Source organism: Chiloscyllium punctatum, chromosome 2, assembly GCF_047496795.1.
Source record: "Chiloscyllium punctatum isolate Juve2018m chromosome 2, sChiPun1.3, whole genome shotgun sequence".
NCBI classification, from domain to species: domain Eukaryota; kingdom Metazoa; phylum Chordata; class Chondrichthyes; order Orectolobiformes; family Hemiscylliidae; genus Chiloscyllium; species Chiloscyllium punctatum.
The window spans coordinates 130,206,165-130,350,343 of NC_092740.1; positions in this window are offsets into that span (position 1 = coordinate 130,206,165).

The window sequence follows — 144,179 nt, forward strand, 5'->3', positions numbered from 1 at the left end:
TTGATACCAGCCCTTTGATTCTGTTTTCTCCCTCAGGAGGCTTTAATATCTTTCATGTGATAGAAATAGTCCCTCCATGTGGATTCAAAGCCCTATACCTACTGTTTATCTAATTACTCCTATTTCCCCAATAGCTCCCTAATTGCCTCAGGAGGTAGCCTGAATGTTTTAATCCGAGTCCTAGAAGATTGAAAGCAACCCAATTACCCATGATAGGGTTGAACTGGACAATGTGTGTGCAGTTGTGGCTCTGTAGAGTATCAAATAAACAGAAGCCCATCCCTGAGGCTGTGATTTGTGTCACGTTCTCCCTACCATGATCCCACCAGAGACATCTTCAAATCATTAGTCCAGAAACGTGTTTATTAGTCCAGCAACTATTGCTACCATTCCCTTATAAGGTGCATAGTTTATTTCTTTTCATTCACATCTCTCAGTGCACAAATGCCAACTAAAATTCCTGTGCCAAGTGGCCCAAGGTGACTGTTATATCACTCTGACTTCAGGGAAATGACCTGCCTTCTCACCTCGCCTGTCTCCAATCAGACTGCGAGACCTGACAATGTTCAAAAGCTGCAACTGCAAAAACTGCAGCTTACTACTCCATGATTTTGAGAGGCAGTCCTCATGAATATTGGATAGAAGGAAAAAGCAATGATCTAAATCATTAAACCCTCCCAAACAAGGATGTGAGAGTAGGAAGTAGCAAACACAATTTGGGTAATGGCAAAAACATGCTGACAAGATTATGATATGGACCTTTCATCTAGAGCAAAGACTTTGGTATTAGGATAACCAAAACAGTTTAACACTGTTTCCTTGTCAAAACAAGTTTAAAACCTGATTGCCATATCAAAAAAAAATAAGAGAGTGGGACATTCCACTTTTTAATTATGAAAGGAATTACATAACATTTGTTTGTCAATTTCATTGATATTCATTTTGAAAATATGTGTGGTGATCCACATGTTGGAATGCAGGATTTAGTTTTCAGTACATTGAAAAGACAACTCATGTCAATGAAGTATTCACTAAATAAGATTTTGATTTCAAGTAAATCTGCACAAAAATGTATGCAATGGCTATTGAGTGACGCAGTTTGCACAAATTGACAAATCTGAATGAATCAATAATTTATTGTATTTTCAGTTGTTGCAACTTTCCTTAAAGCCACCAATGCATTTCAGTAGATTTGGAGAACAGTCCATTACTTTCACATAAATAGCTTGCTCTATGTAGTTAGTGTTTTTTGTTGTACCTTTCATAATGTGTGTCTTCAGTCACATACAAAATATGATTCATAGAAAGGATCATGTTATAGACATATTGGGCTGGATCTTACATATTTTTGATGAAGTGCAAATTAGGAATCATGCTGTGCAACTCAGTGAGTGTCTTACCAAATTTGTCGCAGTAATTGCTGACCCTGACTCTATTGAGTTCTTCTGTCCAATTTCCACCCCATCTTACCATACACTATTCCCAGTCACTCAGTGGGTATCCAACCTAAAACCAACAATCTTTCTATTCATGCCACCTTTAAAAGCCCACCACACACCATGGGGAACATCGGCATTTAGTAGTTGCCCTGTGTATTTTTGGAGGCTATGAGGAGAGATAGCTGAGATTGGCAATGTTGATGCCATGTTATCGAACAAGGATGTGGAAGTCCTGGTTGAAGGGATGGTGCAACATAGAGATGCCTTCATCCTGGAGGACCATCAATGGAGGTTGCAGTACTGCACTATGCCAGAATGCATGAGATTGCCACCTGTGTCGAGTCGAGGGTGCAGACCACCAGGCTGCAAAGCCAAAAGAAAGTCAATGACTTCTCCTCGCTATCAGGGTACATGCCATATTATGCTCTCTGCTACCTTATACTCACTCTATCTCTGCATCACAACTACCTCCCATCAATGCTCATGCTCTGACAAGCCCTCTGTTTTGTTTACAACCTTCCCTCTCATTCACTCTTGTTAGCTCCAGCTTCCCAAACACTAACTTTACTTCTACTTCTCATTGCTTCCACAATCCCATGGAACACCTTAACTCCTTTTCCCTAAATGAACCAGTCCGATCAGCTGTACCACTCACTTGTACCTTACTCATTCTCCTTTTATATATTATACAGAAGACATCTCATAATGCAGTGACACTATATGAGTTGATTGGGGGAGGTTGCCAATATCCATGTCCTCACTCTCTAAGAGATAGAATCCTTGCCCTCATGAAGGCTAGAAGCATTTCTGCAGGGATGCAGAGACATCCATGTCCTGGCAACCGAGTATGTATCATTTCTTATTCCATGGCAATGCTAACATTAACCAGACAGTCAGTGTCACTCATTGGACATCACTTCTAACCAGCGTCTGTAACATCTTCTGCCTCTTGTGTCTTACAGGTTAACCAGCCTCCCAAGTACATCTGCAGAGAATCACCCAACTCACCCAGAAAGCACACCTTTGACCTCTGAAGATGACAGTGTTGATATTGCAGAGAAATCATTGGTGAGGGTGCCTTTTACACTCCCTACTAGCTCTAACATTGACATCTCAGTGAGGTTAATTAGTGCACAAACTGAGAGTACACAGCAACTACTCTGCACGTAGGCAAGGGAACAATATTCCAAGCCACTGGCATTCAGATGATTGCTCAGCCCCCAGCAAGGAAGTACCCTGTGGTCCCAGAGATGAGGATCTTTGTGTATAAACACAGCGACGATCAGGAGCAGCAGTCAGGCAGGTGGAGTGTAATGGTCCTCATTGTCTGAAATCTCCAGCAGTGCAGAGAATAATTCAACTTGCTGGATGCTTGGATGGACAGATAGCAGCTGTGGTGAAGAGCTGATAGACTGCTGGAAGGCAAATCCCTCTAGTTGATCAGGACCGAACCCCAGGACTGACCTCAGTCCAGGTACCACATCTCAAATGGAAAGGAAGCCTGCGGAGGAAACTTACACAGACCCCTTGGCAGTTTCCACTGAGAGCACTGTGGACATACCTGGGCCCTCCACCTGTATGCTGCCTGCCTTCCCATTCAACACTTGAAAGTTCAAGCCATGGAGGGTCAACATGCCTCTAGCAGGAAGACCAGGTCTGGGCCATCCAGACATATATGCCCCTGGAGAGACCCCACTAAATCTCTAGAGTGAGTGGATTCCACTGCAGGGCAGACTGCCTCTACACCATCTGTGGAACAGGAGAGGACATGCAGTGAAGGAAAGGAAGAGGAAAATGCACTGAGGGCATGTGAGTGCCATTGGTAACACTGTTCTGTAAATGCTCAACAAATATTTGTTTTTCACCATTCATGCTATTGTTTGTGATTTTGTGTAGGGCCCAGATGTTTTATTGCATACCCCAGCATCACTTCATTGACACTAACAAGCAATGCATATCCACAATATGAGTCATTCCAACACCTATGTATTCTCATTCAACATTCCCAACTGTTCAGCTAGCTGTGTATATGGTATACATCCTACCTTCGCCCCGTCCAATATCTCCCTCTTCCCCCTTAGCTTCTGTGGGCAGGCTGATTGGTGGGGTTAGTACCTTGATTGCTAAGAACAGTTGAAGGCATAAACTGTTGGATATGGTGCACCAATCTATGGGACATATAGCCACCATAGGTGGCACCACAGTAGCCATTGAAATTCATATACCACTTTGCTTTCCTATGAAATAGGTAGCTTTTTGGCTTGATGAAAGCATTCTGATGGTAGCTACTGCATGTTTAGAGTGTCAATCCACTAGCTTCAACTTTTGCTCAAATCTTTGAGAGATAGCTTTCCCTTCCACAGTAACCAGAAGTAGACTGGGCACTTTTTCAGACCAAAGGTTATGGATTTAGAGCCATTCATAAGTTTGTATGATGTACAGTGAGAAATGATTTGACTAACATAGCCATTACTCTGCAGGATGACTTTGATGTACAGTATTTCAGCATCAAACTGCACTCTAAATGTATAGCTTGGGTCCTATTTACAAGATTGCTGATAAGGCCAAAATTATAAAATGTGAAACTGTGGGAATTCAAACATGTATACTAACATTGCACTCGTGAAATGTTCTTGATAAATGTGAATTGTTGTTTGATTAATTTCTCCAAATATTTCCAGGGTGATAGTATTAAAAATGGACAGAGACTCCCCAAGGCTGAATCTCACTTAATATGTCATTCATATTTTATGGGGCACCCCACAGGATGGAAGGAAAGGACCATCACTTGAAGCAAGGATTGTTTAATTGATATTCAACTAATAAAAATTAAACAATACATGCACAGGAATTCCACTTGACAGACACTTCCCCCAATAACTGTTCAGTTAAACTCAGTAATAGAAATTACACAGTAGCCCCAGCTAATGTTGTTAATTAAAACAAGCCCTCCATTTGTGTATTTTTGGTGCTCTAAGCAATAATAAAGAGAAAGCTGGAACACTGGATTCATAGGTAGGAAGCAGATATTTATTCCACTGCATTCTGTGAATAAACCAACCTTAAAGAAATTTATCTGTGTCTATTCTTATACTTCACCAAAGGGCTTGGAATTGTTAGAATAGCTCCTTCGGTTTTAAGCATCTGTGAAGGACAGCTAGTAATTTATCCCTATTAAAAAACGGCTTCAAAGCTTGGTTGGAAGTCATCTAACTATAGTTTAATAGATTATTTGAGACCAAGAAATGTTGATAATTCACACTAAGTGTCCAAGCCTTTTAATTTCTCTTCCACAGTTTGCAGAAGTGGCTGATTATTAGGCAGTAATCCCAAATGGTTTATTGGAAATGAAAGGAGCTGAAACTGTAAATGCAATCAGATTGAGCTGAAGTCAGGTGGGCAGTTTGTGGGGAAGCACAACCCAATTTCCAGAGTAGAGGAAGGAAACTGCAAAACGATGGAGGCAATAGCATTCCTTTAATGGATGAAGAGGCAGATACAGCCTGTATACTTCAGTTGAACTTTTCCCTTTGCTTTTGTATCTGATGTTGAAATCCATCCCTAAGCCTTTCTCACCTCGACACTAGATTATTCAAATGTTCTCTTGGCAGGTATCCTTCAAATTCTGTGAACTTCAGACTATTATCTGCTGCCTGCATTGTCGCCCATATACCTGATGTCCCTCTTCTCATTGACTCATACCATCAGTCTGCTAACATATAGGCTTTAAAATTTAAATTCTTTGGTGATCTTCCCTTATCCTATAACAGGAATTCAATATTAGAAACTCTCCAGGGTTCTCTATTCACCTTGACTCAACTTCCTGTGCATTCTCTCATCGTTGAAACCCATTTAAGTGGCTCCATCCTCTGTTATTTTCTCCCTAAACGACTTCACTTCTTTATCTCCTTCTTCACCATTAAGAAACATTTGACTCCTGTCCTCCTATTTCTTTTGTCTCAACATTAATTTTACTTGCTTTTGGACATCTTTCTCTGTGAAAGATGTTGGTATAGATGTAAGCCGTTGTTGATGCAAAGTTAATTTTGGCACCATTTCTGCAAAACTTGCAACATTGGAGTGACAGATCATGCTGAATTCTGATACAGTATCTTCTTCAAGATATCAGCTCACATCTGTCATAGAATCCCTGAAGTGTGGAAAGAGGCCATTTAGTCCATCAAATCTGCACCGAACCTCTGAAGAGTATCCCACCCAGACCCCACCACATCCCCACATTTACCATGGCTAACCCAATTAACCTGCACATCCCTGGACACTATGGGCAAGTTAGCACAGCCAATCCACTTAATCTGCACATCTTCGGACTCTGGGAGGAAACGAGCACCCAGCAGAAACCCATGTAGACACGGAGGGAATGTCCAAACTCCACACGGAGTTGAACCTGTGTCCCTGGTGCTATGAGTGCTAACCACTGAGCTATAGTGCCGCCTGATTGAACAGGTTCTAATGTTTTATCTGATACTTTCTGATTATTATTGTGGAAGTACCCTTTTAATTAATGACTTACTTATTCATTTTTAAGGATATACATTTTAGATCAGTGACTGAAAATAACATCTTCAAAGATAAAGCCTCCACTCATAGCTGTATCCAGCTGTGGATCTCTTGGATTACATACATGCATTATTCCACACAGAACTTTGTACCTTGTCTTTATTAATATATGCAGAAATATAGCTGTCACCATAATTTGAACAGAACTGTGAAAGATATTATAAACAGAGAGAAACACTTGATGAGGAGTGGGAGGATATATTGAAAGTGGCTCATTTATGCTCCAACTATTAAAGACGATGAAGGGATTTAAATTAAATGCACAATTATAAACCCTACATAGAGCTTATCACTCCCACTCAGTGGTAAACCAAATGCTTCCAGCAATTTACAAGTAGACACTCCACATATGTCTGGCTCGATCTTCGCAGAAGATGTTAGAGACTGAAACCTTCACTGTAATGTGGGAATGGGAGACTTTCCTTAAGAATGATGCCACTGTCTGAAGGAAATTGGGACTTTCTACTCTTCAGAGGGAGTCCTCCTTTAGAACGAAGGAACAAGTTATGATGGTTGAGCCTGGGCAATAAATAAATATAGACAGAAAAAGATTTGATGGGGAAAGAAATATTTTATTTGTCTTGGCTCAAAGAGGCTCAAAATACTCACCAACAGCCACCAATCGAATATTGCCTTCCTATTGGACTCTGCTCCAACCAACCACAATCACAGTACCATTACTCATGTCCTTTTTGATTGTCCTACATCAGGTGTACAAGGGTGAGAGCTATGGGGAATCGTGTTCCATCACTATCATGTTCATGTAGATAAGGGATGGTTTGGGGAGGTCAGACAAAATAGCTGCGTTCAGATTTAGGGACTGAAATTCTGTTTTCCTCAGAACAACACGTCACAACTGCCTGAAAACAGATGGAATTTCAAGAATTAAGATTGTCCCTAAGCTTTAAGTCCACAAATGATTGGTTTCCTGCCACAATTTATCTGTCATGTCAACAAATAATTTTAAGAAGGAAATGTACTTTAACTCTTCTGTGACCGAGACTATCCACTCATCTTCCTCTTATACCCTCCTTAAAAATGACTATTTTGACTAAGTCTTTGAGCTTTCTCTTTGGAAGTAGGAAGTAACGTTTTGTTTAGTTAGTGGTACTTTATAAATAAGAGTTATTGTTATTAGTCTGAAGGAATACTGGCATAGAATTTAAAATGACAGTAAAGGACATTGATGAGGACACTTTGAGTACTGTATGCAGTCTGCTCACCTTGCTATAAGAAGGATATTAAATTGGAAAGGGTGCAGAAAAGATTTACAAAGATGTTACCAGGACTGGAGGGTTTGAGTTATAAGGAGAGATTGGATAGGCTGGGATGTTTTTCACTGAAAGCTAGGAGGCTGAGGGGCAACATTACAGTGAAGGTTTATAAAATCACTAAGGACATAGATAAGGTGAATAGCAAAGGTCTTTTTCCGAGGGTGGGGAAGTTCAAAACTATATGGCATACTTTTAAGGTGAGAGGAGAAAGATTTAAAAGGAATCTGAGGGGCAACATTTTCATGCAGAGGGTGGTGCTTGTATGGAATGAACTGCCAGAGGAAGTGGTAGATGCAGGTACATTTACAACATTTAAAATACATTTGGAGAGGTATATGAATAAGAAAGATTTAGAGGAATATAAACCAAATGCAAACAATTGGGACTCATTTAGTTTGGGAAACCTGGTCAGTGTGGACGAGTTGGACCAAAGAGTCTGTTTCCATGCTGTCTCTATGACTCAATGATGATATCTGCTTGTCCACACAGAAACCTTAGCATAGGAATTACTGAGTCATGGTAAATGGGATTTATTTCCCTCCTGATTCCATGAACATTTTCTTGCCTCCTCCTCTCCCAAACTCACTAGGGTCAATCTTTTTACCTATGCATAAACTACCAGCCATACAGAGCTCCAAGGTGGGAAATAGAGAACAGGAGTAAAAATATGCAGTAAAAATCTGAACCCATGTATGGCCATCTAAAAGTATGTAATCCTTTTTCTCATTTTTCTTCCCTGTGCCAAAGTCAGCTGTTCTAGCAAAGGTGACAATAAGGTTATCAAGAGTGCCAGCTGGGAACAATTTTAAACTCCCTGACCAGCAGCCTTGAGAGTAATTGGATTACCCCTATTTTTATCCCAGAATATCTAACACTGAAGAACAGTTAAATAAAGTAGACCAATTAAATGATGACTGTTGTTTACATGTCTGGAAGAGTTAATACGGGGAAGTTCCATTAAGGCCACACACTAAAAGGATGTCATGTGGACTTGTGGACAGAAGAATTTTGAAGAAATGAGACCTACCATCCAGTTCCCCCTCTTAGGGCAGGATTTTCCCTTCCTGCTGTGATGTGAGTTACATAGAACATAGAACATAGGAAAATACAACACAGAACAGGCCCTTTGACCCACGATGTTGTGCTGAGATTTAATCCTAATGTTATAGCGAGAAAGAAAAGACACTCTTTACCATAAAAAGATCCAATACTCAAAGACAAGAAAAATACTCCTGATTTTTGGTTCAAACTTAAATGTCAACTTCAGAATCTTGCCATTGAGCATGGGCTACCTTACTTCCACGCATTTGCACCTCATTAATGCCTCAATTTGCCTTAACTTACTGCCATCTCCAAATCCAACCTTCAGTGAGAAAATAGACAGTGCAAATTCCTGACTTGTAATTCAGAGCGAGTTCCTGGCAGCTGTAGCTCATTGAATGTTCTGGCCATCATCCAACTGCTTTTTCAGAACAACGTCCACAAATCATTCCCTCTAAACTGCGTAGCCATTTAACTGCGCAGCCACTCTGAGGTTCCATGCATGTCACGCCACACATTTGTTTCTGGTTGCTCCGGCCATGGGCACACATGAATCACAGGGGCCTGAATAGTGGCTGTAGAAATTAGAGAGAATATAGCCCTAAATGCTCCCTGGCCAATATCCATTCTCCTAGACTCTTTAACCATTCAAGTCAGTATTGACAAACCATCTGCCTCACCACTTTTTTATGACTTCTCTTTAGACCAATACGAGGATCTCTTCAACCCCACCCCAGAACTTGTAGGCTTCTGGATGGTCACTTTGCATGCAGTTCAGAGGCACACTTGTGCCTCATGGATCTGCATAGGATGCATCTTATAGTTCTTTGCTTGTTTTCTTAGCATTCACTCATTTGGCACTGACTTGGAAACTGCCAGGCTCTATTTGCTTCACATTGCTTTCTTAGTGCTTATTCAGTGACTTCTGCACTAATTTTTAGGTTGCCAGCCTCTGTATAGCTCATATTATTTTCTGAGGACATGGGACTTCGGTGCTCAGTTAGAGGCTGCAGCATCAGTGGTTTGCTTTCTTTGTTAGTGCAGCGGAACAGGCAGACAGCTTGTGAAGGGGGTGGGGGGGGAGCACTAAGTAATCAATTTATCAATCAGCCAGGGGGTCCACATGTTGCTGCATGATATCATGCTACGTCAATGTTAGCCTGTACACACGGCAGCAGTTCACACAGCAAACACACTACAGGAGAATTATTATGATGACTTGCTGGAAAATTTCTGCTCCTTATGCAGCATGAAAACTTTGATTGTTCAATGTATTACTGGATATGATCACCTACCTGAGAGCACTTTACAGAGACATGACAATGACCTATTTGGGAAGCTTCAACACCATACAGTGTGAGAGCATAACAGGAAGCTTTATCATGATGGAAATGTGTTTATTTTTAAATTCACTCATGGGAAATTGGCATCACTGGCTGGCCAGAATTTATTGCCCATCGCTAGTTGCCCCTGAGAAGGTGGTGGTGATGAACTGCCTTCTTAGATTAGATTAGATTCCCTACAGTGTGGAAACAGGCCCTTCAGCCCAACAAGTCCACACTGAGCTCTGAAGAGTAACCCTCCCACTCCCATACCCATTTCCGTCTGACTAATGCACCTCACGCTATGGGCAATTTAGCATGGCCAGTTCACCTGACCCGCACATCTTTGTTACTGTGGGAGGAAACCAAGCACCCAGAGGAAACCCATGCAGACACGGGGAGCATGTGCAAACTCCACACAGGCAGTCACCCAAGGCTGGAATCGAACCTGGGTCCCTGGCACTGTGAGGCAGCAGTGCTAACCACAGAGACACAGTGCCACCCTGAGCTGCTGCAGTCCACCTGCTGTAGGCTGACCCACAATGACCTTCAGGAGAGAGTTCAGGAGTTCCTTAAATGAGATTGTGTTACATTTCTGGCATTGTCCACAGACAACTTGTAATCAAATTTACACAATGAATGTTGTCTTTGGGATCATTTTCATGTTGATGCCAATCTGAGAACAATGCTATGGGAGGCAATGACTACAACTTCATCAGCAAGCCTAAGAAGAACAGTAATCTCTAGCAGCTGCTGCACAGCCTCCAGAGGGAGAAACAGCAGATGAAGATTCCCCCAAAGAGGTGAAGGAGGATGCTGAGATGCTGTATCTACAGTATTCACAGTTGTTTCCTTCAAAAGTCTGAAAGACAATGCAGACACCGTTGCAGCAAGTTTCAACCCATCACTTTGTCATCTTCCGCTCAGAAAGACTGGATGGCTATCCCAGCTCAGTGGCCATCTAGGTTACAGCTGCTCTGAACTTTTAGGCACATTTCAAGGAACAACTGGGTACATTGTGAGATCTCTAATATCAATGTAACTTGTAATCAGTAGCTTACATGCAATAAACTATTTCTTGTTCTTTACAAGAGTCTTTTTTAGATTGTGTTTTATTTACAATATAAGCCCAGGCAAGGTCTTTAGAGTGCTACACTTCAGGATGATGGTAACAGGACAATGAAAACATGGTGAAATATAAACTTGGTTTATTTACACATGTAAAGTTAACTTGCAAGCAATAATCCTTTATCAAGATTGTTGCTTTGTAATTTTAATAACAGAACCATGGAATCATGTTGCACAGAAGGAGATGATTTGGCCCATTGTTCTTGAGCCAATTCTTTGAAAGATCTTCCCAATTACTCCCACTCCCCTACTCCTTCCACACAATGCTGCACATCTTTCCTTCTAAATACATATCCAATTCTCTTCTGAAAGTCGCTATTTATGCACACCCTCTCATTCCTATAAGAACAGTTTATGTATATAATAACAGTACAGGAATAGTACTGAAGACTTGTGCTCTGGAACTTGCCACACCCCAAGCACTTGGCTGTTCTAGTACAGCTAAAACACTGACATCAACCTGACAATGTTAATAATTACCCAGGTATGCCCTCTACACAAAAAGCAAGATATATCCAACTTGGCCAATTGCTGCCACATTAATCTTCTCTCAATAATCATGAAAGTGCTGGAAGGTATCATTAAGGAGCATTAGCTTAGCAATAACCTGCTCAGTGAAGTTCAGTTAGGAACCAGCCAGGGCCATTCAGCTCCCGACCTCACTGCAGCCTTAATTCAAACATGGTCAAAAGAGCTGAAATGCAGAGGTGTGATGAAGGCATCTACCCTTGACATCACAACCACATTTGACTGAGTGTGGCATCAAGGAAATCTAACAAAACTGGAATAAATGGGAATGGGGGGGGTGGTCTCTCCAATAGCTGGAGTCATACCTGGCACAAAAAAAAGTGATTTTGATTTTGGAGGTCAGTCTTCTCAGCTCCAGGACATCTCCGTAGGAGTTCCCCAGGGTAGTGCCCTAGGCCCAACTATCTTCAGCTGCTTCATCAATGACCTTCCCGCCATCATTACGGCAGTGGTGGGGATGTTCACCAATGATTGCCTAACGTTCAGCACCATTCCTGACTCCTCAGATACTAAACCAGTCTATGTCTAAAGTAGCAAAACTTGGACAATATCCAGGCTTGGGCTGATAGTAATATTTGTGCCACACAAGTGTCAGGCATTTCAAACAAGAGAGAATCCATTCAATGCCATAACAATCACTGTAACCCCACAGTCATAAGCCTGGGCGTTACCATTGACCACAAACTGAACTAAACTAGCAATATAAATACTCTGGCTACGTGAGTAGGACAGAGGCTGGAAATCCTGCTAGAATAACTCACCTCCTGACTTCTCAAAGCTTGTCCACTGTCTACAAGACACAAGTCAAGAATGTGATGGAATATCCTCTACTGGCTTGGATGAGTGCACTTCCAATAATACTCAAAAGTTTTACACAATCGAGGAATAAGTGTGCCACTTGATAGGCACCTCAACTACAAACATTGAGTCTCTTCACTACCAATGGTCAGTAGCAGCATTGCACCATTTACAAGATGCATTGCAGAAATTCACCAGGCACCTTAGACAGCATCTTCCAATGTTAGAGTATGAAAGGTAGCCAGACTTTCACCTTTGCATTGGATGAACACGGTACGCTGTAACCTGGGTTCAGTTGCAGTACTCTTGCCTTAAGGCAAGAGATTATTGGTTAAAGCAATACAATGGACTGGGACATATTTTAGCAGGACATTTGGAGCAATACTGAGATGTAAGATGCAATGTCTTTATGTTCAATTTGTCTATATTATTCAATGCAACCAACACTATTCAAAGAAATGCAGTGAATTCTGCTGATGTTATGATCAACATCTCTTTCTTTAATATCACAATATATTGCTTATTTGATGATCCAGTTGCTGTTTACTTGTGGAATATCACTGCATCAGAATAATCATGATTACATGCATAGTAATAGTGACTGAACTTTAAAATAATTTATAGACTGTGCATCATTTGAAAACTCCTGTTGATACATAAGAAACTATATAAATGACTTTTTTTGCTGTCACAGTTAAATGCAAACCTTGACTGATATGATTCAACAGAAGCATTGTACAATTATCATTAAAGTATCTATTTGAAATTCTGCTCTTGCCGTATGATTGACCACAAACTGTTTTACATTTTCCAGTGGAAAGAAATTTTAGATCAAATTTTAAACCATTGATACACCAATATCCAAAACTGAATTTCAAGGCCAATTGCTCCTTTTTCACATATTGTTAGAATTATAATTATAATTAGCCTTTACTGTCACATATACTCAGTGAGTATAGTGAAAAGTTCATATGTTGCCACTTTCAGTGCCACGTAGGTATAAAGATACCTAAGTACAGCTTTTTTAGTTACAAGAGCTTAGAAAATAGAGAAACAGTTAGTTTTAACTCATACGTAGTTCCTTTTGAAAAAAAAACTATTGAACTAACAATTGTGTAATTCATCTTTGGAAGCAGGAAGAATATCCTTGTTCTCTCCCTATTGCCTTTGCTTGTGTTTAATGGAAAGTCACATAACAAGATTTTATTTTGGAATCTGTTAAATCATGGGATTTTTGTGTTCACAGACTGCTTCTTTCCAGAAAATAGACATATAAATCTGCTACAAGGCAAATTATAGATGACCTTTTCTTAGTCAATGCCTGGAAAATGCCCATCATATGCTATTCTTTGCGACTCTCAACAATGGCATTAAAAATGACAGCCGACCAATCAGATATGATAGAGGAAGAAGCTGGCACTGTGCTGAGAACTGTGCTCTATTTTAGTGCTCATGGGATTAAGTGAATGGAGCTTTCATCATGTACTTGATCCCCCCTCATTAGAAACAGACGGGTTCTTAACCATAATACCAGTGTAATACTATCTGTTGTGAACAACTCGAGCAACTGCACTTTCCGAGATGCTGAATTTTATTACAATGAACCCTTAGTTTTGCAGTGTTAAACAGTCTCCACTCTTTGGGCCTCTAAAATGGTTTCTGTTTCTAAAAAGACAGTTCAGCAATACAGTAGCAGGCTAAAATGAAATGAAAAACCATAAATACTGGAAAATCTGAAAATAGCAATCCAACAGAGATCAGCATTGAGACATAAAAGGCCTGTTAAAGTCTTGAATTTGAAATTTTGTTTTAATGTTTTGGCGGTAATTTTAATCTAACCCACCCATCTGTTTCCTGGTGGTGGGCTCGGTTAAAATTGCTCCATCATTTTTTTCTCTTCCAGATATCGACAGTGAATCCCTAGCACTATTCTCTTTCATCAGTAGTGTCAATCTGAATTATGGTCCAATTTACACTGAGTATCAATTTAGATCAGAAGATCCTAATTCAACATTCTTAGCGGTGTACATTACATGGAACATAACTTGGACTAGTATTCAATTGCTGCCTGTAGCTGAGCAGCAGACCGAAATCAGGGTCTTTTATAACCATCTGATTTACATCGATTATTTTCTGAACTATTTGTTCGCATGAAAGACTGTGGCAGGAATTTGATCAGAGTAAACGATGCTAAAAAGTTTATGCCATCTATTTTTATTTTAATTTGTGGCAACAAAAGGAAGTCGATAGACTCAAAGCAAACAAAGATTAAAGGAGTATTACCATCTGCCCTTGTTTTAAAAATCAAGTAGTTAAAAATCCTTACTATTATCAATCTAACTTAATATCCTTTTGCTACTTGCTTTACTTCTGCATTAGGTTCTGTTCTAATTTTGTTTAAACTGTGGGTCATCAGGGGAGAACTTGGGGAATGATTTAGTTGAAGAGTGCGATTAAGTGGAATCTAGTATTCAGATAGAAATTTCTACATCTTGACTATTCTTGATTGAATGTGATATCTGCTCTAATATAGGGTTACATTTCCAGGGAACATCAGATTCCTGACATTGAACAGATTTCCAGTTTCTGACCCCATTCAAGGTTGTCATATGACACATGACACATAAACTTTACAGAAGGTGGATAAGTAATGAGTTACTTAGGGTATGTTCAAAGGTGGGAGTTGAATATAGATAGGGGAGGGGTATCATTTGTAGAAACAGCCTCAATTAATCCTCTTCTATTGTAAAACTTGTCTGTCCATAGCATGAACACTGATTTCTACTCAAAACCCCTCATCTCACCTTCAACACTCAGTTTCCGAAAGCTGACTTGTTCCATAGCATGTCAAGAAAAATAACCCTGCCAAAGCAATCTCTATTCATAACTAAACTTATCAGCCCAGGCAACATCCTGGTAAATTCCTCTGCAACCTCTCTAGTGCAACCACATCCCTCCTATCATGTGGGTTCCAGAACTGCACACCATTCTCTAGCTGTGGCCTAATCAATCTTTATACAGTTACAGTGTAACCTCCTTGCTCTTAAACTCTGTGCCTTGCTTACTAAAAGCAAGTATTCCCTATAGCTTTTTTATCTACTTTATCCCTTCATCTTGCTATCTTAAGTGATCCGTGGACATGCACACCAAGGTGCCTCTGATCCTACAGTTCCTACGGTTTATTGTTTATAATGTTGCTTTGTTTTGAGGTATGGGACAGGAGTTTCAGAGAGGATGTGAGGGAACTTTTTTTTCATCCAAAGGGCGGTGGGAATCTGGAACTCACTGCCTGTAAGGGTGATAGTGTCAGAAATCTTCATAACTTTTAAGAAGTATTTAAATGTGCATTTACTATATCAAGGTACAAAAGTCTATGGGCCAAGTGCTGGAAAATGGGATTGGAATAATTAGATGCTTGTTTTTGACTGGTGCAGACTCAATGGGCTGAAGGACCTTTGTCTATGCTGTGGATCTCTGTGACTCTATGACAATGCATGAGCTCCTATTTGCTGATTCCCCCTTTAACACAAAGGGTTAAATGTCTGTTTTTTCTGTAGGATCCCACTATGCAGCTGCCTCAACAGCTAGGAAATAGCATTGACACAGCATGTGACCCATGTGCTTCTGATAAAATTCCTTCTTTGCTTAAAGATACCTCTAAATTGTCTGTGTTCCGGTGCAAAACTTCTGGCACAACTGCTCCCAATGTGGTGGTTGGGGGAACAATTAACATTGCATGGTGGGAAAACATTGGTCACACTCTTGAGTTATAATTCAATAAGTTAAAAGGACTGTGGCAAACTTGTTTTGTCCAACATGGCAAAATTTATTTCATAATCACTGCAGCTCTGAACAATGTTCATTGAACTAAACCCAGTTGTAATGGAACAGTCCATGGTAGCAAGGACACCAATTAAACCACTAAACAGGAGTGGAGCTGACCAAATAAGCTGGCCTGCCACTATCTGCATTCTTATGCAGTAAATGTGTACAATCAGCATCCAACACAGGACTTAATGTTTCTTACAGTAATGATTAGTCACAAATTTTCCATAAGATTTCCACTAAATATAAATCAGATGTGACTCATAGAAGTCATTAACCCTGAATGTCTCAAAGGAATTTTAGCATTGCAAATCAACTTATATTTTTTAAACCATTTGTGATTATGTTAAATAATTATGAAGAAAATTATCCCACTCCACTGACTGTTATGAAATAAATGCCTGCATTATGAGCAGAGAATGAAGCAGAGAGTCAAGGGGTAAGATGCTCCATTTGGAAGTTACAGTATGTTTTATTATTTATGCAAGTAAGATGTTGTTCAAGTTACTCAGCGAATCACGTTTGAGCGAGTCGGAAGTTCTTGTCACTGTTGGTACCTTCTATGGTTAAAGATTGTGGTGCCACATTTAAAAGCCTACTAGACACCACTTCCCCTGCTGCAAACAGGAACTACTCCCTCAGCATATGGTGACTGTCCCTCGATCCCCAGAGATGCACCCAAAGAAATCCAAGCTGGCTCTCAGCTTCACTGTTGCTGCCCTCCAGATGATACCAGATGGGGTCATCGATAGAAAGTCCATTCTCTTCCCTGTGCCTGCACCAGGAGGCAACATGATCAGATGTCTCCAGCCGAGGCTGAGATCGCAACTCAGGTCAATGCCACTCGTCCATATCAAAGGACTAGAAAACAGTGCAGGATAAAAGTCAATAACCTCTGAAGATGCACAAGAGTAAGTGAAACCATTTTCATTCTGTTACCTCATACTCACAGAGCCTAACTCCGCAAAGTGGCATCACATAATACCCCATAGTCTGCCAGACATTGCATCACATGTATGATGTAGCCTCACACCCACTTCATCCACTCAATTACTAACCCTTCCTGTCCTCTGTGGTTCTTCCAGCATCTCTTATAATGATGCATGCTCAAAGACTGTTCCTGCAACTAACTGCATCACCCATTTCAATCCTTTATATTCTCTCATTGCAGAAGAAATTGGCTGAAAACCAGGCCGTGATGACCAAGACAGACAGTGGGTGCCAGATATCAAGAATCGTACCCACTGGCCAAGGAAGACAAAATCATTTTCATAATGATGGACAGACACCAATGAACCAACACCCACAAAGCAACATGCCCACCCTGCTTTTCTCGGATCAGCACAAATTCAAACACATTGCTCCACATAAGCTTTTCTGCATCTTCATCAACTAATTATTTCCCTTCTTTTCTGCAGTAACTAGCACCACATAGGACACCACATGAGGAAAGAGCCCACCACATCGTCCCTCTGTACCAGAAAGACTGGTACAAGAGTAGTAGACTGTGACCCCTCCTAGGATGCAGCATCAAGGAGTTTACCTGCACCCTCCACCAGCTCAAAGATATTTGCTTCAGTGGGTACTCTGTCTTGATTAGACTCGGGGACATAATCTGGTGAACACATCTCTGACATGTGTCCATAACTAGTGCAGGAATAAACATTTGAGGTCACTGACACTCAGAGAGGACTGTCAGGGTCCAGGTACCTGCTCAACACGATGCAGAGGATGTACCTCTGCACTGAGCCTTAACCAAGATGCTCGATTTGCAAAGCCAGGTCGTGGACCATAAGATGTACTAGAGGTCCTAAGTAGCCTGGAAGAAAAGACTGAGAAGTCTGCCCACATACTGACCCACCATGGTGGCTCCAGCAAGCAAGCATTTAGGTACTTCCTTGGAAAGGATGGTGATTGTGTTGGCAATCCATGTGCAGCTTTGCTGTTGAATATGCCATTAGACCCATACACCATTGCTCTAGCAATAGGTATTCTGCAACAATTGCAAAGCGAGACTATAATGAGCTACCCTGACCTCACTCTGGGTGCCTTATCCTCTTATAGAAAGAGAGGATGGTGTCAGTGTGCACACACAGATTGGAGGAGTGACAGACTGACAGTAGCTTCTTCTCAGGACTTACAAGACATGCCTCTATCTCATTCTTGCCAGTGCCTCAATCCAAGGAGGGTGAGCCTTTACCTGTTCAGGAGACTCTCAGCAGGCCAGGGCCCTCTCGGTCATCAGGACTTTCCAATTAGCAGAATCCTCCCATCCTAGCTGCTGAGGTCAGCCTGCATTTAGATGTGATGGGAGGGAGAAAAAAGGAAATCTTCCAGGGGCATTTTGGAGGCACAGGGGTTCAATCACTGTATGGAGTACCTTCCTTTGTAAACATATCTTCATTGCAATGTGATAACATCTGTCATAGTCTTCTTCCCCCGGTAGGATTAAAGAAGGTTCCCTGAAATGAAAGATGTGGAGCTTCTTCCACCAGTAAAAGGATGTGCAATGCTTCAACCACTACACCTTGGTTCACCTTGACTGTCCCAGGTACTGGGACCTTATCTTCAATAGGCCTCTGGGTTGCTCTACTATGACCCTGGTCAAAGTGTGGGCAGCATTAAATCTCTCTTCGGCAGCAGTCTGAGGATTTCTTTGATGTTTCATCAGGTAGTTATGAAAGGAGTAGCCCTCATTATCCAGCAAACATCCCTGTTTGGGTTGAGGGCCTTTGTAGGAGGCTGGCATCTATGAGTGAGCCAGTATTAATGAATCCTGGCAGCTGCTTAGATATCGAATGCATATCTGCAAGATCTGGATGTTGTGATCACAATAGCTTGAACATTAAGGGACTGGATTCCTTTTCTATTCATGAAGCTGCTGGGTCAGGGTAAGGTACTCCGATTGCAATATGAGTGCATTTTAACCCTGCAGCAAGCCAGCCATGGCTGATAATCTTCACACCATCGCTGCCTGACTCCTCACAGGAAGGAGGAATTGAGGTGAATAGTGGGCTCCTGCAAAGAGAGCATCAGTGATCTTCTGGAAGTACTTAAGACTTAGGGCTGAGAAATGCCACCAAGGTATCGAGTTGCTCCCTGAAACAATCCACTAGCAAAGAAATGAAGGACAATTATTCACTTTGGGGTTACCAAGACAGGGTTGCTACCAAACTGTTGTGACTGAAGACCCTCGAAGCTATCTCGGGTGTGGTGTGATAGCGAGGCACATCCTGGGTCATCTTCTGCACTGGCTCTCAGCTGTACCTATCTGAAAATAACAAAGCCGATACATGCAAGAGGTCTCCTCTTCCACGGTAGCTTTTTTCCTGCTGCCTCTCCTTTCTTTTTCACATATTGCCATTGTCTTCAAACACATGCATTGTGCTTATCATTTAATCTGCCAGCACATACACCATTTCTGATGCTGATATAGTAATATGCCCTTCAGCCACAGATACATCTCCCCTTTTCAATTTGACTCTTCACTGTTTCCTAAAGCGACATGCTCCTGCCTTTCCTTCCATGCTAAAGTGCCACTTGAGAAGCTGATGTTGGTGTGTGGCCATTGCCCAGCTAGATGGAGAAATGGACCAGGAACACACTGTGCTTTGATCAACATGGATCTGTCTACAGCAGTTGCAATGATTCCAACAGAAGTGAAAGAAAGGAACATTGTGAAGGTATCAGTAGAGGTAGCAAAATCTATGTAGTCACCCAAAAAGGAAGCAGAGTATTGTGTAAGGACTTAGAACCTTAGAACAACTTTGCGCTGAAGAGACAGCACTGCTTCTCACCGGGTATAAATAGCGCAGTGGGGATGAAGTTAATGGTAGAAAAATGTGAAACACTCAAAGGAGTAGACAGGAAGCTCAAGCCTAGCCATGCGAATATTGAAAGTCACCATAGCCTTAATGGGACATAGATCTGCTCTCTCATCAAGAGGTGACTGGTGGTGGTTTAACCTGAGGGTCACCATGCCTCAGGTGATGTTGAGAAATAGAGTCATTTGTGGTAACCTCAGCCATTTCAAGAGTTGAACCCACACCATTTACACTAGTCTACATATTGAATCAGCCAACTCAGCTAACCAACCCCACAGACTAGCAGACTGATTAGCATTAGGCAGTAGCATTTATGTAATAGGTTTCCAATTTTGTACAGTAAAATTACAGCCTGAAACATATCTGAATACCACATATTGTACTGTTTATTATATGTTGAGATTAAATAAAGAGGCCAAAGCCTGAAGACAGCTCCTGACCACCCTTCTTCTTGGCTAGTCTGTTTTGAGCCAAATTCCTTGATGTAGGCTTAAAACCACACAATAAAAGACAGAGGGCCAAAGTTACCAGGCAGAGCCTTCCTTTATGCAGTCGAGTTTCTGAAGCATCGAGTATCTCAATTGTTCAGATGTTGATTGGGAAGGGGCAGTTCCAGCGAGTATGGAATTAATAAGACACTAATACATGTATATTATGTTTCTCACCACTTGATTGTGAAAAAGTGAATTCACCATCCATGAAGTTTTATCTTGACAGTGGAAATCTAATATTTGGACTCTCTCCTGATTAACTCATCACATTTATTACTATCATCTTAGGGAGTGAGAAATCACACCCAAGGTCTTGTTGCTTAAACAGATAAGGATGAGGATGTGCAGAAGAAGGGATTGCAGTTCACCCAATACTTCATACTTTATTAAATATTATTTGAAAAAGAGATCAACTTTACTCACATGAGTGGTCAAGGCACTGAAGCAGATGTGACAAAAATGTTTTGCTTCAATGGTAATAAAATGTTAATATTTTACATCATAAAAAAACATATTATAGTTAACTTCAGCATTTATTTTATTATTTATGCAAACATTACTTTATGCACGACTTAAGGAGAACTCACAAGGATCCTCAATTTGTGGGAGATGAGATCTGGATAACTCTCAATTTGATGACCAACCAAAATAATATTTTACAATGTCAGGAAGATTTGATTGGTGTTCTTACTAAACTGTTCAGAAAGATTATCTGACAATGCTTGTACCCAAAGTCAACACTTTTGGAGGTAGGGTGTTACGGTGTGCAAGACAGGATTCAAATCATAGTCAGCCCAGCTCCTGACCCAAAGAAGGAAGTAATTTATGGTGTGACAATTGATTGCACCTGTTTTGCATCAATTTCTGAAAGCTACTTATAAAGTCATAGATGTTCTCCACCTGGCCTGAACCAGGTTGATTGGGTTACCTTAATGCAGGCTGTCTAGATCTGGATTAAAGGCTTCTTTACTTCCTGTAGGTGAGAATCTCATGAAAACATTGTGATGCCCCTGACCATCAGGATAAAAACCTAAGGTCAATGATATACGAATGTGTTGGTCAGAGGCTTCATCACTTCACTAACATTACACTAAGAGCAGGAGCTAGTGGGGAAATTAGGCAGCCATTTCTTCAGCAGAAAAAGTAATATCCAGAGATCCTCCAAGTGTCTTGTCCATATCATGTACCACTAGATCGTATCCTCATGTGGAAAGTTAGGGAAGAAATTACAGGACCCCTAGCAGAAAACTTTGAATCATTTATAAACGCGGGTGATGTGCCAGAGGACTGGAGGGTGGTTAATGTTGTGCCTATATTTAAGAAAGGCGGTAAGGAGAAGCCTGGGAACTTTAAACCTGTGAGGCTGACATTGGTGGTGGGTAACTGGTTGGAGGTGATTCTGAGAGAAAGGATTTACATGCAGTTGGAGATGCAAGGATTGATTAGGAATTGTCAGTTTGGTTTTGTGTGAGGGAAATCATGTTTCACAAACTTGATTGAGGTTCTTGAGGAAGTAACCAAAAAGATTGATGAGGGCAGAGTGGTAGACATTTTTTATATAGACTTTAGTAAAGCTTTTGACAAAGTTCCACAAAATTGGTTTGATAAGAGAAGACAGAAGGTAATGGTAGCGGGTTGTTTTCTGAATGGAGATGTGACCAGCAGTGTTCCACAGGGATCGATACTGGGTCCACTTTTGTTTGTCATTAATATAAATATTATGGATGAGAATATAGGAGGCATAGCTCGTAAAATTAAGCATAACACTAAAATTGATGGTGTAGTGGACAGTGAAGAAGGTTATCTAAGATTACAAAGTTCTTGATTAATTGGTCAATGGGCTGAGAAGTGGCAGATGCAGTTTAGTTTGGATAAATACAAGTTATTGCATTTTGGTAAAACAAACAAGGGCAGGACTTACATAATTAATGGCAGTGCCCTAGGTAGTGTTGTAGAACAGAGAGTTCTAGAGGTTCAGATAGATTATTCTTCAATATTTCAGTCATAGGTAGATAGGGTAGTTAAGAAGATATTTAGCATGCTTGCCTTCATTGCTCAGGCCTGTGAGGATATGAATTAGGATGTTATATTAAGGTTGTACAGGATATTGGTGAGGTCTCTTCTGGAGTACTATTTAAGAAGGATATTGTTAAATTGGACAGTGTGCAGAAAAGATTTACTGGGATGTTGCTGGGAATGGAGGGTTTGAGTTATAAAAATAGGATGGATAGGATAGGACTTTTTTCACTGGAGTGCAGGAGGTTGAATGTTGACCTTATATAGATTTGTAAAACCATGAGGGGTATAGATAAGGTGAATAGGAAGGTTGTTTTCCTTAGAGTGGGGCAAGTTCAAAACCAGGAGACATATTTTTAAGGTGAGAGGTGTAAGTTTTAAAAAGGAGATGAGAAGCACCATTTTTACAGAGAGAGTGGTTGGTGTGTGAAATAAACTTCCAGAGGAAGTGACGAATGCAGGTATAGTTACACCATTTCAAAGACGTTTAGATAAGTACATGAATAGGAAATGTTTGGAGGGATATAGACCAAATGCCAGTAAGTGGGCTAGATTAATTTGTGAGCAAGGTCAGCATGGCTTATTTGGATTGAGGCATCTCCATGCTGTATGATTTAATGACTATGACTCTAGCTACTTCCTGATAGTTTATGTGCTTTAACATTGCGTGAACATGTATATTAAATGCTAAATATCTTTATGTAGTCAGTGGAACTTTCTCAGTTACAAGTCCATACATACTTTGATTTTTCAATTTCAAATAACATTTGAGTTTTAAGTAAACCCAAACCACAATGTGGTGTCAGTGATGGCTCAGTAGTTAACTGTCTCACCCCTAATGTCTTGGTACAAGTCTCACCTTGGGGCTCAAGCACAAAAATCAAATACTGTGAGAGTAATGCACTGTAGCGATGCTATCACTCAGATAAGACTGTCATGTTTTACAAATTTGTTGTACATGTTAAATAACTTAAAGCGATGCAGAGATGAGTCGTTCCTACTGTGCAACATGTTATTTAGAAGAGTTTTAAAGTGGGAGTCACAAAGTATCTTACAGGTCAACTTTGAGTAACTTCTGTGGTGTCTTTTTACTTGCTGTAAGATCACAATTAAGCAAACAATTACATAGAGCACAGATCAGTTACAAGACTCGTCTAATCAAAATTAGAACAACTAAACACAAGCCAACATAAAGAGGCCCTAGCTGCTCTCTCAGGCAAATGTACGACATCCTACAGTGCTACTTTTGAAGAAGAGTAAAGGAGTTCTTGCTGGTATCCTGGCCAAGGTTTATCCAATAATGAAAAAAGATATCTATTCATCACAAAATTGCTGTATTTGGAACCTCACTATGATAATATTGGCTACAGCACTTCCTATATTACCATAATGACTGCTCTTCAAAAGGATTGTCAGTGTTCGTTAAATTCTTTGTGATATCCCGAAATCATGAGCTAGCTATCAAAATAAGGTCAAAGCAGAAGAATTTGCAGCAATCCTCAGGCAAAGGTATAAAGTACATGATCAATCCAAGTGATCCTGAGGCTCACAGACACCATTTTTCAGTCAGGTCAATTCACTCCAAGAAATTATTTAGAGGAATTGGATACTGTTTTTGCAGCATCCCTGACAATTTTCCAGCAATTGTACTGAAAACTTGTGCTCCAGAACTTACCGCTCTGCTAGCTAAGCTGTTCCAGTACAGCTACAATACTTGCAACTATCCAACAATGTGGAAAATTGATCAGGTGTGACTATATACAAAAGCAGGACAAATTCAACGACCACGCCATCCATCTAATCTGGATTATCAGCAAAGTGGTAGGAAGTATCATAACAGTGCTATCAGGCAGCGCATGCTCAGCAGTGTCCTGCTCTGTGGTGCCAGGTTTGAGTTCTGCAAGACCACTAAGCTCCTGACTTCATTACAGTCTCAGTTTAAACATGGATACAAATGTTAAATTCTCAAGGTAAGGTGAAAGTGAACGCCCTTGACATTAAAGCCACTTTAGACATGAATGTGGTATCAAGGATCTCTAGTAAAGTCGAGTCACTGGCAATCAGGAGAAATCTGTCTGCTGGTTGGAGTCATATCTGGCACAACTTGTGGTTGTTGGAGGCCAGACATCTATGCTTCTGGACGTCTCTCCAGGAGTTCCACGGGATATTTTCCTGGGCCCAATTTTCAGCATCTGTCCATCATAAGGTCAGAAGAGGGGATGTTCGCTGATGATGATTCTTTCTTCCACTGGCATCCATACAAGCATGAAGGGAGATTAAGATTTAGCTAAGAAAACAGAGTGTTGACATAGAACTAAGCCTGTGGTTCACATTTGGTTTCAGAAGTCCTTTTTCTCTCTCTTCTCTTTCTCTCCCTTTCCTCATGAGGTCTCTCTCTGAAAAAGACACCCTTTCTTTTTATAGATCCGCTTGACTGCTTGAGCTTCCTACTTGGTGCCCCCCCCCCCCCACACCATTGCCACCTACTACTGGAGACTACTATACCAATATGCTGGCATCTTGTTGAAACATAAGATTCTGTGGGGACTTCACAAGTAGATGCTATGAGGATCTTTCCTCTCATGAGGTGAGAATTTCTTTCTCCCAGTGCATCCTTCATATTTGGAGTTCTCTACCCTTTTGAATCCAAAACTGATTGAATAGAACAATCTGCATTTGACAGGTTTTTCATTAACCAGGTACTCAAGGGTTATAGGGGCACAGGCAGGAATGTGGAGTTAAAGTCATAATCAAATCAATTGTGATTTTATTGAATTGCAGACTGTTATATGAGCATGGAGCTCATTACACTGTAGAAGCTGCTACTCATAATAAAGATTGCTTCAACAATCTTCTTAAAGCTCTTTTTAATTCATTCATGGGCCAGCATTTATTGCCCATCCCTAATTACCTAGAGGGTAGTTAAAAGCCAACCCGCATTGCTAGAGTCTGGGTCACATGTAGGCCAGATAAGGTAAGGATGGCAGTTCTTTCCCTAAAGGGCATTAGTGAACTAGATGGGTGTTTCCTCTGACAATTGCCAATTGTTTCATGGTCATCATTAGGCACTTCATTCCAGATTTTTAATGAACTCAAATTACCATGGTGGGATTTGATCGCAGGCAAGCACTTGAACATCCTCTGGGTGTCTGGCTTACAGTCTAATGATAATACCCTTCGGCCATCACCTGCCTGTGGTAGTCTACAGAGCCTGCAACGCTTTGAGAAGATTTGTAGCTCAGGTTGGGGTATTGGTTGTAAGTTTTCTTGCTGAGCTGGAAACATACGTTCCATCACGTCATCAGTAGGTAACATCATCAGTGAACCTCCAGTGAAGTGCCGGTGTTATGTCCCACATTTTACTTGTGTGTCATGGTTTCTTAAGGTGGGTGATATCATTTCTCATTCTTTTTCTCAGAGGATGGTAGATGGGCTCCAAATCGATGTGTTATTGATGAATTTCCAGTTAGAATGCCAGGTCCCTAGGAATTACCATGTAATGTTTGTTACAGTCCTTGCATGGTATTTTGTAAATGACATTTGTTTCTGGGTGCTGCAATGTGTTGGGGATCATTGAAATGATGTCCTGATGCAGCTCCTTTTGTGGGTGTTGGGAAGATTGCTTCTGTTGTTAAGTATTTGGTCTGTGTGTGTTATTTTCTGTAGATGCTACATTAATTGTTTGTTCTACTGTGACATCTAGGAATGGGAGTCTGTTGTTGTTCTTCTCCTCTTTTGTGAATTTTATGCCAGTAAGGATATTGTTGATGGTGTTGTAGGTTTTCTGTAATTTGTTTCGTTTTGTGATAATGAAGTTGTCATCCACATAGCGGACCCAAAGTTTGGGTTGGTTAGTTGGGATGGCTGTCTCTGCATACTGCTTCTGCTAGGAACTATGATACCCGTAGAAGTTGATGCCTGTGCCTTCTACAGACTACCTAAAGTACAAAAACCAGGGGCCCCACCTCAGACCCACAGTCTCACTACCCGGAACACTGACATACAGGCTAGTCAAGGAACTCCACCGAAAACTGAAATACCTAGAAGACACATGGCACTCCCTTCACTCCACTCAAGAATTAGTGAACACCATCAAAGACACCAAGATGGAAGAGGACAAAATAATGGTCTCATTTGACATAACAGCCCTGTTCACATCAATTTACCTCAGCCCGGCCAAAGAAATACTGACTGCTCTACTCGAGGAACCAACGACACGAACACCAGAAAACACAAACTTCGTCAGCGAAGACAACATCCTCAAGCTAGTAGGCTTATGCCTCACTGCACACTTCACATTGAATAACAAGACCTACAAACAAATCAACAGAACACCCATGGGATCACCAATATCAGTGTTCCTAGCAGAAGCAGTAATGCAGAGACTTGAACAAAGAGCACTCCCCTAACTATCCAACCCAAACTTTGGGTCCACTACATGGATGACACCTTTGTCATCACAAAACAGAACAAATTAGAGGAAACCTACAAAACTATCAGTAATATTCTTACTGGCATAAAATTCACAACAGAGGAGGAGAACAACAACAGACTCCCATTCCTAGATGTCACAGTAGAATGAACAGTTAATGGAGAACTTCAAACCAGCACCTACAAAAAACAACACACACAGACCAAATACTTAACTACAGTAGCAGTCATCCGAACAGCCATAAGTGGAGCTGCACCTGGACATTATTTCAATAAGCTACAAAACACTGCAACACTCAGGAACTATGAACAGCAGAAGAAAAATATCTATACAGCGTGTTCAGGAAGAACAAGTACCCAATAAACACAGTCCACCTATTTCGCTACAACAAGCCCAAACAGGCAGACACAATGCACCAGAAACTCTGGCCACATTACCTTACATCAAAGACATGTCTGAAATAACTTCCAGACTACTCAGACCCCTTGACATCATGGTAGCCTACAAACATACAAACACATTTTATCAGCAGTTAATGAACCTAAAGGACTCTATACAAGCAACCAGCAAAACAAATGTCATTTACAAAATACCATGCAAGGACTGTAACAAACACTATGTTAGACATCAACTAGCTACCAAGAGACATGACCCACTATCACTATAATCCTTGCATATAGGTGGAGAAGGACACCACTTTAAATGGGACAGCACATCCATCGCAGGACAAGCTAAACAGAGACACAGACGGGAATTCCTAGAAGCATGGCATTCTAACCGGAACTCTAACAATAAACACTTTGATTTGGTGCCCATCTACTATCCTCTGAGAAAAAGGACTGGAAGTGATATCACCCACCTTAAGAAACATAAGTAGAAAGCGGGAAATAACACTAGCATTTCACCGGAGGCTCACTGATGACGTTACCGAGCATGATGATGAAACATCTGAAAACAAATCTTCCAGCTCAGTGAGCAAACTTACAACCAGAAAGTCAGGGCCTGCTTGGCCTATGTTTTTGCATGTTAGCAACAAGTTTCAGGTTGCTTTTACATTACAGATATTGTTACAGAGAATTTATAGAGGACCACTGGTTATGTCTCACTTCTTTGAGATTCTGAGCTGTTTTGCCCACAAGTTCACATGACTTCATCATAGTAAATAGTCATACTGGCATTCCTCAGTATTAACCCTTTCAGACCTATATACAACACAGGTCGTTTAAGACAGAGAATGGTCTTCTCCAGCTCTTATTTCTGATGTTGGTTAGGCCACTATTGGAATATTGTGTGCAACTCTGGTCACCTTCTTATTGGAAAGATGTTGTGAAACTTGAAAGGGATCAGAGAAGATTTACAAGGATGTTGCCAGGGTTGAAAGATTTGAGCTATAGGGAGAGGCTGAAAAGGCTGGAGCTGTTTTCCCTGGAGCATTGGAGGCTGAGGGGTGACCTTATAGAGGTTTATAAAGTAATGAGGGGCATGGATAGGATAAATAGACAAAGTTTTTTTTCCCTGGAGTGGGGGAGTCCAGAACTAGAGGGCGTAAGTTTAGGGTAAGAGGGGAAAGACATAAGAGAGACTTGAGGGGCAATTTTTTCACACAGAAATGTGGTGCATATATGGAATGAGCTGCCAGAAGAAGTGGTGGAGGCTGGTACACTTGTAGCATTTGAAAGGCATCTAGATGGGTATATGAACAGGCAGGATTTAGAGGGATCTGGACCAAGCGCTGGCAAATGGGACTAGATTAGGTTACAATATCTGTTTGGTATGGATGAGTTGGACTGAAAGGTCTGTTTCCATGCTGTACATCTCTGTGACTCTATGAATATAATTAATATAAGGCTCCCAGCAAATTTTGCACAGCATGTCAGTGTGGCTAGAAATAAATCATCAAACGATTTGACATTGTATTATCATGAGATGTTAGTTTGTTTGTGTGCACGCTATATCTCTTGAGCAATATGTAACATCTTGTGCAAGGTTTTGTTAGACAAGTCCAGAGAGAATAAGTGACTGCAGTCTGAGGATAGAGCTTGCTCAGTAAATTGAAACATTGAAAAGCGAGATTAACAGAGTCCAAGACTTGATACTACTCTGTTCCAGTCCTTCCCCAGGGACTTCATTTCTTTTCCGTCCTTGCTCCAGTGCATATTCTCAGGGAATTTGTGTTGCAGACGTTTCATCCCCTGTCTAGGTGACATCCTCAGTGCTTGGGAGCCTCCTGTGAAGTGCTTCTGTGATCTTTTCTCCGGCATTTATAGTGGTTTGAATCTGCCGCTTCTGGTTGTCAGTTCCAGCTGTCATCTGCAGTTGCCGATGTATTGGGTCCAGGTCGATGTGCTTGTTGATTGAATCATTGGATGAGTGCAATGCCTCTAGGAATTCCCTGGCTGTTCTCTGTTTGGCTTGTCCTATAATAGTAGTGTTGTCCCAGTCAAACTCATGTTGCTTGTCATGTGAGTGTGTGGCTACTAAGGATAGCTGGTCATGTCGTTTCGTGGCTATTATCCTTAGTAGCCACACACTCATATGACAAGCAACATGAGTTTGACTGGGACAACACTGCTATTAAAGGACAAGCCAAACAGAGAACAGCCAGGGAATTCCCAGAGGCATGGCACTCATCCACTGATTCAATCAACAAGCACATCGACCTGGACCCAATATACCGGCCACTGCATTGGACAGCTGGAACTGACAACCGGAAGCAGCAGATTCAAACCACTATAAATGCCAGAGAAAAGATCACAGAAGCGCTTCATAGGAGGCTCCCAAGCACAGAGGATGTCACCTAGGCAGGAGACGAAACGTCTGCAACACAAATTCCCTGCTCGGCGAACACAACCACAACAAGCACCCGAGCTACAAATCTTTGCACAAACTTTGAGCATATTCTCAATTGTTGCAACAAATATTTTGCAAAAATTACTTTAGCAGGCTTAATAAAATAATAATTAATACTTACATTAACCTTGCATTTCAAAAGAAAATTACTTAAAATATGATAGTGATGAAGAAACAAATGACCACCTTAAGCTGTGTTCAGTTTTTTTTCTTTGGAATTCTCTATGCCAGAGAGCTGGAAAAATTCAGTTACTGAGTGCACTCAAGATAGTGATCAATAGAGTTTTCTGATACTAAAGGAATTCAGTGATATGGAAAGGAAAGTGAAGTTGAAGTAGAAGATTAGCCGCAACCTTACAGATCTGTGGATCAGGTTTGAAGGGCAGAGTGGCTGTCTCCAGCTCCTATTTTGTACATTCTTATTTTCTGTACCTTCAGGAATTTTTTCATAAACTTGAAACGGCTGTATGCTGAGGTTTTCCACATAGTACATTAAGCTAAACTCATTAAAACCATCAAGCTTAATAGGAATTTTAATGTGTGTTGCTACATATTCCATTCCACTCATGCTTAACCTACTATTGATGGTAAAATTAGCAAATTAGCGTGCAACAGTCAACATTCTTATAGTTCTGCACTAACGATCATGGTTAGCTTCGGTTATTGCTGAAAGAACCATCATGCCCACACACAGGGCAATTCAGCCCACAGGCAGCAACTTGGGTATTTTAGCAAGCTTGTCATGCAACTATGCATGTTACTGCAGCTCCTTTGCACCATCAGTCTTCGAAGTAAAACGACCAGCTTCCTAAATGATAGTATGCTCAAGTCAAAATATAGATCAGTCGACACTGTGTTTAAAAAATATAAATTAAGAAGGTCCAAGCTGAAAACTTCCCACTGTGATTTGCAAGGCATGTCTGGTGGGATGATATCAACAGTCATCATGTACTTAAACAGCCAAGGTGATGATCATCTCCAGATAGATGTTTGTTGTTAAAAAAAATCAAAAACTGAGCTATTATCAAGGCTTTTCGAAATGTGAATAAGGGAGTAAGAGTCATGCAATAGCATATTGTACCAGAGAGGGAGAAATTTTACAGTTGACCGAATATCAGAGTGAGAGAGAAAGTGAGTGCACAATGACATGGAACTTTAGAGAGAAAGAGCGAGAAGGAGCACAATGAGATTAAACTTCAGAAAGAGTGGACACTGTGAGATCAAACACCAGAAATGGTGGGCAGAGTGACACTGAACATCACATAGAATGGACATAATGAGACTGAGCATCAGAGATGTAGGCAAGGAGCACAATGGGGGAAATTGCACTTCAGACAGAGTAGGCCCAGTTACAGCGAATATCAGAAAGAAGTAGCATAATTAAACTGAACATCAGAAAGAGTGGTCACGGTGAAACTAAACATTGGACAGAGGGAAGTAGCAGTGAAATTGAATATCAGACAGAGAGAGTAAGGCAGAACATTGTGAAGCTGAACTTCCGATACAGAAGGTACAAAGAAATTGGCAGCACAGATGGAGAGTGTGTGAGAGAGAGAGAGAGAGAGAGTGAGAGAGAGACAGTAAGATGAAATTTCAGAGAAAGAGGGCAGAGTGATTTTGTTCAGTGAAACTGAGCATGAGAGATTGTCTATCGTGATGTTGGCCATAAGAGAGATTGTAACCATCAGGCTAAACATCAGAAAGAAAGAGGGGAGTGCACAGTAAGACTGAACGTTGTGGAACAGGGGTTGGGGGATGCATACTGACATACTGAAGACCAGTGGGACTTTGGTGTACATATCCGCAGATCACTAAAGTTAATAGGACAGGAAAAGAAGGGGTTTGAAATGGTGTTTGGAATATCTGCCTTAATTAGCTGAGGCATAGGATGCAAGAGCACAGGAATTATGCTGGGTCTGTATAAAATGCTGGTTTGACCACAACAGGAGTACTGCATGCAGTTTTGGTCACCATGGGAATGATATGAGTGTATTTGAGAGGGTACAGAAGAAATTTACCAGGATGCTGCCTGGGCTGGAGGGTCTGAGTTATGAGGATAGATTGGATAGGCTAGAGTTGTTACCCTTGGAGCAACAAACGTTGAAAGGGTCCAGACAGAGGTGTATCAGATTATGTGGGGACAGATAGATAGAGTGGACAGGAAGACTAGGTAGAGTGATCAATAACCAGGAGGCATAGATTTAAGGTAAGAGCTAGAAAGCTAAGAGGACAGTTGGGGAGATTTTGTTTTCCACTCAGAGGGTGGTGGGAGTCTTCAACGCCACTGCCTGAAAGTGTGCTAGAGTCATAAACTCTATAACATTTAAGCAGCATTTAGATATCCACTTGGATTGCCATAGTATCCAGGGCTATGGGTGAAAAGCTAGAAAATTAGATTATAGTTATATGAGAGTTGAAGAGAGTGCTGAAGGAATTTATAGTAATGGTTCCAGGAATGAGACACTGTAGTTATATTTATAGATTGAAAAAGTTGGGTCTATTCTCAGAAGGCTGAGAGGAGATTTACCAGAGGTTTTCAAAATCATGACTAAATTGGATAAAGTAAAAAAGGAGGAGCTATTCCTGCTCATAAAATGAAAACAAAAGAATGAGAGGACATTGATTTAGAGTGATGTGCAAATGAAGCAAATGATGTGAGCAAAACTTTCACACAGTACGTACTCCGGATATGGAGTGCATTGCCTGGAAATGTGGTGGAGGTAGGTTCTATCAAGGCATTTGGAGAGAAATAGTGTTCAGTAATATGAGTAAAGGTGAGAGATTGGCACTGGGTAATAGAAATAGAACAGACACAATGAGCTAAATGGCCTCCTGCACTATAACAATGTCTGATTCTGAGGTCTTTGTTGACTGGTGCATACACAATGGGCTGAATAGCCTTCTTCTGTGTTATTATCACCTATGAGTCTACAGTGAGAATGAACTGCAGAGACAGAGAGCACAGTGGGTCTGAATTTCACAGAGACACAGACAGAAAGAATAAGGAGGACAAAATTCAGAGAGGGAGAAAGTGAGCACAGTGAGATTGAATTTCAGAGAGAAAGAAGGAACAGTGGGACTGAACTTCAGAGAAAGAGGCAGCACAATGAGACTGAACCTCAGGGAGAGAGGTGAAACTGAACAAATAGTGGGTGCAATGAGACTGAACAGCAGGCAGAAGAGTGACAGCAAGACACAGCAGAGGCAGTGAGCATAAAGAGACCAAATATAAGACAGAGAGGGGGAGCCCATAATGAGACAGGTCAGAGAGAGAACACAGTGGAGACTGAACACCAGGGAGTGAGAGGGGACAGCATAGTGAGACTAAACTTTAAAAAGGGGGAACACAGTGAAGCTAACCTTCAGAGAGAATGGGAAAGAGGGAGAAGTTACGGAGTTTGAACTTTACAAGGAGAGAAAACGTCAGACAGTGAGAGCATCTACAGTGTGACTGAACTTGAGAGAAAGAGAACTTAGTGAGACTGAACATCAGAGTGTGGGTACAGTAAAACTGAACATCAGTGAGACAAAACAAAGGGAGGAAGAAGGCCTAGTGGGATTAAATATATGAGAGAGGGAGTGCACAGTGAAAATGTGAGAGCAAAAGAGAGCAAGAGAACGCAGTGAGATTGAACATCAGGGAAAAAGAATGGAATTGAACATATAAGAGTGAGGGGGACTGAACAGTGACTGAACTTTACAGAGAGAGAGGGCGTGTATAGTGAAACTGAACCTCAGAGATCACACTGTAAGATTGAACATCAGAGAGATTGTGAAAGAGAGCATAGTGAGCCTGAACTTCAGCAAAGCAGTGATCATAGTGAGATTGAATAGCAAAGTGAATCAGCATGCTGATATTTAACAGAACAGAAAGGCAAGAGTGAAACTGAACATCAGAGAGAGTACAACTAAACTGAAAATCAGAGCGAAGACAGTGAGAATGTATAAGCAAGACAGCAGGAAGAGAATAGTGAGATTGAACTTCAAACAGCGTACAGTGAAAATAAACATCAGAGACCACACAGTGAGATTGAACGAAAGACAGAATATTGAGATTGAACTTCAGAGAGCACACAGTAAGTTTGAATGAGGGAAAGGGAGAAAAAGCACAGTGAGATTGAATAAAAGTTAGAGAAAAGCATGAGACTGACCATCAGAGAGCAAGCACTGCAATTAAAGATACAGAAAAATCACAAGGTAGATATTTATTATAGCTGAATATTTTAAGAGTATCGGCCATAATATTTAATGTAGGAATACTTGTCTTATTCAAAAATACATGTTTTATATATTGTTTAATATATAGAATATATAAGATTTAAACAATACATCTAGCAAGCCAAGTACAGCAATATGTATCAGCCCTGTTTCAGTCACAGCTTCATTATTGATTTCTTCTTAATGATCTTTTACTGGTTTTATAGAACCCATATACTTCCTGGCTCACCTGTTCAAAGTTATTTTTCTCATGCTACAATGCTTATTTCTTTTAATTAACTTGCAAAATTACAAATGAAACTGGTTCCGTCTCTCATGAAAAGGTAGCTGACTTTGTCAGTCCAATACAATAGTTGTGTTTTCAGCACTCTTTCGCTATACATTTACCACAACAGCTTCCACACTGCCACTTGTTGGCTCCTGCAGCTGCAAACAGTCTTGACCAGAGGAATTCCAATTGGCCTTGCCAATGAATGTGCTGGATTTGGGGGAGGATGAAGAATTCCTGAGAACGTAGGTGGCACCAGATGATCAGCAATAAAAGGAAGGGAGAGTAGGTCAGACAACCAGCAGCTGCAGAACCCACAAATTCATGTTGGACGTGGGCCGTGTCACAAGCTGAACTCATCAATGAGTGAAATGCTTCAATGAAATATTTTGAGAATTTTCCATTCTTACTGAGTTAAACTGCTGAATTGCATGTAGACGATAGACAATAGACAATAGAGACGTGGCTTCAAGTGGACAGGGCCTGGGAAATGAATATTCAAGGCTACACGTGCTATCGTAAGGACAGACTGACGGGCAGAGGGGGTGGGGTGGCCTTGTTGGTAAGGGAGATAATTCAGTCCCTTGCGCGGTGGGACCTAGAGTCAGGGGATGTAGAGTCAGTGTGGATAGAGGGTAAAAAGACCCTCTTGGGAGTCATCTACAGGCCCCCAAACAGTAGTCTGGATGTTGGATGTAAGTTGAATTAGGAGCTGAAATTGGCCTGTCGCAAAGATGTTACTACAGTTGTTATGGGGGATTTTAACATGCAGGTAGACTGGGAGAATCAGGATGGTATTGGACCTCAAGAAAGAGACTTTGTGGAGTGCCTCAGAGATGAATTCTTAGAGCAGCTGGTGCTGGAGCCGACCAGGGAGAAGGCAATTCTGGATCTGGTATTGTGTAACGAACCAGAATTGGTCAGAGACCTCGAAGTGAAGGAGCCATTGGGAAGGAGTGACCATAATACATTGAGCTTCAATCTGCAATTTGAGATGGAGAGGGTACAGTCGGAAGTTACAGTACTTCTGTTCAATAAAGGGAACTATGGATCTATGAGGGAGGAGCTGGCCAAAGTTCAATGGTGCAATACCTTAGCAGGGATGACCGTGGAGGAACAATGGCAGATATTTCTTTGTATAATGCAGAAGTTGCAGGATCAGTTCATTCGTAAAAGGAAGAAAGATCCCAGGAGGAGGCATGGGCGGCCGTGGCTGACAAGGGAAGTTAAGAAACATATAAAGTTAAAAGAGAAAAAGTATAACACAGCAAAGATAAGTGGGAAAACTGAGGACTGGGAAGCTTTTAAAGAACAACAGAGGATTACTAAGAAGGAAATACGCAGAGGAAAAATGAGGTACGAAGGTAAACTGGCCAATAATATAAAGGAGGATAGTAAAAGCTTTTTTAGGTATGTGCAAGGCAAAAAAATGGTTAGGACTAAAATTAGGCCCTTGAAGACAGAAACAGGGGAATATGTTACGGGGAACAAAGAAATGGCAGAAGAATTAAATGGGTACTTCAGATCTGTGTTCACTGGGGAAAACACAAGCAATCTCCCTGAGGTAATAGTGGCTGAAGGACCTGAACTTACGGGAATTTATATTTGCCAGGATTTGGTGTTGGAGAGACTGTTAGGTCTGAAGGTTGATAAATCTCCAGGGCCTGATGGTCTACATCCCAGGGTACTGAAGGAGGTGGCTCGGGAAATCGTGGATGCGTTGGTGATTATTTTCCAGAGTTCGCTAGATTCGGGGTCGGTTCCTGAGGATTGGAGGGTGGCTAATGTTATACCACTTTTTAAGAAAGGTGGGAGAGAGAAAGCAGGAAATTATAGACTAGTTAGTCTGACCACAGTGGTGGGAAAGATGCTGGAGTCTATTATAAAGAATGAAATTACGGCACATCTGGATAGTAGTAACAGGATAGGACAGAGTCAGCATGGATTTATGAAGGGGAAATCATGCTTGACTAATCTTCTTGAATTTTTTGAGGATGTAACTCTGAAGATGGACGAGGGAGATCCAGTAGATGTAGTGTACCTGGACTTTCAGAAAGCTTTTGATAAAGTCCCACACAGGAGGTTAGTGAGTAAAATTAGGGCACATGGTATTGGGGGCAAAGTACTAGATTGGATTGAAAATTGGTTGGCTGATAGGAAACAAAGGGTAGTGATAAACGGCTCCATTTCGGAATGGCAGGCAGTGACCAGTGGGGTACCGCAGGGATCCGTGCTGGGACCGCAGCTTTTTACAATATATATTAATGATATAGAAGATGGTATCAGCAATAACATTAGCAAATTTGCTGATGATACAAAGCTGGGTGGCAGGGTGAAATGTGATGAGGATGTTAGGAGATTACAGGGTGACCTGGACAAGTTAGGTGAGTGGGCAGATGCTTGGCAGATGCAGTTTAATGTGGATAAATGTATGGTTATCCACTTTGGTGGCAAGAACAGGAAGGCAGATTACTATCTCAATGGAATCCATTTAGGTAAAGGCGCAGTACAGAGAGATCTGGGTGTTCTTGTACACCAGTCAATGAAGGTAAGCATGCAGGTACAGCAGGTAGTGAAGAAGGCTAATAGCATGCTGGCCTTTATAACAAGAGGAATTGAGTATAGAAGCAAAGAGGTGCTTCTGCAGCTGTACAGGGCCCTGGTGAGACCACACCTGGAGTACTGTGTGCAGGTCTGGTCTCCAAATTTTAGGAAAGACATTCTGGCTATTGAGGGAGTGCAGCGTAGGTTCACGAGGTCAATTCCTGGAATGGCGGGATTACCTTACACTGAAAGACTGAAGCGACTAGGCTTGTATACCCTTGAGTTTAGAAGACTGAGAGGGGATCTGATTGAGACATACAAGATTATGAAAGGATTGGACACTCTGGCAGCAGGAAACATGTTTTCGCTGATGGGTGAGTGCCGAACCAGAGGACACAGCTTAAAAATACGGGGTAGACCATTTCGGACAGAGATGAGGAGAAACTTCTTCACCCAGAGAGTGGTGGCTGTGTGGAATGCTCTGCCCCAGAGGGCAGTGGAGGCCCAGTCTCTGGATTCATTTAAGAAAGAGTTGGATAGAGCTCTCAAAGATAGTGGAATCAAGGGTTATGGAGATAAAGCAGGAAGAAGATACTGATTAGGAATGATCAGCCATGATCATATTGAATGTCGGTGCAGGCTCGAAGGGCTGAATGGCCTACTCGTGCACCTATTGTCTATTGTCTATTGTCTATTGTCAAGAATCAGCCTGACATAGTCACACTCACCAAGTCACGCCACATCCCAGACCCACCATCATCATTACCATCCCTCAGTATGGCAAAAGTGAGGACTGCAGATGCTAGAAACCAGAGTTTAGATCAGAGTGGTGTTGGAAAAACACAGCAGGTCAGGCAGCATCCGAGAGCAGGAAAATTGACATTTTGGGCAAAAGCCCTTCATCAGGAATAGAAGCAGGGAGCCTCCAGGGTGGAGAGATAAAACTTTTATTTCTCCACCCTGGAGGCTCCCTGCTTATATTCCTGATGAAGGGCTTTTGCCCGAAATGTCAATTTTCCCTCCTCCCTCAGTGTGCTTTACCCTACTGATAGAGCAGATTTACCAGAGGTATAGAGTCAGGAAGGAGCTGCTGAGGGAGTCCTCAACAATGATTCGAGATACAGTGGACTCTAATGGCATCTATGGTCAAGTGATCAAGGAAATGTCCACCACAACCCAACCCTCAACTGGTGAATCAATATTTATCCTTGCTAAAAAACAACTGAAAGAAGCACTGAAGATAAAAGGAAAATCACTGAGAATAAGTCAGCAGCACCAATACTAGCCAAGCTACTCCGGCTTTAAAGGCACTACTTTTCTGGGTTTCTGGCAGTTGATAACAATACCAAAAAGAGAGAAAGTCCTACTTGACCTCATCCTCATCAATCTACTAGTCACAGATCCTCAGTCCATGACAGCATTGGTAACAGTGACCATCGCATATCCCTGGTGGAGACCCAGTGAAGTCCATTGTGAAGTTCCATCTTCATTGACAATATCCTCTATTACAGTGTGTGATGTGACCATTCTAGATTTCAAACAGATATAGCAACTCCAAAATTACATGAGGCACACTTGGGCCATCAACAGTAGTATTCAAGCACAGTATTGAACTGCATACAACCACAATGTGCAACCTCAATACCTGGCATACCTAGGCACAAAAGAAGATGGTCTTGTTTATTGGAAACCAGCAGGTTAGCAACTCTCAGCATCACTGAAGTGATGCCAATTCCAGTCTTCAGCCAATTCCATACATTCCACATTATATCATGGAATAGCTGGAACCGCTAGACAGTGAAAAGTCTATTGGTCCTGTCAACATTCCAGCAAGAGTACTGAAGACTAGTATTCCACTTGCTGTGCCCCTAGCCAAGTGGTCCCATTTCAGCTACAACACTTGCAATAACCCGACAATTTTTAAAGTTGCCCAGGTATGTTTCTGGCATGTAGAATGTCAGAGAGCTTGCCAAGACCAACACCAGACATACCTAAAAAGATTTCAATCTGAACTACAATGCAGGTCATTTGCATATCAAACAGTGGAAGTAAATTGTGATAGACAGAACTAAATGATCCCATGACCAATTGATCAGATCTAAGCTCCTCAATCTTGGTACATCCAGTGTAAATGGCTGTGGACGATAAAACAAACTAACAGGAAGAGAAGTCTCCAAAAATATCCCCATTTCTATGTGAATGGGGAGGGGGGGGGGGGGGGGGGGGGGTGGCTAGACATCAATGCAAAAGACAGTGCCGAAGCATTTGCAATAATCTTTAGCCAGGAGTGTGGAGTGCCTCCTCCTGAGATCTTTAGCATCAGAGAGACAATCTTCAGCCAATTCACTCCACTTGAAATCAAGAAATGACTGGAGACACTGGCTGCTAAAAAAATTTGTGGACCCTGAGAATGCTCTGGCAAAAGTACTCAAAAGTTGTGCTCCAGATTTGCCTCACCCCTAGTCAAGCAATTTTCGTACTCTAAAACACTGCTATCTACTTGGCAATGTAAAGTTACCATGCGTTTCCTTTCCATTAACAGCAGGATAAGTTCAACCTGACCAATTACAATCTATTCTCAATCATAAGGAAAGCAATGGATGGTGTCATTAACAATGCTATCGAGTGGCATTTAGTAATAACTGGTTCACCGATGTTCAGTTTGGATTCCTCCAGAGTCACTTAGACCTTGACTTCATGATAGTCTTGGTCCAAACATGTACAAAATAGATGAAGTGCAAAAGGAGGTAAGAGAGACTGCCATTGATATCAAGGCAGCATTTGATCAAGGATGGTGTCAAGGAACACTAGCAAAACTAGAGCTGATGGAAATCATGGAGAAAACGCTCCATAATTGAAGTTGTACTGAGCACAAAAGGAAGATTGTATTTCTGGAGGTTATTCATCTAATTCCCAGGACGAAACTGCAGGAGTCCCTCAGTTAGTATCCTAGATCCAACTATCTTCAGCCACTTCTCAATGACCTGCTGTTCACCATAAGTTCAGTAACGGAAATGCTTGCTGATGATTACACAATTATGGCATCATTTGTTGCACCTCAGATACTGAAACAATTATGACCATGTGCAGCAAGACCTGGAAAACATTTAGGATAAATAAATCTTTACAGTCATGCACAGAGACCATCCACGTGTGCTCAACATGTTTAGAGACAAGCTTGAATTCTCTGCAAAGGCCCTCAAGAAGCTGTACAATTTCATGTAGCAAGTAGAAAGCTAACCAGAAAGAAAGAAATTCTTAATCCAAAGTGGATCATGTTCATATTCAATGCACATCAACTGTCCATCTAGATGGCACCTGGAGGTTACAAGTTTAAGCATTAAGCATCGGAACCCCAAGATAGCATTCTCCAAAGCCTGAAGACTAACTGAAGTCAGAAACCATGTCCTGCTCCATGGAATTGAGCTGCATTCCCTCTAACATTTCCCGCCATTGCACGGACCTCTGTGGTCCATGAATTGCAGCAAATTCCAGGACTGGAACATGTTGATCAGTGCGTGCTGTACCTCTGAGTCACTGTACAGCCTAGAGGGAATATTGCAAGAAACCACATACATCCTACATGTTTTCTAAAATAGCTTAGAATGGTGTAGGAAATTAATCCCTCTTTGACAAGAATTTTATGGAAGGTGTGTTGGGAATGGGACAAAGTTAAATAAAATGCTAAATGCTTATGATTACCTGTTTTTGGTTAAGTAGGGGTACTGTAAACTAATTTGGATGGACATGTAGAGTAAAAGGTAATTGATTAGATTAGATTCCCTATAGTATGGAAACAGGCTGTTCGGCCCAGCAAGTCCACACCGACCCTCCGAAGAGAACCCACCCTATATTTACCCCTGACTAATGCACCTAACACAATGGGCAATTTAGCCTGGCCAATTCACCTGACCTGCACATCTTTGGATTGTGGAGGAAACCCACACAGACACGGGGAGAATGTACAAACTCCACACAGACAGTCGCCTGAGGTGGGAATCAAACCTGGGTCCCTGGCGCTGTGAGGAAGCAGTGCTAACCACTGATACACCATGCCGCCTCAAATTAGTTGTTATCTTTATTCTAGCTATGATTACTGAACATGTGTAAATGGGACTACATCAATCAAATGGAGTTGTAGAGCTCCAAATAAGATGTCCTCTGTAACATCTTCAGTACATAGTTATTGAAATAACAACACAGAGGTCAGTATCTCATCATCATGTCACCCTTTATTTATACTTTGAGAGTCATTGACACTGATTCAGTTCCCTTAGAGCCAGCTCTTAGAGTGAATAGAACCTCTAACACTCTTATTTATATCTGTCAGCCAAGACTCCCTAATTGGAGCAGCTTAATAGCCCCAATCGGGGAACTCATATTCTATGAGGTCTACCTGGTTGACCTCTTTCCAGTCACTACATCCTTCCCCGCTGAGGACATAGGACAATATTTTTTCTCTTCAGGAGTTTTAGCACCGGATCAATTCCTCCAACTCTGCTTCTGATATGGGTGGTGTGTAAAGCATAGTAGCTCGCCTCTTGTGCCTGCAGCGTTTCAGAAGAAATTCATTCTCCTCTTCAAGCAGCAAAGGTGTCAAAGTGGTGACGTCCACTGTGTCCATCTGAAATTCCGAGATATCTTCAATGTTTAATGGCGAGGGAGAACCCATGAGTTCCAGAGCAGTTGGAAAGATAGTCGTGGAGCTGAACATGTTTTCCTCCCGCACTGTTTGTGAGTTTGCAGTTTTCAGATGGTCCACATGCTTGCTCAGGACCATTGCACTGGTCTGAACATTACACATTGACCATGCATTTTACCCATGCAGGGGCATTCCCATGGCTCCTACGTTATACTTAGTCCCCTGAAGTAAACTGTCTCACTTATGATGCTGTTTCATCCTCCAACCCATGTCTGGGAAGATCAGATTTAACTTGATGCAGAATTTTCTTTCCATTAACAACTCTGCTGAAGATATCCCCGTAGTTGTATGAGGGTGGTTCTTTAATGAAACAATAACCAGGATAGTTAACCAGTTTGGTATCTAGTTAAGGTGTAGACTGTTTCTTTAAGCCCGCTGTCAAAGTTTGGACTGTTCTTTCTATGAGACCATTTGATGAAGGGTGGCATGGAGCTGTCCTTATATGATAAAGCAACTTTAGGAAATACTCAAATTCCCTGCTGGTAAACAATACCCTGTTATTTGTGACCAAACCTTCTGAGACTCCATGTACTACAAACTATGCATCCAGTTTTTCTATTGTCATCCCCGTGTTTGATAAATGAACATTATAAACGTACAGCCATTTTGAGTGGGTGTCCACAAAAGCTAAGAACGTTGAGTTCATGCAAGGGCATGAATAGTCAATATGCAACCAAATTCAGGGTCTACCCAACCATTCCCACGAATGTGGGAGAGATGCTGGCAGTAATTTTTGACATTGTTGGCACTCTAGGCACTGCCCAATCAATGCAGCTGTGCCTGCATCCAATCCTAGCACCAGATGTAACTTCTCACCAACATCTTCATTTTGGAAACCCCTTTATGATCCTTCTGGAGCTTAGCCAGTATCTGATCATGACCTTTGCTCAGGACACTATTGTTTTCATAGTAACATGCCATTCTCTACTGTTAGCTGGTCTCTCTGAGTCCAAAAATATTTCAATTCTGCTCATGACAGCCTGTTGGACTCCCCCATCAGCACCAGCCTTTTCAGTTTTGCCAGGACCAAATCTTTCTGTGTCCCAAGTCTGATATTGTCAGCTGTGATTGGCAGTATGTCTAGAAAATGGAGTCTTCCAGTGGCAGAACCAGCAGTGGCGTATCTGACTGCGGAGGCAGCTTAAAGCATCCACAATTGCTACTTGGCCTCCAGTTAGTGTTTCAATTTGTAATTATACACATTTAGTATTAGAGCCCACCACGGAACTTGGGCTGAAGCTATGGGCAGCACTGCCTTGTCCTCTTTAATTAGATGTAGCAGGGGTTTGTGGTCAGTTATTATTACAAATGTACATCTGAAAAGGTATTAGTGGAACTTGCTGATTCCAAATATGACTGTCAAATCTTTTATTTACACCTCTGTACTAACCAAAGTTCTGGATGCATACGCTATTGGGTGTTCCTCTCCTTTGGGCCACCTATGAGCTAATGTTGTTGGGGGCCAGCATTGCATGCCAATTCCAGATCTCGCTTAGAGGATGATAGCTGTTTCTTCACTTCCCTGAAGACTATGGCATGGCTATGCAACCATTTCCAAGGCAGACTTTTTTTTAAGAGTTGATGCAAAGTTGCCAGGATGGAGGCTAGGTTTTGTATGAACTTTCCATAATAGTTCACTAGCCCAAGGAAAGACTAAGCTCCAGTACTGCTGCTGCAGCTAGGGCACCTTTGATCGCACTCGCCTTATCTTCCAACGAGTATAAGGTGTGACTGTTGGGGTGCCTGGAACACATATTTTGTTCCTTTTAAGGCATACACCCATCTGGAAGAATCGCCTCAGGATTATGTCCAAGTTCTCTAAACGCTCCTTATTGATCTTGCCTGTTATTAGTACGTAATTTAGATATATGGCAACCTGGGGTAATCCTTGTGAAATGTTCTCCATTGTCCACTGTAAAATTGCAAGTCCCGTATATTGGTACAAACTCTTGTTGGCATTAATTGTAGCATATTTCTGAAATCCTCATCTAACCACAATTGCAAGTATACATGGCTCATGTCTAGCTTTGTGAAGGACAGCCCCCTGCCAGCTTTGTGTATAAATCCTCTGTGAATTGTGTATTTATTGGCTATTGGATATTGGATTGGGTATTTATTCAGCTGTGAAAAGTGGTTTATCATTTGTTTGAGATCCCCTCAAAGGCAAACTGACCCATTGGACTACACAATCAATGTAACTGTTGTCCCCAGTTGAGCAAATGGTTTGATGTACTGGTTTGATGATTTCTTCACTTTCCAGCCTTTTGATTTCTGTCTCTACTTTTACCGGTAAGGCAAATGGCACTGGTCAGGCCTTGCAGAATCGTGTAATTGCTTCCTGGTCAACATACAAGTTGGCCTTCGCTCCTTTCATAATCCATAGACCTTCCTGAAAAATCTTTGGGTACTTAAGTCAGACTTCACTCAGTCAGCCACTTTTAATCAAAAAATGTTAAACTAATCTAGGTGTATCATTCTCAAACAATTTCACCTCATCAAGCGTGGGCCTGAGGGTTTTATTAAATTAGTGGTAACTGAACCAGCTGCTTCTCATAAGAACCAAAGTTGTAGTCTAATATAGGTTCTCAATCTAGCCAAGGACTTTTGAAAACTTAAGTGATGGAGTCCAGAGCAAATTTTGTGAAAGACTGGTTCTCCAATTACTGAAATGGCTGCATAGCTATTGATTTCCATTAGAACTGGGTAACAATTTAACCATAAGACCATAAGACCATGAGACATAGGAGTGGAGGTAAGGCCATTTGGCCCATTGAGTCCACTTACCTGCAATCTCCCCGTAGCCTTTAATTCCTTGCGAGATCAAGAATTTATCAATCTCTGCCTTGAAGACGCTTAACATCCTGGCCTCCACTGTGCTCCATGGCAATGAATTCCACAGACCCACCACTCTTTGGTTGAAGAAATATCTCCTCATAACCAAATGTTTATTTTGATTGGTTTTGATTTAGATGTTGCTAAGCAATATAATTGTTCCAAACCAGATGTAGGTGGACTTGCCAGGGTATGCACTTTCCTGGATACTGACCTATGAGTTCTCTTACTCAGTGTAGGTTTAGTGGGGCTCTTTTGCTGTCTCAAGTTCACATACCGATAGCAACTATAATGGCTTGCCAGTTTGGATCCCGAAGAAACTTTTAATCATTTGGCCAAGATTTGATTTAGTTTTGGGGTTTTGCTGTGGGCTGACCTAGAGTCCCCCTGTTCAGGATTGTCCTGAGTGAGGTTATGCAATTGCCTTCACGCAAGTGGTTTTTCCCAAGGTCAGTCAGATGAGCAAGGGTGTCCACTTCCATCTGAATACCCTGCAACTCAAATGCTCCCCTTACTGCATTTTGCAATGAAAAGCCTGTAGTAGTGCATGTTTGAAGTCCAATTTGGCTTCAGCTGGTAGCTAGAAGCTAGTAACTTTTGCATGGCTACATCATTAATCCCACATACCAAACAGTATTGTAGCATCTCATTAAGTGTTAAACAAAGTTACATGCCTCTGCCAGTCATTTTAACTGAATCAAAAATCCCAATAAAAATTCCCCTGGTTCTCGAATTGTCAACTAAAACTGATAGCATCTCAGAATTAGAGGAGGCTTGAGGTCATAATATTCCTTAATTAAATCCATCACTTCTTGAAAGGTTTAGGTAGTTGGTGGCTCAGAAGAAAGTTAGGCTCCTAATAAGTGAAAAAGCTGTTGCTTCACAAGCCTCCAAGAAAATTATTTGTTGCTTTTTGTCTGTCCCACTGTCATTTGCTCGGAAAAAAATAACACATTCTCCCCACATACCGGGCTCAGTCATCTATGGCAGGATTGAAAGAATCAAGCTTCCCAAATATTCTCATGATGCCAGAGGTGCTTACCCCAACGATTGTCACAAGCAAGTTTTTTCAGGAGCGTGCTTTTCTCTCATCGCTACTGAAATAACTCAAGAGAAGTTAATATCCCATCACCAAGTCACTTTTTAATTACACATGGGAAATCTTTGACACTGATCCAGCTCGCTCAGAGCCAGCTCTCAGAGTGAACAGAACCTCTGACACTCCTGTTGATAACTGTCAGTCCAAATTGGGACTGTTAATCTGGTCCAATCAGGGAACCCATTCTATGACATCCACCTGGTTGATCTTGTTACAATCACTACAGTTATGTTCTTGTTGCTATGAATCACAAAAGTGTAGATCTCACATTTCTTCAATTTCTAGTGTCAAGGTTAGGGCATCTGAGAAACAAGAGTGCTTTAGGTTTTTTAGTGTGGTTTGATGGTAGGAGTTACTATAACAAAAATGACAAAGTTTTCAATATGTGCAGGGAATGGAACAGATTTACAACCAGTCTCAAAAAGAATTAAAATCATTTGTGGGAGGTGAACAATCAGCATAAAACTGTATCCCTTAAATCCTCCCACTCAGAACTGAATGTGGAAAAAATGATTTTCTGTTTAGCCACCAAAAACAGTGAGAAAAAAATAACATCCTGATTGGTGGACCAATCAATGCCATACTGTTACATCCCATTCACAAATAAACACAATGAAAAACAATCACTTTCCTGTTCAACGCCTGGAAGAAATTATTAATGCAACTCTTCACATAGATAGAATATTCTCATCCTCAAACTATGTTTCCCGCAGTGGAATTATTAAAGGATTGGTTGCTAAGTTGTTGTATGTTATGTTGGGCCAGTCCACACTCCCTTTTTCTTTCGATTGTTCCCACTCCCTTTATATTTTTCCAAAAAATTCACACCACCTTTTGTTTTCAATAACTGGCAAGCCAAAACAAGCATGGAGTCAGATATTGAAAAAATATAAAAGAAAGACAACATGCAAACTAAATGCTGGTCCCTACAAAATTTCTCCAAATTTATGTAAATCATTTTCAGTGATGGTAAGCAAAATGGTCCAAGGATTGCATGAGTGTTCCTGTGTGTTGTGTGTTTCTCCATCTGTCCCTGGAGTGTTTATTCATCTCCTGCCAAAACCTGCACTAAAAATAAATCACTATCCTGGGTGGTATTCTTCATCCGGGAGGCCAGTCCAAGAATTGTCTGGGTTACAGTACAGCACACTACAGCTGGCCAAATGTCCAGTGATCAGTGGGCTTATCCCAGGCTGGCTCCCATTATAGATCTAAAGTAATGATTACACAGACTGCCTTGCAAATGAGATGCTCAAACATTGACCCAGCGAACTCCAAAAGCAGTTAAATGTTGATGGCCTTCAGGATTTTTGCTCATCGAGATTTCAGAACCAACATCTGTAGGAAGGAGTTTTTTTTTGTTTTGTGACTGTAGCGTGTTGGATTTTAAAAATCAGAATTAAAATGAAGGGCAACCAAATCAGTTCAATGCGTAATTCACTGCCTTGCCTACTTCTGAGACATCCAATATGGAAAAGCCCACAATACTTGCTATGACTTTTGGTAAGTCACCTGACCTCATTGTGGCAGAATAGATACTAGGACAATCGGACATTACTATGAATGGACTCAACATTCTGGGGCTAAAGAAAGAAACCAGTCAGCTAAGATTTTGGCTCATGATGGCAGAACTGAGAGCTCCAAACTTTTGGAAAAGATTGAACAGATTGGGACTCTTATCTTTAGAAATTATAAGACTGAGGGGTGGCCTTAAAGAGGTTTTAAGTGTTATGAAAGGAAGATGTAGATGTGAGAAAGACCTTTATACATGTGGGGGAGAACAGAACTATACACATTGGCATAAGTTAGTCAAATCCAATAGGGAATTGAAGAGAAACTTCTTTATCCAGAGAGTAATTAAAATGTGGAACTCATTATACAGGAAATCATTGAGCTACATAATGTATTAGAGGAAACTGGATGAATACAGTGGGGAGCGGGAATAAAAGAATATGCTGATAGGGTGAAATGAAGAGGGGTGGGAAGATGTTCACATGGAACATAAACAAACAAACAGAAATGGCCTGTTTCTGTGCTGTACATACTGTGGAATACATTATCATCACTCTTCATTGGACCCTGTTCAAAAGTAAGGGCACTTGGGTGTGAGCCTCTAAACCGCCTTTACAGTCTTTATCCATGCTAAATCCATCATTTGTATGGCATCAGCTTTTAGCAAGTGGACATTGGCTCTTCCAGACCTTCATTAAAGGTTAAATTATGAGGAAATATTACACAAATTGAGACTGTATTCGCTGGAATTTACAAACTTGAGGGGTGTCTTGATCAAGATTTTCAAAATAATAGGAGAACAAATAGAGAAGAGCTATGTCCGTTGTATAACAGTATTGCCAAGCCTCTAAGCAGTGAAATTATGACGCACTTCCACTTTGGAAAGGGTTGCAGAAAATTAGAAATCTCTTTCTCAATCTGCAATTGAAACAAGTTCAATTGTAAACTTTAAATCTGAGATCAAGAGATTTCTGTTAATCAAAGGTAATAAGGGACTTGAGCCTGAGGTAGGTGTGATTAGCTCCTGGATCAGCCATAACCTTGTTGAGTGGCAGAACAGGCCAAGGGGTTAAATGTCCTCTTCTATTCCTTTATTCCTTCAGATATTATGTCCTATGAGTCACAAATGTGACCCATTCTCGGGCAATTCATGGCCTGCCTCAAATTCCGATCCTCAACTGAACAACTTGCAGCCGCCTTGTGATTTCAGGATCAAAGGATGCATTCAGACTTGAATGGCAGTGTTTCTCTTCTTAAGAACAGACTGCTGTCAAATCAGGAATAAGGCACCTAGTAACCCACCATCCAAATCAAAAATAAATGGAGAAACGTTTGGCAAATATAGCTGCGGTTCGTGGGGGAACCAGGTTGGATATATTCCAGCTAGTAAATCTGTCCTTAAAATTCCTACAATACATAAAGTAAGCACTTTCATGTAACCCCAATAAAAGGCTTTCACCATATAATGCTACATCCATTTAAGAACACTTAATAAGGAATGATACAGAGGTGTTTCAATTGATGTGTATGAGAAAATCATGTTACAGTAGCAACATCTTATATTCTGATAGCTGATATCTTAGCCAGAGTCTTGCAATCACAGTGTGCAGGAAAATTGGACTTTTACTTTAGAGATGACCATTAATATTCCCTATTATTATCAGAAAGGATTGCTTTATACTGATGTCAGTGTAGTGCTGGTACTACACGTTCCCATGGCAAAAGCAGTGTATGTATACAGTACATGATTGCTTTTGGTTGGCAGAGATTGGAACTTTGCAAACTAGTGGCTCAAATACTTCACTCACACTAATTCAGCAGCAGTTTTTAAAAGCAAGTCAAAACTCCCCTTAAAGAACCCATAAACTGCCAAAGGCCACATACTCTTCAGAAAATTCTCCAATTCTCCATCAGATCTTAGAGTCAAAATGCCACTAAAATTATTACCCATTTGCTTGCATAACTGATTCAGATAATAATTACTGCATTTCAGGATTCTTTATACATTTTGCCATAGATAGACTTTAGGAGAAGTTGGCTTAAATGTTGTTTTTTTTTAAAGCAATGCATATTCGCAAGAGACTTTTTAAAAGATGAAAAATGGCTAGTACATGCCATACAGAAGTTGACTTTCCCTGGAAACTAAATAATAAACGATTTGTTACCCTGCCTGGATATTATCCTCCATTCTAATTCAAAATTCTTTCATCTCCATCTGGCTGTGAAACAGAGATTAAGAGGAGAGATATAGTCAGAGGAAAGCAATGTTGTTTTTGGAGAATATAGGGATCATGGTCTCAAACAACTTAAGGGATAGACTGCAAGATACTGTGCAGCAACTTGTCAAGGCGATGTGCCTACAATACGACCTTTCAGCCCCTTAAGCTCTACCATTTACAAGGCTAAGAGCAGCATAAAAATTGGGAACACGCTCAGGGATCCCCTCCAACCTGCACATCAAACTGATTTTGAACTATATTGCTGCTTCTTCACTGTTGCAGTGTCTAAATCCAAGAACTTCCTTTCTAATAGCACAGTGGGTGTACCTCCATCACATGGATTGCAACAGTTCACTGCAGCAACTCACCACCACCTTCTCAAGGACAATTAGGGATGAGCAATAAATGCTGGCTCAGCCAATGACATCTATATCCTAAGAATGATTAAGAAAAATCAAGAGATTACCTGATTGGAAACTCCAGCTTTGAGCTTGAGTCATTAGCAAAAGTTTAAATTGATTAAGATAGCAAGACAATGTCAAGCATTTATTATTTGTACAGCATTATGTGAAGTTACGCTTTTCTGAATGATTTGAGGGAATCTGATTTTAATTGCTTTTCTGTAAGGGTACCACAGGGCTGACTAATTTAAATCAAAGTGAAGTTCACCTAATGTTTCTTTAGTGAGGCTTGGACAGATGCATTTCTAAAAGGAAAGGAAGCCTATGAGAGAGTTTGTGGTTGGCATCTCTTGAACTGTGACACGAGATATTGCAGGGTTCAGAAAAGATTTAAAAGGATGTTTGCAAGATTGGAGGATTTGAGCTATTCGGAGAGGTTAAAGAGACTGGGGCTTTATTCACAAGAGAGTCTGAGGCTGGGGAGTGAGATTATAGAGATTTGTAGAATCATGAGAGGCATGGATAGGGTGACGAGCCAAGTTCTTTTTCCCAAGGTAGGGGAGTCCAAAACTACAGGGCATAGGTTTAAGGTGAGAGGGGAATGATTCAAAAGGGACATGAAGGGCAATTTTTTCACACAGAGGTTGGTACAGTATGGAACAAGCTGTCAGAGGAAGTGGTGGAGGCAGGTACAATTATAACATTTAAAAGGTATCTGGATAGGTATACAAATAGGAAGAGGTTGGAGGGGTATGGGCCATATGCTGGAAAATGGGACTAGATCAGTTTAGGATATCTAGTTGGCATGGACAAGTTGGACCAAAGGGTCTGTTACCGTGCTGTATAAATCCAAAAGGACATCAGATGGAGAATACTCTCAAACCTCTTCCAGTTTCTTGTTGAAGAAGAACTGCAAATTTGGCTGCCAAGAACTGGAGTGCCTCTTTTGATTGGAATTTCCTTCTGCTTATGTGGAATAAATCATCACTTCAACTGCTATTCCATTCTTTAAATAGGCCGACTTCAGGTGGGAGCAACTGTAGAATCTGAATTTGCATTAAGATCTAAATCTGCTTATATTAAGGCATTAAGCTGAGATGGAAATTGGCAGATCAATAATGGTTGCACTGAGAGCTTCTGATGCAATGATTAAGTGAACACCAATGGTTAGCTTTCACTCTATTCCTAACATATCCTTCCTGTCCTTTATGCATTTTGGAGGCATCACCTCATTAAGGAGCCTACTTGGTCACCTGTCATAATATATTCTTACAAAACCAAACTTCTGCAAGTTGGAAATGTACAATTTGACTACACATGTGAAATAGAACAATTAAACCTGGCGTTTAATGATCCTTCAACAGAAAGATAATGAAGGGTCATAATCTGAAATGTTAGGCCTGATTGTAATTTAATGGAAGTGTATAGGTATTGACTCAATAAAAATTTAATCTGTTTCTGTTTGTCTCCACAAGTGCTGTCAAGCCTGTTGAGTATTTCTCAGTATTTGCTGTTTTTATTTCAAACATTCCTTTATGTTGTTCAATGTTAAATTTTCTCTCATAGTGTTTCTGTAAAGTATATTCCCAGAAGGAAAATAGCAGTTACACTAGTAAATGAGATATACTGGTCTTGTACTATAAAATGAAGGCCCAGCAAGACCAATATGGCTCAGTTAGCAGTATTAATGGTTTTTACTGTTTTTCTTTCTCGTTTGGGACTTTGTACTACATTAAAGGTGTTATATAAATGTAATTGTTGTTGCTTTGACAGTGCACAATGCCTCAGTTCTACATTTAACTATGATGCACTATGTCCAATAGATGTATAGATCTCAGGATTCTACAATTCAGGATATATGTGCTTGATGTCCATCAATAACAGAGCTGTCAAGCATTGAATTGTTAGCTCTTTAGATTTCTATATCAGGGCCATCTGATGTAGATGCTCTACACCTCTACAAATCTATGACACTTATTATTATGAGAGCTGGAATCAATGAGACAGCAAGTGTTTATAATATAAATATATTTTCCCACCAACTACTGTTTCACTTCCAAAATAAATAACAAAAAGGCATTATATGAATCCATACAGTAGAAACGGGCTGATGCAGCAGCCTGTATGGTTGACTTTGAGTGGGGCACTATGATCAGGGCTGTAAGCCAGCCCAAAGTAACTCATAATTGAATGATCTTGTCCTTTCATGAGCACTCACAACACATCCTGATTCTGATTAGAGTATCTGCATAGTATGTTTACTTGAAAAGAAAACCTCCTGAGACAGCTGCTAAAAGGATAACATTTGGCCAAATTCCTTTCCACTTACGTGCCAGAAAAATTTGTGAACAATGCAAAAATATTTTGTGTCCTGACAGATTAAATCATCAGTGTATCCTCAGCGGGTCCCTGCATCTCCTTTGCCAGGAATTGAGAATTGAGGAGAGACAGAATTAAGGGCAAAGATTTACAGAGCTACAGACAAGATCCAGGAGAAATTGGATTAATTGAACAGCTCTTTCAAAGAGCCAGCCTGATCATACAGGACTACATAGCCTCCTCTGCACTGTACGATTTCCTTGTCTTTCATTAGCACTGCCAATGAATGGTATTTTTCTTTCAAAAGTCCAACTGAGCCATTGCTGGCTCTATTTCTGAGTTTATGAAAATTGAGGTGGACTTGCAATTTACAAATTGAAATTGATCTGCAAAATCTATTCTGACTTGTATTCCTTCTTGCTTTCTGTAGATATTGGCATCATTCACTCTCAGTCCCATGGGTACCATTCACTCAATTGGATATTCTCAAGGATGTACCTTGTCAGTGAAAGTAAGCAGGTTTTTGACTGAATGGGGTGTGTGTTGGAGAAAGGATCACAGCAAAACTATCATGTATCACTGCCTGTAATAGCTCTGCCGCAATGTCCCTCTCCTTAGCCTAAAGGTGATGAAGTAGATTGTTCTGCCTCAGCACTGCCTGAGAATCAAATCTGGGACCTCCTGCTCTATATGGTTCAATCTGATTCCTTTATCCGTTCACGCAACCAAAGAGGCCCAATCCTTGTCCATATGGGCTGCAGAGGTACATACTAAGTAGTCTTGGGGCTCTACCATTCACATTCATTTGGATAGCTGGTGATGCTGTTACAACAAATTGTGGGTTCTGATTTAGGGTTTGTGCAGCAATGAAATTATAGCACTAAAAAATTATCTCTCCAAATCACCAGTGCCACAGAATTCATAAACGACAAGGCAGTGAATAAGACATATGGAGCAAAATAGGACCAACATGCTTTGACTTTGAAGAGCAGGTTGCCAAACCTCATGGGTCACATGTGGCCTGCACCAAGCCATTGGGAGAACAGTTTACAACCATTAATATTTATTCAGTGATGGAAAGCAGCAAAACAAAGCAGTGGTAGCATTGAATAATCAAATCCATGCCATTGTCTGTCAGAAGGGATGAGTGCAGGCGCTAATGAGAATAATTAACATAACTGCCTGACAATTGTCTGTTCCGGTGCCTGCAGACCGTGAGCTGATAAAACCGCAGTTTTGCTGTGTTGGAAAATCTCCAGGGTAAACATTTCCAAAGGGTTGTTTTATTTTGTCACCATTCTTAGCACACAATACATGTGAGGGTTTATTCATACATCCATTCTGGCAGATATCCAGCTGAGTTGAAATTTATTCTGAACTATTTTGTGCTTTATTTATTATGCTGCAATCAAGTAAAATGGTTCAAGTAGGTAAATTCAGCAATCCCACACTCCCAGTATTAGGCTGCACTCAAAGGGAACATTAGTTTATGACAGGTCTTCAAGTCTCTGGTATTAATTCTCCAACCACCTTACTCTTTAACCATAGTTTAATGCTGGAATTGAAGGCAAAGTAACTTCCCATAAATAATCCAAAAGCAACCACTATGAAGATTTGCAACATATATATAAATGGTCTTTAAAACCCAACTCTGCTATGAAATTTTAGAAGAATATTGTCAGGTTATTGGAAGATGGTCCACTTATGAAATTCCTGCCAATCAAAATGGTAAAATGCCCATGTCCCTTGAAATTAATCATTCCAGAACAGAATTTTGGGATACCTCAGGTTTTGCTAAGCATGCAATTAGTGAGGGGGAAATCTGTCTTTTTATTTAAAATCTCACATTACCCACTCCCTTTTTCCAGGACAACTGATCCTTTATTATGCAAATAACAGACACCATAGCTGACGGGAGCTTTGCTCCATATTGGCAGATTTCTGGGAGAGAGGCATCAGCGTTCCTTTTTATTGCTAACTTGCTAATTTGCTGGACTTATCCAATGGCTAAAATGTTGATCTGCCGGACATGGATGTGACAGCATTCTTTGCTAATCAACTGCCTAGTTCTGCATGAAGTCATAGTAATAGCATCACATGGGAATGGGATCACAGAGGAACTTGTCCATCATCTCCAACCCTGAAAGTTTCTGTCAATGAAGACACAGTCCATAATAAAAATACCATCCTCACATGAAGCTGAAAGACATTACGAACAGCGACAGATAGTGGAGAGTGATTACACAGAGCCAAATCTTCTTCCCATCAGCATTTCAATTGAATGCAGAAGATATCTTTTCACCCTTTTTAAAATAAAAAGTGTGGAGACAGCATACCCCATAATCTTGGGGGCTCTATTGTTGCTGATGTCATGGATTTTTTAAATCAGTTGAACCCCTCAATTAGATTTCTGCTATATAATCATTCCCAGACTATCCATTATTTATTCTCTCTGTGTTGAATTCTGAACAGTGCAGGATACAATGTAATTAGATGGTTTCTGGAATCATGTCATTGATTTTGCCTATCACAGCAGGTAATTATACCTTTCTTGTGACATCAGTATGTATTACCTTCAACTATCCAAAAAATAACTATAAACAGCTGATGCATTTGGAAGCTTTCCACAGCAATGGCTGGATTGTAACACAATCATTTGATCCTTCATGCATATATTAAGCAGGCATTGGGAAAGGAAACAAAGTCCGAAGTTCAGACTCTATTGGATATTGCTGATATTCATAAACCTGACATCTTCAAAACCTATTAAGTGAGTGACAGTGTTATACATCCCATAGATGTGTCTCCAATAGTGATGCACACTGGAAATGCATTGGTATGTTTATGCATTCCACATGTCATACCAAGGGGGCTCCCCAGTGTGTGCGAAAAAAAGTCAGCCTTGAACCAGCCTTATAAGATCATTCAATCATTCTAGAATGTGTTGCCGAAATGATGCTTTATGTTTATACGAGCTCTTAGAGACGACAGCACAAATTCATTTTTTCAAGAAAAAGTCATTATACAGCTAAGAGAAACTTAATATTACATCACATTTACTGATCATGCTGCCTGGAAAATTTTCTTTAATATAGATTCTTTGCAAGTCTATACCTTCACCCACTCCAAGAAAAGTTACATTATAAGTAAGTTGAGCATGGAGAGTTAACTGACAACCATCACAGGATGTGTAATCAGCTTCAAAATAAGTCCATTGAATAATGGAGGGAGACATTTAATTATCTCCTTTGACTTTCTTCCCAACACTCTTTATTCAATGAGCTCACACACAAAAGGAGCAGTGCATAGCCATCTAAAAATAAGTCAGGGTAACACATTTTCAATGAGGTTCACTAATTGTTTAGTGAATTGAGGTGATTTGATTATGTCAGACCCATGCGAATACTTGGTTCCCAAAATACAGCTCTGACCCAGCTGGCTGGAAGCTGAGTGTTAATCTGCCAGAATTTGCTGCCAGGAACACCTGTTTTTAGTAAGCTTTTGAGCTGTTGGCCTGAGTGAATCCCTGCACTTGGCTTCCAAAAGACTTTGGGGATTTTTTGGTCTAGCATAATATAAAAGCGCCTTTAATTCAATGCATCAATAGGTTGCACTGATCAGGAAAGGCTGGGATTACCTGGTTTCAGCCAGTGCAGTAAGTGGGCTATTTAGCCACATTATTCCTAGAACATGGAAAGAAAGGATTTGCACTCATTTATCATTGCCTAGCACTCTTACATAAGCATACACATACACACAGATACATGTGAGTGTAGTAATGAGAAGGACTGGGACTGCCCTCATTGGAAAAAGAACAGGGCAAGTTATGGATTTTGATGTACACTTCCGAGCAACCTGTCAAACTGAACCCTGGGCCAAAGAAGGCAGAGTAAACCTCATCTAGAAAATATTCTTTTTCCTTATAGACTTGATAAAAGAAATGCTGAGCTGTGAACTTGTATGACTTTACAAATTACCATTTGTCACGAATGTGTTGTTATACTTTTGACTTGTGTGAAATATGTCCCCTGCGGACATATCCATTCTGATATCCATTCTGGGCCTCCTCTGCTGCCTACAGAAAGCTACCCGCAAACTGGAGGAGGAACACCTCAATTTCCAACTCGGGAACCTATAACCACACAGCACAAACACTGAATCCACCAGTTTCCAAACCTCCCCTCCCGCCACTCCCTCCCATCCCAGATCCATCTCAGATCCGTCCTCTTGACCTGACCTACTTGTCCATCTTCCTTCCCACCTATCCACTCCATACTTTCCACCAACCTATCACCATCACCTCCTACCTTTGCCCAACTATTGCCATCCCACCTACCTTTCACCTAGCCCCACCTTCCCCATTTATTTCTCAGCTCCCTTCCCCGTCCCCAGTCCTGAAGAAGGGTCCTGCCTGAAACATCGACTCTCCTGCTTCTCTGGTGCTGCATGACCTACTGTGCTTTTTTCCAGCACCACACTTTATCAACCCTGATGCGCAATGAAAGCTGATTTATCTTTAAAATACATGTAAGGGCAGAATACTCCCTCCTGAGGAGTGTCAGATAAGGTGGCAGGTACAATAGAATTAGACAAGTTAATACTCACTCATTTTCTCCCAACTGAGAAATTCCAGTCGGAAAGCCCATACCCAAACTTTCTGATTGCTGCCAATTAAGGCTAAGTGGTCAATTAATGAACATTTAAGGGTCTCAAACTACCTGAGCTGTAAATAATTCAGCTCCCAGTGGAACAAAAAAAACAATCAGCCTAACTGAGTGGTAAATCAGTGCACGCAGGCTGTCAAATGTGGGAAGGCTAATCATCTGCAACAATTTGTGCAAGACTGAGAGACCTGACCGAGAGCAGAGCTCTACGCTCTGTGATCCAATATCTTGTCCTCATTTCTGCCAACCGCACTACCTACCTAACACCCCATTGCACACACCATGCCTTTCCTGCCCATAACACCTAATACCAGAAACAACTCCCACAAAACCAACACTTACTTTGCTTGTCCCTGATTCTCCAAATTGGGGTTGGGTAGGGGAGTTGGCCCTGGTTCCCACCAGCAACCACAGCTTTTCCTGCCTTGGCACTGCCAAGTTCTGGAGATGTAGCCTCTGATTGGTCAGCAGCTCTGGGCTGGTAGAGCATCTTACTTCATAGAGGCCCACCAGCAGCCAATCAGCTGCCTCATTGATGTCTAATGTAGCAGACCTTCTGAACAATAGATGTCACAGGTTCTCTGCACTCAATATTCTTTTTCATTCAACTTAGTCCAAAAAGGGTGAAATGCCACCCAGGAATCTGACAAAATAGCTGCCGCATGACTTCCCTTGGGAATTAAACAGCAACCCAAATCAGACAATCAGATAATATAATCATCGGCAGCCAGCACAAAAGTTCATTAAATAATTTAAACAGCCCAGGGCTGTGCATTGAATCTTATAAAGATGCAACAACTCTAAAGGTTCTGCAGTTTTGAGGAGGAGATAGGAAGACTATCACAAGGAATTTCATGATTGATTTTACATTATGGAACAATGGTTGTTTGTATTAAGGCTAGCTGTAAACAACCATTTTCAAGAGAATATTCCACTGAACATCATGTGAGAGAGAGAAAGATATCTTGAGACAGCAATTGGTTCTCAACAGGGATTCTAAGAGAGGAATCCTGGACTGCTATGCTGAATTGGTGGTCGGTCACGATGGATGGCTGCAGCGATGGTCAGTGGTGAAACAGCAGGTCAAGGCTGAAGCCTTGCAAGTGGTGGCGAAGCTTGGCATGCCCGATGGAGGTCAGAAGCAGGTCTTAGCCTAGTGCAGGGGAGAGCGAGCCCTCTTGGAGAAAGCCCAGCTTGGAGCGTCTGCAGGCCTGGGACTGTAATGTTTGACTTTTTGACTTTATTTCTTTATTTTTCTACTTTAACACAAAGAAAACTGTAGTGCTGAACTTGTAAACATTTCTTTATTTTTCTACTTCTCTAACTAAGATATTGCATCCAAGATGGCAGCACGGTGGCTCAGTGGTTAGCACTGCTGCCTCATAGCACCAGGGTCCCAGGTTCAACTCCAACCTCAGGTGACTGTTTGTGTGGAGTTTGCACATTCTCCCTGTGTCTGCATGGGTTTCCTCCCACAGTCCAAAAATGTGCAGGTCAGGTGAATTGGCCAGGCTAAATTCCCATAGTGTTAGGTACATTAGTCAAAGGGAAATGGGTCTCGGTGGGTTACTCTTCGGAAGGTTGGTGTGGACTTGTTGGGCCGAAGGGCCTGTTTCCACACTGTAGGGAATCAAATCATGACACCATGTATCACTTTACTCTTGTATCTCATACTTGGGTACACGTGAGAGTAAAAGCTGAATCAAAATTTGAAATCTAAATCTTTGTATCTATATTTTAGCTGATAACTTTTGGTTTTTTTGCCTAAACACCCTTCAGCAATAGTTGCACTAAAAGCTAATCTTTTATCTTGCTTAAAGCAAAGAACTGTACACTTAGTTATTTTAAAATGGAACACTTGATAATTAAAAGTCAGCTATACAGGGCTGATATAAACTTTTTGTTGATGGACTCAGCGAGGCCATGTGGCTGTGAAAAGTAAGCAGCTTACCGTATAAATGTACCAGTTTTTCTGAAGATGGCAAAAGGACCGTCAGGAATCTCCAACAATCTGAAAATAGTTTAATGGCAGCTTTTGCATTGTTCCACTGCATTTGCACCAACTTTCCTGAAATAAAGTTGTTGGGGATAGTTTACATTACAGCAATGGCTTTATTTCAGAAGTAATCCATTGATTATAATGTGCTCTGAGACATCCAATGGTCATTGAAGAATTTGTATCAATGCAAATCTTTCTTCCTTCTCTAAATGTTGAGATTAATCATTAAAAGCAACATTACATACAAAATACATTGAAAACCTTCATAGTCATCCTATTCTCTACCTAACCTCTTTATTGCCTTTATTTTTAAATTTAACAACACACATACTCCTTTTGGCTCAATATCTTCTGTTTTCATGATTCTAATTTTTTTTCCTGGTCTGATTAAGCCTAAAAGTCTTTAATTCTCTTCCTACCGCTTTAACTGCACTATTAATTTTGGAATTATGAATTAGAATTTCAGTTGGAGGCAAAGTTTCCAGTTTTCTGTTACATTTTGTAAAAGCTCAGCAGAAATCCAAGGCGTGATGGCATAAACATCGGTTGCACCATTTCTTTAAAGGTTCTAATTATTTTCTGAAAAAGTAGCAGGAAATTGGGAATTCCAAATTGCTGCAGCACAGAAGGATGCCATTCAGCCCATTATGTCTATGCTGCCTCTCCAAATGTACCATTCATAATTTTGTCATATTGCCCGTCTCCACATAAACCTAAATCTTTTTTTCTTTTCACAGAACAATCCAATCCCTTGTTGAACGCTTTGATTGAACTGTGTCTACCAAACTCTCAGGCAGCACATTCCAGATCTTAACCACTCACCACGTGAAAAACATTTTCCTCATGTCATATTTGCTTGTTTTGCCAATTACCTTAAATCTCTGACCTCTTGTTCTCAATTACTCCTGCAATGGGACAGATTGTTCTTCCCTAACTATTCCTTTCAAACATCTCATGATTTTGAACACTCCCAACCTTCTTTCTGCAAGGAAAACAGTACTTCTCCAATCTACATAATTGAAGTTCCTTATCCATTGAACCATTTTTGTAAATCTTGTCTGAATCTTTAATGGCTTCTGATCTTTCTTAAAGTATGGTGCCCAGTACTGGACACAATACTCCAGTTGAAGCTGAATCAAAGCTTTACACAAGCAGCGTTGTAACCCAGAAATTTACTTTCGCTGTTTTACTTCACTTGTTCTTTCCCTCAAGCACAGCATATTGTAGCTGAGCACAGTATACAGCTACCTCTGCTGGTAGTACAAAGCAAGAATACCCAAAAGACTCTTACATCAGCCACATGGCACCATGACAGCACACAGGTCGAGAAAGAAAATTTATATAGGGCTTGTCTTCTGGCAATTTTCTCCAATACATCATCGCACCAAAAATATCAAAGCTGGTTCCCATACCTGTGAGTTAGCCTAGCTTTTTGAACAGTAGGAGTTATGGCATTTTATGGCATGCAGATGTGTTTTATAATGTGTATTAATAGGTAGTGATCAGGAGTGTTTGATTTGTCCCTCCTTGTTCCAAAGGATGGTAGTCGGTGTCGCACCACTGCTGCCATGCTGACTGGTAAGTGGTATTTGAAACTGGAGTCTTATCATTTTGTTACATATCACCTTACCAACTCAGCTCTCCAGCTTTCACAGTAAAATCAGAAAATGCTAAAAATACATTGCAAAGCCTCCTCAGAAATTATTGTACAATTGTACTTGTTAAGAAAACAGTTGTGTAAAAATCATCATTGAAAGACAAATTTCTCATCGATAGAAATCGTAGATTGACATAAACAAATAATACAAAGGTGAGAATCTTGAAGTAAATCAGAATGAATACATCTGTCACTATCTGGGGGTTGAACAGTTTATTGGTTCTTTCAGTTCAGACCCTTTCTCATAACTAAAAAGGTACAGGTCAAATAAACGTATTAACAGAACTGGGCATTGTTGTCCTCATTTAATGCCATAATCTGACTTAACAATGTGATCCACTGGATATTAATGAACAGCAGACCATTCCCTGATGTTTTCTTGTTAATTCAAGGACAATGACGCTATTTGTATTACACGCAATGGAATGCCAAATCAGGTGAAGAACATTGAGCTCCTCAAACATGTCCTACAATTCAATTAGATCATGTCTGATTTACACCTCATTTCTAAAGGAATTACAAACCAAATTATGCAGTTTGTCCAGATTCACTAACACAGACCAAACTTGGAACTACCATGGCTCAGCTGGAGGGATAGGTTTGCTTTCCTTTATAGCCCAAAATTAAAATAGGAAAGATCTAAAATGCTCAGCAGATCAAGCAGCATCTGTGGACAGAAAATGTTTCATATCAACGAGCTGCTCAATATCTCCAGAATTTTCTGCTTTTAATTTCAGAAGCACAAGCAACCCCAAAATCATTTGATACCCAATATTTAAATGAAACCTGACATCTTGGCACCTGGTTCAAATTCAACATAGGTGACCAATTGTTCAACTATTCCAGAGGCCAGAAATATTTATCCAAAATTCACAAATAAGTCTTTGAAAGCTCTTTGTATTTGACAAGAACTGCATATTTATCCATGAACAGGACTACTAATCGCAGACAGGCCCTTACAGGCATCAAGAACCTAATACGTGATTAAAGACAATTGTCATTAACTAAAGTCATTAACAAACTAACTGTTGAAGAATAGACTTTATTTAAATCATGACCTGCAGCACTTGTGAGTGGAATTGTCCTTACTCTGAACCAGGATGCCCAGATTTAAGTTCCACCTGTTCCAAAGTTGTATAATAACATCTCTGAAACAAGTTGATTTGAAAAATATATCGATCATAGCCCATGTCTCTCTTACACTTGCTGTATAGGCATTGAAACAGGCACCAAACCGATCAATGTACCTATCAGCCAATCCACATCAGAGGTACATAGCCCACCATGGGTATCTCCATAGGCATAGAAAACATATAGCAGAAATGTATTTAACATTAACCTTTGTTTGATAATTGCTCATAGGAATTACCTTCAGATATTTTGGCTTCATTAAAGGGATCATGAAATACTTACTATTAATATCTGTTAACGAGTCATTTAAATCGTTCAGTCAGGGTCCTGTTTATACTTTAGCGATCCTTTTATGATATTGTGCTCCTCCAACATCTGACTCACCACATGAGAAACTACTGGTTATGAGGTAACAAGGACACTTAAGCAGTAGTGATTTAAAGAGTTCGCCCACTACATATTGGTTAATTGCTGTTTAATTCTGCCAAACAGATTAACAGCTGGGCATTTTATAGATTACTTTCTTAACTGATATCTGAGAAGAATTTTTTTTGCTGGCTCTTCAGAAGCTTTGGCAACTTCCAAAACAGTTTCACCATTGTTGTGGGTTGTCTGGTGAGGCTGAAGGCAAGATGGAGCATGAGATGTTGAGTGAAAGGGACAAGGAAGTCATTTTGCAGGAGACTATTTTTCCAACACATATACAAGGACCAACTCTCCAACCACAGGTTCCTAGAGAATCAATGCCTGAAGTACCTTCACGTCATACAGAAGGCTCTCAGCAAGCTATTTCACACTGCAGTCCCAGACTGAAACCAGACCACAGACAGCATGGCCTGTGACTATCAAAGCCATTTTGGACTTAACCTTTATATAGCAAGCCCTATGATATTAATGATATCTCAGATTACAAAGTCACAAAGTCAAATTGTGTTCCACACAAGGGGGAACAGCTATTATTCTATCTCCATTGACAGAACAAAGACAGAATGTCAGAAGAGCAGGCTTGACTCATGTTTCCAGTATGTAGAATGTGAAACATCACTTGCATTGATTCGTCTGCCAACCCCATCATCATATCATTCTGAGTAGGAAAGTTGTTGTAAAAATTCAAGGTTGATTTGTTTGGTGAAATATGTGTGTTCCCCGACTGAATGAACCCACATATTTACAGCAGGTGCCTGCTGACTAGTATGTCGGGAAACGTTGCTGCTTGTGTCGGTCTTGCAGCTTAGATAAATGGACATCACTGAAACCTGGAATGTTTTTTAAAGTGAATCCTAGTTGACCTAGAAGAATGGAAAGAAGGTGTTGAAGATAGGTAAAATGAAATCCACATGGCAACAAGATGTTCCTTTGAACCATTGGCCTGGTAAAGATGTTTGTCATGTAACTGGATAGATTTGAACACTAGCCAGAGATTCCAAAAAAGCAGATAAGGGCAGCAAGCACATCAGAACATCACTGCATACACCATCCTGACTTGGATCTATTGTGCTTTTCTTCATTGCCACGGGTCAAGGTACTGGAATTCTCTTCCTGACAGCACTATATCTTTACTAACACCACATGAACTGCAGCAGTTCACTAAAATGGCTCACCATCACCTTTGCACAAGGGAAATAAATGCTGACCTAGCCTAAAATAATTTACAAAATAGTCCTGGGCTGCTGCATTTATGCAATACTGAATAGTAGTGAGGTTTGCAATGACAGGGATAACAGGCATAGAGTTGCTACAGACAATACTGAGGCAGAGGAAGAGGCGGCAAAATGGGCTATAACCAAATTACATTGCTGCCATGGGGTTCAATTACGACATTTAAAAAGCATCTGGATGCTTATGTGAATAAGAAGAGGTTAAAGGGATATGGGTCAAATGCTGACAAATGGGACTAGGTCAGATTGGGGTGTCTGGTTGGCATAGACAAATTGAACTGAAGGGTCTGTTTTGGTGCTGTATGACTCTGAGATCTCCCTGTCAGTGAAGTTCTATCAGTGCCCCCACCTGTCAGCCATATGCAACAACAACTCCCACATTGCCCTCCTCCTAACCCCATCACACTCCACCCCACCCTTCCATGCAGCAACCAAAAATGGGCAACACAGGAAAGTGGTGGAAACAAAACATAGAAAACAGAAATAAAATATTTCTATTATTGCATAACACACCCACGTGTAACTTGTAATCTTTACTGTCCCATACATTTACCTTTGTGATTTCAGCAGAAATTTGCCAAACAAGTTTTAAATTCAAAGGTTTTCAATTCTAGTTTCACTGTTGTCAAGCACAGTATCTGCAGCGACCAGACACTACCCATCCTTGTAACCAAAGCAAACAGATTTAAGAAATTCGAGATTGCTGGCCACCTGCTTCTCACAAAAATGATCCTACCATTCAGTGTCAAAGAGGTGGAAAGGAAGACAGATTGGACATGCTAACACATGGTAGCTTTCCCCAGTGTTGCCAAAACCCATTGAGAAAATGGAACTGGTTTGACAAGATTTACTGGGATGCAGCCAAGTCCATTAGCTGGAGCCTAAAGTCCTACGAAGTGAAAAGATATACAGAACATCTCCTTTGTGAAGGCGATGAATGAGGACATTATGTTTGCTGTTTGCAGTCTTTCTTCAATTCATGACTGCTCATAGTTTTTATTACATTTGATATTTAAATTGGAGCAGCAGAATTAGACCATTCACTAATACAATCGTTCCCATCCGTCTCTAACTCAAACTGCTTCCAGATTTATCTGAGAGCAATACATTGAAATCTGACACAGAAGATTCCTGAGCTTGGTATTTTTAGAAACCTGGCACCTTTGTTTACTTTCACCTTAGTAAAAAAACATTCAGGATTCCCTAGGTTACATGCCTATGTGTCTGCTTCCCACAGGGTGTGCCCTTGCTGCTTACGTACTCTGTACTCAGATTAAGAAATAGTCGACATCATCACACAAAGGGCTTCCCTCAAAGTAGTTTGGTTGCCATAGCAAATATGCAGTAAAATCTGCAAACATTTACCTTGATTGCTTTGTGCCGTGGTGAAACTGTTCAAACGGGAAACCTTTTTTTAACCCACGAAGCACTATGAGTTACACTTATTTTCTCAAATCACACGTTATGTTGTTCCAAGTATTTTGTATGTATCTACAGATTGATTATTGCCATTTTTTAAAAACATAGTTCTCGCAATTTGTACAACTGGGGATGGAATGAAATTTCCAGTTTGATACAAAGAAAAAAACTCACACTTGCTGGCTTTTCAAAATAAAAATAAAAATTAAATTAAAAAAAGAACCTTCTTCCGCATCTGTACAAATAAAAATTAGTATTTGGTGTTTTCTTTTTGATCGAAGCATCTGAAGCTTTACTCCAGCTTGCCTCTATGTAGATGCTCACAGATTTATCAAACAGAATTCAGTTGAACTCTCTACAGCAGGCATGATAGTAAAGCAGGGAGTTGGTGTGCAGAATTGTGTGGAAGTATCCATATTGGATTCCTGGCATCAGGGAAACTGTCACCAGTTAAGGCTGTGGCAGGAAGGGCTCAAAAAGCTCAGCCTGCTACTGGTGGGATGTTAATTAGTCTCAGTAGTCAGCCTCTTGATACCAATTATCCTTGAGGGGGCAACAGAAGTTTGTGGCGATTGTGTGCCGCTGGAAGCCGTACCTCCATCATAAAAAAATGCCTCCAAAATGCCTGCTGAGCCCCTCCCCCTGATTCACATTCTGTCCCAATTATCTGTGTCTAGCTATCCACTGGTCGTTCCCTGAAGCATCACCAGCAGCAGTCATCACTCCCAGTGTCCCAGTGACACTGCCAGAGACAGAGAGTGAACTGTCTATGTTTGGCTGGTAGCCCGAGGGAGCAGGGTTTCTTCCCTCTAGGTCCCATATCTGTGGGATGTGTGACACAGAACAATTAAGTGCTTGATTGTAATTATATATTGTTGAGTCTTCCCCAAATAATTGACACAGGACTCAACCAAGTTCAGGTAAGCGATTCCCAGTCGTGATCAGAGGGCATCAATTTCAGCCAGTGTGTTAATATTTAGAGTCATAGTCATAGAGATGTAAAGCACGGAAACAGACCCTTCAGTCCCACTTGTCCATGCTGACCAGATATCCCAATCCAATCTAGTCCCACTTGCCAGCACCCAGCCCATATCCCTCCAAACTCTTCCTATTCATATACCCATCCAGATGCCTTTTAAATGTTGCAATTGTACTGGCTTCCACCACTTCCTCTGGCAGCTCATTCCATACATGTACCACCCTCTGTGTGAAAAAGTTGCCCCTTGGGTCTCTTTTGAATCTTTCCCCTCTCACCCTAAAGCTATGCCCCCTAATTCTACACTCCCCCGCCTCAGGAAAAAGACTTTTGTCTATTTATCCTATCCATGATCCTCATGATTTTATAAATCTCTATAAGGTCACCCTCAGCCTCCAACGGTCCAGGGAAAACAGTCTCAGCCTATTCAACCTGATTGGTTTGGCCTTTTTACAGTTCCATGGTGGATTCATAGACATCAGGATGCAACTTCAACAACATGATACTCCACGATTTTTAAAAAATCTATGGCCTTGTTGAGAGCCACACTATTCTCTACCATCAAGAAGGCAACGCCACAAAATGAAGGAGCAAAAATAGGCCATTCAACCCATCTAGTCTATTCCACGGCTTCAGGTAATGGATGTGCAAACAATTCATGCTTATCCTGCATGACTGTCTAGGTGCTTTCCCTCCTGAGAATAAAAAATGTGGCCTGAGAACCTTCTAGAGCTGTTTTATACTTATAATACCCCACATTCATCCACAGGTCATTCTGCACACTCCTTTGGACAAGCCTCATTCTTTCCCATGGACCATCTCTTTGGGCTCACCATACTCTCTGATGGAGATGGTCAGGCTAACGGCTGTGATACCAAGCACCACACAAGGCTAAGCCAGGCTTTCGAGAGGGTGGTCAAGAGGATCCAAAGATAAGGATCGAGAAGAAAAATATTGAATGCTCTCATGGTTGACAGGATTAATCAAACAATGCAATTCCTCCAAAGTCAAAGGATCAAGGGTTGGAATAAGATACAGGATGTCTGAGTTCCTGACCCCCACAGTCATCAAGCAGCTAGACACGTATGATCCCATCTATGCTGTTAACCAGTAGCTGGAGGCAGCCTTCAATAATTGTTCACACATATGGAAGTTCCTTGAATCTAAAAGATTGGTGGATAATGTGCAGGCAAGCAGCTCACTTGGTGATACTGTTCAACTTGATATATAGTTGCGTGACTACTCAAGAAAAGTGGCGTTGTTTAGTGATGAGGAATCCTGCGGTGACCTGTTTTGAAGCCAAGAGGTGTATCCGGTTTGGAAATCCTATTCCAGTCCAGCAGATGGCACAGGGTCGACAAGTCAGGAGGCAGCAACTGACTATTGCTACCAATTATACAATTCCTGAAAATCTGATGGACCTAGACCCCAATAAGGGTAACCTGCCTCAGAACCTGGATCCAATGTAAATTATCAGCATAAACAAGGTTGAGAAGGTCCTCTCAAGTATTACTGGATATCAGCCCAACCCTTATCATTTACCAAGATCAATGATACAAAAACAGAAAACTGCCATGACTGTAAGACCTGACTGTTCTAGCGATTGTAGCACAATTGAACCTGCTGTTCAAGGACAACAACATCAGATCTGACACCAAGCTCAGGGTTTACAAAGCTGTGGTGGTTCTTGCCGTCCTATCTGGCCCTGAGATACAGATAGTTAGAGCAGACACCTCAAAACACTGGAGTGGTCCCACCAATGCTGCACCTCAAAACACTGGAGTGGTCCCACCAATGCTGACTGCGCAACATCCTGTAAATCTGCTGGGAAGAAAGATGCACCAACATTAGCATCCTCAACCAGACCAACACCCCGGCATCTGACTACCCTTAATCGGCTGGGCACATGGTCCACATGACTGACACGAGACTCCCCAAGCAGGTGTTCTACTCCCAGCTCTGAGACAGAAGGCAGGCCTCAGGAGGACAGAGGAAATACTATAGGGATACCCTCAGGGCTTCACTGGTGAAGAGTGGTGTTCCTACAGATACCTGAAAATCACTGGCCCAAGACTGTCCAAAGTGGAAGAGGAGCATCTGGGAAGGTGACGAGCACATCAAGACTTGCCGTAAAGAAAACAGTTGAAGCCAGGCAAAAACAGCACAAGGATTGCGCTGCCATACCAATGCCCCACCCACCCCTTTCTGCCACCACCTTCTCCCCCAAGTGTAACAGAGCCTACAGAAGCTGCATCAGTCTGTACAGCCACCTATGGCCCCACCCTGAGTGTGGAAAAAAGTCATCCTCATCTACCGATGAATTGATGATGAATGTCTAATCTGAAAGCAACATGTCTGATAGTGTAGCATTTCTTCCACACTGCACTGGGAGTGTCATCTATGGTTTTAATGCTCACGTCTCTGGAGTGGGCCTTTGAGTCAGAGGTAAAATATGAATTGCTGAGCCACAGCTGATAAGGAGCATCTCCAGCAACTCTGAAGGGTAATATTTCAGCAGTGAATTAAATTGAGAAGAAAAAGCTGCAACACTAGACCCAACTACATTGTCTCAACAATCTGCCAAGTCTATACGGGATGAAAATATGTTACTGTATATCTAGCATCATCTTTATGCTGTACCTAAGCCAAATCCACACTGTGTTCCTTGCCAAAACTCAGCTTTTCAGTTATTACTTTCAGATTGCACACTTTAAACACTTTCCAAAATATGCTGCTCAAATATCTTCTGTTATGCAGCTGCACCCTTGTAATCTATTACAGGAAACCCGTAGGACAGAATTTACACTTTAAGGTGGATGGTCACTGATTTGGGAAGAACAGCCCTGAAGTGATTCTACAAGGTTAAGCACACAACATTTACTGTACTTTGCCCTCCCATAACTGATATAAGGCAAAAAACACAGCTTTCATTGTGTACACGCTGCAATTTAGTATGCCTTGTTTCTATAAATATGTTTCCCAAGTGTAACACATAGAATTACTGTGAGCAGTTGTCGGTACCACACCTTAGGAAGCATATATTAGCCTCAGAAGACAGCATTGATTTACAGATATGATACCTGGACTCCAAAGGTTAAAGTACATGGAGCGATAACACAAACCAGCGTTATATTTCTTGGAATTTAGAATATTAGGGGTTGAATTGACGAAAGCTTAGGGAAAAGCAAGTGAGCATATAGAAACCATTTCTCCAGGTTAGGGAATCTAGGATGAGGAGACATATTCTAAAATGTACAGCCAGACACAAAAAGGATAGGGATGGCAGAAGTTAGAACTCACTTTTATAAACCATAGTTGATGCTCAATCAATTGAAAATTTTAAAATCGCCCACAGATTTTTATTAATCAAAAGTACGAAGGGATATGGAGCAAAAGTGAGTGTATGGATTAGGTTACAGTTCAGCTATTGAAGAGACAAAGGTATCTCTGTCAATTAATACTGTCAGAAAGTCTGCTGTTGTTGTAAATCTAGTGCGCTGTAGGTTACTGCAGATCACCAAATAACTAAAATTGTGTTTACCTTATCTGAAGCCTGCACTAAAACTGCTAGTTTCTGAAGTACTGGTCTTGTGTCATTGGTTGCAAGATTAATCTGAAGGGTCTTTTCAAACTGTCTGCCGGGAAAATGGCCTTTGGGTGAAATATTGTTGCAAACGTAAAATAGATGTGCGAGAGGACAAGGATTCCATATGCCGTTTTTTAAACAGCCTAATCAATTTCTCCAACCTAACTTCAAAGTTTTATGTACATCAACCATTAGATCTCTCTTCTCCTTTTAGTATTGCACCATTAAATTAATTTTGCCTCTTGTTATCAAAATGAATCAGTTTGTTAAATTATACCTGCCAACTTTCTGCTTCCAAACATCTTCCTGGAATCTGTTACTTTCCCCCACATGAGAGATTAATCATTGGAGAGAAATTGTGATAGAAACTAAAGAGGAAAGAGATTATGAGTGAAAATAGATATGTGTAATCTTGTAATCTAAAGGAGCAACATAATAAATGGTCAGGTTTGGCGTTTTGCATCACTCAATGTAGAATTTATGCCCAGAGCCAGATGATATACTCCACCACCGTCATTGGCTCTGAGCAAAATAGAGCCATTTGTATTCTCCCAATCCAATATTTACTTCAATATTTTCCATGATACATTTACTAGGTTTTCCAAAAATATAAATCCCTCGCAGCGAAAGTAGAAATCCCAAGTATATTTTCAGTCTGCAATTGGGACAATCCTATTGTAAGCAATTAGGATCATCCTAATATAACTCATAGCAAGGAATGAATGCAACATTTTAAGACCTCAAGCAGTAATACAATTACATTGTTACTAGAGAAAAAGAGAGATAGATAGAGGAATAGATAGGCAGAAGAATCGATAAATGCATGAGGTGCCACTTTTGTGGGCTAAGCTACAATCTATGATCTGAATAAATAAAACTCGAATACGCACCAGTTGTAGAGTTAAATAACTGTCTATATTCCTTTGTCAACTAAATATTTGATATTATAAACTGAAGTGGACAGATAGCATAATTATTTGCAAGTTTTCAAATGGATTTAGATGTAGATAGAATCCGTACCGTGTGGAAACGAGCCATTCAGCCCAACAAGTCCACACCAACCCTCCGAACAGCATCCCATCCAGACCCACCTCCCTACCCTTTCCCTGTAACAATGCCTTTCCCATGGCTAACGCACGTAACTACACATCGCTGAACAGTATGGATAATTTAACATGGTCAATCCACTTAAATTGCACATCTTTGTATTGAAGCATTGAACATGGAAATACTATGAATTAACACAACTGTTTTATTGTTGCTGCACTGGATTTTGAGATAATCTCAACACGTCATTGCAATGACAGTCTGACATCATCAAGCTGTCTGATTTTAGAATAAAGACAGATAATTACATCCCAAAAGACAAATTCCAAAACTATAAGTGGCAGAAGCATCATATTGGCATATGACAGTTTCAGTCTGACACAGAAAAACTGTCTTCTATTTGCATCAGGAAACACTGAATCTTCTCTCTGGACGAAAGGGTATTTCATAGATTACACCTTTAGTCACTCGAAATGATTGCAGATTTCAATAATATAGTGCTGTACTGCAAAGAAGCTAATGTTGTGCCATTATTTAAGAAAAGCTGCAAGGAAAATCCAGAAAATTCCAGACAAGTGAGCCTAACATCAATGGTGGATGAGTTGTTACAGGAGATTCTGAGAGACAGGATCTACATGCATTTGGAAAAACAAGAACTAATTTGGGATAATCAGCATGGTTTTGTGTGTAGCATATTATGTCTCCCAAACTTGATTGAGTTTTTTGAAGAAATGATCAATATGATAAATGAAGGCAGAGCAGCAGACGTTGTCTACACAGACTTTAACAAGGCTTTCAACAAGGTAATTACATAGATGACTGGTTAATAAGGTTAGATCACATGGAATCCATGGAGAGCTAGCCAACTGGATACAAAATTGGCTTCACAGTAAGAGTCAGAGGGTGGTGATAGAGGGTTGTTGTTCAAACTGGAGGCCTGGAACAACAGTGTGCTACAAGGATTGGTGCTGGGTTCATCATTTATATAAACGAGTTGGATGAGAATATAGGAGGCATGGTCATTAAGTTTGTGGATGACATCAAAATTAATGGTATAGTGGACAGTGAAGAAAATTATCTAAAAGTACAACAGGATCTTGATCAACTGGGCCAGTGGGCCAAGGAATGATGGATAGAGTTTAATTCAGATAAATGCAAAGTGATGTATTATGGTAAGACAAAACAGGACAGAACTTACATAGTTAATGTTAGGGAGATGGAGACTGTTGTCGAACAGAGAGACTTAGGGGTGCAGTTACATAGCTCCTAGAAAGTAGCATCACAGGTAGACAGGGTGGTGAAGAAGATGTTTGGCTTGCTTGCCTTTATCGGTGAGTATAGGAGTTGGGACGTCATGTTACAGCTGTACAAGATATTGGTAAGGCAACATTTGAAGTACTGCCTACAATTCTGGCCCTGCAATAGGAAGGATGTTATTCAACTGGAAAGGATGCAAAGAAGATTTACTCAGATGCTACTGAGATTAGAAGGTTTGAGTTATAAAGAGAGGCTGGGTATGCCAGGGCTTTTCTCCCAAAAGCGAAGGAGGCTGAGGGGTAACTTCAAAAAGATTTATAAAATCACAAGGTGCATATAAAATGTGAAAAACTAAGTTCTTTTCCCCAGGGTAGGGGAGTCCAAAACCAGAAGGCACAGGTTTAAGGTGAAAGGGAAAAGATTTAAAAGGGATCTGGGTGGGGGGGCAACTTTTTCATGCTGAGGGCAGTGCATATATGGAATGAGCTGCCAGAGGAAGTGATAGAGACAGGGAGTACAGTTACAATATTTAAAAGACATTTGGACAGGTACATGGAAAGGAAAGGTTTCAAGGGATATGGGCCAAATGCAGACAAATGGGACTAGTTCAGTTTATGAAACCTAGTTGGCATGGATGAGTTGGGCCAAAGGCCCTGTTTCCATGCAGTATTACTGTGTGACTCTATCCAACTTTCAGACCTAATAAATCATTTTTACATTATATACTGTGAAAAGAATGTCTTTTTTAAAATTTCAGTTACTTCTTCCAAATCGTTTTGCTGTTCAAATGTAATTGATTTCAAATGTACTGCTTTATTTTTCAGATATGAAAACATTTGTTTATTCCTGTAAGTTTCACATTGCTCAAGTTTGAATTCAGGACAAATTAAGCATAAAATTTAATAATGATGTCTTTAGGATCTGTCCAATATTTTTGCCAGCAGGAGTGGCAAATTAAATACATTTGGGAAATGATTAGTTGCTCAAACATACACATTAAATTAGAGGTTATTTTATCGAGTGTGACCAGGAATGATGAGATGTATATAGGATGCTGCAATTAGTGATTACAAAAGAGTAGATATTACACCAGAGATCATAGTGCATTCTTAGTGGTGAACTACATGCATAAAGCAGTCAGTGATTTCATGCTAATAATATGTTATGCAATAGATTATCACTTTTCATGGTATTATTGTAAATAATAACATTTTCTTTAAGGTTAACAAAGAATGATTAATTGCTAGGCATCTTGAACAACACGAGGAGTTACTTCTTTATTATTATAATAAACAATTTATGCATTCTTCTGGATAAAGGTTGGAATACTTTAAGGCATTGAAACCCAATTAGTCTGAGAGAACAAAAGGCTGATTGTAAATATTTTTTTCACTGTAGAATTTACTGTAAGCCATTCATCTTAATGTAACTGTGGGCTGATTTTCACTATTTGCACCAGAATGTTCTTTTTCATAAAATAAATTTTAAATGCAACATATTTAGAGCCCACAGATTAAAGCATAGATATTTATAGCTTTTGAAAGCTATTTGTGAGAACAGGTGAAACCTATTCACACTACCTACACATTCTGCAGAGCCCTGTACCTTCCCCTACTGCAAACATTTAGCTGATCTTCCTTTTATTCCCTCTACCAAAATAGCCCATGCTCCAACTATCATCTGTGCAACAAAATATATTCTAACTCTCATTGTTTTGTTACTCATGTAAAATTAATAATTCCATTTCACTCACTCGCTAACCGACAAAACAGTCTCCTCTGTCCACCTTTAATCCTCTTGAAAAAACTTTATTTGATATTTGCTTAGTTGATGTAAGTTTGCCTTCAACAAGGATTATTAATTGACGCTACAATGCTTGTTATTTCCCATAACATAAGAAACTGGGCATAAACATTGTCTTATTGAACATTTTAACAGTCATGTAAAAAAAACTGCATTTCTGAGACACCTTAATCTACATTTCTTTTAGTTTACATTTAAAACTGCACCCTCTTTAAGAAGACAGGCTTTGCAGCTGATGATCTGAGAAACTGTCACTGATGTATCGACCACCAAGTACAGAGCTTTCTACCTTCGAGCTTTTGAATTGTATTCATTCCTTTGTGTTCCATCTCAAAGGTGCACTGGTCTTTTATTTCCTCTCTTTTAATTAAGGCAATAATAGAAATGTGTTTTATCTTTTAAGAACTTATATTCTGATCAAAAATAATGTGCTCTGTTTTCTTTGTGGTTAATGCCCACCTACTGATCTGGCCAACTTAATATACTCAAGGAACTGATGCTGTTGAAGAGTGAGAAATTGTCAGAATTCTCTATTATGTTTGATTGGTCTTCAATAGGGGATTTATCTGTGGCAGAAATGCTTATGTTATTTCCCATTGCATAGGAAACTTGTTTTAAATATCATGGTATTGTAGAGCCTAATAGACAATTATTACAACTATTATGCAAAAATATTACATTCTTTAGCACATTAGTGTCTGGGGTAACATTAAGCTCATAGTTTACAACAAGAGGTGCGTGCATCCAGGAGAGAATGCTTCAAGTGATCCCAGTTAAGATGGAATATGAGACCTTTTGCACCTTTAGATCACACGCCATGATACAATGATGATAACAGGAATATGTCTGTTAAGTGATTACTGACACACTGAAAGACAAACATAACACAATATTAGCCCTTCTGCTGTAATGGAAGTTCTCCCTTTACATGTGAGTCTATCCTCTTAGCTATAATTTTTACAACCTGGATACCATACTAGTGAATTGGAACATTATATGTACTACATTTCTTTAAAGATCTTTCAATAGTATACAATCAAAACTGTACATAATCCTACAAGTTTGGCTGAACATTTGCTTTGTACAAATTTATCATAAATCTGAATTCTTATTTGTTCTACCACTGTTTAAAAACAATTTCAGTGTTTTTATAATCATTTTTTATTTAAATGCATTCATACTTTTAGGGAATTATGTGTTTGCATACCAAATGTCTCAATTTCCTACACTTATTCTTTTATATTTCATGTTTCCTTTTGTTGTTCTCTTCTTCAAAAAAAAGTGCATCACTTTACATTTTTTATTTTCCAGTTGTCTGCCATTTGTCTAACCTATTCACTGCCACCAAAAGTCTTTTACCAAAATATGTCATCAGAGAATTATGATATTGTGCTCCCAATAGTCACATCTATATAATCTATGTATGATCTCTAATTATTTTTATACAGCAAGAGCAAAATTTTGACCAAGATTGATCCAATTTCAATCATGCCCCTATCTAAGATTTAGTATAGAGGGAGGGGCAAAGGTTCAAATGCCCCCACCCCTCCCTACTATTGCATAAATGCTGGTCCCTCCACATTTCTCTACAGCTCCAATGAAGAGTCATCTAGACTCAAAACATTAGCTTGCTTTCTCTCTATGGATTTTGCATGACCTGCTGTGATCTCCAACATTTTTGTTTTCAGATTCCATCATCTGCAGTAACTTGCTCCTAAGATTTTCTATCTTTACTATTGCATTTCTTCTTGTTTTATACGTCTGGATGTCATTATAAGCTTCCTGAGAGATATCTTTTCACGTTTTCTGAAATTTCATACACATTGCATTAACTGATGGTATTATCAATGTGCTCTGTCAGTTCATTAAAATCAGCTACGACATGTGTTGACCATAGTTTGCCTTTACTCCAGGTTAGGTCGCCTTGAAACCCAGAAGCTCAATAAGTAAGTTCTGTGATAAAGATAATCAGAATGACAGGTGAGAGAAAGGGAAAAGTCAAGCTAAAATCATACACTCCATATGAAAAGGTGTGAAGATACTGTTCAGTTTAAGATATGTGTTTTAACAAAGTTAATGAACTTAGGAATGTTTGATGCCAAAACTGGATTTTAAGTGACAGCAAGTATTTGATCAAGTTCCTTTTTCCTGATTATTACCGACTCACTTCTACAGGAAAGTTACTACATCTGGAAATTGGCTGACGGAATGATGAGGCTTTGCTGTTGAATAACCTTACAAAACAGTTGAATATCTGCTAACACTCTCTTACCAGCTGTATATGTTGAAAGAGGCAGCTAGATGTATGCAATTGCATCCCAGCATGAACAAGAATCGTTAGCAGAGGGGAGAAAGTACCAGATGAGGTAAAATGGAACATATTATATACGGACAAGATGTTAGCACATTATGCTTTCATCAAACTGCTGCCTACAAAACAAAAACCGCCTGTTAAAAAATGCTTAGGGAAGTATTCCTTGCAAATAATTCCCAAACCATTCAAAAAATTGTTTTCAGTCATGGGCAAGTTGTCACAATGTTATTCCATTAATTAAAGAGGAAATTGTTAGAGTTTTCAGTATGTCGTGGAAGAGTGCAAATGCTCTACAAGATGATAACATGATGGGCAATTCCATTTTCATTCTTTTCTATGATATCCTGTGCATGTGCACTCTAATAATATTACAGACAACTGATAAAAATATAGAGAAAAGAAGTCATTTCTACTTAGAATCCTCTGCACAAAATTTTACCCTTGGGGAGCATTTAATGAAAAAAATAGGTTGGGGTAACCTCTAGTTTTCTATCCAGTAAAATTAATGGATTTGCAATTTCCTGCTTTGCATTCCAGGGAGGCAAAGGTTTACAATTGAGTTGGCAAAAGTGAAAAATCACGATATAAAATTAAAAATCAAGCTCAAATGCTGTAAATCTGAAATGAATAAAAAGGCAAAAAAAAACCCACAGCAGATCTCTCAGTGAAAAGAAAAGGTGAATATTTTTAAGGTCCTTCTTTGGAACTGAAAGCTGAAGAATGAATAAGCACTTCAAAAGAGAGAGGGAAAGGAAATGAACGTTAAATACTGCAATGCAGAAGGTTCAAGGTTAAAACTGCTGATCTAAAAGAAAAACGTGGATTTATTAGAAGGTATGAAAGATTGTCTTGACCAGAAAGGAATCAAAGAATGTAAAAGAATGTGTCGAGAGCTGAAACAGTGTTAGCGATCCAGCCACAGAGAAAGAAAAGTGGAAGATGAAACTGAAAGCAAAAGGTAGAACGTCATTCAAATGTAAGTGTAAAATGATAGCTGGAAACACACAATGGATATGACAATCACACAAGCAGAGAATAAAGGTGGAGCAAAGTCCATCAGAAAGAGCATAAGCTTCCATTTTCTGGAAGTGTAGATTCTGCCAGAGAAGGAAAGGCAACATCACTTTTTAATTCTGGTTAAAGCTGATTGAATTTGGTGTGTCCGAGAATGCTTTGCAGCTGTGCTAGGTTACTGTGGATGATTAACAGCAATATGTTGCCATGGAGTATAATCAACTGGGTCTGTTGGCTACAAAATTATACACAAATTTTCTGCTTGTGGGAATGGCTGAGGAACCATGTGCATGTATGTGCAAGAAATCACAGGCTGCTTAAATCCAAAGATGGCTGCTCATGTTGTAACATTTCCACTAAATGCTGTCATGCTACAGAAATCTTAATATTATGTGCTTCACCTGGCAGTGAAGAGAATCTTCATTGCACCTAAATGATCTTGTGAAGTAGTCGGATGATTATTTCTAATTTATTTATTGCAATTTTTAACTTGCATATTCAATAGAATAACCTGAAAATTTAAAATTTGAGTTAAGGCATCTCAAAGCACTTCACATCCAATGGAGTAGTGCAGTCATTGTTGTAAAGTAGGAAACACATCCATCAATTTGTGCACAGCGATATCCCACAAACAGCAATGTGATACTGTGCTTTATTGAGGGATAAATATTGGATGGTATACTTAGGCAAAGTAGCTCCATCAGGTTATTTTATCTCCATCATTTAGAGCAGTCGACGTTTCAGTTCAACAGTTTGATCTGAAATTTGGCACTACCAACAGTGTAGCACTCCCTTTGAATGACACTGAAGTGCTGGCTTAGACTTTTATGTGTTTTGTGCTCAAGTCTCTGTAATAAAACTTGAATCTTCAAATTTCTGATTCTGAGCGCAAGAGTGTTATCCAGCAAGCCAAACTGACAAAATAGTAATTGAATTGTTAAAAGCTGCCTGACTGTTTTCCGACTGCAATAAATTTAGACCCAGCTGTCACAACTTTGAAATAACTGGTTTGTCAGTTGCCAGTGTGTTGCCTAGTGCGTGTATATAACCAATTAAGGCATTCAAATTAATACTACAAGTTCCCACAATGCTTGAATGTACCTCCTGGCAGATTAAAAAAGGAGTGGTTTTGCCTGGAACCATGGTGATACCTTTGGGTTGCCCTGCCCTGCCCTGCCCTGCCCTACTCTGCCCTGCCCTGCCAACAGAAGAGATATTGTTGGAGGAAGGATAGTATGAAGAAAATCTGAAAAAGGCTTCTAAAAGCTTATAACATTTCCACAGTGTGACACAAAATCCAAATATTTAATACCTGTAGTATTTATGATAGCTCTAAACAAACTACAATGCTGGCATCTACCTGACAATGTGGAAAATTATCCAGGTATGTCCTGTAGACAAAAAGCAGATCAAGTCCAACCAGCCAATCAACACTGCATCAGTCTCCTCTTGATCCTCAGTAAATGGAAGGTGTCATCAACAGTGCTATCAAGCAGCACCCGCTCAGTGATCCCCAGTTTTGCCAGGGCCACTCAGCTCCTGAACTCATTATGGCCTTTATTTAAACAGGGACAAAAGAGCTAAATTCCACGAGTGAAGTGAGAGTGACTGCCCTTGACAACAAGGCCACATTCAACCCAATGTGGAATCAAAGAGCATTAACAGAACTGGAATCAATGGGAATTAGGACAAAACCTCTCTGCTGATTGGAGTCATACCTGACACAATAGAAGATGCTCATGGTTGTTAGAGGTCAGTCATCTCAACTCAAGGACATAGAATCATAGAATCCCTACAGTGTGGAAGCAGGCCATTTGGCTCATTGAGTCCACATCGACCCTGCAAAGAGCATCCCGACCAGATCCACCCTTCCCCAACCCACCCTTATCACTTTAACTCTGCATTTCCCTTGACTGACTTACCTAAGCTACACATCCCTTGACAATATGAGAAATTTAACATGGCCAATCCACCTAACCTGTATATCTTTGGGCCAAGGGAGAAAACCAGAGCACCTCCTACACAGACACATGGAGAATGTGCAAACTCCACAGGGACAGTTACCTGATGTTGGAATAGAACCCAGGTCCAAAGTGTTATGAAGCAGCAGTCTTAACCACTGAGCCACCATGCTGTCCATCTCTGCATAAGATCCTTAGTCTACTGACTGGAATGGCGTCAGCTCCAGAATGCAGCTCACCACCATCTTTTCAAAAGCAACAATAAATATGGCTCAACCAGCGATTCCCACATCTCATGAGTGACCAAAAAAAATGCTGGTTGTTTCTGAACTAGGGGCCAATTTTCAAGGAGTGATGGGTAAACAGAACATGGTGTGAGTTCTGATACAAGCACATAGGTTGGACGGATTCTAAATTATGTAGGATCCAAAGTAGAAGGCATTAAAATTGTCAAACCTAGAGATAACAAAGGGATAGATGAAGGTTTCTGCTGCAGATGAATGAAAGCAGGAGTGGAGTTGGACTATGTTACAGACTTGGAAGCAGTAGTCTTGGCAATGGCATGGATGAATGGTCAAGACACCTAGTATCAAGAACAGCACAGATCATAAGGATAAATTTCTGGGGCAGAGAAAACCATGTAGTAGCAGAAAGGGAAGCCGAATAAATCTCTATCAGACAAATAAAACAAAAAACATATTTTTTATTCATTCATAGGACATAGGCATTGCTGGATAGCCAGCAATTATTTTCCATCCCTCGTTGCCTTTCAGATGGCGATGGTGAGCTACTTTCTTGTAGGTTGAACCACAATGCCCTTAGCAAGGGAATTCCAGGATTTTGACCCAGTGACAACACAGGAACAAGGTATATTTCTAAGTCAAGATAGTTAGTGTCTTGGAAAGGAACATGCAAGTGGTAGGCTTCCCATGTATTGGCTGCCCTTGTCCTTTCAGATTGAAGTGATCATAGGTTTGGAAGGTGCCATCTGAGGATCTTTGGTGAAGTTCTGCTCTGCATCTTGCAAACAGTGCACATTGCTGCTACCAGGTGTCGATGGTGGAGGGAGTGGATGCATTTGGACGTGGGGTGCTTTTGTCCTGGATGGTGTCAAGCTTTTTGAGTGTTGTTGGAGCTGCACCCATCCAGGCAAGTGGGGAGTAGTTCATCATATTCCTGACTTGTGCCTTATGGAGAATGGAGACTCCTGGGGGAGTCAGGAGGTGAATTGCTCGTCACAGTATTCCTAACCTCTGACCTGCTCTAGTAGCCACTGTGTTTATATGATGAGTCCTGTTGACTCTCTGAGTCAAAGTTTGTGGTGCTGGAAAAACGCAGCCAGTTGGGCAGCATCCGAGGAGCAGGAGAATCGATGTTTCGGGCATAGGCCTTTCATCAGGTGGGCTTGATCAAGATTCTGGATGAAGGGCTTATGCCCGAAACATCGAATTTCCTGCTCCTCGGATACTGCCTGACTGGCTGTGCTTTTCCAGCACCACACTCTTTGACTCTGATCTCCAGCATCTGCAGTGCTCACTTTCTCTCTGTTGACTCTCTCGTCAATGGTAACCCCAAGGATGTTGATAGTGGAGGATTCTGTGATGGTAACACCACTAAATGTCAAAGCACAGTAGTTAGGTTGTCTCTTATTGGAGATGGTCATTGCCTGGCATTTGTGTGAAGCAAATGTTACTTTCCATCTGTCAGCCCAAGTCTGAATATTGCCCAGATCTTGATTCATTTGAACATGGAGTGCTTCAATATCTGAGGAGTCGTGAATGATGCTGAACATTGTGCAACCATGAACAAACATCCCTACTTCTGATGTTATGATGGAGGGAAGGTCATTGATGAAACTGGGCATGAACAGGGTAAAAACAAGGACTGCAGATGCTGTAAACCAAAGTCTAGATTAGAGTGGTGCTGGAAAAGCACACCAGGTCAGGCAGCATCCGAGGAGCAGGAAAATCAACGTTTCGGGCAAAAGCCCTTCATCAGGAATTGAGGCAGGGTGCCTGCAGAGTGGAGAGATAAATGAGAGGGGGGTGGGAGTGGGGAGAAAGTATCAAAGAGTACAATGGTTGAATGGGGGTGGGGATGAAGGTGATAGGTCAGAGAGGAGGGTGGAGTGGATAGGTGGAAAGGAAGGTAGGCAGGTAGGACAGGTCATGAGGGCGGTGCTGAGCTGGAAGGTTGGAGCTGGGGTGAGGTGGGGGAAGGGGAAATGAGGAAACTGGTGAAATCTACATTGATGCCCTGGGGTTGAAGTATTCCGAGGCGGAAGATGAGGTGTTCTTCCTCCAGGCGTCGGGTGGTGAGGGAGCGGTGGTGAAGGAGGCCCAGGACCTGCATGTCCTCGGCAGACTGGGAGGGGGAGTTGAAATGTTGGGCCACAGGGCGGTGGGGTTAATTGGTGTGGATGTCCCAGAGATGTTCCCTAAAGCACTATGCTAGGAGGCGTCCAGTCTCCCCAATGTAGAGGAGACCGGATCGGGAGCAATGGATACAATAAATGATATTGGTGGATGTGCAGGTAAAACTTTGATTGATGTGGAAGGCTCCTTTGGGGCCTTAGATGGAGGTGAGAGAGGAGGTGTGGGCGCAGGTTTTGAAATTCCTGCAGTGGCAGGGGAGGGTGCCAGGAAGGGAAGGTGGGTTGTTGGGGGGCATGGACATGACCTGCTAGTCACGGAGGGAACGGTCTTTGTGGAAGGCGGAAATGGGTGGGGTGGGAAATATATCCCTGGTGGTGGGGTCCGTTTGGAGGTGACGGAAATGTCTTTGGATGATGTGGTTTACACGAAGGTTGCTAAGGTGGAAGGTGAGCACCAAGATGGTTCTGTCCTTGTTATGGTTGGAGGGGTGGGGTTTGAGGGCGGATGGGCGGGATGTGAACGAGATACGTTGGAGGGCATCTTTAATCACATTGTGAAGGGAAATTGCAGTCTCTAAAGAAGGACGCCATCTGGTGTGTTCTGTGGTGGAACTGGTCCTCCTGGGAGCAGATACGGCAGAGGCAGAGGAATTGGGAATATGGGATGGAATGTTTGCAGCAGGTAGGGTGGGAAGAAGTGTAATCCAGGTAGTTGTGGGAGTCGGTGGGTTTGTAAAAAATGTCAGTGTCAAGTCGGTCATCATTAATGGAGATGGAGAGGTCCAGGAAGGGGAGGGAGGTGTCAGAGATGGTCCGGGTGAATTTAAGGTCAGGGTGGAATGCGTTGGTGAAGTTGATGAATTGCTCAACCTCCTTGTGGGAGCACGAGGTAGCGCCAATGCAGTCACCAATGTAGCGGAGGAAGAGGTGGGGAGTGGTGCCGGTGTAACTATGGAAGATGGACTGTTCTACGTCGCTCACAAAGAGACAGGCATCGCTGGGGCCCATACGGGTTCTCATGGCTACCCCTTTGGTCTGGAGGAAGTGGAAGAATTTGAAGGAAAAATTGTTAAGGGTGAAGGCCAGTTCAGCCAAATGAATGAGAGTGTCGGTGGAAAGGTACTGTTGGGACGTTGGGAGAGGAAGGAACAGAGGAACTTGGATGCCCTGGTCATGGTGGATGGAGGTGTAGAAGGATTGGATATCCATGGTGAAGATGAAGCATTGGGGACCGGGGAAACGGAAGTCTTGGAGGAGGTGGAGGGTGCGGGTGGTGTCTTGAATGTATGTGGGGAGTTCCTGGACTAGGGGAGATAGGACACTGCCAATGTAGGTGGAGATGAGTTCAGTGGGGCAGGAGCATGCTGAGACAATGGGTCGGCCAGGATGGTCTGGCTTGTGGATCTTACGGAGGAGGTAGAATCGGGCAGTGCAGGGTTCCTGGACTATGAGGTTGGAAGCTGTGGGTGGGAGTTCTCCTGACATGATGAGGTTCTGTATGGTCTGGGAGATGACGGTTTGGTGATGGGGGGTGGGGTCATGGTCGGGGGTCGGCAGGAGGAGGTGCCTTTGAGTTGGCGTCTGGCTTCAGCGGTGTAGAGGTCAGTGCGCCAAACTATCACTGCACCACCTTTATCTGCTGGTTGGATGGTGACGTTGGCATGAACAGCCCTACCCAGCTGGATGACAGCACAGGAGGGTGGTAACATTATTGACAAATTGTGAAAGATGAGAAGGGAGAATTTACCTTTGGCACAGTCACAGAGTTTGATCAATGTGTGCTTGTTCACTGGCAGGAGTTAAACCTGATTAGAGGGTTTTAAACATGAAGTTTCAGGAAATGTGTTCACAGATTTGAGAGGCAAGAAAACATTAGAGGCTTTGGAGGTTGGAATTGGGGCAATAAATTGAAAGGGAAGAAAGTGCAGCGTTGGTTTTCTTGAGAGAGGCAGATCTGAAAGAAATGGTGAGAGAACCATTAACACTATCAGCTAATTGAAGGGATCAGGAAGAGAAATTCATTGGTCAGCTACTTGGCAGGAATAAGCTGAAAGAAGCAAAAGGCAGCTCACAGACCAAACGAGCTTGGTATGAATATGAGATGAAATGAGAGAAAGATGTGAATTCAGAGTAGACAAGAGAGTAGAATTTTGAGTTTGAATGTGTCTGGTTAATTTTTTTTGTAGCTGAACAGTAGAAGCTGATACAGAACAGGGAATTACAAGCATGAGCCATGAGTCACTAACATATTGTAGCTTAATGAGTCACAGTATAATCGTTTTAAAATCAACCTGTTCAGAGAAATTGTTACACACCTCTGGAGGAGGTGGAACTTGAACCTATTCCTCCTGGATCAGAGCTTGTGATACAACAAAAGCCCTCATTATGTAACACAACTATGTGGCAACAGTTCTCCCCTGGAAATTCTTCATTGCTTTTTGCTAATGAAACAAAAGTTCCTACTGTGAAAAAACTGGAATCTGTCATCAGGGGTCAATGTGTAACAATGCAGGTTTTGACATGCTCAGCTTTGTAAATAGCTATTTTGTTTCTTCATTTCCTGTTAGTATGTATTTAATTAACTTTATCTTTGTTTCTTTAGATGTTTCCTCCATGCTTTTTAGGGGCACTTTAACCTCACACTATTCCTGAATTTGCTTAGGTGGATGGTGTTCACATCAACTGCTAGAGAGTCTGCGAGGGCCCAGAACAACCAGGTACCAGCATTCTGTGTGGGTTTACAGTGACTTTGTAAAGCAGCAAGAGCTGCATCAATCCAGACACAGTCACTGATGCAATTTGCACGGAGCTAACTCCTTTACTGTGGAGTTCTCAGCTACTGGCCTCATTGGGACTTGCAAGTTGTGAGACTTGAATGCCGAGTGGAATGAGGCAGTGTGACTTCCATTGTCTATAAATCAGCTTGTATAGGGTATCCAAACCAAGGTCAGGTTACTTATAAGGGGGAATAAAATCTTTTTAATTTAAAATCCCACTTGAGGTTTGTTTACTTTATATCCTCTCACAGTATAAGTTAAATAACCTGTATTCACCTATATTATCAATTTCTACTAACATTTAGACATCTAGATCATGATTCTTCACACATATTTTCTCCCAATTAAGTTATTTTACAAACTTATTGTAATAACTGAGGGGAGGGTGACATTTGATGCAACCTACTGATATGTTAAATTCTCCCCTTTTTGTGAAATCATGAACACAGTGTCTTGAATGAAAAGTATTACATATCTGAGTGTCTGCATGTGATACATCAATGAGAATTGAAAAGTGTGGCACTGGAAAAGCACAGCATGTCAGTCAGTATCCGAGGAGCAGGAGAGTTGACATTTCAGGCATAAGCCCTTCATCTGGAATGTGGAGGTTGGGGGGAGGGGGCATGGGGAGCAGGGGCTGAAAGAGCGCTGAGAAATAAATAGGAAGGTGGAGGTAGAAGTGGGGGAAAGGTGGCTGGGAAGGCGATAGGTAGATGGAAGAGTGGGGTGATAGTGATAGGTCGGAGGGCAGGGCCCTCCAAACACATGGCATCAACATCAACTTCACCAGTTTTCTTATCTCCTCTCCCCCTCCCTCATCCCAGATCCAATTCTCCAACTCGGTACCACCCTCTTGAACTGTCCTATCCATCCATTTTCCTTCCCACCTGTCTGCTCCACCCTCTCCTCCAACCTAATATTATCACCCCCCTCCTGCATCTATCTATTACCTTCCAGTCACCTTCCTCCCACCTCCACATTGATCTCTCAGCCCCCTTCCTCTTCCCCCCAACCCCAACGCTCACATTCTGGATGAAGGTCTTATATCCAAAACGTTGACTCTCCTGCTTCTTGGATGCTGCCTACCATGCTGTGCTTTTCAAGTGCCACACTTTTCGACTCTGATACTCCAGCATCTGCAGTCCTCACTTTCTCTCATACATCAATGAGAGCATAATTTGTTAAAACAATTACGACTGTGTATATGTATACAAGATACGTAAACTCTTGGATAAATCATTACATCTATTTGTTAGCTATTCCAGTAATGAGTTGATGTTTAGTGTGTTATGAAAATTACTCAAGAGTCTGTTATTAGTTTTGGGGCCCATCCATAAACATAATTGTACATTTCTTACCTTCCAATCCTTGCAATGTAATATTTTACACTTTGCACCCTTTAATCCCATAAAAGGTAGCACATGTCCTGAATTAGGCAAGTTTACTTCTATAAAATATCAATTATCATACAAATGTAACAATTTTAATGCTAATAATTGCTGAAATATAGAGGTAAATGAAAATTTCTGGCAAAAAGTTGAATTTCACATAAGGGCAGATGGCACAATTACTCAGTTAGATCAGTGAAATAACTGCACAGAGGCCAATATCCTGTCACCAAGTCACCCTTTAGTTATATGTGCACAGTACACTGGCTCTCACCAGCCAGCTCCAAGCCAGTCCCTTGACCGAGGAGACATTCTGAATCTCCTGATTTTTTTTCCTTTTATTAAACAGCACAGTTTACAAAACATCATTATGGACTAGGCCAGACTACTCGAAACATCCTTAAGCAGGTAGCCCAGACCATAATTTTGCCATTTGTTTCAGTAAGTGTACAGTGGAAATTACCCGGAGAAAGTCAGCTCGGTTGACTACTAGATTTTTAAACAGACAAACATTTAGTCACAAAATGACACAACTAAACACAAAGAACAGAATAAAGAACCTCTACAGAACTCAGTCCATCCAAAGTAGATATATTTTTTTCTGTTCTAAATATACCCAACAGTCCCAATAAGCAAACCCACCTTAAAAACCAGTATAAATGGAACACATGCTTACAGGTTGAAGTTAGAAGTGTAGAAAAAGAGAGAGAGAGAGAGAGAGTGTTTCCACACAGCTTACTGTTGAACTTCCAACCAGTTCTAGACTGAACTAAACTGTTCAATTAGAAAGCTGACCACTCCCCTTTCATTCTACAGGTCACTTTTAAAACATGTCCACTTTGGCCTGAAGTCTCATCCATTTACATAAAACAAAAAGGCCTCTCAATACCCTTTAATCTCTGTACCAAACCAGACTAATCAGAACCGAGAGTGGTTTATTACCCCTCTGAAAAAACCAAGGACATTGTAACCTTGAAAAAAGGAACAGCTTTTAGAAAATAGAAACTAGCTTTGTGACACCATTAGCAGCTGCATACAGACAAACAGCTATTCATAAGGGAGAGGAGTGGCAAAGCCAGATCCAAAACCCTACTATTCAACCAGTTTTCAGGGAAATAAGGACAAACCTCGTGTCTATATCTGTTAGACAGGGCTCCCCGAATGGCCCAGGTTAACAACCCCAATCAAGGACCTCACAGTCAATGCAATCCAGCTGACCCTAGTTAAACTGTACTGATTAATAAAAGAAAAAAAACAGGAGATTCAGAAGGTCTCCTCGGTCAAGGGACTGCATTGGAGCTGGCTGGTCAGAGCCAGTGTACTGTGCACATATAACTAAAGGGTGGCTTGGTGACAGGATACTGGCCTCTGTGCAGTTATTTCACTGATCTGAGTAATTGTGCCATTTGCCCTTATGTGAAATTCAACTTTTTGCCAGAAATTTTCATTTACCTCTATATTTCAGCAATTATTAGTACTAAAATTGTTACATTTGTATGATAATTGATAATTGATAATTTGTTCATGTTATATATTAATGATCTGGATGAAGGGACTGGGGACATTCTAGCGAAGTTTGCCGATGATATGAAGTTAGGTGGACAGGCAGGTAGTACTGAGGAAGTGGGGAGGCTGCAGAAGGATCTAGACAGTTTGGGAGAGTGGTCCAGGAAATGGCTGATGGAAATCAATGTGAGCAAATGCAAGATCTTGCACTTTGGAAAAAAGAATACCAGCATGGACTACTTTTTGGGTGGCACGGTGGCACAGTGGTTAGCACCGCTGCCTCACAGCACCAGAGACCTGGGTTCAATTCCCACCTCAGGTTATTGACTGTGTAGAGTTTGCACGTTCTCCCCGTGTCTGCGTGGGTTTCCTCCGGGTGCTCCGGTTTCCTCCCACGGTCCAAAGATGTGCAGCTCAGGTGAATTGGCCATGCTAAATTGCCCATAGTGTTAGGTAAGGGGCAAATGTAGGGGTATGGGTGGGTTGCGCTTCGGCGGGGCGGTGTGGACTTGTTGGGCCAAACGGCCTGTTTCCACACTGTAAGTAATCTAATCTAATCTAATCTTTCTAAATGGTGAGAAAATTCATAAAGCCAAAGTACAAAGGGATCTGGGAGTGCTAGTCGAGGATTCTCTAAAGGTAAACATGTAGGTTGAGTCCGTGATTAAGAAAGTGAATGCAATGTTGTCATTTATCTCAAGAGGGTTGGAATATAAAAGCATCATTCTGCTACTAAGACTTTATAAAGCTCTGGTTAGGCCCCATTTGCACTACTGTGTCCAGTTTTGGTCCCCACACCTCAGGAAGGACATACTGGCACTGGAGCGTGTCCAGCGGAGATTCACACGGATGATCCCTGGAATGGTAGGTCTAACATACGAGGAACAGCTGAGGATCCTGGGATTGTATTCATTGGAGTTTAGAAGATTAAGAGGAGATCCAGTAGAAACTTACAAGATAATACATGGCTTGGAAAGGGTGGACGCTAGGAAATTGTTTCCATTAGGCAAGGGGACTAGGACCCGTGGACACAGCCTAAGAATTAGACGGGGTAAATTCAGAACAGAAATGCGGAGACATTTCTTCAGCCAGAGATTGGTGGGCCTGTGGAACTCATTGCCGCTGAATGCAGTGGAGGCCGGGACGCTAAATGTCTTTGAGGCAGAGATTGATAAATTCTTGATGTCACAAGGAATTAAGGTCTATGAGAAAAATGTGGATCAGTGGAGTTGAAATGCCCATCAGCCATGATTGAATGGCGGAGTGGACTCGATGGGCCGAATGGTCTTATGGTCTAACCACAACAGTCAGCAACCATATTCATAATCTTGCCTTTACTGCTTTGTTATAAAGCCTTTGAAGTATAACAAAGTTGTGAGAAATTCTGTACAAACAATAACAACATTAAACAAAAAAAAGGTAGCTTTTCAGTATTTCGCAGCACAGACCCTCATCCAACTTTACTTCTTCTTGGAGTGAAATACAGATGAATCAAGGTGAAATCAAGATAAAAGCAACAAATGACGATGGTCAATAGTGATGGTGAAGCATTTGGTGGAAGTTGGTATTTCTAAAAGATAGTGATCCAGAAACTTGATTGAGCAGCATCTATTTCAGACTGCATGTACACTCTCATTCCAAAATATCCTGGTCACCATGATACAAGGACACTCATCTGAAATGGAACACAGAACGTAGAACAGTACAGTACAGGAACAGGGTCTTGAGCCCACCATGTCTGTGCTAGACATAATGCTAATCTAAACTAATCCCATCTGCCTGTACTCAGTTCGTATATCTTTACTTTCTACTTGTTTATGTGCCTGTCCTCATGCCTCTTAAGCTTTGCTATCATATCTGCTTCTCCTACCTCTCCTGACAATGCAATTACTTACTAACTCTATGTAAAAAAATGTTCTCACATATCTCCTTTAAACTTTCCCCTCCCATCTTAAACCTACACCCCCTAGTATTTAACATTTCCATCCTGGGAAAGAGACTCCAACTATCCACCCTATCCTTGCCCCTCAGAATTTTATATATTTCTATCAGGTAGCATTGGATAACTTGCCCATACAAATTAGCACTTGAAACCTTTTCCAAATTGAATTACAATATGCCAGTGATTTCACGTACAATATTTGTGTTAAAAACATATAGGGAGAATGAGAGTTGCGGTAACTTTAATTATAGAGTCATAGAGATGTACATCACGGAAACAGACCCCTTAGTTCAACCTGTCCATGCCGACTAGATACCCCAACCCAATCTAGTCCCACCTGCCAGCACCCTGCTCATATCCCTCCAAACCCTTCCTATTCATATCCCATCCAAATGCCTTTTAAATGTTGCCATTGTACCAGCCTTCACCACTTCCTCTGGTAGCTCATTCCATACATTTATCACCACTGCATGAAATAGTTGCCCCTTAGGTCTCTTTTATATCCTTCCCTTCTCACCCTAAACATATGCCCTCTAGTTCTGGACTCCCCCCCCACCCACCCCAGGGAAAAGACTTTGTCTATTTATCCTATTCATGCCACTCATAATTTTGTAAACCTCTATAAGGTCACCCATCAGCCTCCTCCCTGTATTCCATAAGATCTAACCTTGCTAATCAGTCTCCGATGGGGAACCTTGTCGAACACCTTACTGAAGTCCATATAGATCACATCTACTGCTCTGCCCTCATCAATCCTCTTTGTTACTTCTTCAAAAAACTCAATCAAGGTTGTGAGACGTGATTTTCCACACACAAAGCCATGTTAACTATCCCTAATCAGTCCTTGCCTTTCCAAATACATGTACATCCTGTCCCTCAGGATTCCCTCCAACAACTTGCCCACCACTGACGTCAGGCTCACTGGTCTATATTTCCCTCAGGGAAATATTTTAGGGATATATTTCCCTCCCCACCCCTTTCCGCCTTCCGCAAAGACCATTCCCTCCATGACTAGATGGTCAGGTCCACGCCCCCCAACAACCCACCCTCCCATCCTGGCACCTTCCTTGCCACCGCAGGAATTGCAAAACCTGCGCCCACACCTCCTCCCTCACCTGCATCCAAGGCCCCAAAGGAGCCTTCCACATCCATCAAAGTTTTACCTGCACATCCACCAATATCATTTATTGTATCCGTTGCTCCCGATGCGATCTCCTCTACATTGGGGAGACTGGACGCCTCCTAGCAGAAAGCATTAGGAAATATCTCTGGGGCACCCGCACCAATCAACCACACCGCCCTGTGGCCCAACATTTCAACTCCCCCTCCCATTCAGCTGAGGACATGGAGGTCCTGGGCCTTCTTCACCGCCGCTCCCTCACCACCCAATGCCTGGAGGAAGAATGCCTCATATTCCGCCTCGGAACACTTCAACCCCAGGGCATCAATGTAGATTTTACCAGTTTCCTCATTTCCCCTTCCCCCACCTCACCCCAGCTCCAAACTTCCAGCTCAACACTGTCCCCATGACCTGTCCTATCTGCCTATCTTCTTTTCCACCTATCCACTCCACCCTATCACCTTCATCCCACCCCCATCCACCCATTGTACACTTTGCTACCTTCCCCCACCCTCCTCCCTGACCTATCATTTTCATCCCCACCCCCACTCACCTATTGTACTCTATGCTACTTTCTCCCCACCCCCACCCCCACCGTCCTCTCATTTATCTCTCCACCCTTCAGGCTCTCTGCCTGTATTCCTGATGAAGGGCTTTTGCCCAAAACATCAATTTTCCTGCTCCTCAGATGCTGCCTGAACTGCCGTGCTTTTCCAGCACCACTCTACTCCGGAATCTGGTTTCCAGCATCTGCAGTCATTGTTTTTACCTGGTCTATATTTCCCTGGCTTGTCCTTACCACCCTTCTTAAACAATGGGACCACATAAGCCAACCTCCAGTCTTCCTGCTTAACTTCAAAGATTTTGAAGTATAGTAAGCATATCAGTAAAAACCACAAAATGGTTTTTTTGGCTTGTTTTTCATTATACTTAAAGTGTCAAATAATTTCTCAACCTCATGTTAGATTGAGGTCTGACCACAAAAATAATTTTGTACTCTCTGTCAAAAAAAATACAAGAACTTTTTCCAATGAAAGCTCCAAAACAAAACTAATTTACTGAACAATTGGCTAAAGAACCAAAGAAGACATAGTGAAACTCCTTTGTATGTGGCATATGCATATCATCTGGAATCGTAGCTTGAGAACTTGATGGAGACAAATTTAATTGTGGCTATGAAGAAAGGAGTTGAATAAACACTTGAAGGAAAAGAAATGTAGTGCTGTATGAAATATGTTGAGTGTGAAATGAACGAAAGCTTTCTTATATAAAGCCAGCAAAGTCTTGATGGGCCAAACAGCTCCTTTTGTGCAGTAACCATTGTCCAATTCTATTCTATAACTCTGCCCAAACTAATGAGGCACGAATATGGGTGCATTTTCTGCTATTGAAGATGAAGCTTAGATAACACAAGTTAATTGAACCAAAGATGAGGAGCCTATAGTGAAAATACAGCTTTACATCATGTGGAGTATTGACCAGAAAATAAACCATGAAGGGCCTGTCTTATCTGAATTATTTGGTGTTAAATCATTGATTACAAAGAAAAAAATGACTTTGATTTACATATTGTCTTTTCATGTAAGTCAGGAATACTTCAAATGGTTCAGACTGAACTATTCTGTCATGAGTTGAGTGTTGTCGTTATAGGCTTTATTGCTATCTTTCTTGGTCCATCAGGTTTACTCTGGATATCAATAACTCAAGTCAAAGCTAACAATGGGATATATTCAATTGTTCTTTATTAAAGCAGGGTACACAATGATATAATCATACCTGACAAGCTTACCAGTAAAATTATTACAATTATAAGTCACCTGTTTTCCATGAACTTCTCCAAGGATCAGACTGAAATAGGTGATCGGCCTGCTCCAAAGCAGTCTACAGTCACTGGTCAACTGACTCCCATCCTCAAGATTTTGCTCTGACTCTCATTTTCTTATTCTGCTTTATCCATGCAAGTAGCCTGTGTGGTCAAACCTTGATACTGTCCAGTCTTCAGAGAGTGATCAATTTGATTGATACAAGACTGTAATGTTTTCCTCTGTCCAGTTACTCATTCATTCATTCAGTCAACTGCTTGTTTTTAATGAAAGGAGGCCTACCTCTCAGACTTAACAAAGCTTGATCTTAGGCCAGCTTGTTCAGGCTGTTTGTAAAAACGATTTCACCCAATCATCAGAATAATATTTACACATCTCAATTCTGTTCAAACCCACTTTGTTTTGCTGACAAATGGTCATCACACATATAGTGCACTGAATTTGGTTTAAATAGGAACTTCAGTCAGGCACACAATGTCATGAGTTAAACACTTAAAGTAAACATATTCCTTCAGAGAACACAGAAAACACCTAAGACATAGCTCAGTGATGTTGTAATGATTATGTCACTATCTGATTGACCGTTCCATAATGCAAGCTTCAAATGTTTACTTTCTCATTTCAGCTAACCCAACAAATTTAGGATTACTCTGTACATTACGTGGACACTGTGATTTTGGTCATTGAATCTTGATTACGTTTTTCAAGACTGGAGTATCTTGCTAAAATAAGTTATGTTGCTGCTTGTTTTTTTTTTTCAGTATTTACAATTGAATCTGTAATTCTTAAAGTTTAAAAAATTTTCCCATACACTGAAAGTCAGAAGTCACATGACACCAGGTCATAGACCCACAAGCTGCTCCTTAATCAGATGAAGTGGAGGGAAGCACAGAATATATCAGCAGAGAGATAATGGCAAAATAATTTGAGGTAATTAAGACTGTCAACAGATAAGTACAATGGTGTGAGTGGAGTGTTGACAGGATAAAAAACAAGTCTTTGCAGGTAATCAAAAGTGTCAAATGATGTGAGTAAAGTGTCAACAGCTGAACAGCAAGTGAAGGGATGACCGATGAACCAATTAAGGCAGAAGGATAATTACAAATAATCAAAAATAAACTGGTGCTAGAGATAAACCAAATGGCTGGAATAATATAAGTTTATAGGTCATCCCTTTACTTGTTATTCAAATATTGACACTTTACTTACACCCTTTGAGACTTTTGATCACTGGCAAAGACTTTTTATGCAGCTTCTCAACACTGCACTCACACCATTTGTACTTATCTGTTGCCACTCTTAATTACCTAGAATTATCTTACTATTATCTCTCTTCCAATATATTCTATGCCTGTGTGCATCCTTCCACTTCACCTGACAAAGAAGCAACACTCCAAAACCTTTAGATTTCAAATAAAACTGTTGAACTTGAAACAGAGAGTGAGTGCAACTGAATGTATGGCTGCAGAGTTGGTGTAGGAGGGAGGGCTTCTGATAAATGGATCATTGGGATACCTTCTGGGGAAGATGGGACCTATACAAGGAGGATGGGTTATACCTGAACTGGAGGGGTAACCAATATACTGGGCAGGAAGTTTGCTAAATCTCTTTGGGAGGATTTAAACTAGTTTGGCAGGGGGAAGGGAATCGGAACTATGGATCAGAGGATGAGATAGCAGGCAGATACTTTGTGCAGAGAGTCTATGAGGAAGGATAGACAGTTTTTAGGGCAAAGTTGCAGTCAGTGTGATGGGTTGAAGTGTGTCTATTTTAATGAAAGAAGTGTCAGGAATATAAACTTAGAGCATGGATCAGTATTTGGAGCTACGATATTGTGGTTATTACTGAGACTTGGATATCATGGGGGCAGGAATGGTTGTTGGATGTTTTGGGGTTTGGATGTTTCAAAAGGAATAAGGAGGGGAGGTAAAAGTGGTAGGGGAGTGGCATTGCTAATCAGGGATAGCATAACAGCTGCAGAAAGGGAGGTCATCAAGGAGGGTTTGTCTACTGAGTCACTGTGTGTGGAAGTTAGAAACAGGAAAGCAGCAGTCACTTTATTTGGAGTGTTCTGTAGAACCACCAACATCCCACCCCCCCCCCCCCCGCCCCCCGCCCCCAACAATAGTAACAGAGACATGAAGAAATAGATTGGAGGGCAGAACTTGGAAAGGTGCAGAAGTTACAGGGTTGTTGTAGGTGTAGGTAGGTGGAGTGAATGCTGGATGACAAGAAAAATTGAGGTTTTGGTTAAGATAAAGAAAGAAGCATATGTAGGTATAGATAGCAGAGATTGAATGAATCCTTACAAGAGTATAAAGACAGCAGGAGTATACGTAAGAGAGGAATCAAGAGGTCAAAAATGGGACATGGGACAGCTTTGGCAAATAGGGTTAAGGAGAATCCAAAGGGATTTTATAAATATATTAAGGACAAAATGGTAACTAGGGAGAGAAGAGGGTCCCTCAAACATCGGCAAGGCAGCCTACATGGGATACCACAGGAGATGGGGGAAGATACTAAATGAGTATTTTGCATCAGTGTTTTCTGTAGAGAAGAAAATGCAAGATATAGAATGTAGAGAAATAGATGGTGACATCTTGAAAAATGTCTATATCACAGAGGAGGAGGTGCTGGATGTCTTAAAATGCATAAAAGTGGATAAATGCTCAGGATCTGATCAAGTGTACCACAGAACTCTGTGGGAACACAGGGAAGTGATTGCTGGGCCCCTTGATGAGGTATTTGCATTATCAATTGCCACAGGTGAGGTGCTAGAACACTGGAGGTGCCATTATTTAAGAAAGGTGGTAAGGAAACACAAGGGAACTACAGACTGGTGAGCCGGCCATCAGTGGTGGGAAAATTATTGGAGGGATCCTGAGGGAGCAGAATGTACACGCATTTGGAAAGGTAAGGACTTAGTTCTGGACTCCCCCACCCCAGGGAAAATACTTTGTCCATTTATCCTATCCATGCCCCTTATAATTTTTTACACCTCTATGAGGTCACCCCTCAGCCTCCAACGCTCCAGGGAAAACAGCCCCAGCCTGTTCAGCCTCTCCCCATAGCTCAAATCCTCCAACCCTGGCAACTTACTTGTAAATCTTTTCTGAACCCTTTCAAGTTTCACTACATCTTTCCAATAGGAAGGAGACCAGAATTGCATGCAATATTCCAACAGTGGCTTAACCAATGTCCTGTACAGCCGCAACATGATCTCCCAACTCCTGTACTCAATACTCTGACAAATAAAGGAAAGCATACCAAACACCTTCACTATCCTATCTACCTGCGACTCCACTTTCAAGGAGCTATGAACCTACACTCCAAGGTCTCCTTGTTCAGCAACACTCCCTAGGACCTTATCATTAAGTGTATAAGTCCTGCTAAGATTTGCTTTCCCAAAATGCAGCACCTCGCATTTATCCGAATTAAACTCCGTCTGTCACTTCTTGGCCCATTGGTCCATCTGATCAAGCTCCTGTTGTAATCTAAGGTAACCTTCTTCGCTGTCCACTACACCTCCAATTTTGGTGTCATCTGCAAACTTACTAACTGTAACTCCTATGCTCGCATCCAAATCATTTATGTAAATGGCAAAAAGTAGAGGACCCAGCGCCGATCCTGGTGGCACTCCACTGGTCACAGGCCTCCAGTCTGAAAATCTACACTCCACCACCACCTTCTGTCTTCTACCTTTTGAGTCAGTTCTGTATCCAAATGGCTAGCTCGCCCTTTATTCCGTGAGATCTAACCTTGTTAACCACGTGGAATCTTCAAACGCCTTACTGAAGTCCATATAGGTCACATCTACCACTCTACCCTCATCAATCCACTTTGTTACTTCTTCAAAAAATGCAAGTGGTGGAGGCTACTACAATTACAACATTGAAAAGTCATCTGGATGGGCATATGAATAGTAAGGGCTTAGAGGGATATGGGCCAAGTGCTGGCAGATGGGATTAGGTTAGGTTAGGATATCTGCTCGGCATGGATGAATTACAATGAAGGGTCATTTTCCGTGCTGTAAATCTCTATGACTCTATTGTCATGGGTGACTTCAATTTCCCTAATATTGATCAGAACCTCCTTAGTACAAATAGTTTGGAGGGATCAGACTTTGTCAGGTGTGTCCGGGAAGGATTCCAAACTCAATATGCAGATAGGCCGACTAGAGGGGAGGCCATATTGGATTTGGTGCTTGGCAATGAATCACGTCAGGTGTCAGATCTCTTACTGGAAGATCATTTCAATGGTTGTGATTACAGCTCCCTTTTACTATAGTCAATGAGAGGGATAGGAGTTAACGGTATGGGAAGGTATTTAATTTGGGGAGGGGGAATTAGAATGCTCTTAGGCAGGAACTGTGGAGCATAAATTGGGAACAGATATTCTTGAGAAAATGTACGACAAGAAAAATTGAGAGATTGTTTGTTTAGGGAGCACTTGCTGTGAGTCCTGAATATGTTTGTCCCACTGAAGCAAGGAAGGGATGGTAGTGTGAAGGAACCTTGAATGACAGGAGATGTGGAACATCTCTAGTCAAGAGGAAGAAGGAAGCTTACTTAAGTTTGAGGAAACAAGGATCAGACAGGGCTCTAAAGTGTTACATGGTAGTCAGGAAGGAACTAAAAAATGGATTTAGAAGAGCTAGAAGGGGGCATGAAAATGCCTTGGCGGGTAGGATTAAGGAGAACTAAGACATTCTACACTTATGTGAGGAAGAAGAGGATGGCCAGAATGAGTTTAGGGCCGATCAGAGATAGTGGAGGGAACTTGTGCCTGGAATCAGAGGAAATAAATGAGATCCTTAATGAATATTTTGCTTCAGTATTCACTACTGAGAGGGACCCTGTCGTCTGTGAGAACATGTGAAACAGGCTGATACGCTCAAACAGATTGATGTTAAGAAGGAGGATGTGCTGGAAATTTTGAAAAACATTTGGATAGATAAGTCCCCTGGGCCAGATGGGATATAACCAAGGTTCCTACAGAAAGTGAGGGAAGAGATTGTTGTGATGTTGTCAATGATCTTTGCATCCTGACTGTACATTGAAGTAATACCAGATGATTGGAGGGTGGCAAATGTTATTCCCTTGTTCAAGAAAGGGAATAAGTATAGCTCTTGGAATTACAGATCAATCAGGCTTACTTCAGTGGTGGGAAAATTATTGAAGAGGATTCTAAGAGATACGATTTATGATTATTTATAGAAGCATAGCTTGATTAGAGATAGTCAGTATGGCTTTGTGAGGGGCAGTTCATACCTCACAAGCCTCATTGAATTCTTTGAAGATGTGACAAATACATTGATGAAGGCAGAACAGTGGATGTGGTGTATATTTTCTTTAGCAAGGCATTTGATCAGGTTTCCCATGGCTGGCTCATTCAGAAAGTAAGAAGGCATTGAATAAAGGGAAATTTGGCTGTCTGGATACTGAACTGACTGGCCCCCATAGAAGAAAGAGGGTAGTAGTTGATGGAGAATATTCAACCTGGAGCTCAGTGACCAGTAGTGTTCCGCAGACATTCTGTTCCGGGATCTCTGCTCTTATTGATTTTTGTAAATGACTTACATGAAGAAATGGAAGGATGGGTTAGTAAGTTTGCTGATGATGATAAGGTTGCTGGAGTTGTGGATAGTGTGGAGGTCTGTTGTTGGTTGCAATGGGACTTTGACAGAACACAGTGCTGGGTTGAGAAGTGGCAGATGGAGTTCAACCTGGAAAAGTGTGAAGTGATTCATTTTGGATGGTCAACTTTGAATGCAGATTACAGGGCTAAAGACAGGATTCTTGACAGTGTGGAGGAACAGAGGGATCTTGGGTTCCACGTCCATTGATCCCTCAAAGTTGCCACCAAAGTTGAGAAGGTTGTTAAGAAAGCATTTGGTGTGTTGGCTTTCATTAGCAGGGGGATTAAGTTTAAAAGCAGCAAGGTGATGCTGCAGCTCTCTTAAAGCCCTGGTTAGACCACACTTGGAATATTGTGTTCAGCTCTAGTCGCCTCATCATAGGAAGAATGTGGAAGCTTTAGAGAGGATGCAGAGGAGATTTACCAGGATGCTGCCTGGACCAGAGGAGAGGTCTTAAGAAGAAAGGTTGAAGAAGCTAGGGCTTTTCTCATTGGAGTGAAGAAGGATGAGAGGTGACTTAGTAGAGGTGTACAAGATGATGAAAGGCATAGATAGAGAGGATAGCCAGAGACTTTTTCCAAGTGTGGAAATGGGGTTCATGAGGGGGCATAATTTTAGGGTGATTGGAGGACGGTTTAGGGGAGATGTCAAAGATAGGTTCTTTACACAGAGAGTGGTGGGTGCGTGGAATGCACTGCCTGCGGTAGTGGTAGAGTCAGATACATCAGGGACACTTAAGTGACACTTGGATAAGCACATGGATGATAGTAAAATGAAGGATATGTAGGTTAGTTTGAGCTTAGAGTAGGATAAAAGGTTGTCACAGCATCGAGGGCCAAAGGGCCTGTACTGTGCTGTACTCTTCTATGTTTAAAATAACCTGGTGTCATGTGACTTCTGACTCTGTTTACCCCAGTCCAACACTGGCACCTGCAAATTATAGTCTTTTAAACAAATGTCCTTGTTTTTTAAATAGCAGATTGTTTTTAGAATAAAATTATTCCATTGTATTCTTTTCTCTATTCTGAATGTTGTATGAAAATATGTCATCAGAGTGTTACAAACACATGCAAAAGTGAGTACTGCAGATGCTGGAGATTAGAGTCCAGAGTGTGGTGCTGGAAAAGCACAGCAGGTCAGACAGCATCCGAGGAGCAGGAGAATCGACGTTTCGGGCATATGATTCCTGATGAAGGGTTTTTGCCCGAAATGTCGATTTTCCTGCTCCTCAGATGCTACCTGACCTACTGTGCTTTACCAGCACCACACTCTTGACTGTTACAAGCACAGCCAGGGTTTTATTGATCTTTTTCTGTTTAGACCTTCCTCTTTGGAATTTCTACTATTCCTATTTTAAATTGTATTTTCTCCTCTTGTTAGCTTTCCTCCTCTCACTCTAGGTCTGATTGTTAGAACGTGTCCAGAAGTAGACTGTTCTGACTCATACAATAATGGTTCCCTCCCAATGGCGTAACTTACCTTTGCAACCTTTCCCACAGGATATAGCAACCTTGTAGTTACATCATGAGTAGTCCAGAATTCTGATAATCCGGAGGCATGAATGCAAATTCCATTTTAGCAGATGGGCTATTTTTAGAATAAATAAACTCTGGAATGAAAAAAAAAGTATCAGAATTGGTGACATTACCAAACTGTGGTAGAAGCTCATCTGGTTCACAAATACTCTTAAGTACCACTGTGACAACTTAGTACCACCTTCTTAAGGACAACTGGGGATGGACAATAAATGTTGCTCTTAGTGATACCCACATGCTTTGAATGATTAAATAAAAGTAATGTCTCAGTTTAAAGAATACACTATCAGAGGAGTCCTGCTACTCAGATTTCACCTGCATATGTCACCAAAAACAGAATATCTGTTATACTGCTAACTTAGCTTATCACGGAGGCTTATTTGTACTAGATACCTGATAATTTGCCATTACTTGGACATTTTGAGACTTCTATAAAAAGTAAAAGTTTACTTTTAAAAGAACATTTAGTCAGAAGCAGTGTAATCTTGGTGGAATATTATTTTCTTGTACAATATACACAGAACAGAAACTTACTCAAATTATTTTGAATCAATATTCTGAGTTTTATTTGATTTTGTTTCTGCTACAGCCAACTGCTTTTTATTTTTCTATTATGTGAAGCCAATTTATCCCCATTGCTTACAAGTATTGTGTACAATTTTCCTTGTACTAGTGTTGTGTGAATAATGACAAGAAAGGGAGGAAAATTCAGTGACAATGATAGCATCAGATTTTTGACGTTGAGAAAAATTTTCCTACTTTTCATTTGAGTCTTAAATAGTGACTTCAAAGCTTTGCTATTAAGTGGTGACTGTCTTATTTTTATTTCATTGCAAGTTATTGTGGCCCCAACTTGCCTTATTGAAAGGCGACTTGCAATTCTCCTCTTCTCCACTGAGAAACGAGATGAAATTCTCAACATGTAAATCGGCTCAGTAACTGGTAGATGCTTGACCAATAATCCTGCAACTATTTCTTCAGAATATTCCCACATACTCCATACCCATCATCCTTCTTAATTCTTCATCCACACAAGTTAGCAACAGCAAACCACCACCCTCACTATCTCATCATGTTTGCTCTTCAACCAACTCAGACAATACTTCAGCACTTAACACTTTACTAAGGGGCTCAGGGGCACCCATGACTTTACCAGGACACTTTGCAAACAAGGATGTATATGCGTCTCATTTATCCAGGATGGTTTTGTGCCTATCTGGACACTCACATCTCCTTTCCTGGCACACCCTCACTATAATGCTTATTTAGAAGCTCCGACTCGCTATATTCTTCCCATTGCTTTCTTAGCACATACTTACTGACTTCAGCACAGAGTTAAGGGGCTGCTAACCTTTGTGTAGGTGACATTGCTTTCTTATCAGACAGGACCTTGAGTGCTCAGTTAGAGGCTGCCAGCGTTGTTGGTGTGCATTACCTATTAGCACAATGGCGAAGGAGGCAGCTCGTGACGCTGAGAAGCATCGAACAGTCAATCTATCAATCAGACAGAGATAGATATACTGCTGTTCGGCAACATATTGTGTTAACATCAGACCAGCAACTTACACAGCAAGCACACTGTATGTGCATTAGGCAAAAGGTCATTTGTGAAGGTCATGGGAGCTGTCCTCAATGAGGTGAAGGGGTACTACGGTCAGTGAGAGAAGCAGTCCTTGCTTAGTGTAAAGGACACATGTAACTTGTTGTTTTTGCAGTTTTGATCTTTTGTGTTGCTGAATAAATGTCTTGTTATCCATGATATTGTACACTTGATAACTTTGGGCTATCCCACGTGAAAGTATTCACACATAACAAGTCCTGCTGATCTTTAGGGAAATCAGCAACAGTCAGTGAGACAGTGCTAAGGTTGTGTAGCTCTTAATGTTGTGTAGTAAAATACCTTGTGATAGCGAGCAGGTTGAGAGAAAGCCAGAGGAAACCCCTCTTGACCCATCATCAGTAACATTTCATGTTTCAGAGTGTATGTAGACTGCTATGTTATGGTGAAATGCTCAAGCATCCTCTAAGACAGCCCTAAATGTATGAAAGACAATTTGTGCAGTGATTCTCAGCAAACTAATGCACAATAATGGTCAGATGACATGTGAGCATCTCTCAGCCTTGAATGGCAGTGAAATCTCTTAAAAAGATGATACATAAAATAAACGTTTCCCTGAAATGATGAGTGTAATCATCACTCTCGCTCATAATTTGTGTTTAACTGTAGAATGATGATCAGAGGCCATGGCCTAGCACATTCCCTGCTCATTGCTTTCAGCTTCAGTCTTGTCCACACTAAAGTTGCTGTCATCCTAAATATCGTAGCTGTAGTATTCCTGACATCTGAGACTATCTGCAGTCAAGGAGTTAGTTGCTTGTGAGAGATGGACAATGCTTGGACATTACAAATGACTGTGTCTTTGGCATATTTGACGAGCTGTTTATCTCTCGCATGGGTATGGCTTAATAAGATAACAGTAAATATTATACAACAGTAGACATTTTCACAGTGTTAGCATATTTTACAGACAAAAAGGTTTATTGTGTTCTATCCTCACCACCTATGTGCTTTCATTTTGTTTACTTCTTCCTCTTCCTTCCACTATATCTAAGTGCACTCCTGACTTCCACAGCTAGAAAGGAGGGAGCCTGCTTTGTAGTTAGCTTGAAAGACTTGGGCAGATTCCCTCTGCTACCTTATCACCTTAAAGGGCTAGGCCTACTGAGAGTCCCCTGCCTAGATGCAAATTTACCCTCCTGCTTTGGAATCCCAGGCAAGGGGAAGATGGAGGAGCCTGGCTCCTCTGGATTGTCATGAGAAGAAGCTTCTGTGGGGGAGTAGTCTCTTGCCCCTCATTCCTGTGTTTGCCTTGCTGGCACCACTTTATCTCCCTGAGAAGAAGTGGCACCTGGAGTGAGATCAAGGTCTACTGTCTCTTCCAGATTTGCCATTGATGCTGAGCATCTATTGCACCAATTGCAAGAGCCATACAGGCTCTGTGTGCATATCCAGCAAAAACTGAAGGTGTTGGATCAGGTTCCCTAATGCAGTCACCAAGCTGTCCACAGAGACAGCTGATTGCCTGCATACTGGAGCCAGCATAGCCCAGATAACATTGATTGACATGTCCATTCTTTGATCCAGCTTATCCAGTCCCTGTGACAAACCTGCCTGATGTTCTTGTGCAAGTCTCTGCAATTTGTCAAATTGCAATCATGCCCAAGACCAGGGGCCTGGAGCTGAGCAGGTGCCTGGCCTCCAACAGTTCTCTCTGTGTTGGAGTCCTTGTGCAATTCTTCCTTGATTCTCTATGGAGAAATTTTAGAGGTGTACACAAAACAAAAAATGCTTGAATTCACAGCAGGTCAGGCAGCATCCATGGAGAGAGAGCAAGTTAATGTTGTGAGTCTAGATGATTCTTCATTAGAGTTCTGCAGCACCTGCAGTAATTTTCTCCTGGAGGTGTATGCATCAGATTGTACTCCTGAGTCTGACCTGGGTAGACTCCTTACGGAGGTGAAAGTCTTTGGCTTGGTGAAGGTTGCTGGTGTGGGCTTTGCTAATGTATCTTCTGAATGTTCAGTAGCTGGCCCTATGAGAGTGAGGTAATAGAAAGAAGATGGAGGGACCTAACTTTGTGGGGAGCAGAAGATCATTGACCTTGTTTCTGGGTGTTCCGTTACACCAGGGATACAGCACTGACACTGGCTACAGTCTATGTTCAGGCTGTCTGTCTGATAGTGGCACCTCCTGTGATGATTGCCGGAAGAAAAAGGACTGCCTCCTCTCCACCACCCTGGCTATCAACATTTCCAGGCCCCTGTCCATGTAGTGGGGAAGATGGTTTGCTTTCTTCTGGGCCATATCTTCAGATAATGATCATGTGCCAGAGTGTGAGGGCCAGTTCCTGGCTTGCTAGGTCTGAAATGATGTGCAGCTGAACTTTAAATATGGCAGTGAAGGCAAATTTTCTGAAGGCCTCACTAGTGGCTAGCACTTCCACCTCTGCTGTTGCTCATTTCTCCAAAAAAGTCAATTAACATCACGGTCCGTAACTAATTTGGTGAAAAGTGGAAAATGGTGTGAGCAAGTTTGTTCTGAGCCCTTTATTGAGCGGGTGCCATGAATTTCAAGCAACAAAACATTTTCCTTGCAAATGGCAAATTTTCACCCATTGCACTTAGTATGTTCATCAAAGTTCAGAGAATGTGTCTCCAGTGTCAAAATATTTTTTTTAAAAATGCAGTCCTACTGCTTTGTGATAATTTGGACTCTCGTCAAAGCTAGGATTTGGAAATTTGCAAACAACTGCTAATACACCAAAATTTCCATCAACAGTGAGTGACTAATTGAATTTGGAAAATATCCATTTTACCAAATATTGTACTTGTCCCTGGCCTTGAATGAATCAGAGTAAAATGTTAGTAGTTAAACGTCATAGACTTGAATATCCTGGGGGTTTCTTAACCTACTGTGTAACATTTGGCAAAAACCATACAATTCTCCCATTGCTCCAGGGTTTCCTCTTTTGTTATGACAGGAAATCAGGAACACCAGCATGAAAATTTTAATACACCAGCTGTTTTCAGATATAAAATTACACCTGAGCCATGCCACAGGAGATCAATAAAATGTAGTTTCTGTAACTTTTACAATGTTGTAATGAAAAATGACAAAAACTCAAATCTTTCATGCAATCTGTACCTAATCATATGCAGGCACATTCCTTATTACAGTCGTTTTGTCACCAATTGTAAGTACAAAATTAACAGAAAGCTTCTTAAAACATGAGCTTAAATGATATTTTAGACACAAGAGGAATACTGTACCAAGATTTCACCCTGCAAGGTTTAGGAAATGCCCCGAAGTGTTGAGAAGTTTAAAACAAATGTAATGTTGCAAATCTGAAATAAAAGGAGGAATTTCTGGAAATTTAGGGTTTATCTCTCATCATTGACATATTAGAGTATTGGATTATCTCTAATGAAGGATCTCCAGCAAAGATGATAACTTATTTTTTCAGATTGCTATGAATCTGCTCTAGGCTTCTGACTGTTTATGATTTTATGTCTAATTGATGATATTGGAATGTCACATAACCGTTGACATATATTCACAATAATTGTAACTATATAATTATTTTTGCTTATTTATTACCTGGAATTATGAAGCTTGAAACAAACCTAATATCTAAGGCCCTGGCTCTTTCAGAATTTGTCCTTCTGAAGTCCCAAAACTTATAAATGCAAGTAGTAACGACATCCTTTTCACAATTTTAATTCGTAATGTATGAAAGAAGTCAAACTTAATCATTCCACAATAACAGAAAGTAAATGTTTGCAGTCCTCTTCATGACATATTGATCCTGAGTACATAATATTTTAAGTTTGCATTATGAATCATTAAGAGAAACCTGTGCTATTATTCTTCAGCGCTGCCATCTCAAATGAACACACACCATGTAATAGAAACAGAAATGAAAGCCAAATATCATTCTTCTCAATTACCACATGGGTATGCTAATGGCACATGGAATATTCTTCCATGAGTCTTCTCCAAGCAACATACTATTGTATGCATTTATTTTACTACTTCTACCATCCCAATGGCACATTTTAGCTATTCCTTGCCACTTTATCCAACTTCCTCCTTTTAATGCTCCTTTGAATAGGTGTTAAATATGTTTTTTCTCAAAGCAAGTCAGTTGAAGTGCCTAGAAAAGTGGTAGAGACTGATTCAATCCTTGCCCTCAAAATGGAATTAGATAAGTGCTTGAAGGGAATAAAGGATTTGCAGGATTGTGGTGAAAGATCAGAAAATGGGGCTAACTACATTGCTGTTGCGTAAAGAGAACGCTGATTTGATGAGTTGAATAGGGTCTTGCGCTCTAACCATTCTATGATACTAAAATTTGAAGTCCTGTGTACTGAAGAAATATGTGAAGGCAGAGATCGAATCTGTGAGATTTTTATTTCTTTCTCCCTCCGCTAGGTATGGCAAACAGGACAATCTAAAATCATGGGTCCTGATACTTAGTGACTTAACAAATCTTTGCCTTATACCTGTAAGTTTATATGAAATTGGTTGGTGAAAAAAAAATTTGATTCTGAATTACTCTTTTTTAATCTGCAGGTGGTCAGTCCTGGCTGTTTGCTGATTGGGTTAGCCAAAATCAAGTTAACCACAGCTAACATATGTGTGGAGAATGCATTTGTAAGTGCAGTGTAACTATGACTTTCCACAGTTTTGTATTCAGTTTAGCAAAAGAAGCCATTAAATGCTTCATGTGAGACACAGAGTTGAATCTTATGGGGGCCTAAACAACATTGGTTGTGGCGAGAATGTGGCAGAATCACATCAGAAGTCTTGTGAGGCCTATCTCAATGTTGGGAACAACTACTGCATCCTTTAACAAACTTCTGGGCATTGAAGTGAGATTCAATGAGATTTTCCCTGAAAGTGAGTGTCTGCGTGCCATTCCATCCATCACAACTCCAGGTCACTGCCCACAAAGTGGTGCACAAATTTTTCCTTCTCTGCCAAGTGTAAGACATATGTCAGCAACCATGTCGGGCAGTGCTGGACAAACAGTGCTTAGATTGACTGGATGCACTTATATACATTGTGTCGATGCCAAGGATTGTGGTCCATTCTTGGGTAACCCAGTAGTGGTAATTTGTTCTGGGTAGTAGAATTGAGCTAGAATTGGATGAGAGGGTGCCATGGGGGTGAGGTAAAGGTGCAGCAAGAAACCTCATTAGGCCTCACAAAGAGAAACCCTCTATGCAACTCGATAAAACTGACACTTAGCTAAAAAAGTGTAAGATTCAGCCCCTAGTTTTAGAAATAAGCAGCTGAAATTGTATGGATTTTCAGAGCTAGAGTGCCAGTTATTGTAAAAAAATAGCAAGAAGGAGTTGGAACAGCAGATTGTGACTTTGATCTACTGGGTGAGGTGGAATTGGTGTGAATTTTCCAGTTCCTGATGTTCTGGCAATGAAAAGTGATATGAGACAGAACTGGAACCTTTTCTGTCTCAGTGGGAATACCATGAGTGCTGAGGTACTACGTCTTCCATGATGAAGTCATTTTGCAGGGCAATACCAAATAGGCAGGAACAACCCTCATGCAGTGAAGGCAATGAGTTTCATTTGCAGCTAGGACTTTAACAGAAAGTGAACAACACAATACAAACATTGAGAAAATGCATTAAGAACACACTAGGAGAGTATTGGTCAGACAGAGATGAAATCTTACCTCAAGGTGGCATCTTGTACAAAGAGATTAGAGTAATTATCCTTAAGGAGATGAGAAAAATGCTGAAACACACCAATACAAGTTATCAAGGAATTGAGTCTAGACTGAGGAAAATAGAAGAGGTGCACTATTGGCCAAATATGAGCAATAGATTAAGCACTACCGTCAGGGTGGGGTTTGAATGAATGCCAAGCTAAGTAAGTTAATGAGCCACTCATGATGCATAACATCCCAGACAGACCACGGATGAGACTTGAGGTAGATTTACATGCTCTCACAGGAACTGATTGTGTTGTCACCATTGACGAGTATGCTGACTACTGAGAATTGGGCCAGCAGACGTCAATGATTACTAGTGAGATTGTAGAATACCTGAAAATACGGTATGGCTGTTACGATATTGTAATGAATGACAGTGGCCCCCAATTCATGAGAGAAGAAATTAGACATCTCGTAACTGATTTGGAAATTACAAATCCTTATTCTCGGCTATGAGTACTGACCCACATCATAAAACATATTCCACGATCCTAATGGATTCCTTAACTACTCAGTCTCAAACTCTAATAACTCCTGTCTACCCGACACAGACCGATCCAAGGTCACATCATGCAACTTGTTCAAGAAATTGACTCACTTGGTCATAGTTTCATGCAGTGAATGCTGTAGCTCATGCTGCACTTGAAGAAAATTAACATATTTCACAAAATACTGGACTTAAGGGATTCTCTAATTCTCCTGCACCATTATCCACTGAGTGGATATTCCTGTTGTGTACTTTTTCTCCCTAGACTTCAATTATCCTTATAACGCAAAAGGAACTCAAGCCTGAACTTTATAACTCCAAATTCTGTACACATCTTTGCTTTCAGTACCAATCCCACTGATAAGTACAAAACATAGAAATCGCTGGAAAAACTCAGGTCTGGCAGCATCTGCAGGGAGAAAGCAGAGCTAACATTCAGAGTTCAGTGATTTTCATCAAAAGATATTTTTTGTCTTCGATCTCCAGGACCCACAGTTCTTTATTTTAATCCAGTGATAGACACCACTGTTTTTCTCTGTCCTGATTGTTTCATGAAAGTGTTCGTTTCTCAATTAATAATTGCTCACTACCTTGAGCCACACTGACCATCCCATATTAGAATCATAGAATCCCTACAGTGCAGAAAGAGGCCATTTAGCCCAAGTCTGCATCAACGCTCCAAAAATCATCCCTTATCCCTGAATCTCCCATAGCTAATCCATCTAGCCTACACATCCCTGGACACTATAGACAATTCAGCACGACCAATCCAATTAACCTGAACACCTCTGGACAGTGAAAGGAAACCCACCTAGACGCGAGGAGAATGTGCAAACTCTATACAGACAGGTACCTGAGGCTGGATTTGAATCCAAGTCCATGGCGCTTTGAGGCTGCAGTGCTAACCACTGAGCAACCATGCCACTGTCTGTCATTTTTCATAAGATATGTTTAGGTAAAGTCTGTTTGGCTTTCCAGGTGAACATAAAGTATATTATGCACTATTTGAAGAAAAGGAGGTTAGTTACATTCAAGGGTGCTTAGCCATATTGCTCAGTCAAACTCACGTTGAAATAGCTTGTCTTGTTATCTCATTGCTGTTTGTACATCCTTGCGATCTGCAATTTATTGCCACATTGCAACACTTCAAAAAGTATTTCAGTGATTATAAAGTGCTTTGGGACAGCCTGAGGATGTGAAGGATGCTTTTTTTTCTTTAAGTCTTAACTATATTGTGGGGGAGGCATTAATTATAGGCCAGGCATATCCCATAATTAGCAGGGTATAATAACACAAGGAGACATCACATGACAGGTATTGCACATCTCTAAAAAACTGATGTTATAAGTTAAATGGGCAAGGTCCTCGGTATCCACTTAAAGCCTAAAAATTAGAGAAGAGAGGAATAATCTTAAGTTTCTGTCAACAAAAAGTTAAATCTTGGAATTAATAATTGAATAAGCTGCAAGTGTAAATCTCACAGCGATTAATTATACATCGAAATATCTGACATTAAAACTAAATAGCATTACTATTTCATCAAATGTAATGATAAATATAAGAGATTATAAATTGAAACTAAGTCTAAAAATGTTGGATATGCACAGCAGCTCAATCAGCCTGGTGCTACTATTTATGCTGAAATCTACAAAGATTAGTCTTTCTGTTTTAGATGCTGGCTGACCAATCATACATCTCTAGCTTTTCTAGTTCTTTATTAATAAAGTTCCCTCCACTGAAAGCCCTTTTTAATAATAGGTTTCAGGTGAACCTTTGGGTCCACATTCCTTTCTGACAAAAATCATTCATTTCTTAGTAACTGATATTCATCAAAGCTACCAAAAAGATTCTGCCAATATCTTTTTCAAGCTTCAGCCAGACTACAGCTTAAACTGTCCCAAATAATAAAAGCATGTAATTAATTGTTTCACAATCAATTAATTAACTGAGTAACAGACTTGTTAAGGAGCAGAAGATCATTTGGCCCCATTGGGTCTGCACTGGCTCTCTGAGTATTTTGAGTTCGTACAAATCTCCTGCCTTCATTCCCAACAACTCTGCACGTCGTTTTTATTTAAGTAATCATCTAAAACCCTCCTTACTGCTTCAATTTAACCTACCTCTTATACACTTCCACGCAGTGTATTCCAAACTCTACTGTCTTTATCAATAACATTATTTCAGCCTTGTATTTGCTCCCTTTCTTGAAAAAAATGCCCTTTGGTTTTTGATCCTCTTACAATTTTTCAATTTCTCACTATCTCCCCTGCCCAGATAGAGTCCTAGAGATGTACAGCGTGAAAACAGATCCTTCGGTCCAACTCGTCCATGACGACCAGATATCCCAACCCAATCTAGTCCCACCTGCCAGCACCCAGCCCATATCCCTCCAAACCCTTCCTATTCATATACCCATCCAGATGCGTTTTAAATGTTGCAATTGTACTAGCCTCCACCACTTCCTCTGACAGCTCATTCCATACACATGCCACCCACTGAATAAAAAGGTCGCCTCTTAGGTCTCTTTTATATTTTTCCATTCTCACCCTAAACTTCTAATTCTGGACTCCTCCACCCCAGGGAAAATACTTTGTCTATTTATCCTACCCATGCCCCTCATGATTTTATAAACCTCGAAAAGGTAACACCTCATCCTCCGACGCTCTAGGGAAAACAGCCCTGGCCTATTCAACCTCTTCCTATAGCTCAAATCCTCCAACCCTGGCAACATCCTTGTAAATCTTTTCTGAATCCTTTCCGATAGGAAGGAGACCAGAATTGCTCGCAATATTCTAACAATAGCCAAAGTCCTTTACAGCCACAACATGACCTCCCAACTCCTGTACTCAATACTCTGACCAATAAAGGAAAGCATATCAAATGCCTTCTGCACTATCCTACCCACCTGTGACTCCACTTTCAAGGAGCTATGAACCTGCACTCCAAGGTCTCTTTGTTCAGCAACATTCCCTCGGACCTTACCATTAAGTGTATAAGTCCTGCTAAGATTTGCTTTCACAAAATGCAGCACCTCACATTTATCTGCATTAAACTCTATCTGCCACTCCTCAGTCCATTGGCCCGTCTGATCAAGATCCCGTTGTAATGTGAAGTAACCTCCTTCGCTGTCCACTACACCTCCAATTTTAGTGTCATCAGCAAACTTACTAACTATACCTCTTATGCTCACATCCAAATCATTTATATTATTTATGAAAAGTAGTGGACCCAGCACCGATCCTTGTGGCACTCCACTGGTCACAGCCCTCTAGTTTGAAAAACAAACCTCCACCACCACCCTCTGTCTTCTACCTTTGAACCACCCTCTGTATCCAAATAGCAAGATCCCCCTGTATTACATGAGATCTAACCTTGCTCACTAGTCTCCCATGGGGAATCTTGCCGAACACCTTACTGAAGTTTATATAGATCACATCTACTGCTCTGTCCTCATCAATCCTCTTTGTTACTTCTTCAGAAAACTCAATCAAGTTTGTCAGACATGATTTCCCATGCATAAAGCCATGTTGACTATCCATAATCAGTCGTTGCCTTTCCAAATACATGTACATCCTGTCCCTCAGGATTCCCTCCAACAACTTACCCATCACCAACGTCAGGCTCACTGGCTTGTCCTTACCACCTTTCTTAAACAGTGGCACCACATTAGCCAACCTCCAGTCTTCCGGCACCTCACCTGTGACTATCGAGGATACAAATATCTCAGTAAGTGGCCTAGCAATCACTTCCATAGCTTCCCGCAGAGGTCCAGGGCACACCTGATCAGGTTCTGGGGATTTATCCACTTTTATGCATTTCAAGACATCCAGCACTTCCTCCTCTGTAATATAAGCATTTTTCAAAATGTCACCATCTATTTCCCTACATTCTATACCTTCCATGTTGTTTTCCACAGTAAATACTGATACAAAATACTCGTTTAGTATCTGCCCCATCTCCTGCGGCTCCACACAAAGGCCGCCTTGCTGATCTTTGTGGGGCCCTAATTTCTCCCTAGTTATCCTTTTGCCCTTAATATATTTGTAAAAATCCTTTGGATTCTCCTTAACTCTATTTGCCAAAGCTATCTCATGTCCCTTTTTGCCCTCCTGATTTCCCTCTTAACTATACTCCTACTGCCTTTATACTCTAAGGATTCACTCAATCTATCCTGTCTATACCTGAATCCTGATATATGCTTCTTTCTTTTTCTTAACCAAACCCCCAATTTCTTTAGTCATCCAGCATTCCCTATACCTACCAGCCTTTCCTTTCACCCTAACAGGATTATAGTTTCTCTGGACTCTCATTATCTCATTTCTGAAGTCTTCCAATTTTCCAGCTGTCCCACTACCTGTGAACATCTGCCCCCAAACAGCCTTTGAAAGTTCTTGCCTAATACTATCAAAAATGGCCTTCCTCCAATTTAGAACTTCAACTTTTAGATCTGGTCTATCCTTTTTCATCACTATTTTAAAACTAATAGAATTATGGTCGCTGGCCACAAAGTGCTTCCCCACTGAGACCTCAGTCACCTGCCCTGTGTTATTTCCCAAGAGTAGGTCAAGTTTTGCACCTTCTCTAATAGGTGCATCCACATACTGAATCAGAAAATGTTCTTGTACACGCGTCACAAATTCCTCTCCATCTTAATCCTTAACACCATGGCAGTCCCGTCTATGTTTGGAAAGTTAAAATCCCCTACCATAACCACCCTATTAATCGTACTGATAACTGAGATCTCCTTACAAATTTGTTTCTCAATTTCCCTCTGATTATTAGGGGTCTAAATTCCAATCCCAATAAGGTGATCATCCCTTCCTTATTTCGCAGTTCCACCCAAATAACTTCCCTGGATATATTTCTGGGAATATCCTCCTTCAGTACAGGTGTAATGCTATCCCTTATCAAAATACCACTCCCCCCCCTTCTCTTGTCTCCCTTTCTGTCGCATTTGTATCTTGGAACATTAAGCTGCCAGTCCTGTTCATCCCTGAGCCATGTTTCTGTAATTGCTATGATATCCCAGGCTCATGGTCCTAACCATGCTCTGAGTTCATCTGCCTTCCCTGTTAGGCCTCTTGCAATGAATAAATGCAGTTTAATTCATCAGTCCTACCTTGTTCTCTGCTTTGTCCCTGCCTGCCCTGACTGTTTGACTCACCTTTGTTCTCAACTGTACTAGTCTCAGATTGAAATCTTTCCACACTATTACCCTGGGTTCCACCCCCCTCACCTTACGAGTTCAAATCCTCCCGAGCAGTTCTAGCAAATCTCCCTGCCAGTATATGAGTCCCCTTCCAATTTAGGTGCACCTTTTTGTAAAGGTCACTTCTACTCCAAAACACCTTCCAATGATTCAAAAGTGTGAATTCTTCTCCCTTACACCAGATCCTCAGCCATGCATTCATCTGCTCTATCCTCCTATTCCTCCCCTCACTAGCTTGTAGCACCGGGAGTAATCCAGATATTACTACTCTCAACGACCTCCTTTTTAAATTCCTGCTTAACTCTCTATAATCTCCATTCAGAATTTCAACCTTTTCCCTTCCTATGTCGTTGGTTCCAATGTGTACAATTACCTCCTGCTGGCCCCTCTCCCCCTTGAGAACATTCTGCACCCTCTCTGAGATATTCTTTTCTCTCATGATTTTGAAAACATCAGTCAGAAATCTTTTTAGCCTTCTTCTTTTCAACAAAACAGTCCCAACTTCTCTAATAAAAGCTAAATAATGGAGATACTGGACAGCTGGAAACTCAGCAGATCTGGCAGCAACTGTGATGAGAGAAACAGTTAAATTTTGAGACCAACATGACTTCTTCAGAACTATTCTGTTCAGCTGCATCCCTTCTGGATGGTACAGTTGTGTTTCACCCAGAGGCCATCTCAATGTCCCAGGAAGCTAAAACTCACCCTTCTGCACCATCTTTCCAGACACTCATTCACTTGTCTTATTTTTCTCCTCCTGTTCTCATTTACACATAGATCAGTGTTTTCGAGATCCTGCTTGCTAATTTTCTACCTGGTTCTCTAAATTCTGATTGCAGCACCACATTACCCTTCCTGCCTATGTGGTTATTACTAATCTGGCCAGTAGTTCTGGCTGAGACATTCACAACATTCTCACCAGGAAGGGAACATACCATCTCTCTGCTCTCCTAATTAAACTCCGCTATCAACACTGTCCTTTCACTCTTCTCCTTCCATTCCAATCTAACTGGGTCACCTGTGGTGATATTGTTGCACTTGGAGATGTTTTCACACTCACTCATTTATTTTCACCACCTTTTTGCAGTTTATCAGTATTCAGTTCCTGAACCTTTTTGTTGAAGAAACAGATTTTAATCTAGATCTGATTGTGCCTTCATCCAGCATTAAATTATCTGAGCTGTCTAACTTGGAAATGCTACTGGTAAGCTAAGTAACTGATCTAATGATGTGGTGATATTGTGGATCTTGTTGCACTCATTCAAGGAACCATCACACACACCATTATCCAGAATAGGAAACCAGTTAGTGAATGGAACTCTGGGGACTCCTTATTGACTTGTCTGTTTCTTTTGGACTGATTGGTGGTTCCCCCATTCCCTATTGGTCTGCTTGCCCCTAAACTGTGATTGGACCATCTGGGGACACAGTGGCTCAGTGGTTAGCACTGTTGCCTCACAGCGCCAGGGACCCGGGTTCAATTCCAGCCTCAGGCAACTGTTTGTGTGGAGTTTGCACATTCTCCCTGTGTCTGCATGGGTTTTCTCTGGGTGTTCTGCTTTCCTCACACAATCCAAAGACGTGCAAGCCAGGAGAATTGGCCATGCTAAATTTCCCATAGTGTTAAGTGCATTAATCATGGGTAAATGTAGGGTAGGGGTCTGGGTGAGTTACTCTTCACAGACACGGTGAGGACTTGTTGGACCAAAAGCCTGTTTCCATACTGTAGGGAATCTAATCCATCTGAATGTGCTTTCCGCCTTGCGTATGCATCTCTATGACTTAAGCTCTGAAACCCAGAGCTGAACATGTGCAGTTGATGACACTTCCTGCACATGGGCTTGTCTAGGTCACATGAAGTATTCACAACTACCATTGGGCTGTGTAGCTTATACTTCAGCCTTACTTTTTATTGTTTGCTGCAAACTGGGGATGATTTGCAAGTAGAAATTTCTCATCCTTACTGCAAATCAACCCCCTCTCTTGGAACTATAAATTCTTACTACTCCTGTGCTAGTTTAGAAATTTCCCTTTTTCAAAATGACTGAAGTTGAAACATAGTCCCTAAAGAGCTGTTCATCAGCCAATGAACTCAGCACTTTCCTGTTATTTTGCTATTGATATTTTTCTCTGTTGCTGAATCACACTCTGTAGTCTCCATTCACGTCTGCCTTTTTTCCCAAAGCTAAATGTCCATGTTCAAGCATATGATCACACTTCAATAAGGAAAACATCAAACAACTTAAAGAATGATCCAAACAGAGACATGTGAAATTTGAAACTTGGAGATGTTTTCACACTCACTCGTTTATTTTCACCACCTTATTGCAGTTTATCAGTATTCAGTTCCTGAACCTTTTTGGTGAAGAAACAGAGTTTAATCTAGATCTGATTGTGCGTTCATCCAGCATTAAATTCTCTGAGCTGTCTAACTTGGAAATGCTACTGGTAAGCTAAGTAACTGATCTAAAACTTTTTTCACACTTAAACTCACTGGTATTCTAGTTACATTTTGCAACAATACAAATTACTAAATTCAATTGTCTTCATTATACTAGAAAAGTTTACCATGGGTTTAAAATAAATCCAGAAACCCTCAGCCAAAATAGCATTTTGCTCTCAGATCCACACAACAGCTAGTAAAAAGAAAGGATGGCATCTTTAAATGATGATAATTTAGAAAGATGAATGCCTCAGGTTCTGGACAGGTCATCCCTTCAAGAAATGGAGTTCAAATGCTGACTGGTCAATATTGTAGCTATGAATGTTGATTTTTATTTCCACCACTTCTCAACCAGTTAGTATACAAAGGTTATTAAAATGGCCTTTTAAGTGAGAACTTTGTGTTTAAATAAGCTACAAATTATTAAAGAGTTTTGCTGCAATATATAGAATTGTAAAAACAGTTGCAGGATTTTTAGTTAAAACATTTAATTTATGAAGCGATGGTTTTGTTTCTGAAAATTAAGCATAATCAGCTCAGAGATAGGATTGCAACAGTTCTGCCAGCTGGATTTCTTTGCAAGAGTGAAGGTTGGAGAAGAAATCAAACTTATGCATTTTATTCATATTCCAGTCAAGGGCAATGAGCATAAGTAAGATTTATACAATGAATGTTTATTTTGGAGCTTCGGGGGATCTGTGAAAAAATGACAGATTGAAAGGTGTGATGATATAAACCCATGACATCTGGTTTTAATTGAAATATGTGCAATAAGTCATATTGAGCTGAGCAAGAGGGATTTTCATTGAGTTCATCTTTCTTTTGTTTAGAAGGGGAAGTACCAAACAGATGTCACTAATTTTTCCAGGGATCTCACAATATGACAGCCCACAATTCCTTCAGCATTTCCTTCAGAAATTCTGCAGACATCAACAAGACCAGTACTAGCTTGACGGTGTCATTGGCATTTCATCTCGGCTCCCCAGTGTCTTAAACATGGAAAAACTCAGAGTCTTTCTAAATTGACCAGGTTTAAATGGAATGAACTCTGCAGAAAACCTTGAAAATCTGAGAGCAATCACAATGTTACATAAAACCATTGCATATCATGTGAATCTGACAGTCTATTGTACAGTTTATATGTGACATTGAATGGATGATGTTGTCCATAAGTGTTCTGGTTAGGTTTGTGCTCAAGGTGAGCTGATCTCACCAGCTAACCTGAGATCTGGCATGGATGCATTTGGTATGTTTGCTAACACCAGATAATGACAAGCTCTTGGTTATCTACCTTCATTCATCAAATTAGTGAATACCTCAAGTAATTCAATCAAGTTTGTAAGATAATGCCAAAAAACCCCAGAAAGCACTAATGGAGAAAGTTACAGAGTTAACATTTTCAATTCAATATCATATTCAACTTGAAATGTTAACACTAGACTGAATGTTATAAAGGTTTGAGTGACATGGGCCATGTCAAGATGTGTGGCAGAATTGAGTAAATAGTTTTGTGAGGCCCATCTCAACTTGGTGAGCAACTCTCATTTTCTTTTACGCTTTTCACAAGCAAGGTGACAAGGTTCTCACTAGGTAGAGGTGAGATGCCAACTGATATGGATTAATGCTTGTTAACTACCTTGTTAATAGACTAATTCATTTCAATAATATTCACATATCCATTTTACTAAACTAGCCAAAAATACTAGGCATTGGGAAACCTTGAAACGGAAACCAAAGTGGGTACCTGGCAACTTCTGCTTCCTGTTTCTTCTCAAGGATCACTATATTAGAAATCAGACACTATCAACACAGTATATGCTTGATGGCTACCAGCCACATATCATCACCATCCATAGACACTGGCACCTGCGATGTGAGAGCCTTGAAAACACCTCATGGTACATCTCCAATCCACTTACATGATTTGTGTTTCAATACATTACAATATTATATCTCAAGCTGCACAGACAACAGTCTTTGTAATGCTGCTATAGGACATAGTATGTTCAATGACAAGCACCCACCTCTTGAACTGGACCAAGTTACATCTCTGGGCTCTTTACCTTTTGTCACCGCACTGTCTATGACTGTATTTGGATGATCACAGCTCCTGCTTTTCATTGCCTTGGCTTGACTTTTGTTCCTTGCCCCCTCAGCCTGAGATATGAGGCCATAAGTAGAATATCAGAGGTCTCCAACCCCTAAGTGCAAGGAATAAAATACGAAATTGTTGTCCTTATAGATATAACATCAAACTAAAAAAAACAAATTTAAAAAATCCTGATCCAACTCAAAATAGCTCAAAACAAGTTCACGACAGGTTATTTTCCAGCAACTTCACAAAAGAAGCAGTGCTTTGAAAGACATTTCTTAATGAAATTAACTGGCATAATTGGGATGGTATGTACAAAAGGCCTCCAGGACTATGGGCTAAAAGCTGGAAAATGCAGCATTAATCTAGTCTTATCTTTGTTGACCGGTGCAGTCATACTGGACCAAATAGCCTCTAATGGTGCTGTAAAATGTCAATGAATCTAAGGGAACAGCTTCTCAAGCTATTTGATTTAGTCAAAGGAAGGGTTGATAACAATGAGGTTGTACCATATGTTATTCCACAATACAAGGATCCTTGTTCTGTCTGTTTTTAAAATTTTCTAGCTTGGCTTCATTGCCGTTTCCCTTTATCCGCAATTTCCAATGATACTATTACAAAGATAAACCGAGTGGAGGTTTGGTGATCCCTTACAAGTAGAAAAAGAAAACTGACAAACTGTCACCGTCCTCCTAGCAACCAAAGAACCAGCAACATTGCCAGAGGCCTGGGAGGGACCCAATTATTTGCATTTATAAGAAAGTATTAAAATGCGAACCACACAGAAATCTAATTCAGAGAATTCGGCAGACTGGAAATACCTTTTAGGTGTCATAAGCCATTTATGTAAGATATGAAAGTAAGTTTGCGAGATAAAAAATCAAATTCTAATGCAGCAACAGAAGATTAAATGCACAAGTAGTCAAATCTTAAAAATGTAGATTGATACTGTGAGGATCAATATTGAACAACTTCTGAATGTTGATAAACAATTAAAATCAGAGGCATTTGCTCCAACAAAAGAAAATCATGATGTATCCAATTATGTTTGCGTTTTACTTTCATCAAACAGAGTTGTGACCGCTGGAACATAGAACCTACAATATTTCATACTTATCTTAACTCTATTTAGACCTGTGGGGTCTCAGTAGCAGCAAAATGTTACAATTTTGTACAGGGAGAAATTGAGGACTGCAGATGCTGGAGATCAGATTCAAAAAGTGTGGTGCTGGAAAAGCACAGCTGGTCAGGCAGCAAATGAGGAGCAGAAGAGTTGACGTTTCAAGCATAAGCTCTTCATCAGGAATGTGGGGGAGGCCCAAGGGGGCTGAGAGATAAATGGGAGGGGGGGGTGGGGCTGGAGGAAGGTAGCTGGGAATGTGATAGGTAGATGAAGGTGTGGCTGGTGGTGATAGGTTGGAGTGGAGGGTGCAGCAGATAGGTGGGAAGGAAAATGGACAGGTGAGACAGTTCAAGAGGGTGGTGCCAAATTACAGGGTTGGATCTGGGATGAGGTGAGAGGAAGGGAGATGAGAAAACTGGTGAAATCAACATTGATCCCATGTGATTGTAGGGTGCCAGGGTGGAAGATGAGGTGTTCTTCCTCCAGACCACCTGACACCTAGAGCTCCACCCAGGCAGCATCAAGAGGTGGAGAAGTCAACGTTTCGGGTGTAACCCTTCCTCAGGACTGGGGGGTGCGTGTCAGGGGAACTGCAGATAAAGAGGCGTGGGGGAGGGTTTTGAGTGGGGAGAGGGGCGGGGTGGTGAGGTAATCATAGGTGAACACAGGTCAAGGGTACGATCTGGCTGGTCGAAACGGATTCATTCTTCTCATTGACCAACACAGGTAGAAGGTACCAGGTCATATCTTCTACCTGTGTTCACCTATAGCTACCTCACTATCCTGCCCCTCTTCCCACCCAAAACCCTACCCCATCACTCTTTACCTGCAACTCCCCTTACACCCATCCCCAGTTCTGAAGAAGGGTTACACCCAAAACGCTGACTTCTCCACCTCCTGATGCTGTCTGGCTTGCTGGATTTGTCTAGCCTCTTGCTTGTCCACCCTGCTGAGTTTCCAGCATCTGTCGTTCTCTGGATTTATTTTCTTCACAATGTCTTCTCATTTCGATACTTGAATTGCTGTGACAAATCAGTTGCACAATTGAACACATTTTTCATCCTATAACACAAGAATGGTAGTTTGGTACTTGCTTATCAAAACTATGTTAAAAATGGCAATATTGTAAAACAGCAAGGGTACATAATGGTCTAAACAATTGGTCTATTCAATATCCAACCAGCTTCATTGATTATATGCATAAAACGTAAATTTTCAGTATCAATTGGGCGGTTGGCAACTTTTGACCAGAATGAACGTTCCATGAATAAGTGGAGACTATTTCTTCTTTATTTCAGGCATCCTTGAATGAATGAAAACAGAAAATGCTGGAGAAACTCAGCAGGTCGACAGCATTTGTGAATTATTAAACATGGCATTTCTTTGACAGTAAACAGGACTCCAGGATGAGGTATTGCCTCATCAGCTCAAGAACAGGTGGATTGATTGTGTTATGAAGGTGTGGGTGTATTGTACCTTTAAGAGAGTTAAAAGCTAGTAGTGACAGCATCAAGTGTTCTCAATAAGGTACAATATAACATGTGGTCCAGCTACTGGGGTAGCTGGATAGCTGGTTGCCTGGAGACAAGAACAGGTTTGAATTAGGCCAATCAGTTTAATTTATACCCCCAAAAAACTAAACTCCAATCAAGTTTCAATTTAATGTACTGACGATCTTAAAAGCCAATGACATAATCCGATGCTTTGGGGATATAAGACTGGAGAAAATTGGACAGTTGGGAGGAGAACTGTCAAGTCAGCATGTAGAGACTACCCAAAAAAACAGCTCTCTTAACGGTATCTTTATCGACCAGTAACCTGTGAAGCAGAATCCCCAAGAAGAAGAAAAGAAGATCAGCATACAGAGAAGAATCAAAACCTGCCTGGTTTTGAAATAAGTTTTGTTTTATAAATCTTAATTTGGGGATTTTTTTCAGATTTATATTGTAGAAGGGGAAGGTAAAAGATACGTTAGAGGAAGTAGCTGTAAATAGTTGTTAGTTAATCATTCTGTTATACTTCAAGAAATAAAGTTATTAATTTTTACTTTAAATAGTTCTTGGCCTCTCAAATTTCACAAATTACTGCACAGGATACTTTTTTCTGTGTTGCCGGTTTAAATTAAGCAGGAGAGTTTACCCCGTGTCATAACAATTGATTGAATATGCTACTGGAGAGCTGGTCCAGGCGAGGGGGCATCAGGTTTCTGGGACTGGGATTGACACTCTTACAGGGAGCTTTGTTAGTCCTATTGGAGTGAGTTTAAACTAGCTTGTCAGGGATATAGGAACCTAAGCATTAAGCTAAATTGGAAGGCTGTAAAATTGATAATAAGAAGTCAAAAAGGTGTTAAGAAAACCCCAGAACACAGAATTAATAAAACTTAACATCTAGAATGTTTAAAAAGCATAATGTAGTTAAAAAAGACAAAATTAATGGCACTTTACTTATAGCATGTAGCATTCATGATCTAAAGGTACAAGTATGAGATAATTGCCATTACAGAAATGGACTGCACGGTGACCAGACAGGGAATTGAATGTTCAATGATATTTAACATTTAGGAAGGTGAGGGAAGAAGAAGGAAGTCCAGTTGCACTAAAGATAAGGGATGGGATTGGTACATTGGTAAGGAAGGATCTCAGATAAGAAGAACTAGGTGTGGAATCTATTTGGATGAAACAAAGATTAGAGTCATGCTGGAAAAGCTCAGCAGGTCAGGCAGCATCCGAGGAGCAGGAAAATCAACATTTTGAGCATAAGCCCTTCATCAGGAAAAGCAAGAGTCTGCAGCTATTGATTGGAGTTATTTATAGGCCAGAAATAGTTGTAGTGAGGAAAATGAAAATCAGAAAATGAGAGAAGCATGTAGCATGGGCAACAGAATAATCATGGGCGGGGGGGGGGGGGGGTGGGTCTACATATAAACTGGGTACTTAAGAACTAAAGCTATGGAGGACAAGTTTCTGAAGTGTGTTAGGGATGGTTTCCTAGAGCAATCTGTTGAGAAGCTAACAACAGGGATACTAGTTCAGATCTAGTATTATGTAATGAACAAGGCTAATTGACAATCTCGTTGTAAAAAAACTTTTAAGGATGAGTAACTACAATGTAATATAATTTTACATCATGTCTGAAAGTGAGGTAGTTCATTCTGAAGTAAGGGTGTTAAATTTAATGTTACCAACAAAATATAATGTTACCAACAAAATTGATAAAGGAGATTTATTGATATAGTATATTTGGATTTTCAGAAGTCATTTGATAATGTCCCTCACAGGAAGCTGGGTTAGAAAATATTTAATCAAATGGGATAAGATGTAATATTCTGTCATGGATTAGGATTGGCTAACAAACAGAAAACAGGGAGTAGGAATAAATGGATCATTTGTGCATTGGAAGACTTTGACTAATGGGTACCGCAAGGATCAGTACTTCAGCCCCAGCTGTTTACAATATATATCTATGTTTTGGAGGTGGGGATCAAATGTAATATTTACAGATCTGTGGATAAAAAGCTAAATGGGAATATCTGTAGTGAGGAAGATGAAAAGTGGAATTTGGACAATTTTAGTGAATAGGGTAGAACATGGGAAATGCAATATACTGTAGAAAAGTGTGAGGTTATCCACTTTGGTAGGAGACACAGATGTGCAGAGTATTTCTTAAATGGTGAGAGTTAGGAAAATGTAGATGTGTTCTTGTGGGTAAATCACTGAAAACTAACATGCCGGTACAGCAAGCTATTAGAAAGGCTAGTGGAATGGTAGCCTTTTTGCAAAATAATTTCTGCGTACAGAAGAACCTTGATTATCCAACCGAGATGGGCAGGCAGTATTTTGTTTGGATAATTGATTATTTGGTTAATTGATTCAATGCCTCCTCTGGGGCTCAGAGTTTTCTGAAGTTTCTTTTTTCCACCTCTGTCTGCCTTGCTCCTTCTCTGTGTCTCAGGATTTTTCCTCTGAGCAGAAACACACTTGTTTGTAAAGAACCTGCAGCATTGCTGAAACCTCTCGTCCTCACCCCTCCCCTCCAATCAGTTCAATGGGATTTACACAGTCAGCACTTGCTAAGTCTGCTCCCCATTCAGGAGACCAGGCAGCAGCCCCACCCCCAGTCCACCTCCACTGCCGCCCATATCTGCCCCTCAAAACCCAGCCATTGACCCCGCCCGCCCTCAATCATGCACCCCCATCCTCTCCCATCCACCGTCTGCTCCCTTTCACCCTCACCCTGTAAGCTTTCCCTCCCCCCCACCCCCAACACCCCACCAGGGCAGGTGGACTGGACACCAACAGCAAGACTGCTCTGCCTTTGGGTCAGTCTCAAAATAGTGCACACACACACGACATTTTGACAAGTTCCACCTTTGCCATGTACAGGACAATGTTGGAGAGATTATCTGGAGAAAGGGGGTTTAGGATACACACCTGTGTAGAACAACAGGGAAAGTGTGGACAGAGAGGGAGGGTGGGCGGTCAGTCATTTAGAGACAGTGTGTAGACTCCCATCCATGTCCAGGACTGTTCTCGCCAGCATTTCAGTTAGCCGGGTTCACTTTTAATCATTGTAAACAACAGACACGATCAGTATTGGAAACACCTCTTTGATGTAATGTTTCTATTGGGACCTTGTGATCTTCTTCAGATATTTTGAAATTCAGATAATTGATATTTGGATAATCGAGGTTCATCTGTATTACTAATGGCACTTTCCTTCAATTGCAAAGGAGCTTGGTTAGACCAGAGTACTGTATGTAGTTTTGATCTCCTTATCTCAGGAAAAATATTGTTACCATAGAGGGAGTGCAACAAATATTCATCAGACTTTGTTGCAGGATGACAAGATTGTAAAATGAAGAGAGATTATGCAAACTGGGCATGTAATCTCTAGTCTTTCAAATAATGAGATGAAAACTCATTGTAATTTACAAAATAAGAAAAGTGATACACAGGGTAAATGGAGATACTTTGTTTCTGCTGTCTGGGGAGTCTAAAACCAGGCACAATTTCAAAATAAAGAGGATGTCTTTTAGGTCTGATATGAAGATTTCTTTTACTGAGGGTTATGAACCTTTGGAATTCTCTACCACAGGACTGTAGAAAATCAGTCTTTGAGCATGTTTAAGGTAGAAATTGATAGATTTTTGATAACCAGTGACACACAGAATTATTGGGATAGGGTGAACCAAAAGGCTGATGTGTTTGATTAGCTATAATCATATTGAGTGGTCAGGCAGGCTGGACAGTTGACATTTTAAGTCCAATATGACTCATAAGTCATAATGAATTCAAAACGTTAACTGTTTGCCTCTCCACAGATGCCGCCAGATATCATGATTTTCTCCAGTACTTTTTGTTTTTTATTTCAGATCTACAGCATCCAAAATACTGTGTTTTAATCTATGAAAGAATGTTTGATTTCAGCACTGTTGAAGTCAGGAAAAAGTTTAAAAAACACAAGGATAAACTTCATTTTCATAAACTTCATAAATGTTAAAATGTTGTAACATCAGTATTCCTCCATAATAGTAGTCTGCTCAAACATTATCAGTTTATTTCTCTCAAAAGATCAATTTGTCACCATCCTAGCAGTTATTCTCAATAACATTTTCCAATTATTATTAACTGTTAAATATTATGAACATTTTCCAAAGGTTATACTGATGTTTCCTTTGTTGCCATATTAGTACTTGCATTTATACATTTACTACGAGCACATTTAACATGTAAAATATTACAAAGTGATTCACAGTAGTGTTAGCAAATAAAAGTTAACAATGACCGAAGTTCTGAAATAAGCATTTGAAATTCTCAGTGCAGTAGTTTGGCTTCCATTTTCCTGCTTTAAGCTGAATTTATGATGGGTGACAAGCTCCTGATATAGTAGGGAGGAAAACTGGTGATAAAAAGGAAAGTGTGGCAGTGGGATATTTGTTGCAAAGCAAAGACAAGGAGGTAACAATAAAGAAACTGCAATGCAAGATGAAAGTTTAAACTTTTTAAAGGAAGTTTCCATATAAGTGGATACCTTTGGCTACTTTTTGCTTTTATTATTTTCTTTGGCATGTCAGTGTTGCTGGCTCTTAAGTCTGGAAATTTGTTCCCATCCTTAATTGTCCTTGAACCGAATGGCTTGCTGGATTATTTCAAAGAGCAATTAGAAGACAGCCACATCACTGTTGGTCTGGAGTCATTAGTAGGCTAGACCAGGTAAGGATACCTGACTTCATTCACTGAAGGACAAGAGTAAAGTAGATGGGTTTTTTTAACCACCATTGTTTCATGGCTGCCAACACTGAGACAAGCTTTACATTTCAGATTATTGATCAAATTCAAATTCCACCAGATGTCGTGATGGGATTTTAACTGATTTCACCAGAACATTGCCTAGGCCTCTAAGATTACTGGTTTGGTGATATTATCACCACACAACCACCTTCCCATTATGTCAGAAGGAAGGAAAGCTGAATTGCTGTGCCTCTTTTCCCTAAAGCAAATCCTTAGTTGGTTTCCCACAATGGTCCCAACAATCACCATTCCCCTTGAAGCTTTAGCTATTGTTAAGAAAGCCACCAGGAAATCAGATAGTTTCTCTAGCCTCCTATTCCATCAACATTTATATTCAGTGGGGTAGAAAACTGTCATTCAGTTCCCTACATGGAAAAAGAGAGCAATAAAAATTCAATTGCATGACATGGAAATCTCTGAATTATGTATGTTCAGATAATTATTTCTGTTACAAGTACTAATACTGCCCCCAAGTGGTACCAAAGTTTATTAATTTTACAATAGAAGCATTATGTGAAGTACCTTTCACAATTGTCATGATTTGGAGATGCTGGTGTTGGACTGGGGCATACAAGGTTAAAAAATCACACAACACCAGGTTATAGTCCAACAGGTCCAACACTACCACCTGATGAAGGAACGACACTCCGAAAGCTAGTGTGCTTCCAATTAAACCTGTTGGACTATAACTGGTGTTGTGTGACTTTTAACTTCATAATTGTCAACTTCATAATTGTCAGCAGTCACTCTATGAAGTGCCTCTTTTCAAAACATTATATTGAAGTACGTCAGGTTGCCATAATTCAAAGAATAGAGAATTTAACAAAAGAAAACAAAAAATGACATAAGATTTATTTCAAAATTAATCATTGGATTCATAGCCTCAGACTGTCATGAAAGTACTCATTTTGAAAGAAATTTACTAAGGCTAATAAGAGCATTTTCCAAATCCACGACTACTTCCATCTAGATAGTCAAGGGCAGTTAAAGCACAAGAACACAACCATTTGCTGTCCTGCTTTGAAACCACTTATCATCCTGACTTGGAAGTATATTGATATTCTTCACTGTCACTGGGTCGGAATCCTGGAACTCCTTCACTAATGGCATTGTGAGTGTACTTACACCAAATTGACTTCAAGAAGCAGTAATGTCATGGTAATATCACTGAAATACCAATCCAGAATTCCAGACTAATGTTCTGGGAACATGGGTTTGAGTCCCATTATGGCAGATTGTGAAATTTGAATTCACTAAAAAACCAGGATTTAAAAATCTAGTCTCATCATGACCACGTAATGACTGTTGGTTGTCAGGAAAAACTCACCTGGCTCACACTAATGTGCTTTCGGGATAAAAATCTGGTTTGGAATACATGTGATTCTGTACTCACAGCAATGTATTGGAAATGGCCTTGCAAGTCACTCAATTTAAGGGCAATTAAAGATGAGCAACAAATGCTGGCTTTGCCGGTGATACTCACTTCACATGAACAAATAGTCATATATCAGTAGAATTTATTTTTACATCACTGACCATAGACACTGTGCTTGTGGGTTATAAACACCGTGATGATTATACCTTTACATACAGTTTAGTGTTCACATATATCAACACCTTTATCCTCACTCACCCATGAACCTCACTTCTCTCCACCCGATCCTTAGCAACTGTCACACCCCAAGATCCAGACACACCTAATCCTCACCTGCTGTGATCTTTTGCTCAATCCCAACAAAGATCCTCACCTCACTGACCCACAACACTCAGGCACACCCAATGACCCTCCGCAACCTTTCCCCATGCTCCCACAATTCTACCAAACACTCCCAGAATTTCATCACCACCAATACTGCAGTCCTCCACACATCCATGATGTGCTGGTCAGAACCAAAAGTTATGCTGGTCATGTCTTCTGGTTCTGCTCCAGGCACCATTTACACTAAGAGTATATAGTGCAGTGAGGCTCTTCTGAACATATGGACCTGCCCAGACATGAGGTAGGGAGGCCAGGACAGAGCAGGGGACATGGTGGAGAAAGGGGCTCCAGGTCAAGGAAAGAGGACAAGATACAAGATGTTGAAGATAGAGGTCAGGGGTACGTCCCAAGGCCCCACAAGAGTACTGAGGGAGGATCCATGAACTGAGGAAATAGGGAGGCAAGGGTGTCTCAGGGTCACTGGTGGTCAGGGATTGGAGGGAGGAAATGAGGTCCCAGGAAGGGATTCCTTTGGGCTTGTAGAGGAGGGATCAGGAGATCCTGATGGGGTCAGGGTACTCCTAGGGTCTGGGAACGTTGGTGTTTATTTGCAGAGATGTGTAACCCTCAGGTACAGGAGTGTTGGGTGGTTGGCAACAGCTCAGGCCTGTGGGCTTGCAGTTTTATTTCTGACTGGTCTGAAAGGGCTTGTCTGAGAGTTGGGTGATCTCCAAGAAAAATCAGCACGGGGTGAGGGGGGAGTTAAATGGCAAGGAGTGAAAACTCTTTATCTCCAAACCCTTTTTAAAATACATCTTTTTAGATGTGTTCCAGGATTATCTGGTTTCCTACACATAGTACAGCCAAGCTGTTGAACATGATCAACCCTAAGCCAACTCCAACTGTTGAGTTTTTCTTCTTTGCAGATGGTGAACTGCAGGTGGTAATGGACATCTGTTTCTCATACATTACCACACCCTGCCCTAATCTGACAATCCCACTGGCACTCAGGTACTTGATAACCTGAGCAACCAAGTAGCTAAGGGCTATTAGGCAGGGAATTGTAGGTTTTTGATCTTTGACATTGAAGGAGCTGCAATATGGTTTCATGTCAGGATGGTGTGTGGCTTGGAGGAAAATTGTGAGGTGACATCTTCTTCCAGAGGGTATCATAGGTGGTAGAGATTATGCATTTGCAAGGTGGAGGAGTTTTAAAAGTCGAAGGAGTCACAAGCTTGCATTTCTCAAGACAGTTTTAAACTAAATTCCACAGCAGTCGTATTTTTCCAAATGATACTGCATTTATGGTGTTACTGGCTCTGACTATTGGTTTATCACCCCTAACTACACCCTTGATTCAGATCATTGCCTATTTCTCTCCACAGTGTCATTAACCTGGCATCATCAGCACAATCAGAAAGAAGAGTGGCATATCAAGTGGAAGTGCTGGAAGAGCTTCTGGGGGAAAAAAAAAAGAAAATGCACAACAGATACATTTATTTTTATTTCTATACCAACCTGTAGCATTTTATAAATACAGTTATTGACCAAATAAGATTTCAGACGATAATCAATATTTAAGATCTGCAACCAAATGTCCTGACATGATACAAGACTAATTGCTACTTTTTTTCATAGAATAGAATCCCTTCAGTGTAGAAACACACCATTTAGCGCAACAAGTCCACACCATCCTTCTTAAGAATATCCCACCCAGACCCATTCCACACCAATTTACATTTCCCCAACTAACATTTCTAACCTACACACCACTGAACACTATTGGCAATTCAGCAAGGCCAGCACACCTTACTTACAGTGTGGAAACAGGCCCTTCGGCCCAACAAGTCCACACCAACCCGTAACCCACCCAAACCCATTCCCCTACACCTAACATCACGAGGAATTTAGCATGGCCAATTCACCTAACCTGCACATTTTTGGATTGTGGGAGGAAACCGGAGCACCCACGCATACACGGGGAGAGCGTGCAAACTCCACACAATCGCCCAAGGCTGGAATCAAACCCGGGTCCTTGAGGCTGCAGTGCTAACCACTGAACCACCATGCTGTCACATCTTTTTTTTTCTGTAACTTGCGATGAAATGAAGGAAATTGAGGAGCTGGAAGAGTTCCAGCAGTTGTTTCTCCATTTTTCTTCATGGAGATTCTTAAAATTAAATCTCTTTTTTCATAAATGCATTAATTTATTATTGTGTTTTCAGTGGTTTCTTGTTTTTTGGGTGTCTTAATAATAATTTTAATTCATTTCAATATTTCCACATTTTTCAGTTTTTTTTGTGTTTCTTAATAAAAGTTTAAAAATGAACTACTTGAATAGTATCTTTGCTTCACTCCATGTTAAATCTTGCCCACATTCCCACTTCATTGATTTTTTTCCTCAGTAAAGTTTAATATCCACATCAATATTACAAAATCACATAAACTTAAAATCTCCAATACTCACTCTATTCTTTCTATGCTCTGAACCCTCATATTCCGATTCCCTCAGAGCTGCTACTCTTCTTTTTCTCCGGTGCTTTTATGTTTTGCATTTGTGCAAAGAAACAAAATTAACTTTTTACATGATTTGGAAATGCCATTGTTGGACTGGGGAGTACAAAGTTAAAAATTACATAGGTTATATTTCAGCAGGTTTATTTGGAAGCACTAACGTTCGGAGCGCTGCTCCTTCATCAGGTGGTTGTGGAGTATAAGATTGTAAGGCACAGAATTTATAGCAAAAGTTTACAGTGTAATGCAACTGAATTTATATGTTGAAAGTGACCTGAATTATTTGTTAAGCCTCTCATCTTTTTGAATGACCATGTTTGTTTCAGTTCTTTCTTATGTAAAGCCCAGAACTTTTTGTTTGAAAGTTACATTCTCAAGTGAACTTTAACAATAGGTGCCATGTCAACTCAGATTATGCAATGAAGGTGTGAGATTAAAGTCTGTCTGTGCCCCAATGTTCAGACTGATTCTATTTCCTAAAAAAAGGAATTTACAGAATCTTACATGGATTCATGCAATTTTTGATCAAGTGTATGTGTACGTGCATGTTTGTGAGTATAAAGGGGTATGGTCATTCTTATGATTTTATACTCCACAATTACCTGATGGAGCAGCACTCCGAAAGCTAGTACTTCCAAATAAACCTGTTGGACTATAACCTGGTGTTTTGTGATTTCTAACTTTTTACTTTGTTTAGATTCCTTAAAGTATTAACTCTTTCTGTCCTCATAAATCTGTCAGATCTGCTGTTTCTTTCTCACCTTTTCTGTGGTTATTTGTGGAATTGTTTAGGGCCTACTAGTCCTGCTTTCTTGAAGTAGAACTTTGGATGTTCCACTGTTCTTTGATCACCAGTAACCCCAGAATGTCTTTGGGAATATGCCTGAACCACCTAAGTCACCTTTCTTTATAACTTACATTCACTAATGGGACTGGAGGCCACTTGGCCCATTAAAGTACTACCTGCCTGCTGTGGACCAATCCAATCCATCCCATTCTCCTGTTCTATCCTCGTAGATTTTCCTAATCAACCTGTTCAGTGCTATTATACACTTCTAGAGCAAATGGTACTTGAACTCAGACCACCTGGTTCAGAAGTGAGGACACTACCACTGCAAAATAAGAGTCCTCTGTTCTACCTTTATCTTTGATATTTTTTAATTAAACTATTTTCTAATCAACCTGTTCAGAAATATTAAGACACACTTCTGGAATGGGTAGGATTTGAAGCCAGGCCTCCTGACCCAATGGTCAGCACACTACCACTGAGCCAATGCGTTTCCTTTAGGTATTCATCCAATTTCCATTTGAAACAAGTAATCATGCCTACTTCACAAACTCAATATGTTAATAAAAATCTTCCATATTCCTCCTTGCAATCCCAAAATCTTGTCTTTGCTCTTTAGTCCTTGTATTGTTAACTAATCAGAAGAGACTTTACTTGTAACTTTATCAAAACCTGCAATAAATGCGTAAGCCACTAATGAATCTCCTGTCACTGTTTTAAAGTGTTAAACCTCAAAGTTGTCAGTGATTAATGTGTTTGTAAGCAGATGTATATACTTATTACCTTTGGAGTGGGGAAAACCAATTAAAATAAACCAGCCACAAAGCCTTTTGTATTTGAAGTGGAAGGTTAGTTTATTTTAGTTGCACTTTTGCTCTGGGGGTTACTAAAGAAGGTAGCCCCCTCACAAATAAATTACTTACAGATGAAGATAAAAACAATTCTAATAAAAGCAAGCTCAGTCTTTAGTGTTCAATGTGGTCCTGGTATTTCAAAGTCTAGGTGCTACATTGTCTGAGGGTTTGGAATTCACATTTGAATTTCCAGTGTTTTTTTAAACACAATTAGGCTTTACTTGTGGAACAGAATAAATGACAGGGGGGGGGGGGGGGGGGGGGGGGGAGGGGGGAAGAGAGAGAGAGAGAGAGAGAGAGAGAGAGGAGGAAAGACACAGAGGAGAGAGAGAGAGAGAAAAAGGAGAGAGGAGAGGGGACCGAAAGAGGGAGAGAGAGAGAGAACGAGCGAGAGCTAGTTGAGTCACTCTCAGCTGCCAAAGTGGTTACAACAGATTACCAACTGATCCCGGATGTCTCTTTTTCTTGCCAAGCACTGAAGTTTTTATCTTTCCCAGATTGTTTTCTTTTAGGCAATTTGTAAGCAAAGGTGGCCACTGTATAACCTGAACCGAAAACCAAATAATGTTCTAAATAAGACTAAAATTAATATGATTTCCAAATCTGAATTCCAAAAACCTTTCAGTCTGGCTGTTTGTTCTTATGTTTTTACAATACCTCTTGACATTGCCATGTGCGACATCCCACAGGAGTGTAAGATAAGCGTGTCTGTTTGTAATCCATTTGGAAAACTATAAAGTAGGGGTGAGGAGCCTTTTTACGTTGGAAGGTGATGTTTAACTGAGATCCTATTAGGCCTTATGCTGAGAATTTAACATATTCAACAAAATGTCATATTTTTGTTGACATATTTACTAATTTTAATTAAAGCCTGCTATTATATAAGGACTTTAAACAAAGAAAAAATTCAGCAAAGACACATTTATTTGTTTGGCAAAGCTGATAAAAGAACTAATAATAAGTGAAAAACTTAAGACAACAAACCAATTACTGACTTTTGTGTGATTGCTTATTGCAAGATAGGAATCGGATATTTGGGTCCAACATTGTTGACCGTAACTTTACTTCGTCCTCCGAGGTGAATATCCATCATCTGAGATCTCAAGCACATTTTAATTTGTGTCACATATGAAAATGTTGATTCATAACTTTAACTGTAGGTTGTGCCAAAACAAGACAGTATTCGACAAACATGTTGACGTAGAAGTGGGTATTCAACAATAAATTTTCCATATTTCAATGGGATCTTTCTTAGCATTAAAGAGACTTCAGAATATTATTTTCTGAGAGCTCAATCAGTTCTGTTTGTAAGTCATCAGGTACTTTACAGCAATAAGGTTAGGGTTTACAGCATCAACTAGAATTGGTTGAAAAGCTAGTTTCAGCATGAGATTATATTTCTCAAAATCTGCAATCCTTTCATTGTATTCTTCAATCAGGGAGTCTAGAACAGCTGTATATTCTTTCATGTCACATTTCCTGAATGATTTGCTTGTATCCTGCTCATTAATTATCTTTGCCAGTTGAGGAAAGTGTTCAGCTGAAAGTTCCGATCCGATGAAAGTTTAGGAAAAGGTCAGCATTTCCCAAAGTGCCTGGAGTTTTAACCACATATCATATATGGATGTAGTTTTACCTTGCAAATAAAAAACTCAGACGATGTTGCTCTGACATTTTTTCACATTTCTGCAGAAATCTTCTTTTAACAATTGACATGGTTCATTCAATTCCTCAAAAAAATCTTGTGATTTGTTTTCGCAAAAAAAGTTTTACAAGTATTTGTCCTTGTGACAACTAGTGCACTTTAGAATGATATAGCAGATCCACACTGAATGTTTCATCATAAAGCTAAAGCATGTTGCAAAACTGGAGATACCATGATGCATTTGCTGAAATGTGGTTTACAATACCTATAACTTTCTTTAATGTGTCACCTGAAACAGCAGATTTGGCATAGAGATTCTGATGATGCAAAAGACAATGAAAGGAAATCAAAATACCTGGATCTGGCAAGCCTTTTTGTAGTAACACGATGAATTAGTCATATTTTCCTCTCATGGAAGGTGTACCGTAAGTGCATACACTTACTAAATTACATAATTCAGTTTCGCTTCACGCGTTTTTCTTTGCAGATAGTGAAGATGTCAATTCCTTCTGTCCTTGCCGTAAGGGTACCCAAAGACAAAGACAGTTATAACACGAATAAAAAAAACTACTGAGTTAGTAACGTCTGTGGATTCATCCAAGGCAATCAAAAAATACATGTCATAAAAGCAAATTACTGCGGTTTCCAAAAAACTGCTGAGATTTTCCAAAACATACGTCATCGCTTTGACATATTGTATGACGTTGTTCTGCTACATTGAGGGCTAATTCATGTTGCCGGTCAGATATGGTCCTTCTTGAAAAAGGTAGCTGTTTGCACTTAGTAACTTTATCTGAATCCAAACTTCAACAGTGCATTCTTTTATGATTTCCACATCTTTAAATGGCTTATATCTTCCAAGTATAAGCTACTTCAGTAAATACTTGCTGCTGCTTTTGATCTTTCATTTTCTTAATTGCAGACTTTCTGGGTTCTCCTTCCAGTTTAGCATATTTGTGGTCCTTATGAGTTACATTATGCTGATATGCATTGTATTTCTTCATTGTTGCAATAATGGAATCAGAGAGCAAACACATCATTTTATTTTTCACAGCAACAACATAATACTGCAATTCCCAATCTTCATACTCTGTTCTCTTTATTTAATGCTCTTTTCTTAGTTTTTGACATGACTGACTCACCAGTAAAAAATTTTAAAATGGTACACAGATTTAAAAAGGCGGATTTAGTATTTGCAGACAAATAGGTGGGGCAAAGTATGAAAAAGTCCAGAAGTTATGCACATCTTACAAAAGGTGATAGCTCAACATTATTTGTAGTGCTCTCTCCAGAATCTTCTGTGAGCCACATGATAGGAAGAATGTGAACTCACTGGGGAGCATGCCAAAGCAATTTACTTAAATTGTTCTCAGGATGAGAAACTTCAGGTGCAAGAATAGGTTTGAGAAGTTGACAGTGTCATGAAAAAAGAGAAGGTGACTCAAAGGAGATCTTACAAAAGGTTTCACCTTAAAGGCATGAGAAGTCTGAACAGAATCATTAAGGAGAAAATCTTCCAGCATCAAAAAATATTTTGAACAAGACAGTATAGACTTAAAGCAATTTGCAAATAGAGCACATGGAATGTGGAACCATGAATTTTTGAATAATGAGTATTTCAGACCTAGTTGCACTGCTTGACAGTTTGGTGAAGGCAGATTTAACAGAGGCATTCAAGAGTGCATTAGATGATGATTTGAAAAGAAACATCAGACAAAAATGCAGAAAATAACATGAAGAAAAGTCAGGTGCAGTCACCAATTTGACAAAGAAATTAGAGATCAAAACAATAGAGATTCATTCAGACACGCCAGATGTGGTGGAACAATACTCTCATTTCAAAATTGCCAAAGCTCTGACTCTTTCCAAACTCTGACCTCAGAATCTTATTCTCTCTGGCAAACTAGAGAGACCAGGTGCTTACCTACTCCTAGCTGCTGCAGAGTCTGTTCTCATGTTGCAAGCAGACACCTGAGAATGTCAGTATTTCATGCTATCTAAATGCCTGCAATTTCCTCAGTCCAGCTTGAACAGAGTTCCCAATCCTTCTCTAATCGCATTGCATAGAGATCACGCTAGCACTGTCTACTGTCGAGACTCACACGCTCATCTGGTGCCAGCTCTCTTTGCGGTTCCCTTTTCCTCAATTCTGCTCAATAATCTGTCATTCAGCTGTCTGCAGACTCCAGTTCCTAAAGGAATGACGCTCTCACATCAGATCATGTTCTCTCAGGTCTCTGCAATCATCCTATGATCTCCAATGTGCACTCTCTAGATGGGTCACATTCAAAGTCACTGTTTTGCCTCTAGCCTTCAGTTTACCAGCTTTCCAGTCATGAAACTTCTTGCTGTCTCTACCGCGAGATCCCATTTTTGTTTGCTCTTTCTTGCATCTATACATAGGCTTTGCAATTTCTTTGATCTGTGCTCATCTACCTGTTTCGGTTAGGTTATTCTCAGTCTCTGGGCTTTTCCTTCCCCTGGTTCCACTCCTGGTTGCTTCTAGTTGATTCTTGCCAATCACTTCTTCAACTACCTCTCCTACTTGAATACAGTCAGCCTCACACCTTGTCAGATGTATTGTTTTCCTGGTTTCACTCCTTCAAACTTCGTCCTGTCCTTTGGATGTCTTCCTCGGCAAAAACAACTTACCTTTGCATTTCCTTAGAAGCAATTTTCTTCAATCCTTCTCTTCTTACTTTGCAGAGATGAAGCCAGCAGTGCGTCTGTCAGGGTTCTCACAATCTTCTGGTGCTAGCTCTTTCCCAGGCTAACCTCTGTTCCATTCTGCTGAATAATCTGGCATTAATGTTCTCTGGAAGATTCTATTCATTTCTAGATCAAACTGATTCTGTGCTTCAACTCATCAGTGTTCAATTCTCTTCTGTTATCTGATTCTGCTGTAATCAGCCTTCCTCCCACACTGAGGTCCTGCTCTCTCTGGGCTTTGCCATTATTCCACAATTTTCATCTTGCACTTGCAAGACTCTGTTTAGCCATAAGAATTCTCAGACTCTGAAATTCCGTGTTTAGCACAACAGCTGAAGAATTTGTAGGGTGCACTGGTCAATTAGACACAAACTAGAGCTCAAAGCAAGTGAGGTACATTCAACAATCACAGTTGTGCTTATCTAAATACTGCATAATCCCAAACAGCAAAACACTGGCATTGTCTGGACTTCAGCCATCCTAAACTCTTGCACTCTCCAGCGAACTACACAGAAGAGGACAGGCTCACTCCCAAGCAGCTACTGCGTCTATTCTACTGTTCCAAACAGGCATCTGAGAACATTACAGTGACAAGCGATCCAAACATATACACTCTGCTGGCTCCAGCATGAGTGAACTCCTGCTCTGTCCTGGCTTCCATCTGCTGAGTGCAGCCATTCTCTCCTCCTTACTGTTCATTTTGAGCTCTGATTCCATTGGTGCTCCTATTCTCCTGGTGCTACTTCTCTAAACAATCACTTGCCCCCTCCAGATTCAATACCTCTGGCTCCTTCTTTCTACAAGCTGCTACTGCCATCAATCTGCCACTTTTCACAGGTTTGTTATCTAGCTCCATGCACCCAGCTTCTTGGGCTCTGACAGATCCCATGCACATACTTCATCTTGGCAACTCTAATCTGATTACTCCCACATAGTTAGAGCTTCTATTCTTCTGGGTCCTGTGGTATCAAAGGCTCACATATCCTTGTGTTCTCATTCTCTGGGCTCCCATTCTCTTTGTGCTTCAATTCTCTCCAGACTACAACTCACTATAGTCTCAAAGCTATCTTGTAGACTGCATTAATCCTGGCTCTGACATCATTTGGAGTTCACTTGCCCCTGCTTCACTGTCTCAAAAATCCTGTTTTCCTCAGTTACATTTGATTGACAAGTACTAACTTGCCTTTGCACTCATTTAGTCACGATCCTGCCAAACTCACACTGGTTCTGTCTTTTGTCAGGGTTTTTATACTCCTCTGGTGTCAGCTCTTTCCTGGGTTCCCTTTCATTCCATTCTGCGAAATACAGGCTCACTGTTGGCTCCTGTTCAGTTTCAGATTAAACTTACTCTGCACTTCAAATCCAGACATCAAATCTCCTCAGGCATCTGTCCCTAATGGGATGTTGTTCTCTCCAGACTGACTCTCATACTAATCTTCCACTCTCAGATCTCTGCAATCATTCTATGATCCTCAGTTTGCACTCTCTAGATTCCTCTCAACCCAAGGAACACCACTGGCTGTAGTCTTTAACTCTCCAGCTTTCCAGTTACTCTGCTTTCTTCAGTGAGCTCCCATTCTCACTCAATCTCACTTGCATTTGTAAACATTGGCTTTGCACTCTCTTTGGCTTGTACTTCATCTACCTGTTTTTTTGGAGATGATCTTGCTATCTGGGTTCTTGGTCTCCCTGGTGCACACTTCTGGCAGCCTCTAATTCATTCTCGCTGGCAATCTTTCAGACACTTGCTTTTGCTTCGAGGAGCTCTGTCTCTTTCATCTATACCTGTCTGTCTCCAGCTCTCATCATATTCTATTTCTTCGGCACTTACTCAAGCGCCAGGTCGCATTCCATCTCTCACTCTGTCTGCTACAAACTTGCCCCTGTTTCAATCTCTCAAAGTTTTTCTTTTCCTTTGGGTAACTTGCTCATTAACACCCACTCGCCTTTGCATTTGCACTCATTTAGTCACAATTTTGTTAACGTTGCCAATACTTCTCTGTTCATACTCCTTCCAATATCAAGCTGGCTCTGTCTTCTGTGAGGGCTCACATTGTTCTGGTTTAACCTCTTTTCCAGGTTCCTTTTTGTGTCATTCTGTTGCATGGTCTGGTATTTGCTCTATGCAGAATCCTGTTCTCATTCAGGTCAAAATGACTCTGCACTTGAATTCGTTAAGACTCCAATCTCTTCACACAGCTGTTCATAATGGAATGGCATTCTTTTCAGACTCCATCTTATGCCAGGTTCCTGCTGTATCAGGGCTCCGCAATCACTCTCTGACCCTCAGCTTGCACGCTGTAGATTCACTTTGGTCCAGGTCACCACTCTGGCAGCACCATTCTCCAAAGACTTCTAATCACTTTGCTTTGTTATCTCCAGCATGCGTTACCATTCTCATTCACACTCATTTGACTCTGCAAACTTTAGATTCACACTCTGTTGGGCAGTCTTCCACCCAACTGGCTGCTCAAGATCTGAGCTCTTCTCTCTGGTGCTCACTCCTGGTGGCCTCTAACTCATTCTCTCCAGTTGTTTCTTCAACTAGTTTCTCCTGCTTGTATTGAACTCTGTCTCTCATCCATTGCATTCTGACTTCCCTTCAGTTTATTCTCAAGTTAACTTCATATTCAATTTCTTCAGTACTCATGCAAGTGCCTCGATACATTCAACCTCACATCTTAGCTAGTATACTGTTTCCCTTGTTTCACTCTTTTAAACTTCTTCCTGTTCTTTGGGCATCTTGCTCAGCAAATCCCATTCAGCTTTGCATTTCCTCAGTTGCCATTTTCTTCAATCCTTCTCTTGATTGTGCAGAGATCAAGCCAGTAGTGCCTCCATCAGGGTTCTCACAATGTTTGGCACAAGCTCTTTCCTGGACTCACTTTTGTTCCATATTCCTGACCAATCTGGCATCATGACCCCTGGAGGATCCTATTCTTTTCTGGATCAAACTGATTCTCTGCTTCATTCATTAGTGCTCCATTCTCTTCTGCTCTCTGATTCTGTTACTAGCCTCCCATTCACACTGAGCTCCTGCTCTCGCTGGGCTTGGCCATCATCCCACTGACTTCATCTTACACTCACTAGACTCCAATTTCCCCAAGCTTCCCAACAGTCTCCAGTGTTCAGCTTTCTTATAGCCGATCTACCTCCTGCTATCTTCAGTGTGTACTCCCATTCTCATTGTCTCGCTTATGCAGCTGTTTCCTCAGGGTAGTTAGGACTATTTTATCATTCACTGTCATTTTCGCCATCATTACATATCACTGTACCACATTTGTCTCTTCTTCAAACTGAAACTGCACTTCTCGTTCAACTCATTTCCACACATCAAGCAACAGCCCTAACTCAAAAACGTTTGGATAATAATCCCTGATTAAAACTCTGCTAAAACAATAAACAATAAAATACACCCATGAATAACTAAAGACTCTAAGGGTGCTCTCCATTTGCTTCACTTTGCACTCAAGTCACATTATCCTTCTCAGCGATCGGCTCCTGCTTTCCCATTAGTTTTGGAATACGAGTACACCATCTTACAATATGTACTACCTATCACCGTGACACCACATCAGCAAATCAACCATTTTACATAATTCTAATCAACCGCGAAGGCACTAAAATGACTACTGCCTAATTGACTACTGCTCCTCAACATGTGAGCTCTTCTTCTCTCTGGTGTTCATTCCTGGTGGCCTCTAAATCATTCTTGCCAGTCGCTCCTTCAACTACTTTCTCCTGCTTAGATTGACCTCCACCGTCTGTTCAGACCAATTCTCTAGTTATCTGCATATTCAATTTCTTCAGTATTTATGCAAGCAACTGGACACGTTCAGCCTCACATCTTGTCTGGTATACTGTTTCCCTTGTTGCACTCTTTCAAACTTCTTCTTGTCCTTTGGGTGTCTTGCTAGGCAAAACCCATTCAGATTTACATTTCCTCAGCTACCATTTTCTTCAATCCTTTCCTTCTCATTGTGCAGAGATCATGCTGGTAGGGACTCTGTCAGGTTTCTCACAATTTTCTGGTGCCAGCTCTTTCCCGGATTCATTATTGTTCCATAATGCTGAAAAATCTGGCATTATGATGTTTGAAGCCTCCTATTCTTTTCTAGGTCAAACTGATTCTCTGCTTCAACTCATCAGTGTTCCATTCTCTTCACTTTCTGATTCTACTCTCATCAGATTTGTCTCACAATGATCTCCTTCTCTCGCCATCAGCCCACAATTTTCATCTTGCACTCGCTAGACTCCAATTTCCCAAAGCTTCCCAGCAGTCTCTAGTGTTTAGCTTTCTTACAGCCAATTTTCCTCCTGCTATTTTTACAGTGTACTCCCATTCTCTGTGTCTCGCTCATACAGCTGTTTCTTGAGGATAGATGCCATCAGTTAATATCACTGTACCACATTCACCAGTCTTCAAACTGTAACTGCACTTCTTGTTAAACTCATTGCCAAACATCAAGCAATGTCCTTAAACCCAAAGTGGCTTGGACAATAATCCCTGAGCAAAACTCTGCCAAAACAATAAAATACACCCACAACTAACTAAAGACTAGATGGGTGCTCAGCATTTACTTCACTTTGCACTCAGGTCACATTATCGTCCTCAGCGATTGGATCCAGCATTCCCGTTGCTTTTCGAATATGAGTACACAACAATATGTACTAGCTATCACCATGACACCACATCACTAAATCATTAACAAGTTACATAGTTCTAATTAATCACAGAGACACTAAAATAACTCTTGCCAAATTTCAGCACTCATCTCGCTCTAGAAAGATTCACTGTGGTTTCCAATTTCAGGTCAGTGTGCACAGCCTGACAGTTTGGTGATGGTGAATTTAGTTTTGGATTTCAAGAGGGTATTAGACGCTTATCTCATGGGAAAAATGTGCAATAATATGCTCATCAGCAATGTGGAACACATACAGTAAGCCAGATGGCTGCTTTTCTGCAACATAATTTACTCAACCTAAAATCCCATCTATGGCACCACATAAAACATCCTAAAGAAATCACAGGTTGCTGTAGCCAATTAGACACACAAATTAGAGCTCAAAACAAGTGAGATTCATTCACCAACCACAACTGTGGTGACTTAAGTGTTCTTAATCCCAAATTAGCAAAACTCTGACACTTTCCAAACTACTGAATCTTGATCTCTCTGGCTAATGGCACAGACCAGATTCCTGCTGGCTCTTAGCTGCTGCAGTGCCTGTTCTCCTGTTCCAAGCAGACATCATAGAATGCAAGATTACAAGTTATCTAAAATAGTACATTCTTCTTGGTCCAGCTTGAGTATAGTCCTGCTCCCTCCAATTTTTCTTCTGCTCAAAGCGACTACTCCTTGCTCCTTTCTGCTCCTTTTTGCCTCTCAGTCCAATGTAACTCCAGCTTTCCTAATACTTTTCTGAACACTCTCTGTCCCTCTCCACAATTTTGTTATCCCCAGTTCTTCTTTGTCCACACCACTGATGCCTTTTGGTTGTCATTCCATTCATGTTCATGATGCATCTCCATGCCCTGTTTCCTGGATACAGACAGACTGCATGCATGCTCTTTCCAGGCAATACTCTGCTCATTGTTCCTCCATTCTCTGAGTTTTCACTCTTGGAGGTACTGTAGTAACCAGACTCACATATCCTTTTCTCTCAAAACTGTTACACAAGCTCCTGCTCTGATCTAGCATCTTGCTTTGTCTCAAGTTCTCTTCACCATGTTTCAATCAGTCAAAGCTCCCATTTTCATCTATCTTGCCTGGTTGATAAAGTGCTCACTTGACTTTGCACTCGCTGGGCTGCTATTCACTTATGGCTGTGAATTCTCTCTCTTCACGGTGCCACAGAACTCCATCTGGTTCAGCCTACATCAGTTCTTTGTTCCAGGTGTTTTCCGGCTCCCTTTTGTTCCATTCTGCTCTCCCATCTGGAATTCTGTTCTCTGAAGAGCCATGCCCTCTTCCACATCAAATTCACTCTGCATTTCAATTCCTTCAGGTTTCGTATCTCTTCAGGCACCTGTTCCTTATGCAATGCTGTTCTCTCCAGCCAACCTCTCACACTCAGCACCTGCACTCTCAGCCCTCTGCCATCTTCTAACTATTTTTATATTGTACTCTCTAGACTCCTCTTACAACAACATCACTCCTCTAACACTTGGCTTCAGCTTTCCACCCTTCCAATCACTCGGCTTCCTGCCATCTTAAGTATAAGCACCCAATCTCATCTGCTCTCACTTGCATCTGCAAAATTTGCCTTCACACTCTCTTGGGCTACTGTAATATCCAGCAGTTTTCTTCAGGATTCCTCAATATTTGGACTTACCTTCATCATGGTACCCAATTCTGATAGTTTTTGACTCATTCCTGCCATCAGCTTTTCAGAAACTTTTCCCTCCTTCAAGGGAGAATCTCTCCTGTGTTGCTTCCTGTCCTCTGTTCAGCCCATTTTCCAGTTTTCTTTATATTCTATTTCTTCAGCACTTCTGCAAGTACTGCTCATATGCAGCCTCTCACCTTGGCTGGTGTCCCTCAAAAATTTTCTTTTGGCTGTTGATTCTTCTCTGTTCATATTTCTGCTGATATCAAGCTTGTTCTTCCTTCTGTCTGGGCACTTGCATTCTTCTTCTGCCAACTTTCTTCCAGCTACCCTGTTGTCCCATTCTCATGAATGTTCTGTCATTCTTCTCTCTGTAGATTCCTGTTCCCTTTTAAATCATATTCACTCTGCACTTTATTTCATCAGGGATCCAAGATCTTCTACTCTTCTTCCTTATGGGATCTTGTTATCATCAACTTCTCTCTCACACTGAGCATCCACCCTCTCAGATCTTGGCAATCGTTACAGTTTGTTCAACAAAGTTTGCAAAATTCCAATTGCCCCTAACTTCCAATCTGTCTTAGACTTCCAGCCACTCTGCTTCCTGTTATTTTCAGCGCAGCTCTCATTCACATTTGCTCTAACTTGGATCTGGTCAGTAAGGATAGAAAGGTTTTTCATCACTCAGCCATTTTCTCTACCACTAAGTATCACTCTACCAGAATCACCAGAGCCTTGGCCTGAACCTGCATCCCTTGTTCAACCCACTTCCAAACATCCAAACAACAATCGTACCACAAGCCATTTAGATAATATATCCTGACCAACAGCCTGCCAAAACAATAAACTCCAACAATAAGAGGCTCCAATGAATGACTAAATGCAAACTGAGTGCCACTGCATTTTGTTCACTTTGCAGTAATCTCAAATAATCCTCAGAAATTGCCCTCTGCTTTCCCAGATTACTGTCCAGAATTTGTGGAGTACTAAGATGCCACTTGATAATATGCATTAAACCTTCTCAAATTCACTGCATTAGCAAACTGCACTTTGTACAGTTGTTCAAAGATGCTCCAGAAACCCGAGAAAGCCTCTTGCCTCATTTTAGTACTTATTTTACTCCATATAGACTTAATATGATGTTCATATATCTTCAGAGTAGAAAAGACCATTTCAACAATCACAGCCAGTTCCTCCACCATGAAATGTCACTGTACCTCAAACACAAACTCCTTGTCATCAACCCGTTCTTCAAGTCCAATGCACTTTCTGATATTGCAGGGAATGTTCAGATGAACCAGTCCGTAACACCCAGCTCCAGAGACTGCATCAGTGTGTTTGTCTCAGGCTGCATGTCAGACATTATCCAGAGTGGAGGTTTCCCACTTGCAGCCATAAAACAGTCAAATTCTCACCATGATACTATCTGCAGTAAAATCCTATCTGCGATTCTACATCAGCTGTTCACAAACCAAAGTTTGTTTATTAGTTGTCACTTACAAGAATAAACGAGTCATAAATGTTATCCATGATTAAATTTTACAATATTTCTGTCTGCAATAGATTTTCTTCTACAAAGCTGCAAGTCTGAGATTATCCAAACACAAAACACTGCACCAAATTCTGGAGATCAACCTGAGTTCTTTACCATTCAGAAAAGAAAAGTAACCAATCTCTCTGTTAGAAGTGTACAATATCTGATACTCCAGTTATAGAACATAGAAAAGTACAGCATAGAACAGGACCTTAGGCCCATGATGTTGTGCCGAGATTTAATCCTCATGTAAAATATAGTAACTTAACCTACGCACCCCTCAACTCACTGCTATCAATGTGCCCAATGACTTTGCTTCCACCACCTCAACTGGCAATGCATTCCATGCATTCACAACTCTCTGCGTATACAGTCCATATGAATGATCTCAAGATCTTCTCCACTTAAGGTAGGCCTCTGCTCTGGTGAAGGCAACAAAATCTGTGATATGTAATAAATAATAGAATAGTCAATTTGTATTGTTTCAAAGGAGGTGGTAGATACCCCAAGGTTTTGATATTTGAAGTTGTGATTTTCCTAAAATATAAGAGTCATATCGATACTGGTGTGCAGAGTGATGCAAAACTCAAAAAACAGTATTCTATGAGAACAGTGTAGAAATGCAAAAGGAAACATGTGGACGAAGATCAGTACAGAGAAGTATGAGGTGATGCATTTTCGTGGGTAGAACATGTTTACAAAAGGTAAAACAACAGGTAAAATACTTAAGGGAGGACAAGAGCCGAGGGACCTGGCTGGAAATGTGCATGTATCACTCAAGTTGCCACAGAAGATGAAGATAGCAATCAATAAGTTGTACATCGCCCGTGGCTGTTTTAATAGGAGCAAAGGGGTTATTTTTAACTTGCATACATTTCCTGCGATACCTCATTTGATGGATTACATAAAGACAATTCTGTGTGTTACACTGTAGGAGAGATGTGAACACATTGGAGAGAGTGCCAAACAGATTTACATGAATAGAAACTAGAGGTATGAGGATAGATTAGCAAAGTTGACAGAGTGCTCTAGATTAAGCGAATAATGGTCAAAGGAGATCTCAGAAAAAGCTTCAAACTCATCAGTGGACTGAACAAAGTTTATAAGCAGGAAATGTTCCAGCTCGTAAAAGGATTTGTAACAATAAGGCGCAGATTTAAAGTGATTTGCAAATGCAGCAAATGTGATATGGGAAATAGCATTTTCAAATACCAAGTGGCTTGGTCCAGTTCCTTTGCCTGAAAGTTTGGTGGCAGCTTATGAGGCATTGAAGACTATTAGATGATTATTTTAAGTGAAACAGTGTGCATTTGTATGTTAAAAATGGCACTGAGACAAATGCTTATTTGGGAACGAGAAAACATGTGAGACACCAAATCACTGACTTCTGAGCCAAACCAACTCTCAATCTTTGAAATTCCTTGTTTGGCACTACATATTACAAGCTTGTTGGGTGCAATGTCAATTAGACACAATTAGAGCTCAAAGCAAATGAGATACATTCAACCATGATAGTTTTGCTTATCTAAATATTTTCATACTCCAAACAACCAAACTCTGGCACTCTCTGGATTTCAGCCACCCTAGACTCTTGTACTCTCCGGCAAAATACACAGGACCTGCTCACTCCCAGTAATTGCTATATCTGTTCTCCTGTTCTGAACAGACATCTGAAAATATTACAGTCACAAGCTATCCAAATTTTTACATTCTTCTGGATCCAGTATGAGCGAACTCCTGCTTTCTCCGAGCTTCTGTCTGCTGATTGCAGCTGTTATCTCATCTTTCCTGTTCGTTTTAGGCTTGGATTCCATTGGTGCTCCCATTATCCTGATGCTACTTCTCTGAACAGTCACTGGCATTCTCCAGATTCAGTATCTCTGGTTCCTTCTTTGTACATGCTGCTATTGCCATCAGTCTGCCACTCACTAGAGGTTTGTGATATAGCTCCATGCTCACAGCCTCTTCAGCTCTGACAAACGCCATAAACATACTTACTCTCGGCAACTCTCATCTGCCTACTCCCATATGCTCACAGTTTCTATTCTTCTGGGTGCTGTGGTATCCATGCTCGCATGTCCTCTATGTTCTCACTCTCTTGGCTCCCATTCTCTTTGTGCTTCAATTCTCTCCAGGCTGCACTAATAATGGCTCTTGCATTGTTTGGAGTCCTCTTGCCCCTAGTTCATTCTTTCAAAATTAGTGTTTTCCTCAGTTTCACTTGATTGACAAGTACCGACTTGCCTTTGTGCTCATTTAGTCACAATTCAGCCGAACTCACACTGTTTCTGTCTTCTGTCAGGGTTCTTACACTCCTCTGGTATCAGCTCTTTCCTGGGTTCCCATTTGTTCCATTCTGCTGAATGCAGACTCACTGTAAGCTCCCATTCAGTTTCAGATCAAACTTACTCTGCACTTCAAATTCAGATTTCAAATCTTGACAGGCATCTGTTCCTAAAGGGGTGGTGTTCTCTCCAGACTGATTCTCACACTGACCATCCACTCTCTCAGATCTCAGCAATCATTCTACGATCATCAGTTTGCACCCTCTAGACTCCTCCCACCTCAAGGCACTCCACTGGCTCCAGTCTTTGTTTTTCCAGCTTTGCAGTTACTCTGCATCCAGCTTTCTTCAGTATGAGCTCCCATTCTCATTCACTCTCGCTTCCATCTGTAAACCTTGGCTTTGCACTCTCTTGGGCTTGTACATCATTTACCTGTTTATTTGGGGGTTCCTGCTACCTGGGTTCTTTTTCTTACTGGTGCACACTTCTGATGGCCTCTAATTCATTCTTGCTTACAATTTTTCAGACATTTCCTTTTGCTTTGAGGGGCTCTGTCTCTTTCCTCTACACCTGTCTGTCTACTGCTCATACCACGCTCTGGTTCTCATCATATTCAATTCCTTCAGCACTTG